The sequence below is a fragment of the Danio aesculapii genome, chromosome 7 (assembly GCF_903798145.1).
Source record: "Danio aesculapii chromosome 7, fDanAes4.1, whole genome shotgun sequence".
NCBI classification, from domain to species: domain Eukaryota; kingdom Metazoa; phylum Chordata; class Actinopteri; order Cypriniformes; family Danionidae; genus Danio; species Danio aesculapii.
In genome coordinates this window covers 10,698,137-10,842,315 of record NC_079441.1, presented here as the reverse complement: position 1 = coordinate 10,842,315, position 144,179 = coordinate 10,698,137, and the positions used below count along the sequence as shown (strand labels likewise).

The 144,179-nt window shown below is 35.8% G+C and overlaps 4 protein-coding genes across 5 annotated transcripts; 2 read left to right on the top strand and 2 right to left on the bottom strand.

The window, feature by feature from the left end:
• Positions 1–7,749: 7,749 nt before the first annotated feature.
• Positions 7,750–17,083, top strand: rplp2l (ribosomal protein, large P2, like). The gene is made up of 5 exons (XM_056461033.1): positions 7,750–7,838; positions 10,798–10,921; positions 11,706–11,754; positions 14,995–15,090; positions 16,966–17,083. The coding sequence occupies exons 2-5, from the start codon at positions 10,799–10,801 to the stop codon at positions 17,040–17,042; spliced, it is 345 nt and encodes a 114-aa protein (XP_056317008.1). The 5' UTR covers positions 7,750–7,838; position 10,798; the 3' UTR covers positions 17,043–17,083.
• Positions 17,084–23,077: 5,994 nt separating this feature from the next.
• saa (serum amyloid A) lies at positions 23,078–37,014 on the bottom strand. Of its 2 annotated transcripts, none has more exons than XM_056461031.1 (4): positions 36,991–37,014; positions 31,195–31,292; positions 27,980–28,118; positions 23,078–23,408 (listed from the first exon to the last, which is right to left on the bottom strand). In XM_056461031.1, exons 1-4 carry the CDS (start codon positions 36,996–36,998, stop codon positions 23,270–23,272), a joined length of 384 nt encoding a protein of 127 aa, XP_056317006.1. In that variant the 5' UTR covers positions 36,999–37,014; the 3' UTR covers positions 23,078–23,269. The 2 variants fall into 2 exon arrangements, with proteins under 2 accessions (XP_056317006.1, XP_056317007.1); XM_056461032.1 differs by lacking the exon at positions 36,991–37,014 and adding an exon at positions 31,411–31,509.
• Positions 37,015–42,261: 5,247 nt separating this feature from the next.
• Positions 42,262–52,687, bottom strand: fth1a (ferritin, heavy polypeptide 1a). The gene is made up of 5 exons (XM_056461030.1): positions 52,442–52,687; positions 48,978–49,083; positions 48,697–48,843; positions 44,996–45,121; positions 42,262–42,733 (listed from the first exon to the last, which is right to left on the bottom strand). Exons 2-5 carry the CDS (start codon positions 49,077–49,079, stop codon positions 42,575–42,577), a joined length of 534 nt encoding a protein of 177 aa, XP_056317005.1. The 5' UTR covers positions 49,080–49,083; positions 52,442–52,687; the 3' UTR covers positions 42,262–42,574.
• A 15,425-nt stretch (positions 52,688–68,112) lies between these two features.
• Positions 68,113–138,100, top strand: sh3gl3a (SH3-domain GRB2-like 3a). Its single transcript, XM_056461029.1, has 11 exons — positions 68,113–68,318; positions 116,439–116,507; positions 116,601–116,673; positions 121,629–121,772; positions 122,509–122,642; positions 127,100–127,258; positions 129,027–129,130; positions 130,654–130,778; positions 132,213–132,245; positions 132,564–132,632; positions 136,187–138,100. The coding sequence occupies exons 1-11, from the start codon at positions 68,274–68,276 to the stop codon at positions 136,390–136,392; spliced, it is 1,161 nt and encodes a 386-aa protein (XP_056317004.1). The 5' UTR covers positions 68,113–68,273; the 3' UTR covers positions 136,393–138,100.
• Positions 138,101–144,179: the final 6,079 nt, after the last annotated feature.

Sequence of the window (144,179 nt, the reverse complement as noted above, 5' to 3'; positions counted from 1 at the left end):
TAAAAGCTGAAATGTCTTATTTTTACTTTCTGTATCTATTTGAAAATGAAGAAAATGTTGTCTAAAGACAAACTTTTGTTTTTATAAATAAATGTTCATTTAAAAACTTTTAAGATTAACGTATTATTTTACTACCAGAGATGTGCAGATTAAAGCTCACTGAATCTGCTGTTAATATTCAAGGTGACCTATTATCATGCCTAAGACAAAGAATTAAATTATTAAAGTGACGATCGAGTGCAGATACATATATCAGATAAAACTATATGTGCGGGCGGGTGGCGGGTGAATGATTAGTATGAAGCTGCGGATTCGGGTGTCATTTCAGCTGATCTGCGCATCTCTAATGGGCAAGGCATGTGTCGTGGTTCTCGCCAATCACTCGACGCAAAAGTATAAACCAGGCTTAAGGGTGCGCTCTGCCACCCGGTGAAGAAAACTCATTTTGGCCGCTTGTATCCAAGATCTTGCACTTTCGGTCATGAACTTAAGCTCATGACCATAGGTGAGAGTAGGAACGTAGATTGACCTGTAAATCGAGAGCTTTGCCTTTTGGCTCAGCTCCTTCTTTACTATAACAGACTGGTATATCAACCACAATACTGCTGCCGCTGCACCAATCCGCCTGTTAATCTCACGTTCCATCCTTCCCTCACTCGCGAACAAAACTCAAAAATACTTCAACTCCTCCTCCACCTGGGGTAAGGACTTTCCTTCAACCTGGAGGTGTGACCTGTTATTTTATTTGATATTAAATAATACATTTCCCAACCTTACTTTAGCAAAAGTGTAAACAGTAGCAATTGTAATGAAATATTAAGCTACAGTAGTAGCCTGAAATAACCTGTCAATATTTAAAGGTACAGTTTGTATTTTTCCCACTAGAGGGCGCATATTCACAACAAACAAAGTCATAGTTTGATAATGGTGTAACTGAGTGTGAAATCATGGGAGTTGTAGTCTTCATCATGTTCTATTTAATACGGAATTACAATTTATTTGGGCTGAATTTAAACAAATTAAGTTGAACATTACTAAATTTAATTTGCTTGTTTGAATTCAGGCCAAATCAACAGCTTGCAACAATTTGGCAGAAATAAGTTAGATAAGAAATAAGTTTGTGAAATAACAGAAAAACTGCTGACAGTTTATGACCAGGTTTTTGTACGATAAATTTCAACATCAACTCATATTTCAAATCACTTCAAACTATTAAAAATGTTAATAAAAGTAACTTCAACATCAAAAGTTGTTGGAGAAAAGACCAAGGTCCAATAATGCAATTCAAAAGCTTAAATAAATAAATAAATAAATAAAAATATATATATGAATGACAAAATATAGAAAATGTTGATTTTTTTATAGTTTAAGATTGAATTAAGCTTTCAAACAAATGTCAAAATACACTGAAAAAATATATATTATTTGCAATTACAAATTTTTTCACAGTAAGTCACTGCAAACTGTTTATTTTGGCTGAATTAAAAAAAAAATTAAATTCCATAATGTTCAACTTAATTTGTTTGTTTAAATTTAGTCCAAATAAACTGTTTGCAACCACTTAAAAAAATATAGTAAATCCAATGAACCATTTTTTCAGTGTATCACTATATGAACTGTCAAATTCAATAGTATAAATTGCTCTCTACAATCCCAACACATCAGCTTAATACAATCTCATATCATTTAATACATACATGAGAAACAGCTGAGACTAAGTAGATACTTACATGAGACCCAGCTGAGAACTTAAAGTCTCCTATGTGAACGAACAACTCTGAGCGAAAGATGTTTCAACAGTAAATGCTTTGAGGTTTTTATCCTGTGCACTACAGCTAAAACAAGCCCGCTGAATGATGTGACAAATAAAACTCTGGCAAATCCTGCAGACTCACATTTATCCTGAATCCACAGGCAGTCTCCACAATGCATCCCATTGAGAGATTATGTTCAGAAACCCAAAACCAGCCATTGATAAAGCTTACAGGAACAGAGGCTGCTGTAGTGTAGAAAGAGAGAGAAAGTAAATATAAGCGTGTTCAAAGAGGAGAGAGAGAAAAACGACCTGAGAGGAAAAGACGAGGAGATGGTGAGGGAAGAGTCCCACAGACATTAGCTCTCAATATTTCTCTCTGCTTTACTTTCACACATTTCCCCAAACAGAACCAGAGATATTAAAACTCTCTCGTTTCTTATTTGCCTCACAGTCTGACTCAGTATGCATTAGTCTCTTAAAAGGTGTTTGGAGAAAATGCCTGCCAGTAACAGGAACACTGTAAACAATTTCCTGTAGAGTCTACTGTAACTTAATGACAGCAGTTTGCCAGTAACTTACTGTAAATCAATTACAGCAAAAATACTGTGTTTACATTTACAGCACAGTTTACCTTGCTGTGTATGCATTTACAGCATTGTATATCTTTACTGTAAAATATACAATCATTTTCACAATGCAACTTTAAATTACGGTAACAAACTGCATAACTGTCCTTCAGTAAGATTTAGTTCATATTACACTTCAGTTCGCCAGTACTTACTGTAAATCAATTACAGCAAAAATACTGTATTTACACTTACCTTGCCGTGTATGTATTTACATCATTGTATGTCTTTACTGTAAAATATACAGTCATTTTCACAATGTAACTTTAAATTACAGTAGCATACCGCATACCTGTACTAGAGTGATATTCAGTTCATATTACAGCTCAGTTCGCCAGTAACTTACTGTAACTCCATTACAGCAAAAATACTGTATTTACATTTACCTTGCTGTATATGTATTTACAGTATTGTATATCCTTACTGTAAATTATACAGTCATTTTCACAATGAATCTTTAAAGAACAGTAGCATATCGCATCACTGTCCTGCAGTAAGATTCAGTTCATATTACAGTTCAGATGCTAAAAAAATTACTGTAAATCATTTACAACAAAAATACTGTATTTACATTTACAGCACCATTTACCTTGCAGTGTATGAATTTACAGTGCTGTATATCTTAACTGTAAATATACAGTCATTTTCATAATACATTAAATTACAGTAATATACTGATTAAAGCTCCTACAGAAAGATTCAGTTCATATTACACTTCAGTTCACCAGTAACTTACTGTAAATCAATTACAGCAAAAATACTCTATTTACATTTACAGCACCATTTACCTGGCTGTGTATGCATTTACAGTGTTGTTTATCTTTACTGTAAAATACAGTCATTTTATAATGTAAATCAATTACAGCAAAAATACCATATTTACAATTACAGCACCATTGATCTTGCTGTGTATGTATTTACAATATTATATCTCTTTACTGTAAAATATACAGTCATTTTACAATGCAACTTTAAATTACAGTAACATATTATACAATAACTCACCTACTGTAAGTTTCAGTTCATATTACACTTCAGTTCGCCAATAACTTACTGTAAATCAATTACAGCAAAAATACTGTACTTACAGCCATATTAAAATACAGTAAAAATACAGAAATTTCCAAATTGCAAATTTAAATTACAGTAACATACTGTATAACTGTCCTACAGTAAAATACAATTCATAATATAGTTCAGTTCGCCAGTAACTTGCTGTAAATCTATTACAGCAAAAAAACTGTATTCACATTTAAAGCATAATTTATCTTGCTGTGTATGTATTTACAGCAATCTATATCTTTACTCTAAAATACAGTCATTTTCACAATGCAACTTTAAATTACAGTAATATACTGCTTAACTCTCCTAGAGCAAGATTCATTTCATATTACAGCTCAGTTTGCCAGTAACTTACTGTAAATCAATTACAGCAAAACTACTGTATTTACATATACAGCACTATTTACCTTGCTGTGTATGTATTTACAGCATTGTATCTTTACTGTAAAATATACATTAAGACTACCTTCCTGAATGAATCGTTATAATTATTATTATTTTTAATAAATTAGGTGATTTAAAAGTGCAATCATTTGTATAACATACATAAATAGCCTATAGTCTATATAAGACAATGGAATGAATGAATATAAATAAATAAGGATTTCAAAAAGAACATTCACAATCTTATCATCAATGCTGGGAAATAATCAGGTTTTAATGTACTTTTTACAAATATTTTGCACTATGAAGAATGCATTTTCATTTTTAAATTATATTATTTTTGTTATTTAATTGCATATTGCTGTTATGTTTCATTAGAATACACTATTATTGTATGGAAAATGAGGTGGCATGGTGGCTCAGTGATTAGCACTGTCACGTAACCCCACCTCTAACCCTATCACTAGCTCGATTAAGTGCATTGTGCCTGACATTGCATCGCTGAGATATGCAATCTCAGCTTGCATCATAAAGGCTGCATCCAGATACTATTGGAGCTTTCCATATTTATTACTTACAGTTTTGTCCAGGTGAGTTTGATTTCACAGTAGCAAAAACTCTCAGGTATTTATTCATTTTAAAATTGTTGCAAATTGTTGGTTAAACAAAATGCATTTATAAGCACATTTCATAGACTTGCAGGCCAGTAGCCTGGGGGGTGGGGGGTGATCGGTGTTCAGGTGGTTCGAAAGACCCACCCCTCACTGACAAAGGTACAGAATTTGTCCCATACATAAGCTAATTTGTCCTATTTGACTGCTATTCCATAACTAATTGTGAAATTAATACATCCATAAAGGCTTCAAGACCAAGTGGAATCCTGTGTTGGCAGTCGGTACAGAATTTAGGATGCCGAATTTGGCACGACGGACTTCCCGTTCTTCAAGTAACACCGCAACAAATTTGGTGTAGCAGAGGGCCAGCTAGTGAAATGCTGTGCAGGTAAACCTCACTCCTCTGACCTCTAAAGGTGCTCTAGCAACAGAACCTAGAGGCCCTGGTCTTTAGCCGTCTTGATAGAGTAACTACCTCCTATGCACAGAATCGCTCCCAGCTTGGACCAGGTTGGGGGAAATAGGACCGACAGGGTTCCATCAGCATTTCAAATTCTGACTGAGGAAAGTTGAATGTGCTGGCCAGTTTGTTATTTTCCCAATAAATGACAATAGGATACAGTTTTTTTTATTTAAAACTAACAGAGTCCTATTTTTTTTCTATGATGCAGATGTAATAAATTACTATTTTAAAAATAAGTGTTTTGTCAAGTTTCTTTATCCTAAATCTTTGAGAAATGTTTTGGGTACATCAAAAAGTGTGGTTATGATGACCATCCGACAAGCTAATTCAGCTACAAATAGAGCTTAAAAGGTCACTAAAATATCCCGGGTTATCTATCCCACTATGGCACTAGATGTTTCTGTGGAAATCTGTCGAATACTAGACAACATTATAGTAGACTTTGTTTGGAACTGTCTTACCTAATTAAAAAATATGTTATGCTAGCTGATCGGGCCATGGGCGGATTTGAGTTAATGGATTTTTCCACACTTTTTCACACAATTTATTTAAAATTAATTGGTTAAATTTTTTAAACAACCCAATGTCATGTTGGAATTTTATTCCAAATTATATTTTTAGCTCAGCTGCACATTTTCAGTTTTTGTTGTGCTGTAATTTTGACATCTCTAAAATACCATTATATAGTTTCATAAACAAATACATTGGTCCCCTACATATAATTATAATTTTTTCTCATTCATTCATTTTCCTTTCAGCTTAGTCTCTTTATTAATCCGGGGTTGCCACAGAACTGCCAACTTATCCAGCACATGTTTTACGCAGCGTATGCCCTTCCAGCCGCAACCCATCTCTGGGAAACATCCATACACACTCACTCACGCTCATACACTACGGACAATTAAGTATTCCCAATTCACCTGTGCCACATGTCTTTGGACTGTGGGGGAAACCGGAGCACCTGGAGGAAACCCACCGAACGCAGGGAAAACATGCAAACTCCACACAGAAACGCCAGCTAACCCAGCCGAGGCTCAAACCAGCGACCTTCCTGCTGTGAGGCGACAGCACTACCTACAGCACAACTGCGTCACCCATAATTTTTTCTCCTCGTACCTATTTTATTTGGAATAATACAATTATTGAATATAAAAATAAATCTTTTTTAAATAACTGGTTCAATAAAAATATACTTTTAGTTAGTCAGCTCTTGAATGACTGTGGTGTCCCTTTCTCATATAAAGAATTTATGCATCGGTTTTCTTTTCCAGTTCCCCCCAAAGAATTCGCCATTGTTTTTGGTGCAATCCCTGATTGGTTATACCTTTAGTCAAATCTTGCCCTGAAGGTTCTTTAGATTCTTTTATTTTTAACACAAACACAAACCTTCTTGTGGACTCAGTTCTATGTCAAACAAAGATATTCACTAAGTTATTAATAGTTCTCGGATCTCTTTACCTGCTTGCATAGGTTTTTGATTGAGACTTTGGAAGTCTCAATCAAAATCATTCATAATTGCTACTCAATAAATACACAACTGGCTAAATTTATTAACAATATTTCCCCTAAATGCTCATTTTGTCCTCAATATGATGAAACACTAAAGAATTCATGTTGGGAGTGCACTTACTGTAAAGGGTTTTGGGTTGACTTTTCCAATTTCATTGAATTCTTATTTCCAAACTTTTGTATTTCCCCCAAAATTGTGCTCTTTGGTGACTCTCTGAACTTAGATCATGATGACTGTAAATTTATTATTTATTTATTGCTTTTTTTCTGGCTAAATTTTACATCCATAAATGTAAATTTTCATAGAAACACCTTTACTTTTTATTTTCAGAAAGGATTTTGATTTATATGTGAACTCCTTAAAAGACTGTAATAGTATTTTATGTATTTTATATTTTATGCTTCTTGGTGTAAATCATTTAAAATTGTTTAATTTGCTGGAATTTTATTTATGTAACCCTTTTGTCTCTTTGTTCATACTGTATCTTTGCAAATGTTCTTTCTTGTATAATAAAAATGTCACTAAAATGCAGTATTTAAATCTTACAATTGAATAGAAAATGAGGCGAATGATGCAAAAAGGTCAAATTTTTGAGAAAAAAGAACCATCCCTTTCACCAGGATGGCTATGGACCTGACTTGTCTGAAAGTAAATCTAATGGTATTAAGTATAATCCACCAATGTGAAACAAATGTAATGATGCAAGTGAGATACAGCAACTATTTTGTCATGATAAACAATGACCTCTGCTGGTATATTTTGTTCTTAAACAGTAATGGCACATTTTTGCTTGTGAGGACGACATAACAGCTAAATACTTTAGAATCGTTAAAATAGTAATACATTCAAGTCCTTCATAACAGAGCAATTTCTGCATATTAACAATGTCAACATGTTAAAAATAAGAAGTGAATAGGTTTGTCCATTACAATAACAACAGTTAACCATAAACCGTGTCAGTAACCATCTCTGTACTTACTGTAATATGTATAAACGCTTTCGTTCATTTTTGGAATGAGTATTTTCAAATGGACAATGTATTTAAAACGTTAATTAAACAATACCTTGCTAACTATTAGCCTACCACAATGTATTTACACCAAGATTTACACGCACGCTGATTCATTACATCTAAAAAATAGCATATACTGATGTGTTTGTTCGTTTATGTAATATATTTTGGTCGTAATACATTTTTAAAAATAATATTGTCGACTTTATTCATAAAAATATAATGTGAATCGTAATAAACAGAGCAGAGACTCCGCCCTCATTATGGTGATTGACGTGCTTTTCAGCCTTTCGTTTCGCTCCTCGCGTGTGACGTCACCGGCTGTGTCGTCTTCCCGGTTTTCTCCGCCTTTCCGCTTCCTTTCCGCCTGCACGAGCCCGCTAGTGAACACGCGAGACTCCTCTCCACAAAGTGAGTGAATAAATACAGTCGTATAACAAAGCCATATGAGTCTCAAACGAGTAAATACTGAGCGTTTTCGAGTCAAAAGCACCCGCAGTTCTTCATAAGTGAGAGAGATGTAGTGCAGAAGCTCAGATTGACGTGTTGGTACACAGCCTGCTAGCGGTAACGTTAGTAGTAAACCGCCATGTGGCTTAATGAGTTTACTCCAAATTGTTTTTTTCCGACCATCAACTGACATTAAAAGCCTTTTGTGCTTTTAATTTTTAATTGTATTACTAGTTTGGATAGCCTGACGTTTATGCGTACGTGTTTGTATTGCACTGTATTGTTTATTTAAGCTTTAACCAATATTTGCATTCGTTGTATTCGTATGAGTTAAATTTTTAGGTTAATTTCATGTATAATAATTGTCAATAGACCGTAAAATTATAGTTTTAAAGGGATAGTTCATAAGTTTTATTTATGGGCAAGCTAAATTGTATGGGTGTTTCCCAGTACTGAGTTGCACCTGTAAGGGCGTCCGCTGTTTAAAACATGCTGGATAAGTTTGTGGTTCATTCCGCTGTGGCGACTCCTGATAAATAAAGGGACTAAGCTAAAGAAATGAATATAAAGTACTTTAAGTGTTTAACTTAAATAATTATTAATAATTAACTAATTTAAGTGTTTTACATTTTTGTTGTCTTCTGTGTCCTATGAACGTCCTTGTCATGTACCTATATACAGACGAAGACAAAATTATTATCCCTAATTCCTTTTCAAATATTTCCAATAATCCATTTTAAACATCGTTAATAATTGTAATAACTTTGGGTTTTGCCATGATGATCGTGCATAATACAGTACAAAGTGACATTTAAAGGCCTGTCTTTTAATTTGTAATTTCTTAATAGTTCGGATCTGCTGATATTTATGGGGCATTTTACCAGTAATGTACATTATATGTCCCTGAAAAAATTAAAAAACAAATACAGTGAATAAAGAATTTTAACTTAAAAATGGTCTAAAATGGACTGATGGTTGATTTTTGCGTGTTGTCCTGTAAAGGTATGTCATTCATTTGGTTTTCAGATTTTTGTTTGTATTAAAAACACTACAAATGTACAAACCCAGTTCTTGTCCTCAGCCCAATTGATTTTACAGCTTTGATAGTTTTGTTAGCTAAAAACTGTTATTTAGAGAAAAAAAATCTGAAATAGCAAGTTTAAGTTGTTATCATTCACATAAGTTGATTAAAAACATGAAATTATAAATAAATTATTCAAATATTTTACGATCGTCCCCATGTTTATGTCAGTCCTGTCACATTTGCATTAAATTGAACACAAAATTCGTGTAAAACACCTTTAAGGCTATGATTTGGAAGTGACATCATTTGATGGAGAAGCTGACAGTGATCGAGGATGATGATATAATAGTGAACACGAGACTCCTCTTAGCAAAGTGAGTGAATAAGTACACTCGTATGAACCGTCTGGAAACGAACAAATAATGAGTGTTTGAGTCAAAAACACCCTCAGTCATTCATTAGTGAGACTGGTGTTGTGCAGAAGCTCAGATTGGTGTATTGGTACACAGTCTGCTAGCGGTAGTAAACCGCCATGTGGCTTAACAAATCAACGCCACTGTAATAGTTTTAGCCATTATTTTATTTAGAGCACCAACTAAAGCTGCGGTCACTCTGCGCTTTGTGTGTGTGAAATTCTGTCGTGCAGAGCTGCAAAAAGAGGCGGGATTAAACGAGTTGATTAAACATTTAAAAAAGCGAGCGATTGCTCCATGTTTTAAATCTCTGTCGAGAAATGTCATGTTTTGATCTTCGATTGGTCTCACGCAGTCAAGTGAAGCGATTTCGCAGGTCAGAGTTCACCAAGCTTGAACTTTGCGCCGCAGCTACCTGCGAAACTTGACGCATGACCTTGCGTTTCCTGTCAGATGCATTCGCATGCGTATGAATGGAAGTCTATGGGAGAAAAAGTCAAGTGTGACCGCAGCTTTATACCAAAAGCCAATATAGGGTAATATATGCTGATGTTTATGTGTACGCGTTTGTGTTGTAACTTACTGCAAAATTAACTCAGTTTATCGTGTTATATATATATATATATATATATATATATATATATATATATATATATATATATATATATATATATATATATATCGTTATGCTATGACAAATTTGTAGTCGTTCACCTGACTTAAATTTAAGGTTAATTTTATGTCAAGTTATTGGACCGTAAAATTAGAGTTCATTTAAAGGGATACTACACCAAAAAATGTAAATGTGAAATTGGGGTTCATTTAAATTCAGCAGTTGTATATACTCTAGTTTATTGTATGTCTAAACTATATTAGTTTTTATTGTTCAAAAATATTTTAGAAACTTGTTTGTAAATTTATGTATTTAATATGTATCACCAATAAATATATCCAGACTTTGCCTTGAATATAGCCAGTGCTCCATAACGTTAAAACAAATTAGTATATGTTAAATTATTAGGCTGTTTGGTTTTCACGTGCTTCATTATAAGTTGACGTAAAATAAATATTCTTTAAATACAAGAGTATTGTATAATTAAGTTATTAAAAAAAACATTGTTAATGGACCATTCAGTTACTGCATACTGTATAAAGGGATTTTTTTTCTCCCAAAAATGTCAACATCCTCAACATTTACTCTGTCGGGTAGTTAAAATCTTATGCCTTTCTTTGTTCTGATATACTGAAGAATGTTGGAAGAAAAGCTGCCATTGTCCTCTGTAGTAGGAACAAAAATACTGTGGAAGTCAATGGCTGTTTTACCCCTAACATTCTTAAGAATATTAAGAAACAGTTTTGGAACAAGTAAAGGATGATTAAATGATAGCAATTTTAATTTTTGGATGAACTGTCTCTTCAATGATGATCATTGTTTAGTTTAAACTTGCTGTTAATCCATTAAGTGCTTGTTTATTTGTTGTAGGATGCGTTACGTAGCTGCTTACCTGCTCGCTGCCCTCGGAGGCAAAGACAGTCCCAGCACTGGAGACATCAAGAAGATCCTGGAGAGCGTCGGCATTGAGGCCGATGACGTCCGTATGAGCAAGGTGAATATTCAAGAAAGTCATTATACAGGAGTAAAGGGTGTGCTCTTGAGGGATTGCCAATTTGACTTATGTGCTTCTCTTTATGTTAGTTTTTAGGATATCTATAAGCTAGTGTGCTATGGAACAGTGGCAAAATTTACATTTAGAAGTTATAACCTGATACAAACATCCAAAGCTTGCAGTTTGTCGCTTCCACCAAAATGAATTGACCAAAATGGATTTATACGTCACCTCAAGCTTCAGTTTCTCATCAAATCTTCTGACCAATCAAATGCTTTATGGTATCTGACATATCCTGTTTAATGCTTCACTTTGTCTCAAAATGCAATTAGCTGTTTTTAAGAGGAGGAGCTACTTTATGCCCCGCCCTCCATGCTTAAGTTAAGATTACGTCAAACTTTTCAAAGCACTTCATGGGACCTTTAAAGATGGTGTAAAATGTTACATTACAATGTTAATTTTGCTAGCACACATTGATCTTTACTTAAACAATCTCAGAAAGTTAATCCACTGAAAAAAAAAAGAGTTTTTGGTAATCTTCAATCAAAGCCTGACCATTTCCTTCTGTGTTTTATCGGTCCTTCTCAGTTGATGTCAGTTTGACAATTCAACCACAATATTTTTAACCATGCCCCGCTTACTGTTCGTTTTTTTATGGGTGAATGATGTGAAACTTCACCTCTACTAAATATTTCATTTCAGTTGGAAGTACATGAACTTACTGAAATAAGTCTCATCAACTTCTGGTTTGCACAGACTTTAACAGTCACTTTTTGTGTTGCAGGTTGTGGCTGAACTCAATGGCAAAAATTTGGAGGAGGTGATTGCCCAGGGTGAGTTGGTCATTATTTGAAACTGGTTGCATAATGGTTAAAGATGTCAATGGGGTCTTTGACTTAATTTTATAAACCTCTTGCTTCAAGCCTAGTTGCCAGATGCAAAAAAACTGTTTCTATTATTAATAAGATTTTAAATCAGAGGAGAAAGTCGTCGTCTTGGTATTAAAAGTTGCATGGGGAAGAAAATGTCTTTTTATACCAAACTAAAAGTCCAGTTTTCCATCCTATCATAAAGCAAATCTTTTTTAAAGTTTCAAAAAAAAAAAAATAAATAATAAAATAAGGTGTGAATGTGGGCAGAGAGCATAGAATCACCATGAGCACTCTAGTGTGATTTGGGAAATTTGGAATGACCATTTTGAAATGAAAATTCCAATAGAACAAAAGCAAATTATAAGTTATGTGCTTTTTAAGTAAATAAATAAAAAAACAAAGCAGCTGCTTGCCATCGCGACAACAATAAGATCCGATGGAGGTGATCGCTTTTACTCAAATGGCGGAATCGTGCTGCTGTTGCAATGGAATGTTCTCTTGGTCATTCTAAGCTCTTTGATGTGGGTCAGGTGTGTTTTCATTAAGTAGTTAGGGTGGCTAACTGTAGTATTGGTAACCTAGCAACTAACAGTAAACAAGGTAGCCAAAGTTGAGACAGCTAATTGGTCACGTGGCTGTAATGTGTGCTACATCAGTTTATTCAGCAAATGTTTCCTTCTCAGTTTAACCCCTTTTCCCCCAAGTCCAAAACCACCTCAAGCAAGCACAAAAGCTTTTTCGCTAGTCAATAGGTTATTCGAATTTTGTCACTTGCCATCACTTGTTTCTAACAGTGCAATGGAAACCCAGATTATGTCAAGACACTTGATACAAAACTAAGAAGTCAGGTTTGTGTTCTGAGAAATGTAACAAGTTTACAGAGTTTTTACTTAAAATAATGCATCTGTCAGTGCAGTGTAAAAATTGCTTTCTTTCTAAATTGAGTTTTTCTCACCCCATTGGCAGATAAATTGCTTCTATACAGTGCTTCCATACACCATATTTGGTGGTGACACATGAATAATACTACTATTATCATCCCTTTACACTTTTTTTTTATATCAGCCCATGAAAGCCAAACATTTGCGATTAATTAACAAGTGGAAAATCTCTCGCTCTGCACGTTTCCTTCTGCTGGTTCTGTGTGCGTGCGAGAACTCAACACTCACACAGACATTCTCACCTGCTCTGCAGACCCACAGAGATGCACCTTTTGTGCCAAAATCCATCCGGTTGTAGTTTCTGAATTTCCTAAAATGTTCGGTATTCGGGTTTTACTCTCACTTTCTAAGGTTGCCGTTATTTTTACGTGTTTTTGCATTACTTTTAAAACATTAATTAAACATTAAGTTATTAATACACATTAAATTATACCAGAAGAGACAAAATATACTGGCTGTAAAGTATTTGTACACCATTAAAAATGGCCAATCAACTAATTTACCTTATTTAAATATACACTTTTTATTCTAGTTATAATAATATTTAGCAGTGTCTATTTTTATTACATTTTTCGGTTATTTATTTCGCATTTGCTGTATTTTAATAATTTAATCTTAATATATTACATACTTTATACAATGCTTTGGCAATACTAAATGTCATGCCAATAATGCAACTTTAGAGAGAGCATGCTTTACCTGTCAATGGGTGGACATGGCTAGCAATAGAAATAGTGGATTTCTTTTATTTCAACAACCTTTTTAAAATAACTTTTACCCATTAAAAAGAAAAGGTGTGTAAAAAAAAAAACTTTTTTGTTTGTTGGATGTAGTTAACCATTTATGTGCCGTGGGTAAAAGGTGTGTTTCAATCCGGCTGCCAACGCAAGTGTATTTCAAACGTTGGGGCCGGGTGACATGGGCAAAAAAATCATATCTGTATATTTAGGAGGAATGATGTTATACGATATATATCTGGTATTTCCCCATAAATGGTTACCTTGAGAGACAAAGCCTTTATTAAAACTTTATTAAACAAAATATAATTAAAATACAGGGGTTTCCCTCCCTGTTATTATCATCATAATTATCATTATTTTATTGTTATTTGTTGAAAGAGTAGCTAACGGCGAGTTTGTTGTAATAACTCCTGAACTTTGGTGTGGTTTCACTTTTAAAAAAGCGCTATGAATTCGTCCCATTTTGGCGTTTTTAATTCTTTATGAACACATTCTGGTGCTGCTTGTCAATTCGACAAGGCTTCTGTGTTCGTTCTTGCTGTCAATTGTGGAAGAAGTTATCGATAAAAGGTCTCTGATAAATCGCTGTGACGTGCGTGCAAGTGAGGGGGAGTCGGATTTGTCCGGGCAGTCAGATTTCGATACAACACTGGCACTGCATGTTCCTCCATGTCACGTCAGTGATGGGTCGTTCTTAAACGATTCGTTCCTTCTGAACAAATCTTTATTATGACTCAGAGAGTGAACCATTCATTTTGCGCATGCGCACATTTGTGCAAGTGGAGCTCACGTGCTACCTTGGCATGGTCTGTTTCGTGCAGAATGCACACGTGTGGCCTCAAACCATATCGATATGAAAGATATCGGGTAATCCTGCATCATGTTGGAGAGTCATATTGATATATCTCCAGAACTCGATATACCGCCCAGTCCTAATTTACATTCAACATTTTTCTTCATATAGTTCATTAGAGTTTCTATGCTTAAAAAAACAGTTTGATTTATTAAAGAATCATGAAATCTGGAAACCGTGTATAAGAAACATTTTACTTGATAACTATGGTCAACCTGGAGAATAGGAAAAAACCTACTGATGCTTTTAAAAGCAAGGACTTGAAGTCTTATTTTCTCTGGCTTTCATTTATGTTAACAGTGGTCATGTAAGATTGTCCTATAATTTACTGCACTAGGTAGTTTTGAAAGTAATTTTATAAATAGTTTTGTTTGCATCATTTGTAAATTCCATCTTTCAGAAAAGTTTCTCAGAAATTGCGCTTTGATTACTGCAAAAGGGTTCTTGGAAAGCCTTTTATAACACTAAACGGAAATTTGTTGTTCAGAGAGTTTGTGGAAACCCTGCAGGTCACTTTAACCTCAGTCAAGCTGTTCCTGCAGGTACTTTAACTTCTGGAGGAAAATCATCAGAGGCTACGTGACATTTCTGCTTGGTCAGCATATGAGTGTCCTGTTTTCATCTTCATGAGCATTTCTGATGATCTGTGTTTGTCTCTGTTGGACAGGTTTCAGTAAGCTGGCCAGTGTGCCGTCCGGTGGAGCTGTAGCAGTTTCCAGTGCCGCTGCCCCATCTTCTGGAGGATCTGCAGCCGCCCCTGCCGGTCAGTGTCTCCTTTTTCATTTAGACTTGCCCCGAGTTACTACGAGAACATTTTTGTACTTTTTAGTGTTGTGCTTTAGGTTCTAAAATATACTTTGAAGATACTAATATGGACATTTTAGATAAATAAAAATGTGTTTTTTAAAAAGGTACCATCTCCGCTTTTGTACAATTTAAGAGTGTATGATTATGGATGTGTAATATTCTCTTAGAGAGGTTTTTATTTATTGTTTTGGAAGGAATAATATCTACTTGAGTCATGCTCTGTGAGGGCTAATATGTGGGTGGTTTGATGCAAAACACTTTTTGATGCGAAAGTTAAGCAAATAGCCAGTTCTGCCTTATACCACAGGATTAAGAAGCAGATCTGATTTATTGAGGCGTTTCGTTTTGTACGTCATCAAACTTGCGACATTGTGGTACTTCTCTGCCGTTTAATGACGTAGAAGAAAGAGCGTGTGTGGAGACATCGACATGGGAAACAACAACAACCGAGGAAACATGGAGGAAAGTGGTCAGCCACCACAATTTGCTCCCACCAGACCCGTGATCTCTCTCGTACCCACAAATTCCTCTGAATGGTGGAGGACACCATATTTGAACCATAGGCTCAAGCTGCGTTGACAGCCCTTTTCCTCCTCCTCCTCCTCCTTTGCCTTAATCATTTTAAAGTTGGGTGAACTTCGCATATTTCGCAGAGCTAAAAGCAAGACAATTTCTTCTAGTGGGGCGCTGATGCTAGAATCCGCCTTTATGCATACGCAACATCGTAAATTGTATGGCAAGTCTAAACGCATGAATCGGATATGGGTTACAATTAAAAGAACAGGCATAAAAAAAAAAATCACATAGGCAACAAATCGGAATTAGGCATCAAGATCTGACTGTAAACGGGGCCTCAGATTCAGAGTTCGACATGAGGATATGAACTAGTAAATAATATAAATATTATGGACATAAACATTAGGTGCGCAGGTTACATTGTAACCCCGTGTCCTAACAACACGCTATGTGACCAGATTTGCAGTGCTTAGCAATTTGGCTGTTTGCACCAGACGAAACATGACAGAAATTTAAATACAGCCATTCAGAAGCACAGAATATGCAGAATGTACATGCTGAATCACTGTGTGTTGGTTTTGAGTCACAATTCTAAAGTTCAGTTTTAAAGGGTTTATTTTATTTTCAAGATCTGAGGTGAACTATCCGCTGCTGCTTTCAGTATAGCAATAAATGTCATTTCTAATATATTAATTCGAGGTGTTGATTAGGACAAACTCCTTTTAATATGGAAAATATTCCTTCTATCGCTTGCCATTGCTTTTAGTTAGAAAACACTTCAGATCAGCCTTTCGGCTCGACAGTCAGACTCGCTCCTGTTGGTCCTCAATCTGGCAATCTGTGCTTGTGTTTTGATTCAGAAGTGCAATACCTAGTGCAACCACTGGGTGTCAAACTTGCACACTGCACCTTTAAACTTAATAAATTGCTAAATTCTGTGCTCTACTATACATTTAATTGTAAAGCCTATACAGATTCCCTACAGTGAACCAGGAAAGTTGATTCGTATTTAGCAATGAATTTATTTACTGTGAATTTGTCGTTTTTTAACACTTCTGATAATTGAATATTAATTAGATCTCGTTATACTGTTGTCTCGCTATCTGTGCACAGCAAACACAAGCACACGCAGTAAACTCAGATCAATTCATTCAGATATTTTCATCTGATTGTGCTGTAATTCTTTTGAAAGGTGTATTTTGTGTCATGTGCTGCCATGTTATGCTTCAATACTTCTGAGCGTTTGTTGGTTTAAGCGGATGTTGTATTGTTGGGCATGTAATGTTCATAAATTTTTTCCTGTTTATTTTTACAGCGGAGGAGAAGAAAGAGGAGAAGAAAGAGGAGTCTGAGGAATCCGATGATGACATGGGATTCGGACTCTTTGACTAAACTCTCTCCACGGGACCAAAATAAAGTTTATTACAAAATCATTTTCGCCTCCTTGGGTCATTTCAGATGTTCAAATGAAGGTCATATAATTAGTGATGGAAATTTGTACTTCGAGATCACACACCAGAGCCACATATTACTGTTTTATTGTCTTAAATGTGTGAATGAGCTTTATTAAACTTGTCCTAGTAATTTAGTTTTGAAAATTGCTCAACTTTAATATTAGCTCACCCTTTTTTTGATAGTGGCATGCTGTTCATGATGATCAAAGATTTTAGAGCAGGGGTGTCAGTCAGTTCCTGGTGGGTCACAGCCCTGCACAGTTTAGTTCTGCTCTAACGCTGCAGTCACACTAGAGTTTAAGCATGTAAAATTCTGTCGAATGGCGCGAAAAGGGGTGGGATTAAACAAGATGATTAAACATGATTGCTCCATATTTTAAATTTCTGTACTAAGAGGTCATGTTTTGATCTTCAATTGGTCTCACCCAATCATGTGATGCGATTTCGCAGGTCAGAGTTCACCAAGCTTGAACTTTACAATGCAGCGATCTGCGAAACTTGACGCATGACCTTGCATTTCCGGTCTGACGCATTCACGTCATAGACCGGAACATCCCTATAGACTTCCATTCATACGCACGCGAGTGCGTCAATTTTCGCAGTTCACTGCGTTGCAAAGTTCCAAGCTTGAAGTCTGACCTGCAAAATTGCATCACTTGACTGTGTAGGACCAATCGAAGATCAGAACATGACCTCTCAGTACAGAAATTTTTAATATGGACCAATCGCTTGCTTTTTTAAAATGTCTAATCATCTTGTTTAATCCCGCGCTTTTTCGCAGCACCATATGACAATTTCGCAAACTTAAACTAGTGTGACCGTATCTTAACCTGTAGGTTTCAAACAAGCCTAAAGGACTCAATTAGTTTGATCAGGTGTGTTTAATTAGAGTTGCAACTAAACTGTGCAGAACTGTGGCCCTCCAGGAACTAACTTTGACACCTGTGGATAATTTTTTTAACTGCATCAGGCTGGTAAAACTAGCTACTCTACTAATGCCACATTAGCAGGGTTCTTAACTTTTTTAAATCGCTGCACTGCGTTATTTAAAGGCCCAATATTAGCTTAAATACACATTGATTAAAGAAACCACCATTCACCAACCACAAGTCTGAGTTAAACCGTTGACTTGAGCCATTTTTGAAAATATTCTTGTTCTTGTTTAGGCGTCATTATTAGCTTAGCATGATTCATTGAATCAGGTTTGACCGTAAGCATTTCATTAAGTTATTTTTTTCTATGTAAAGCTTAAGGTCTCTAGTTACATCGCGTAATAAGATTGACGGAAAATGAAAAGTTACAGTTTTTAAGGTAATATTGGTAGGAACTATCATGGTGCAATTGTCGAGAAAATCTTCTCAAATAAAAGGTAGAATGTTTCAAATTACTTGTGCAGACTAGTCATTTCATTTCGCAATACCTCAGTGTACCAGGATCTGCTGACAAAAACATCTTAAACCAGCCTAAGCTGGTCGACCAGCCTGGTTTTAGTTTTTTTTTGTTGTTTTTTTTTTCATTTCCAGCCTAGGGTTAGCTGGGAAATGACCCGCCTATCTAGCTATGTCCAGTTTAAACTAGACTGGTCAAACTGGTTTTAACTGGTTATTTCCCAGCCTGACCAGCTAAGACCATTTGGAAATGGCCAAAACCCCTCTAAAACCAGGCTGGTCATCCAATTGAGCCGGATTAAGCTGTTTTTACAGCAGGGGTAAGTATTGAATTTGCAAACCATGAAAACGTTTTTTTTAATCCTGACTGAAGACTGAATTTTTAATGATCTACTGAAAAACAAAAACTTGGACTGATGAGTAAATTAAACAGCAACTATTCCTTTCATTTCAGCATCATCTGTCAGTCAGCCAAGACTTCTAAAGCTTTATTAATAGCATCATTCGTTTAGACATAAACTGAGTTTCCCGGTTGTGATGATGTACCATAAACACATTAGTTATTGTGATGCTTCCTGTGTTGCACAACCATTTCTGTGAAGTCAGATGTTCTAAAGTCAGACTTTACTTTTTTTAACTGGCTTCAAGTGGATATAATACGACAGCTATACTGAGGATTTTACATTAGAAACTATGAAGAAAATTCTATTTGACTAACACTTTCATTTACTTTTATCAAATACTGCTTATAGTGCATCCGAATCAAGCATTTTATCAGCTCCTGAACTCACTGGGAAACATTTATAAAGGGATATTTCTAGGATAAACAGTGTGTATATTCACGACGAAATTGGCTTCGTTTTAGTTTTTTACGTACACAATTCATATTTGACTGTTGTTGATCAGATTGTGAATACTTATAGTCATCATCACAGTTATTGGAAATTCCAGATGCCTGCACCAGCACTCCAACCACTCATGTCCCAGTGTTACCACTTTCAGTTTCATGTAATATATATATATATATATATATATATATATATATATATATATATATATATATATATATATATATATATATATATATATATATATATATATATATATATATGTGTGGCTTCAATGTGGAAATACAGGCTAAATACGGTAGCTATTCAACATTTGAAGTGGATCAAAAAAGGTTGTTCAAAATTGTCCCAAAACAAGAATGAGTGTTGTTCAATAGTTTTAAAACAACTCTAATGAAATGTTCTGATCTTCAAATGTTGACTACTGTGTATGCACATTATACATATTAACACATCTAAGCCATATAGTGACCCCTGCTGAAAATTCAATATAGCTAAACCCTCACAGAGTAACTGTTTTAATGGTTATAATGGGAATTGTGTGGGTTTTAATGGAAACTGTAATGCTCCCTGTGGGTCTCAAATTGCAACTAGCTGTCTTCTATTGGAGGCCTGTTAAAAGCATTTAATCCTAATGGAGTACATCCCCAAAACACACATTAAAATGTACTGGTTTTAATGGTTACATTTGATGGTTTGCGATGCCTTTAATGGTATTTGCTGTGGAATCCATTAGAATGTCCGTGATGGTTTCTATGTACATACCGTATGCCAATATATTATGCAACAGGAGCATATCATTAAACATCAAATGGCAAAATTGGTGTGCTGGTGCATGACAACAGTAAACAAACATAGGCCTGTGTATTTATAACAAATCACAGAGTATCCATCAAACGTTTTCTTAGATCACTCATTATTAGCTACAAAATACAATGTAATAAATCCTGTAAACATTGACTTCCATTATAGGAAAAACGAATAGAGGTCAATGCTTGCAGGTTTTAATCATTCTTCAAAATATCTTCTTTTGTGTTTAACAGAAGAAAGAAAACTCCTAAAGGTGTTTAACAAGTAGATTGAGTAGCCTAAATGATGACAGAATTTTCAGTTTTGGGGGAACAATAGACCCTTTTGACAATGACGTCACTTCACTTCCCCCTATCGGCAACGCAGTGTATTTTTAGTTCCGGTTTACCTTTGAATGAATAGAGACTTCTCTGGAAAATGTACAAATAAAATATTAACATTTACATCTGATTTAAGACTATTATTGGTATTGGACATGTGTCCAAATGTTTCTTTTTCAATTCTAAACTACTTTCTGAGTTTGAAAATGATTGTTAAAGTTATTAAGAATAAGAATAAACTATTGTTTATCAAGGAAAGCATATGTTTGCAACTTTTTCACTTATTAGTTCAGTTTATTTCCTTAATAATGGATTTATTTGTACTTTAATGCTGCTCTGAATATAAATTTATATTATCTGTTATATGTAAATGTTCCTGCATGAGTAAAATTCTTTATTAAATCATCTTATATTATCTCACCTGGTATGTCTATATCAGTTTCATTATTTACCATTTACTGATCTATTAATGTTTTGTTTAGTTTCTCAATGTGAATGAATAAATGTTGCCTATCGCCACCTTTTGGGAGGATTTCATTTGATATCTGTACTACCTTTTAATTAATAATGTTACAAATAAATTCATAATCTAATAGTACTGTATTATAATGCAGTCGTATCTGTGTTATTTTTGCAATTGTACATTTTTATCATGATTTTGTTTGATTATTAGGAGTCGAACACAACATTGTTATTCTATTTAATTTAATTTGAATATTAAATAGACATAAATGTTTTATGTTCATGAATAATATACCTAGAAAAAAGTCACAGAACTAAGAATGTGAATATTATGAATGTGTTCATGAATCAGCTGTCCACTGTAAACAGCCACAGTAAAACACTCACAGTTTCATTTATTTTTTATTCTTCAGGACACAAAAAAATTATAAAAATAAATTTGACATTAAAAAAATGTTGAGCACCCGTGTAAACATCTGAAATCTTTATTTAACAAATACTGACAAGTGCATACCAACTTCATCTGCAGTAAAGACAGTAACACAAAGCAATAGACTCTGTTTAAAGTCCCATTTTCTTTGTTCAAGCAGATATCTGGATGATCTGCACGTTTTTTAGATGTCAGAGGTCTCACCTTGAATGCAGACAACAGAAAACAGCCATAATCACAGTCTAAACTTATCTGTAGTAAATATACAGCTGACTGGGTGAGTTCTCTATAGGGAGTTCTGTGTAGGCGGAAGTAATGTTACACTGCATGGAGTGAAACCGGAAACCGCGTGACGTCACGTGAAAAGGGTCTTTTGATTTAAAGCCAATTTCCCCCTTGATCCAGGTTTTCTGTGGGTCTTAAAAAGTCACACATGAAATATCTAGTATGTTTAAGTCACGATAGAGATAACTGAAATGCAAAATAAGAGAAACAAAGAGTCTTTTGATCTGTTTTAAAGAAAATTTACAGAATTAAGTAACAGAATTTTCATTTTTTGCGTGAATTAACCCTTTAAAATTCACAATTAATCTGTGCAAGTTAATTACAGTGTGGAAAAAAGTTTGTTTTGGCCTAATTTTGATCTGTTTTAAAGAAAACTTACAGTTTGTGATTCTGCTTACCAAATTAATCTTAAAATCTTTAAAGATTTGCACTAAAAAGCAAGACAAAAAATAATGTTAAACAACTATACTTAAAAGAGGGATACACAAACGTGTGTCTATGTTCCGATAAACGATATAAAAACCCAGCGATATTTGAAGAAACGAGTTTAATTCAACATGGATATGAAGCAATATTCTTGTTTTTCAAAGGCAGTTATGCTGGTATAGGAAATCTACATTATCTCCCTCACTCTGGCTGGAGGACAGTTGCCTGTGTGACCGGAAGGAGGCGCTCCGACATAAACAGTCAATGAGTGACGTGAATAAAAAACAGACACGAAGTTTACAGTTTTCGACGTTTTTTATAAACATTTTGATTGTTTTATTATCTCACGAGTTCTCATTATTATATACCACCAAAGCATTGAACTACAGTATACCCAGAGAGATGAGCTACCCAGTCGTGAGGTGAGCATTGGTTTATTTCTATTATCCCACAGGTGGAAACATTATTAGCCTATCGTTACATAAAACCATAAAGGTTAAACTGAGTAACTTTAGTTAAACTATTGTTATTACAAATTGAACATGGTCTTGTTACAATAACTATTATTTAATCATGTTATATTAGTAAAACTAACCAGTTCACACCTGGCTGCTACTAATTACTGGCCAACTGTTACTATTAAATTAACAATGCTAATATAATACATCCATTATTATGACATACGCAAGAAGATTTTCCCCGATGAAATACAATTGATAAAACGTTTGTTTCATATCTATATAAAGTTTATTAAATCAGAGTAACATTAAAGATTACATTTTGATTTTCTAAATTTCTTTAATGGCAGCATTCAATAAAAAATACTAGACTTGGGTTGTATTATTTAATAATAAGACATTTTAAAGACATTATATGAACCACATAACACCACCTCAACTTCAATATTAAAAATTCAAACAAATATGTCAAAGATGTAATATTTGCATAAATGGAAAATTAAAGAAAATAACCATCGAGACATAAGAAAAACAGACACACATGTCTTACGTTGTATTCTTTAATAAGACTTTTAAAAGGCATTATATGGATCAAATAACACCACTTCAACTTCAATATAACATATTCAAATTGAAAACAAATATGCCAAAGATATAAAGTGAGTGAAATGGTTTAATATTTGTCATGCAAAATGTAACACTTGTGTTAATGATTTAAGTCATCTGATGGTCATCTTTTCAGTACTTTGTGGGCAGGCCTTTGGGTCTGTAGTGGTTGGGGTCTCCGCCGTTTCGGCCATGGAGATTGGCCTCCTGATCGGCTGCAGTATCTGAATTGCCTCGGCGAGTGAGACCCTGCAGAGCCTCCCGTCCATCACTAAACACATCACAACAAAGGTTTGACAATGATTTCATACAATATTGTGCAACGTTCTATCAAATATATGGAAAAAGGCTTAATATCACACTCCTGATCTCACTTCTGGCTGGCTCCAGTATCAATTTTTATGTTTTAGCACTGACATAACATTTTTACGTTTTGCTAGCCCAAATTGTCATTCTCAAAGGGTTAGTTCACACAAAATTCTGTTTTTACTTACTCACCCTTGTGTCGTTTCAATCCCCTGAGAGCTTCATTCATGTTCAGAACACAAATAAATATATTTTAGATGAAATCCTGGAGCTCTCTCTTGCTCCTAAGACAGCAACGGTCACGAGATGTTAAAAGTCCAGAAAAGGAACAAAAGTCATTAGCTGCATTTCCACTATCGGGCCAGTGCGAGCCAGGGCTTTAATCGGGCCAGGCCGGGCCAATAGCCCGGGAGGTTGAGAAATGAGGCCGAAATCATGTCGCGTTTCCACTGTCGGGCTAGTTGCTCGCAGCGTGTCACGCAAACACCACCCCCAGAACGTCCCCCGAGTCAAACGTCACACAACCCGTCACACAACCCACCCACTTCAGCGGGAACAAAAAACTCAAATTATAACCACAAACACAACCTGGCATCACTACGAGAGCTGGAAGATGGAGAACACCGAAGCGATTGCTTTTTTACTGTTTGTGGTCTGTTGGTGTAAGGCCAGACAGCGATCCCTGGATAAGGACATTCGAGTTCGGCGGCATTTACTTCGATGCCGAAATGTTCAGAAGAGCCCTGGTGTCCTCAACTGACCAGTACTGTCTGCTATCCATTTTTTCTTCTTCTTAGTGAGTTGATCAAGCGCGATAGCAAAACAAATGTAAGGGAAAAAAGCATCTTGTCTCCTCTTTACCTGACAGGAAAACTCCGCCTTTGTACGTAAGCCCGCCCCGAAGCCCCAGTTGGCCCTCCTTGGCCCAAGGTATTCGGCGGGCCAAAATAGGCCGGACGCTGGCCCCAAGGAAGCCCGATTACACCCCGGAAGTGATAGTGGAAACGCGACTGGCCTTGGCTCGCTCGCTTTAGGCGCGATAGTGGAAACGCGGCTATTGTCAAAACAGTAATGTATCTTCAGTGGTTTAACTGTAGTCAGAATAAACTTGTGTGCCGAAAAAACTAAAAAAGAATTTAGTTTGCACATGTTGTTTGGCTGCGTCACAGGGTGTGTGTTTTCCATGGGCAATACAACGCTTGCTTGTTGTGCTGCTGACTCTAATCACCAGCGATCTAACCTATGCCAATCACTGGAGAACTACACATCTGTCACCACATGAACTACATCTATCAAGATGTTTTATGCCAATCAATTTCCGCTACAGCTGCGAACTATCTGGACTGATACACACACACACACACGCACGCACACACACACACACACACACACACACACACACACACACACACACACACACACACACACACACACACAGCTGAAGATCATTCTCTCTGTTTACCAGCACTATAAACACAGCACACACACACACACACACTTCTGGGCTGAGTCTTGTTAGTCTGTACCACCACAAAGTGTTTATAAATCTATCAGTGTTTGATCCTTCCCTTGTTTTATCGTTCATGTTGTTTGCCGCCTGTATCAACCTCTTGCCTGTGACTTTGACTATGCTTCTGGATTACACCTATAATATTGTTTGCACCCGTTTGACCATTGCCTGCCTGACTATTTAATAAACTGCACGTTGATCCTCAACTCCGTTGTTCAGCGTCATTTAGTTACAGTAGGATTACAGTTAAACCATTGAAGTCAAATTTGACAATGTTTTTGCTTCCTTTTCTGGACTTTGAACATCTCAAAGCTGTCTGTGGAGGATTGGAGTTCCAAGATTTCATCTAAAATATCTTCATTTGTGTTCTGAATATGAACGAAGGATTTAAGGGATTGAAGCAACATTAGGCTGAGGAATTAATAATGGGATTTTCATTTTTGGGTGAACTAACCTTTGAAGATTCACAATTAATCTGTGCAATTTAGTTACAATGGGGAAAAATTTAATCTTTAATTGAGTAAAATATTGCTTAGCCACGAAGGTTGTTGGTTCGAGCCTCGGCTGGGTCAGTTGGCATTTCTTTGTGGAGTTTGCATGTTCTCCCTGTTTCTGTAAGGGTTTCCTCCGGCTGCTCTGGTTTCCCCAAACCAGAGTCCAAAGACATGTGGTACACGTGAATTTGGTAAGCTAAATAGTCCGTATTGTATGTGTGTGTATGGATGTTCCCAGTGAGGAAGGGCATCCGCTGCGTAAATCATATGCGGAATAAGTTGAATGAATGAATTGCTTAGCCACACCTCTCCCTGCCCCTACTCAATATTCTATTTCAGTTGTCATCATACTAAAATAATAGTCTCCAGTTACTTCTGGTTCACATGGACTACCAGACAGGCAATTTATTTTATTTTTTTCTGAAACGCAACCCCTTCTGTTCTTCTCTGGTTGCTTTAATGAATAGATTTGTTCCTCTTTTGTAAGTCACGTCGGATAAAATCATCTGTGAAATGCACTTATATAAACGTAATATTATGCAGTAATGTCATTATTTTAAAACTGGGTAATAATATTCTGATTTGTACATACTTTAAATGTCACAGGGTGCCAGCTTTCAACATACTTAATAACTTAAAACAAATATGAACTTCTCTTGTGCCCAACAGAAAGAGTTATAAAAGTTTTTAATCGCTTGTAAATGATGTGTAAATTGTCTTTTTCGGTTGAACCATCATTTTACTCAATGTTTTATTTAGATTGTCAATATATTGTGGGGCTGAAATGTAATTCAAACAATTGATTTTCTCAATAGAAACTCACAAGGCAAATAAAACTTTCTGTTCCTAAAAGAAATGAAAAAATGATCTTTTCTGCTGAAAATGAGCTGAAACACAATTTATTTGTTATTTTTTTGGGAAAACCTGATTGTTTTATGTTCAATCCACTTAAATTTGTAAAAAAAAAAATAATAAGGTTAACTTATTCCTTCATGTTGTCCCAACACAAATCGATTGTGTGGAATCCAGCATTTTTTGTGTTTGTTTATTACCATTCATTCATTCATTCATTCATTCATTCATTCATTCATTCATTCATTCATTCATTCATTCATTCATTCATTCATTCATTTTCTTTTCGGCTTAGTCCCTTTGTTATTCATTTACGCCAGATTATTTCATTCAGTCAGTAGGCCTACTCAGTAATTAAAGTATCAAACATTTATATTAAGAAGAATCATTCATTCATTCATTCATTCATTCATTTTCTTTTCAGCTTAGTCCTTTTATTAATCAGGGGTCACAGCGGAATGAACCGCCAACTTTTCCAGCATATGTTTTATGCAGCGGATGCACTTCAAGCTGCAACCCATCACTGGGATACACCCATACACTCATTCACAGACATGCACTATGGACAGTTTTAGCTTACCCAATTCACCTATAGCGCATGTCTTTGGACTTGTGGGGGAAACCGAGCACCCGGAGGAAACCCACGCCAACACGGTAGAACATACAAACTCCACACAGAAATGCCAACTGACCCAGGTGAGGCTCGAACCAGTGACCTTCTTGCTGTGAGGTGACAGCGCTACCCACTGCGCCACCATGCTGCCATATCAAGAAGATATTTAGGCTATTTTACGATTGTTTTAAGTGTTGTTTGTAGGCTCAATTGGGGTGTGTTTTTTTATGGTTTTTTTTTTGGGTTTATGAACTGCTACAATTCTTTTCATTCAACATTTCAATATCACATTGATGTTTTAACTCTCTGTCTTCAATATTGCAATGCAATTAGACAATTAGACAATGAAAATATGCTGTAAAAACCATGTAGGCTAATAATTGCTATTTTATTTTTGACTGCAGCCGATTTAATCTTGTCTGGCCAGAGAAGAATTGCTTAATGTAAAGCTGCAGTTGACGCAATAGCATTGTATAAAATCGCAATATATGTTTAACCCCTTGCTCTATTTTGAGTAAATGTAAACTGAGTCGACTCCACCGACTCCAAAATTAGGAGTCGAGAATTGGAGTCAACTCCAAACAACCCAGAACCGAACACCTCTAGATTTGAATATTACCTAATAATTGTATGATTCAAAATTCTTGGTGGGCAGCGGGTAGCACAATCGCCCCACAACAAAAAGGTTGCTGGTTCGAGCCAGACTGGGTCAGTTGGCATTACTGTGTGGAGTTTGCATGTTCTACCCGTGTTTGCGTGGGTTTCCTCTGGGTGCTGTAGTTTCCCCCACAAATCCATAATATGCGCTGTAGGTGAATTGGGTAAGTTAAACTGTCTGTAGTGTATGTGTGTGAATGAAAGTCTATGGATGTTTCCCAGTGATGGGTTGCAGCTGGAAGGTCATCAGCTGAATAAAAAACATATGCTGGATAAGCTGGCGGTTCATTCCGCTGTGGTTAATAAAGGGACTAAGCTGAAAAGAAAATGAATGAATAAAGGAAGTAAAATTCTTGGTCAAATAAATATTTGAGGAATATAGTTGTCAGGTTTAATCATACATTACTAACCTGATAACTTTGGCTGCCCATAGTCCCCCAGGACCCCGCTGTGCAGCTTCAAAGTTCCCGCGTGCATGGAAATACTTGTCTGAGTTCTTCCAATTGGCCTCTTTCATATCCTGGTAGGCACGCCACATGTCCTTTGCACCTTCAAAAATAGAGTAAAAAAGTTAATTAAAGGGATAGTTCACCCAAAAATTCTAAATTCTGTCATCATCAATATACTCCCCCTTGACTTGTTTAAAACTTTTATGATTTTGACAATAAAAGTGCTTCATTTTCAAGATATTTTTTTCTGAAATCAATACATTAATCTAGGCAGCATTGTGGCGCAGTGGGTAGCACATTGCCTTACAGCAAGAACCAAAGATGTGGTATAGGTGAATAGGGTAAGCTAAATTGTATGTGAATGAGTGTGTGTGGATGTTTCCCAGTGATGGGTTGCAGCTAGAAGGGCATCCGCTGTGTAAAACATATGCTGGATAAGTTGGTGGTTCAGTCCACTGTGCCGACCCCAGATTAATAAAGGGACTAAGCCGAAAAGAAAATGAATGAATGAATGAGATATTAATCTTATACTTGTCTAGAATTTTTAAAGATTTAGACCTAACAAAACAAAAACTACAATAGTAAGACAGTCTGTATGTGTGCAAAATATTTACTGATTGGATGTTATGCATTACTTTGAAATTTGTCCATATAAATGTTTTATATGCAGCACATGGTTTTTTCTGTTTGGTATATGCACAAAGCATTCAATCAAAAACAAAACCTTTATAATTTAAATGAGTTCTACGAAAGTAAAATAAAATATTTAAAATTAATTGCAGGTTACTTTCATGTTGAGCAAACTTAAATATTTAAGTGCACTCAAATTAACAAATGTAGGATTTTCATCTTAATTAGTGCAGTGTTAGGTAATATATATATACATATATATAAATCCTACATATGCATCAAGGTAAATAAACTTAAACAAAATAGTTTTAGGAGACTAAATAAGGGAACTAGTTTACTGAATCAAATTAGTTAAGAAATCAACTTATTGGGGCTTTCAGTGGAATGTTTAATTATCACTCTCGTTCTGTCTTCACATCCAACTGTTTTGGAGAGGGGTTCATTCTGCAATCCAGGAGATAATTGGAAAACGCTTTATTTTCTCCCCCTCACTTTTTTTTTTGTTAAAGGACATTCCTGAAGACCTTTTTGACTCTGAGCTCAAACCTCTGTTTACAACTCTTACATTTCTGGCTAAGAAATGTATATTACTTAAATTATACAACTTTCTCAGTTGTCAGTCTTTCTTCCTTTGGAATAATTAACCTATGACCTCAACCACAAACAGGACAAATTCAGGAGACTTTGGGAACCTCTCCATGCAGCAGCATGCAGCATGATGTCAAATCTAGTAGGATTTCATTGATTTCATAAACTACATAGCATCCTGATATTCGCAGATTTAATCCAGTCACTTTAGCATACAACCATACATTGCATAATCAACAATGATATGAAATTGAATACCTTGCAAAATAGCATTTAAGACTTTTTAATACTTTTTAAGGGCCTTAAATTTATCTACATTGATTTATCAACTGTTAATACTTTTTAAGACCCCGCGGACACCCTAAACAAGTAGTTTGAACAAGTGGCAACCTCCCGCTCTCCCTCGGGAAGCCAATACGGAAGTAACTGAAACTGCAATTCATCAAAATTCCGCTAGTCCTGGCTCCATAATAGAGCAAACTGCAATTGAGCCCACTGTTAGAATGGCCAACTTTACAACAGAAATAAAGGTGTTTACAGCCTGGTACAAAGAACGATTTTGGTTCATAAAGCTATTATTACCCTCCATGACAACTGTGAGGGGGGTGAATTTTTTTTATAACTCATCCATTTCCTTTATATTAGGTTATATTAAGTTTGCATAATTAAGGGCGTGGCCACTTGAGTGACAGCTAGGTCTCGCTGGTCGCAGTCACTTCACCTCAGCTGAATCCGGCAGATTAGCCGCTGAACTCGGCATATTCATCGTATTTTTGTTTTGTTTTATGTGGCTTTACACAGTCAGCTGCCTTTTGGACTTATTTCTTACAATTATCTGATGATATGGGATGCTGTGTGTACTTAACTGTGCTCACAAACCATTCATGTGGCCTCGTTTCCCATGTGAGTAAAGTTATATACTTGTATACCATCTCTATAAAAGTATTTGTTTTATTTAAGATCATTTATCATTAATATTTTTCTTTAGACCCGTAAAGCACTCCAGAATGTGACAGATTGATTAGCTGTAGGCTCTAGAACAGTCATCTAAAGCGTTATCATACAGTGTTATGCTGGAGTTCATCAATAGTCCTGCATTTACTAACACAGACTATATTTGAAGTGTTTAGAAGTAATTCACGTTTTCCTCCTGTAGAAAAACGTCATAAGAGCAATGTTTAGTGGCTCATTGTGTTACTACAGTGTTTTTAAAAGTCTAAACACTTTATTGATATAGTATACAGCCAAGCACATGTGGTCAGAACACAAACGAGTCGCAGGTAATAAAGTATCAAGCGTTTCTTCCAAAGTAAAGTCTGTCTGCCAGATCTAAGCAAAGTGCCAGCAGGTGTCTGTAGCTCCGCTCACTCTCCGCCTCTTTGCCCTTGTTTGGTATTCTGCCGTGGGTGCGATGACACGCGAACAAAATGGCGACGGTTGGCCGCGCCTACTTGTAGCTTCTTTTGCAGTGTTCAGAAACCTATGGGTGACGTCACGGATACTTCGTCCATATATTTTACAGTCTATGATTTTGAACAAGCAGCAAAAGTCACACTAAAAAAATTGTTTATTGGTTTTACCACATTTTTTAAGGTAAGTGGTTGCAAACAGTTTATATACTGTATGTTGAATGTAAACAAACAAATTAAACTTAGTAATGTTCAACTTCATTTGTTTGTATAAACAGCCCGTATAACCACTTACCTTTAAAACATTTAATCATAATGAATAATTTTTTTTCAGTGCAGTTTTTTTTAGGAGGTGTTGTGGCAACATAAAAACGTTCAGTTAATTAATTAGATTAAAAAAATTTAAGTAGATTGAACATAAAACAATCAAGGTGTCCCAAAATTTGATATTTCAACTCATTTTAAATAAGTAGTTTGAACAAGCAGCAAAAGTAATTTGTTTGAGTGTGTATGCATGCTATATGGAGATAAACTGGAAAAATAACTGACCTCCAGCGGCTTCTCCCGGGAAGCGATACCACTGCGCCTGGGCTTCCACCACCATAAAAATCACCAGCACAGCAAGAAGAAGCTTCATGATTTTAGAACTGAACACACAGAAAAGTTAACAAACATTAATATCACAGCACAGAAAATCTCCAAATCTGCAGCTATTGATTAACTCTCTGTAACTTCACATGTTTGCATACAGAAAGCATCTCTTACCACTCAGGATTCGCTCAGTTCATGTGTTCATCCAGGCAGAGATATTTATAAGGCTTGGATTGGGCTGGATGTGGGTTTTCCCAACAGATTTATTATGGAAAGTTACACTAATTTTGCCCTGAAGTGGCTAGACCTGTATTGCGTAACTGTTTATGGGAAAACCAACAATTGTGAAACATCGCTGCTTATTTTTTATTATCATTGTGCCAAACATGATGGAAAAACAACTGCTGGCTAGACAAAAAAATATAGATTTTTCCTGTTTGTTCAAACTATTTATTTAATTTGAGCTGAATAAACACAATTGTTGAGTTTTTTCCTTGATTGTTTTATGTTCAATCAACTTAAATTTGTAAAAACAATTAAGTTAACTTAAACGATTTGTGTTGGGACAACATGAAGGTATTGTGTGGAACCCAGCTTATTTACAGTGTATTTATGCCACCTGTAAACAAAACATTCTTATTTAGAAATAATTTGTAAACGTAACATTTAATGTAGTTTTTGACTTTTGTTTGTTACATTAGATTGAATTCAACTTTATTATCATTACACAGGGACGATACAGTGGTGCAGTAGGTAGTGCTGTCGCCTCACAGCAAGAAGGTCGCTGGTTCGAACCTCGGCTGGGTCAGTTGGCAGTAGGTAGAGTTTGCTTGTGGGTTTCCTCCAGGTGCTCCGGTTTCCCCCACAGTCCAAAGGTGAATTGGGTAGGCATAAATGTCTGTAGTGTATGTGTGTGAATGAGTGTGTATGGGTGTTTCCCAGTGATGGGTTGCAGTTGGAAGGGCATCGGCTTTGTAAAACAAGCAGTTCATTCTGCTGTGGCGACCCCAGATTAATAAGCCAAAAAGAAAACGAATGAATGAATATCATAACACATGTACAAGTACAAGGCAACGAAATGCAGTTCTAACCAGGAGTCACGTAGCAGTGATGAGACGAGGACAAAAGGTAGCATTCAAGTGCAATTTTAATGGTAATCAATTTCTAAAATACTTAGACCAGCCCGTCTGGCACCAACAACCATGCCACATTCAAAGTCACTTAAATCACCTTTTTTCCCCATTCTAATGCTCAATTTGAACTGTAGCAGATCGTGTTGACCATGTGTACATGCCTAAATGCATTAAGCTGCTGCCATGTGATTGGCTGATTAGAAATTTGCATTAACAACCGGTTGACAGGTGTACCTAATAAAGTGGCCGGTGAGTGTATATGCACATATTTATTATGGTGAAGAATCCTAGAAAATACTCATTTAAAAAGAGAGATCTGTGAGGGGTGTACTCATTTATGCTGAGCACTGTGTGTGTAAAGGTATATTACTATATTGTATGCATATCTATGTGCAAAAAACGAAAAAAAAAAAAAAAAAAAGTTATTTCATACCGCTAAATATCTGGAAGCAGATCCCTGGAAAGCAGACACATGCAGTAAATGGCCACACCTGCTCTTACATGACACATTTTCAAGGATGACTCAACATCTGATTGCAAACGCATCGAAAGTGAACCTGATTATGTGAACTCACACCTATAGCAGGTTCTGACCTGATAATATCGTTATAAGTCAATGTGTCCGCCCTTCCTTCAGTCTTCAGTGTCACATCATTTTTCATAAGGCATGATAATATGCTGATTTTCTATTTATTACTATAAATGTTGAAAAAACATTTGTGCTGCTTTATATTTTTGTTCAAACCTTCATACTTTGTTTATTCACTTATTTATTTATATATTATTTATTAATTTTGAAAAACATTTGTGCTGCTTTATATTTTTGTGCAAACCTTCATACTTTGTTTATTCACTTATTTATTTATATATTATTTATTAATTTTGAAAAACAATTGTGCTGCTTTATATTTTCATGCAAACCCCAAAACTTTAATTATTTATTTATATTGAAAAACATTTGCACTTTTTTATGCAAACCTTGATACTTTATTTATTTATTTATTTATTTATTTATTTATTTATTTATTTATTTATTTATTAATTATTGATTTATTTAGAAAAATATTTGTGCTGCTTTAGATTTTGTGCAAACCTTGATACTTTATTTATTTATTTATGTTTTGTGCAAACCTTGATACTTTATTTATTTATTTATGTTTTGTGCAAACCTTGATACTTTATTTATTTATTATTTATTTATTTAGAAAAATATTTGTGCTGCTTTATATTTTGTGCAAACATTGATACTTCATTTATTTATTTATTGTTTTATTTATTTATTTATGTTGAAAAACATGTGTGCTGCTTTTTTGTGCAAACATTCATACTTTGTCTATTTATATATTATTTGTTTAAATATTTATTTTTTCAAAAAAATATTTGTGCTGCTTTATATTTTGTGCAAACCTTGATACTTTATTTATTTATTTGTTTATTTATTTGTTTAATGCAAACCTTGATACTTTATTTATTATTTATTTATTCAGAAAAAATATTTGTGCTGCTTTATATTTTGTTCATACTTTATTTATTTATTTATTTATTTATTTATGTTGAAAAACGTGTGCTGCTTTTTGTGCAAACATTAATTCTTTATTTATTTATTTATTTATTTATTTATTTATTTATTTATTTATTTATGTTGAAAACATGTGTTCTGCTTTTTGTGCAAATATTAATACTTTATTTATTTATTTATTTATTTATTTATTTATGTTGAAAAACATTTGCGCTGCTTTTTTTGTGCAAACCTTGATTATTTATTTATTTATTTATATATTATTGACTTATTTAGAAAAATATTTGTGCTGCTGTATATTTTGTGCAAACCTTGATACTTTATTTATTTATTTATTGATGTCAAAAAACATTTGAGCTGCTTTATATTTTTTGGCAAACCTTGATGCTTAATTAATTCATTAATTTATTTATGTTTTAATGCCATATCAGCAGCATTGGCTTGTGCCAACACTTCCACTGTATTATACATTATAAACAGTTGTAGCCAAAAATTATTATCCCCCATTTGACATTTTTGCCTTTCAAATGTTTCCCAAGTGATGTTTAACAGAGAAAGGACATTTTCACAGTATTTTCTATAACATTATTTCTTATGGAGAATGTCTTATCTCTTTTAATTTGGCAGGAATAAAATCAGTTTTTTATTTTTTAGAATAATTTCTAAGGTCCATAATAATAATAATAATAATAATAATAATAATAATAATAATAATGCTGCATTTTATTTAAAGGTGACTTTCTTGACTTTCGAGGTTGCCGTACATCATAGCAAGAACAATTAATAGATAAAAACTCAAAATGAAAAGACATTAAAATACAGTACAATATAATAAAAACAAAGTGCAGATGAGCTAGAGAGAGTATAGGCTGTTCTAAACAGATATTAATATTAATAGCCCCCTTAAGATTGATTTATTTTTATTTTATTTATTTTATTTTTTTACAAGACAAAAGAAACTTATCACAAAATGGCAGCACAGTGGCTCAGCGGTTAGCACTGTTGCCTCACAGCAAGAAGGACGCTTGTTCGAGTTCCAGCTGGTCAGTTGGCATTTCTGTGTAGAGTTTGCATGTTCTCCTGGTGTTGGCGTGGGTTTCCTCCGGGTGCTCCGGTGTCCCCCACAAGTCCAAAGACGTGCGCTATAGGTGAATTGAATAAGCTAAATTAGTGTATGTTTGTGTGTGTGTGTGTGTGTGTGTGTGCGTGTGTGTGTGTGTGTGTGTGAATGAGTGTGTATGGGTGTTTCCCATTACTGAGTTGCAGCCGGCATCCACTTCGTAAAAAACATATGGAATAGTTGGCGGTTCATTCCGCTGTAGCAACCCCTGATGATGTGTCCCGGTCGATTAGCGTTACTCATTTCCTTCTGTTGTTGGAAATATCCGTGTTTTATCATTAATGTTCTTACATATAAATTACTCTGTTTACCATTCGTATGGGCTCACGTTACTTACAGGTTCGCTGTTAAAAACTGCAGGTTCTTTTTCTTCTTCAATGTTTTGCTCGACACAGTACGTCTGGTTCAATGAGTTGCCAATCAAACGTCATTCGCTCACGCAACAAGCTAGAATGAAAACAAAGGAACCGCCATGTTTTAAATACACAGCCGAGACATTGCAGCGGAATTATTTATACATATAATAACGAGCCATGGTCGACCCGGGCTCGAACAAACCTTGTTGTCGTCTTGATGAACAGCCACAAAGCCAAAAAGAAGAGCAGATTTACCCCGTGCCCCTTACAAGCCAGTCTGAAGCGCGAGCGGTTTCGCTTTCTTGCTTGCGCTCGCCGCGCGTCTATATTTGAAATAACAAACTTCTTGAGCTCATGATAATAACGTGTACTTGATTATTGACGTGCTTTTGAAAACCCAATCCATTCAGAAACTGACAAACGTGAGAGTTAAGCAAACGTGAACAAACTGCCATGTTTAACTATTATTATTATCACCTTTTGGACTAATATGAACTGGGAATGATGGAATTATTCTCTAACAGAGGCTACACGTGCTGCTGAAGATTAAAGGCACATTTAATCATGAGAGGTTTGCACTGACTGTGGGCTATATTTTGTGTTGTTTTGAACCCAAATAAAGACTAAATGTCTGTTGTGTGTAGTTTTTCTGTATCTGGTAACATTGGAGACTGTCAGGGGCTGTATGTGTTCATATATGTTGTATTTATTTATTTTATATAATTGCAGACGTTATAGTAGGCTGTTTCGCACTGTAATTGATCTGCAGTTATGATCAAGTCATGTTCATAGAAAAGTTAGTAATGAACATTTATACAGAAGTATTTATGTGTGTAAAGCATCTGTTTTGTGAGAAGTGCTTCTCATATGATATGTGAGCGACCTGTACAGCTTTATATTTTTTTGAGCGAAAATGACGTTGACGGAAACTTTCTGTCGTACACCACGCCCACCAAAAGGGTATACCATTGGTACCATTTTAGCAGTGGAAACGCAAGCCTGATAAAGGCGACCCGTACCGTACAGTACTGTACCAGTCAGTGGAAATGAGCCGAAGGCGCAGGACAAAAAAAACGCCACCTGGTGCTCAGAGATATAAAACAGAAACTTATAAAAAGTATAATAAATAATCTGATTGGGTGTTTTGAGCTGAAACTTTACAGACAGATTCTGGAGACACAAAACACTTACATTAAATCTGGAAAAAGGGGTAAACTAGGTGCCCTTTAATGTATATTTGTGTTCACTTTTGGAAAAGTTTTGTGAATTTTTTTTGGCACAAATCTAATTCCATAGACTAAGTCGAAGGAAAATTAATGAATGTGTTAAAAAAAATCTCTGTTATTCAGAACTTAAGAAATAAATAATAAATAAATAATAATCTAATTTCACAGGAGGGCTGATAATTTTGTCTTCAATGTGAACTTTTGTTCATATTATTCTCAATCTGAATTAAAGTTTTCATTTCTTAAAAAATAATGTGGTGTCATTTTGAATTTAGCATTTGGTAAATGTCAAATAGCTCCCTCTTTCGATGGCCTTAAAAATACAAGAAACTGACATGTCTTATGACAATGAAAGGATAATCATTTTCTTATATAATCAGTGCAACAAAGCATTGCTCACCATGACATGCATTTTGTTCATCAAACCAGAGCATTCCGGTTTCCGTCTCCACATCTCCCTAAACACAAACAGACACACAACAGCTGCTGTTAATCAAAGACTTTCCTGTTTCGCCACCTGCTAACACTGACTTCCTCATATTTGTTTAATTGACAAGGCTGTCACTATAAACACGGTATTATTCACTCATCTTTAGTCTCGTGCTTCTTGTTCCCTGTTTGTTCTTCCCTTTATTCACCAAATACGAATCCAGAATCTAATTCTGAATATATAAACACTAAAAAATTAAACAACTTAACATTGTTAGGCAACTTGCTGCAGAGCTTTTTGAGTTGACTCAACTTTTAGCTGTACTTGACTCGATTGACTCGATTGAGTCAATTTTATTTTTACTATGTAACTAACTAACATTTAAGATAGAAATTATTGTAACTCATACATAATTAAAGCACAAAATTAATGTAATACAATGCATTTTCATTAATCATTAAGGATGTGTGTGGCTGCGCGGTGGCTCAGTGGTTAGCACAGTCTCTTCACAGCAAGAAGGTCGCTGGTTTGAGTCCCGGCTGGGCTAGTTGGCAGTTTTGTGTGGAGTTTGCATGTTCTCCCTGTGTTGGCGTGGGTTTCCTCCGGGTGCTCTGGTTTCCCCCACAGTCCATGACATGTGCTATAGGTGAATCGAATAAACTCAATTGTCCTGATGTATGAGTGTGTGTGTCTGTGTGTGCATGTGCGTGTGTGTTTTCCAGTTCTGGGTTGCGACTGGAATGGCATCTGCTGCTGTGTCCTTTGTACCGACTGTCATTAGAATTTTAAATCCTGGGTTCCAAGTATGTAAAGGGTTTTAAATAGAGTTTTTAATGTGATATATGTGATGACATTGAATGTATTTGTGTTGCCTGTTTTTTCTGTGATGTGTGTAATGTGAATGCTGATAGGGTTATGTGGTGAAGCCAAAGATAAATTTCCACTTGTGGACAATAAAGAAAATAAAGTAAAACATATGCCGGTATAGTTGGTGGTTCGTTCCGCTGTGGCGAGCCGTGATAAATAAGGAACTAAGCCAAATAAAAATTCATGAAGGAATTAAGGTAACTTTTATAGTTAATAAATGTACACAATGAACATAAACACTTTAAAATGTGTTTTCAGTAATATTTTTTAAATGAAATATTGAGTGCACACTGTGTGTGTGTGTGTGTTTAATCTTTCCCAGGTGCATGAACCAACGCAAAGCCACTTGTGCCAGTTTTTCTATCTGCAGGAATGCAAATGTTTCTACATATCATATAAAACATTGTTTCATTTTAGTCATTTCGCCTGTCCTATTAGTCATGTCGCCATGTAACCTATAAGTTTTAGGAACAACAAATAATATCTTGACTTCTAGTTGATCATTTGGTATCAGAAGTGGCTTATATGAAAGGCAAAGGCCTCTAGATTACACTTATTTTACCTAAATAAAATATGATCATGCCTTCACTTTGCTGAGCTAAAAGTCTTGTCACTTAACAGAAATAATGTCCAGTATAGAATATAAAGTCATGCTGCAGTGGAAAAAGAATGAATATTGTGTGTGACTCTATGAGCTTGGAGGACTGCATCCATACATCTCTGCAATGACTCAAATCACTTCTAAGTCGTCTGGAATGACAAAGAAAGCGTTCTTGCAGGACTCCCAGAGTTCATCAAGATTCTTTGCATGCATCTTCCAATGCCTCCTCCTTCGTCTTACCCCAGACATGCTCAATAATGTTGATGTCTGGTGACTGGGCTGGCCAATCCTGGAGCACCTTGACCTTCTTTGCTTTCAGGAACTTTGATGTGGAGGCTGAAGTATTAGAAGCGCTCTCCTGCTGAAGAATTTGCCCTCTCCTGTGGTTTGTAATGTAATGGGCAGCACAAATGTCTTGATACCTCAGGCTGTTGGTGTTGCCATCCACTCTGCAGATCTCTCGCACGCCCCCATACTGAATGTATCTCCAAACCATGATTTTTCCTTTACCAAACTTGACTGATTTCTGTAGAATCTTGGGTCCATGTGGGTTCCAGTAGGTCTTCTGCAGTATTTCTGATGATTAGGATGCAGTTCAACACATGATTCATCAGAAAAATCGACCTTCTGCCACTTTTCCAAATGATCAACTAGAAGTCAAGTTATTACTTGTTGCTCTTACAACTGGGATTGACGACAAGACAAACTAAATACTAAATAAGAACTTAATGATAAGATGAACTAATAATAAAAACTAATAACCAAATAAACAGATTACAATGAATGTTGATAGAAAGAAATACAGCAAGAAACAAAAAATTGCTCTGTTAAACGGCACTTTGTATTTATAAAAGAATTGAATTCAGGATGGCTATTCATTTTGTCTTCAACTGTAAATGACGGTTGATGTGGAAGAGGAAGTAAATACAGAAATAATGCCCTCAGGTTATATTACACCTGTTGAAAAGAGAAGTGGGATTTTTAAAAATTTCCTTCTCGCTTTTGTTTTTGTAACGTGACAATTATAGACACCAGAACTGGCTGAAGTAATTACCCTTTCACCACTGGCATTTCAAAAGCTTTTTTTTTCCTCATTTTTTAATAAAAGTATTAAATTTCTGTGTTGTAAGACGCTCATAGATTGACAATTTTCTTGCGTCACCCTAAAATTCCATTTATATATCAGTAAATCATTTATATAGCATTAAAATTGATGCAAAGTGTCATTATACATATATAATGTAATGTGTATTTATATAGCACGTTTATTGTGTATGGCCATACACTCAAAGCGCTTCACAATCATGAGGGGGGTCTCTCCACATCACCACCAGTGTGCAGCATCCACTTGGATGATGCGACGGCAGCCACAGGACAACAGCGTCAGTGCGTTCACCACACACCAGCTATTGGGGGAATGGAGAGACAGTGATAGAGCCAATTAAGTGAATGGGGATGATTGGGAGGCTGTGATGGATACATTTTGGCCAGGACACCGAGGTTACACGCCTACTCTTTACAAGTGCCATGGGATTTTTAATTACCACAGTGAGTCAGGACCTCTGTTTAACATCTCATCTGAAAGACGGTGTTCGCTGACAGTATAGTGTCCCCTTCACTATACTGGGGCATTAGGACACACACAAGCCACAGGATGAGCACCCCCTGCTGGTCTCCCTAACACCACTTCCAACAGCAGCCCTGTTTTCCCATGTGGTCTCCCGTCCAGGTACTGACCAGGCTCAGCCCTGCTTAGCTTCAGCGAGTAGCCAGTTTAGGGCTGCAGGGTGATATGGATGTGGCATCTAGCTTAACATGGTTTCCAGATCTTTATATACTGTTTTGGCACATTTTAATGTTTCTAACCATACTACTAATATTTTTTGCCAATTTGTATGCAGTCCAAAATAACTTATTCTTAACCAGATTTAATCATTTCTTTGGTCACTTTATTTTGGTGGTCTGTTTGTTGAATTTAAGCTACTTTGCATCTACATGCTAACTAATTCTCATTAGAAGTTGACTGTTTGGGTAAATTGATATGTACTTGCAAAGTTTCTTATAGCTTGTTTAATGTCTGTTTAGCAGCAGTATCAACAGGTATTAAGCAGACTGTCTATTAATACTCAATAAATACATTGTCTTTGCCATGATGACAGTACATTATATTTTATTTTATTGGTTATTTAGATACTACTATTCAGCTTAAAGTGACATTTAAATGTATTTTGGCTTAATTTTACCCACCATCAGCATTTCAAGCATGCTTTTTTTAACCAGTAATTTTTTTAAAGACTTATTTTTGGCATTTTTGCCTTTATTAAGTAGATATGACAGTATTATAGACAGGAAGTGAAGTGGGAGAGAGAAAGGGGGTATGGACGAGAGATGTCCTCGAGCTGGGATTCGGACTCAGGATGCCCTGAAGTGCTACTGCACCATATGTCAGCGCTCTAACCACTATTGCACCGACACCAGTTAATTTTTTAATGTTCCAACAAGTTAGCTTCTGTTAATAGTTAGTTTAGACGGATAATTGTCTGCTAAAATACATCGTCCTTGGTTTGTTAGAACAGGCTAAAAAATATTTCATAGACCAAATATAAGAAAACATTTAACATGGAAAATGACAGATTTCACCAAACCCGTAGCTTTTGAATGGCAATTTATATGGAGTCTAAAATAACCTGAAAATTTGTACTCTACATATAAAAAAAATAAAAATCACTCCTGAATTTAATACAGTTAAAAACTAAATGACATATCCTCCTGTGAAATTTGAATTCTTTCAATTATTTACCAAGTGTTGTACATATAAAAATGGCAATTTCATAATTATTGTCATACCGATAGTAGCGTAGATAATATTTTACTAGTCATTTAGATACAAGTATTCATCTTAAAGTGCTATTTAAAGGCTTAACTAAAAGTTATTTCGATAAGTAATAGTAATTTAGCAAGGCACAAAAAATATTTTCTCCAGTGGGCTAATAATATCGACCGTAACATTTGAAATATTTTTTTCTTCATCCAATCCTAAAAAATAAAATGTTCTCTAGAAAAACTACACATTTAAAAAAAAAAAAAAAAAAAAAAAAAAAAAAAAAAAAAAAAAAAAAAAAAAAAAAAAAAACACGCTAGCGTCTAATTCTCAAAAGCATGCAATTTCTTCTTTTCCTAGATAGGGCATCACAGCGGTTACCACTGTTGCCTCACAGCAAGAATGCCACTGGTTCAAGTCTTTACCAGTCAACATTTCTGTGCAAAGTTTACATGTTCTCCCTATGCAATTTTCCCTCGGGTTCCTCCCACGTCCAAAGACATGCGACAAGTCCATTGACCAAACCAAATTGGCACAATAGATGATCTTTTAGTCAGCAGTATATCTCTCCATAGCAATCCATAATTTGTCATTAGCCACAAGCAAGCAGGGGAGTTCAAGACCTACCTGAGCTCAAACTCCCCTCTCACCCTGAAAAAGGGAGGGAGCCCCGGGCTCGAGGATCTAAGCTCAGGGCTCTCTCCCGGGACAGCATACCAAACAAGCTTTATCATCAATCATCAGCCAAGTGTGAATAGAAATGTTTAACAGAAAGGAAAAATTTCTAGCTGTATGTACAGTTTAGGAAGGCTATTAATTGTCTTCAACTGTAAATTATGCAATAATTAAATTTCCTAATGCAATCTAGTTGATAATGTTCATAAATAAGCTACTTTCTGTAACTTAAATGAAAAACCCTTAAATCTGGAAACAAAACGAGTAAAGAGTCAAGTTCAGATTTCAGAGGTTTCTGCTTTATTGGATTTGGAGCATAATTTGATTGACAGATCACACAAGCAGCACATGCAGATGCAGAGAGGTCAAACTGTGAACGAGCTGGAGAAAATGCAATGGCTTCTGGTACGATGTGCAACTTTAAACAGCAAAGCATGTCGGATCCCAACAAGCTAGGAGGTTATTCTGCTTAAATATCCGGACACACGTGATGACCAGTTAACATAAAATAGAGTTGGATGGCATGTAGAGTAACAAACACTTATATAGCAATACTAATCAGCAAAGGAAAACAAAGATGGACGGAGCCTTTAGCTGCTCTCTTTGCCGAGTGTGAGCTTGTCGAACATGTACTCGGCCATGCCGTTCTGCGGGGCACCCATGCGGCGCAGGTTAGTCACCCAGTCGCCAAGTTCTTTGATGGACTTGACCTGCTCGTCCAAGTAGTGTGTCTCAATGAAATCGCACATCTGTAAGGGAGAGAGAGTTTGAGATTTATTGCTCTCAGCTTTTCTGGCTATATCACGGCGGCAACAACAAAGTATTCACAAACATTAGAGGTCACTTTTCTATAAGAATACAAAACGCAAGTCTTTAAGACCATTATAAATAAGCTCCCAGAGATACACAGGGCTAAAAACTAAGGTGTGGCTCACACAGAACACGTTTTTTCCTTTCCAATGTGCTACTTCTCTATTGTTTTACAATGTAAATGCGCTTGACCAAATTATGAGACTGTTACACTTGCATCTTTGAAGCGTTGCACATGTGAACATGGCATTTTTAGACACCATGTGAAAGGTTAAACTTTATCGCAGCTCATCACGGTCCGTTCCACAGCAACGAACCAATCACTCAAAGGTGGGAGAATTGTTGCAAGTTTGTTTGCAAGGAAGGGTTGCACCAGCTGTTCGCAAGTTCTTTCCTAAACTTGATCTTATGGCCCATTTGCACTCAGTGGTATGGTACGATACGCCTTTATGGCCATTTCCACTGTCAAACGGTACCTAAAATGGAACCGTATCACTTTTTGGGTACCCTAGGGTACCTAGCACAACAAAAGGTGGAGCAAGACGCACAACTGAACACTATTGGTTTACCGATTTACGTCACTCGCTCGTGCAACAAGCCAGGAGAATGAAAACAAAGGAAGTGTCATTTTTAAAAACACAGCAGAGACGTAACAACGTAATAAAATATGCACATAATGAGCCATGGTCGACCCAAGCTTAAACAAACAGCCTTCATGAACAGCCACAAATCCAACAGCAGAATCTACCCTGTGCCCTCATAGTTGATTAGAAGGCCGTCTGAAGCGCAAGCAGTTTCGCTCTCACATGCACGTCTATATTTGAAATAATGACTTCTTGAGCTGATAATAATCTGCGCATAATTATTGAAGTGCTTCGGACATACGACCCTTTCAGAAACGGACAAATGAAAGGGTGGTGCGAAAAGAAAAAAAAAAAAAAATTGAAGGCGCAAATGATTTTCAGCAACCCCAACCATAAACAAACGGTCATGTCCAACTATTATCATCAGCTTTTGGACTATTACAAACTCAGAACAATCGAATTTATAACAGAGGTTACATGTGCAGGTGAAGATTAAAGATACAGATGAGAGGTTTGCACTGACTCTGGGCTATATTTAGTGTTGTGTTTGAAACTAAAAAAGGACTAAATGTATGCTGCGTGTACTTTCTGTAATTGTTAACAGACTGTAAATGGGTACCCTTTCAGCAGTGGAAATGCAAGCCTGATAAAAGGTGACACGTACAGTACCACTCAGTGGAAACGGGCCAATAGTACATACCAGGGGACTAGCTAATTTGTAACTAAATTAGTTCTTTGGTTGCACCACATGTTCTTAAGGCAAACCGTCGTTAGTAGGTCTTAAGCTCTCCGCTATATAAACCCAAAATAAATTACATTTTCATAGTAAATTACACATAGCATAGCCCTCGCAGACCGCTCAAAATTAACTACACGCTGCAACGACGCGTAGCACAAGCTCTGTGATTGGTCGGCTTGGTAACGCTGACAAGTGTGGGTGGCGGTGAGAGCCCGATGCAGCGAGTTTACAAGTGTGGATGGAAGCTGTTGTTTTGTGTTTACCTTTTAACTCAAGTTGTTGCACAACCGCCAATCCCAGCCTCAAAATGAGTGAGTTTGAGCCACTTTTATATTAGAGTAGCGTTTGTTTTAAAAAAAAAATAATAAAAAAAAACACCAGTAAAGAAACTCGACTCAGAGAAACAAACACCTCACTGCCAGATAGCGCTTCGGAAGTGTTATAGCAGAGCAACAGAAACGGTGCGCAGAGGTATAAATGCCTGCCAATGCGCAAGGCATGCGCTGTGGGTCACCCAGATCAATCGACGCAGGAGTATAAACCATGCTTTAGTCACAACCAGGCTACGTTTTAACTTATGCACTGCTGGTGCAGCTGGCCCCAGGTGCTTAGTGGCTGTGTCCGGATACCTTACGCCCAAATGATTTTTTCTAATGTCCAAATTGAAAAGATTTTTTACTTACCTCAAAAATGATTTAGTCATTTGGTAGCCACATTTCAAATATTGTGTTAAAACCAGCTAAATCTAGTTTAGTCTAGTAGATATACACTTTCAAAACAAAACATTTCTTTAAAAAATTATTTATTTTTAAAACATTTTATTTTTAAAGTACGCAAACCAGGCAGTAATAACCCATAATGCTTTCCACAGGACTCACATGAGGGTCGTTGTGTTGAGATGCCAGCTTGTGGAGCTCCAGCAGTGAGTGATTGACGCTCTTCTCCAGCTGCAGGGCACACTCCAGCGCCTCCACGCCACTTCCCCACTCATCCTTCTCTGGTTTCTGGTAGAAACAAATGTTAAGTGGCATGAGCAAAATCTTTCAGCACAGTATGAATAGTTTCCATGTTGCAGACCAAAGAATCAAAGTAAGAGTAAAGTCTACTAAAGTAAGTCTACTCAAGCATTTGTCCCCAAGGTTGAGTGTATTCTTTTCAGTTTTCAATGAAAGCCCCATGTTTTTTTTTTTAGAAAATAGTGCATGCAGTACTTGCTTTGCTACTGTACTGAGTGCATTTGTTTAGTTTATTAATGCTCCAACAGATCAACAAAACCTCACAGCAGAGCATTTTTGGAAATGTGTTGGTGTTTTAAACTTCACTGGAGTTTTTACTACAATACAGCTTTAAATTGACTTTAATCCATATATTAAAATGCGTTCTTTATATTAAAAATCCATCATACATTCACTATGACTGAGAGTTTTAGCCACAACAGGTTAATAAAATAAAATGCAGCCCCCCCAAAAATGAATTCATTTTTCTTTTAACCTAAACTACAACAAATCATTTTCAAACATTTCAACAATATATATATTTTTTTTTTCACAAAAGCTAAAATTGATGCATCAGGAAAATAGATAATTCTGCCATTTTTTTGAGGCCTGTGACTGTGTGAGGATTTTAAAAGCATTCAGGCATAAGAAATTGTACAGTTTGATAACGATTAATTTCATCAAACTGTTTATACAAAGACTACGCAGCATAAAATTGATCATTTAATTACTGTCTAGCTGAATAGTGCCAAGACTCCATGGAAAACAAAACGGTTTATTTTATTTGTATCTATTGAGTATCTATAATTGCTGATTGGTTAATACATTTTTTTGCAGATGCACTCTTACAACATCCCAATCTAAAATTATAAGTTTCCAAATAGATATTCAAGTCATCTGGTAAAACTGTAAGCATATCGCTTGGGGGGGGGGGGGGGGGGGGGGGGGGGGGCATTTTATCATATTTTAACTTGTAGAATTACAATTTTGGATATAAAACATGATTAAGTATTTGATTTACTTTGTGATATTTTGAAATTAAATGGATGCAAATTGGTATCTATGTTGAAAAGCTTTTATTACAATTAAGATCTTTACAGTGTTGGAATTGAGCATGCACAGCACAGACTTCCATCAGCTTTGTAAAGACACATTCAAGGCCCCATGTTTGAACAGCTACACGTGTTGATTAATTCACTTGTTAGGTGTTTTCCTTAGCACATAACTTACATTTATATGGTTGTTTCCTTAACAGTAAATGCTAAAAGTGAAATGTTGCCTCCTGGCCAGGTCATCGTCGTAAATGAGAACTGGTTCTCAATTGACTTACCTGGTTATTTAAAGGTTATTATTAGGGCTGGGTGATTTGGCCTAAAATTAAAATCTCGATTAAATCAAACATTTTCACTTGATTACGATTTTATTTTTTTATTAGTTCACTAACAGGATTTGTACAGTAAATATGCTCACATTATACAAGCGAGAGATTTCTAAATGAAGGGTGCATTGTTTTTAAAATAATTTAAAGAAAAACATCTACGATGATTATGTTTAACATCAACGCTGAAATTAAAACACACATTGCCTAAAACTAAGTCACTTTTTTTTTTAAGTAACTTGCACTTTTGGAAACAAAATACATGGAGTTTTTCATGATAAAACTAGAAAATAAGCAGCATCTCTTCTAAATAAAATAACTCTTGCATATCCTGCATGTAAATATGCCATCTCAAGGCATCTCTGGTGCAGCTTCAAATCGTTGCATGTCAACGTACCGCAAAGTAACAATATTACCAAACAGAGCAGGGTCACGCAACTCCACATGCAGTAAGAGAAAGAGGAAAAAAAAAAAAAAAAAAAAAAAAAGGCCTGGGAAAAATTTGATGGAATATTGGTTCGGAGTGTCAATTTCGATTACTCGTAAAGTCCTAGTTATTATTAAATAAAAGGTGATTATGCTAGCAAAGTCAAAAGAATTTCAAAAAGCAAATCAAGACTACATTCATTTTCATTGCAACATTTTTAAAAATGGCAGCAAAAAAAAAAAATAAAAATAAAAAAGTATATTATTCAAAATACAATACAACAAATTAGCCAAAAGAGGACTACAATTAGATTTAATACATCGATTTCTCTGGTTATATTCAAGTAATTAAAACAGATATAATTTTAAGCCCTTCAAATAAAAATCCTAATCGAGTTCATTTAAATTGATGGCGTGGCATTAGATCAGCCAGTCATCACGTCAACTTCCCAAAAGCACATCACATGAACAAACCATTTTTCCATTATTAAACCAATTAACCAGCACTTCCCTACAAAACTTGTACAACATGCCAGTCACATAGCATCATAAAATGTATCTTTTTTATAAAACATTAATTCTATTTAATGCCATGTCAGCTACCCAGGCTATTCTCATGGCAAGAACATTTCAATAATAATAATAATAATAATAATAATAATAATAATAATAATAAATAAATAGAATAAAATAATAAAAAAATTAATTTGTCAAATATATAAAATTTGCTAAATAAGAACAAGAGATACTTGATTTTATAAACCAGTTCGCATAATGGAAAAAAAAAAAAAAAAATAGTAGAGCAGACCTTAAACATGGCATATAGATCATTAATAGAGATGCATGTTCTCATATATAATACTTTCATGGTTTGGTAACAACACTTAAACAGAAGAAATTGTCGCAAATTATCAATCAGGCAAATAAGATAACTGGTCACAAATAACATTCACTGCAGGTTCTGTGACTCCTTTATGGGGAAACAAATAAACAACAAAACCAGCAATTGCGATAAAAAATAAATAAATAAATAAATAAAAAAATAAACAACATCCCCATTCACTCAGCTTTTAAAGGGTTACCATCAGGACGCAGGTTTAGAATTCCTAAAGCCTGAAGAAATGCTTATAAAAAGTCATTTATCTCAATTGAAGTTGTTGTCTTAAACTGGATCACTGTTTGAAGTGAATAGGGTGGTTGTCAAGAATGATCTGCAGTAATATGTATCCGGCTAATTTGGTTTTTAAATGTATAACTTTTGTCTTGAGTGTTGCTATTATGTGATTGTTGTATGCATGTAGCTGTCTTAAATCCAGTGTTAGACTAATTTTCTTTCTGTGCCAAACACACACAAATGAATACATAAATTAAATACGATCTTTTAACGTGAATACATTATCATAAATGTAAAATTTCCTTGTGTCACTGTTAAAAACATTAAGAGTTCATTTCATAAAAAGTCTTCCGAATCATTAAAAAGCAGGAGATTCCAGTAAAATGTGTTTTACTGTGAAGAATTGTGTAGTACAAACATCAAGTAGGGTCTTCACTTTTGAGCAAAAAAGAACCAAAAAAAAACCCCATGGGTACACATAGCATCGCACCATTAGAAGCATAAGCGTGTTTTTTTTTTTTTTTTTAACAAACATGCTTACTGTCAGTTGCAGCTTATCGTCAGTGCGAGTTCAAGATAAAACCCCACCCGACCCCATTCTCCCTCTCTATCTCAGAGTATTTCCTCACACTGAAAAACTGTTACACTATCAGCACATGAACGTACCTTCACGTCCTGCAGAAAGATCCTCCCTCCCCTCTGGTTCTGAAATGTCATCAGTTTCTCAGCATGTTCGCGCTCTTCGTGGGACTGATGGCGGAAAAACTTTGCAAAGTTGTGCAGAGCTTGATCGTCTCGGTCGAAGAAGTACGACTGAATGAGAGAAATCATGAACAAATCAATCATTAACTGAACCACCAGACAAAGTGCTGAATAAACCCAATGGCACTTTCCCCAACCCTTTCACCTAGAGCACTACTTTCACTCAAATAGCCTTGGACTCTTACCATAGAAAGATAGACGTAAGATGCATAGAGCTCCATGTTGATCTGACGATTGATGGCCGCTTCGCAGGCCTCCTCAAAATTTTGTCTCACCTGAGAGCTCATGTTTCTGGGAAAAAAAAATTCAATAAACAATGCAAACAATTTGTTGTACCAAAAGCTTATGACAGTTTAAAATGCTCTCGTTTCAATTAATTGAACAACTGAATGTATTGTCACGATATTGAAAAAAATAAACACCTAAAGGGATAGTTCACAAAAAAAAAGGAAATTCTGTCATCATTTACTGAATTTTTACTCATCCTGAACCTTAAACCTGTTTGAGTTTCTTTTTTCTGTTGAAGATATTTTGAAGAATGTTGGAAACATGTAGCCATTGACTCTCATAGTAGGAAAAACAAATACTAAGTCAATGGTTACAGGTTTACAACATTCTTCAAAATATCTTTTGCCCTCAAAAAAATAAAAAATAAAAACATGGAACCATGCGAAAGGGTGAGAACTTTAAATTTTTGGGTGAAATTTCACTTTAATATAGATACATACATTTTTACCGAATTAAAATGGATTATAAAAGTAGAACTAGTAAGGTTTTGCCATATCCAAGTCTAAATAAATGTTAATAGATTAAATCCACTATTAAAAAAAAAATGTATTTGTGCTACGATGTCAATTAAAATATAATTGAATAATATTAGGTCAACTCAAATTACGACGGATCGAAACTATTAAAACTAGTAATTATATTACGACTTCAATCAATGCATTATTGGGCATTAACCAAGAAATCAATCACAGTATTTTGTGTCTATTTAAACATGTAAAAGTACAAATCATTTCACAGTAATAAAAATATAATTGAATAATATTAGTCAAATTACGACGATTCGAAACTTTCAAATTGTAATGAGATTACAACTACAATTAACATTCAGGCATTAATTAAATTAACAGGATTTTCAGTCAATTTTTAACATGAAAAAACTTAATTTTCACAGTTTTAAAAATTTAATAGAATTAGTCAAGTAAAACTACGATAATTCTAAAAGATTACAACTTGTAATCAGATTCAGACAATTTATCACATTATTAGTCATTTACTAAATAAATAAACAGGATTTTCCATCAATATTTAAACATATATTTTTAATACTGTGAAAAATTGAAATATTTACATAATTGAACAATATTAGTCAAAAAATTTAAATATAATGTTTCCAAACGATTACAACTTGTAATCAGATTACGACTACAATTTAAACACATTATTAGGCATTAACTAATTTAAAACAGGATTTCAGTCAATTGAAACGTAAAAATTTCAATCATTGTTCAGTCACATCAATAACTCAAATTACGATTATTCATAATAATTAGAACATGCAATCTGATTACGACTTTAATTGTAATATTAGCCATTAAGAAATAGGACTTTCAATCAATATTTACACATGTAAAGTTAAAATCTTTCACAGCATTAAAAATATATAACTGAATAATATTAGTAAACTCAAATTACGAATTTAAAAATTTCTAATTTAAATTCAAATGCAATCTGATTACAACTTAGTTTTTAACATTAGGCATAAAGAAATTGTACATGTTCAAATATTGACTGTCCAAGTTGATTCTTATTCACTATATTTTGACGTGCCCATGAGTTCAATATTGCACATCATTATGATAATAATATACACGGCATATATTATCTATTGTACCGTAACCTATGCAACTTCTGATTTTAAGAACACATCGTTTGCTCTCCAATACCAACTTCTGCAAAATCACGCATCGTTGATCACAAACCCACTAATAATAGTGTCTAATATCTGCTTCAGACCTGGTGGCAGGTGTTCAACACTCTGCAAGATGCTGTTATACATTCTTAGGACAGGTGGTGTTAATATATCTGTCGCTCTTATGATTTGTGTGTTATGAGGAAAGGCACATGACTGCATGATGATGCACATTTCCTGGATCACTCAGATAATTCTTTAAGGTTTAATAGTCCGTCTCAGACCAATCTCACCTAATGAAGGAAGCCAGCCAAAGTCTAACATACAAACACAACTATAAGACACATTGTTCTGAAATTTGCCCTGCAGTAACACGCCTAGGTGCTAAGTGTAGTAATTTTTTTTCTTCTTTTGGTAGTGAGATTACTATGCGTCTTCAAAGTTTTACTACAAGTTCCATGGTTAATCTGGCTTAATTACAAAGATTTTTGTAGTAAATGCATGGTTAATATTCACATTGTATAGCACACATAATACTACACAATCTTGTTATCTGTTCACTAAAAGGTGTAGGAAAAGGGAAAACATCAGAACATTTAGCCAAACCTAAAGAAAAGCTTCAGACGATTCTTACCAAGTCCTTACCCGACATTCTGGAAATTTGCATTGGTTATTTATATTTATATATTTATATTTATATATTTTTATATATATATATATATATATATATATATATATATATATATATATATATATATATATATATATATATATATATATATATAAAAACTAGGAGAATTGTTTTTTAATGCTTTAAAAAAAAGTGCAGATTAACAAAAAAGAAATACATGAATAAATCACAATGAACAAACCAAATTAAATACGAATTTAGTTAAAATTATTAAATAAAGAAATAATTGGATTACCACAAATGGTGAAGTCTATGCATTGTATAAAATTATGCAAATTTCAAAACATTTATAAATACAATTTATGGCTTTTAAACAATCGATGCGATTTAATAAATGCGTCAAATATAAACGATTTTGGAGAAGAAACAAATGTTGAACGCCATGGCAAATGCGATTGCGTCATTTTTAGTAACGTTATAATGTTTAGAAGCAAACAAAACAAACATTGAGAAAACGCAGTTACATCTATCGAAAGATAGACGTGGAATATTATATTTAACACCGTTCTGTAATATTTTTGTTGCGTTTAACGTCACGTAATCCAATCCCTTTATGAGGTCGAGTGCTTCAGCCACATCCTCTTCCATTGGGAATCCCATCGTGCTTAGTAAAATAGATTAATTGAAATTCAAACGATTATAAAATAACAAAACGCTGCTATACAATAATGTTAGCCTAGAACCGTTTTACCGCAATATATAACGTTACGCGTAGAATAACACGTATAACGTTGAAACAGTTGAATTAATAACGTTAATCGGCGTGTTTTTGGAGACGTGTAAATTCGATGCATTTGAGAAAAATGTGGCCTTTTCATACATTAAATAGATCCAAATTAACTTAAATAATATAGCGAATTCGTTGCGTTTTCACCGCTTTGCTTACAATATTGAATCATTGCAAACAAAAACAAAGATGGCGCCTTTGCGTGGCTCGTTTAAGTAACGTTAGATGCCACGATCGACAAGCAAGCGCGTTTTTTTTCATGTACTGGGAGTAAACAGAAAATTCATTTAATTAAATGTGTTGAAAAACTTACCTTTAAATCGGTTTTACTGCGTTTCTGATGTTACTCGTAGAGATGGTCAACGACGCGGGTTTGCGCAGATTTGTTTCAAAGCAAAGCGTCTTAAAACAAAAGTTTAGATTTTGACCGAAAACAAAATGCTTGGAATTAAAGAAGTCGATTGATGGAAAAGACAGAAGACGGTTGCCGTTCAAGCACTGTTGAAGCAGGTAACCTTCAGTCTGTCCTCGTGTGGTCGCTGAAACAATAATGAAGACTTGCGCTATGGCGCAGGAGTATTTGTACGTGACTTTTGACGTCACACGCTTGAAGCGCTGGATCCGCCCAAAGATGACAACACAAAAATGCAGATATCAGTAAACAAACTAAATATAAACAGCCTAATGTGAATGGAGAAAAATATATACTATAATAAAAATATTTTAAAACACTTGATAATTCAGTTTCTCTATATGGAATTATTATGTATTTGAGTACAATTATAACATTGGTTTATCATATAATTATTTACTAAAGGACCTGAAACTTGTCTACAGCACTTATTCACTGCTGCTCTTATAGTTGTGTAAATTGCTTCCTTGTCCTCATTTGTAAGTCGCTTTGGATAAAAGCATCTGCTAAATGTAAATGTAATGTAAATGTAAAGGTCTGGTAACATTTCCTCTTAATCTCCAAACAAATTATTGTCATTTAGAGTTTGTATTTTTTGCATAAAAATGTCAGTTGAATAAATAATATATGTGTTTATATTTGTTGTCTGGGATGGGCAAAAATACATTGAAATGTATTTTTAAATAAAATACCAAATACAATAATAATAAAAAAGTAAATAAATAAATAAATAAATAAATAATAATAATAATAATAATAATAGTCTTCTTCTTCTTCTTATTATTATTATTATTAAAGATTCAAGGCACTACAAATCCAATGTTCTTTTAATTGGTTTACTATAACAAAATACATAATAAACTTTAAACAAAACTAAACCTTGCTTAAATTAATACACTGAAATAAAAACACCTAATCCTTCCAGTTCTCACACTTTTTTATCTTTAAAACCTTCACGCTCCATCTTTAAGTTCAAATCAACATTTATATTCAAATATCCAGCACCACCAACTTTAAGAGACTTCTCCAGTTTCTATATAATAAGGGTTTTCTTTAGGTTAGAGTACGTACAGCCTATATTTGAGAAGCATTAATGATATGCTTTGGAAGTGCTGGGCTTTAAAAATGACCAAAAAATTGCAGTCCTCCTAAAAAACACAGGGGAGGGATGAATGTCTAGACGTTTCAGCTTTGTCTTTGTACGTATCAGTGGTATATTTAATAGGAGGCTTGAATTAGGAGCTACACCCAGGATGTCAGGACTATCTGCAGTATCTGACTCAAGTCATGTTCATCAGATTATGGGTTGGGCTGTGGGTCTTCGTTTGTGCAAAAACAATATAGCACATGATTTTACGACTGAAGAACAAGTATACAGTGGGGAAAATAAGTCTTGAACATGTCACCATTTTTTCTTCAGAAAACATGTTTCTAAAGGTGCTGTTGACTTGAGTTTTTTACATGATGTTGGTAACTACCAAAGAAATCCATAGAAGCAAAGAAAACAAATCTAATTCGTTTACAAATGAAGTTATGTGTAAAAAAAAGAAAAGAAATGATGCATGGAAAAAGTATTGAACACATGAAGAAAGGGAGGTGTAGATAAGCAGTGAAAGCTCAGACAGCAGCTGGAATCTCACAGTATTTATTCAACAACCCTCTGCCCTTCCTCATTGTGAATGAATATTAACTGCTTGAGTCCAACATCTACATTAGCAGGATGATGAAGATGAAACCAGGGTGGACATTTCAGTAACACAATGATCCAAAACACAGCCGAGGAAACTCTCAGATGCTTTCAGAGAAAGAAAATCAAGCTGTAGAATGGCCCAGCCAATCACCTGACTTGAATCTAACAGAAAATACTAATTAAAGCTCAGATTTGATAGACGATAAAAATAGGATGGGGGTTTTTACACTGTATAAAATCTACTGTGAAATTTACAGTAAGTTACTGGTAATTATGATTGCCAGGAGGAATTACTGGGTGGCAATTAACTTTTGATCCCCCCTGAAGGATATCAAAACAAGATGTATGGGGGGAAAGGGAATCAGCCCTTTAATATTGAGAAATAGTTTCTCTGATTTGTATCTTAAATAATAATAATAATAATAATAAATAATATTCATTCATTCATTTTCTTTTTGGCTTAGTTCTTTTGACAATCAGGGACCACCACAGCGGAATGAACCACCAAAAAAAAAAAATTGTTAATATAAATGTACATTTCACCACCCCTATGATGATTTCAAAAGTTGAGTGAACAAGAAAAACTGAAATGAAATAAGGATTATGTTTGTTTGTTAAACTGACTTAAACATTTTTACAGTGTATCTTGTAAAGGCACATTTTGTCACTGTTTTGTGTACACTAGCTTATAGACATCTCAGAAACTAACAATACTGATGCTTACATCTACACTTTATTTAAATTTCATAAGACCTTTAATTTTAATATTTTACTTTTTTACTTATGATATTTCAATTACAGCCTTGTCATGTACATACAGTTGAAGACAAAACTATTAGCCATAATTCCTTTTCAAATATTTCCCAAATACTAAACATAATAGTTTTAATAACTCATTTCTAATAACTGATTTATTTTATCTTTGCCATAATGACAACATAATATTTGACTAGATATTTTTCAAGAGACTAGTATTCAGCTTAAAGTGACATTTAAAGGCTTAACTTGCTTAATTAGGTTAACTAGGCAGGTTATGATAAATAGCCAGGTCATTGGACAACCTTAGCAGTTTTCAAATATATACAAATATATCTTTTATTAAATTAAAAGTAGTAAGACTTTCTCCACAAGAAAAAACTGTAATTGGAAATACTCTGAAAAATATCCTCGCTCTATTAAACATGGAAAATATTTTTTTATAATTAAAATCGACTTCAACTGTATTTATTTACACATAAAGACTCTTTCATTTGGAAAAAAAAAGTAGGATGCTGCATATAATTTTGCTGATCGTATGATCTCTGACCAGAGACGTGATATTATAAAGTGCTGAAACCGGTAACCAAACTGTCACTTATTATTTCACTTCTTACATCAATCCAGTTTCGCAGTGATAAACACGTAGTTATGTGGTGTAACATGGTCAATACAAGGTTTTCCAGAACTTGTAAATGTTGTGTAACGGTAAACCTCTGCGTCAGATATGTAAGCAACAACAGAGCAGTTCTGAATGATCATTAGCAGTGTTTTATGAGGCAAAAATAGTCTAAATTATATATATTTTTTAAACACAACAAAAAACAAAGTGAAGTTTTTCCCTCCAGCATATATTTATAGCATATTCCATTACTTAGTTGAGAAAGTTGTTCCAGTTAGGCTTGAGCAAAGTTAATTTTTACTAATCTTTCACAATCTAAGAAGCTATTAAGACATACGATATGACTTAATGGAAAGCACAGGATGATAAAATATCATTGATCATCTTGTTATGTGTAATACAAAAGCATAAAAGATGAAGAGCTGACAAATCAATGTCCAAAATCAGATCAGAGGCTATGATTAATAACCTTAAATTATTTGTATGAGTAGCTGATATGAATAGTGTGACTTGTGAACTGACAATTATTATAATGAGTCTGTTTTAAATATGCTTTGTTGTATATCTCATTGTATCATTGTCAAATTTAGAGATACACCTTCTATAATGGCCTAAGAAATAATGATTACGTTTAATAAAGCCACTTTTTGCACTAATCATCATGAATCTGCTATGAATCGCCAGGACTCACTAATTTTTCAGAACGAATGCTTTTAAAGCTATAATTAAATAGTCATTGTGCATGTATTTGTGTTTTATATTCATTCATTTTCCCTTCAGCTTAGTCCCTTATTTATTAAGGGTCGCCACGGCGGAATGAACCGCCAACTATTCCAGTATGAGTGGATATTTTCATACCAAACATAAAGAAAGGTTAGTAAATTTGAACAATACACAAGGGTTAAAAAAGCATGAGACTTTCTGTTCTGCAATGATAGTGGCTTGACTTCTGTCTGTCTTTGCCACTAAATATTGTTCTCATGAGTTATAAGTCAGTCTGTTAATGCTTCACTAAATAGCAAGGCTGAATTTATTAGATTTAATAAGACAGCTTGCCGTCACGAGTACATCTCTGTTGATCCTGGAACATTATTTTTGTTTGAAAATTTAATCCTTACCTATTCCTTACCGCTAATCTTAACCATAACTGTGTATTTTTCCCAAAATCAGAGGGGAATAGTTGGATAACAATCATGTAGAAGTGCATAAACCGAACCGTAAGCCTAAACTTAGCATAAACTGTTAACATATCCCTTAATTCTGATTGGCTGATAGTGTTCCAGGATCAACATAGATGTTACTCCAGGAACTACTTGGTGAAATCAGGTTGGCGACACAATTAAAGCCTTTTTGCCATTTACTTAAATCCTCATTTGGTTTTATAGTTAGTAGTACCTCTCAAGCTCTATCAGATTGGATGGGAAGTGACAGTGTACAGCCATTTTCAGATTTCTCCAGATATGTTCAATAGGATTTAGGTCTGGGCCCTGGCTGGGCCACTCACAGAGTTGTTGTGAAGCCACTCCATTGATATTTTGGCGGTGTGCTTTGGGTCATTGTCCTGCTGGAAGAAAAAACGTCCCCGCAGTCTGAGGTCAAGAGCATTCTGAAGCAGGTTTTCATTCAGGATGTCTCTGTACATTGCTGCAGTCATCTTTCCCTCTATCCTGACTAATCTTCCAGTTCCTGCTGCTGATAAACATCCCCACAGCATGATGCTGCCACCACCATGCTTCACTGTAGGGATGGTATTAGCCTGGTGATGAGTGGTTCCTGGTTTTCTCCAAACGTAACGCTTGGCATTCACTCCAAAGCGTTCTATTTTAGTCTCATCAGACCAGAGAATTTAGTTTCTTATGATCTGAGAGTCCTTCAGACAGGGGCGTAGATTTAGGGTGTACGGAGGGGACGTGTCCCCACCAATACCCACCGACCATTGAAATGTCCCCAACCAATAATTTAATCTGCTCAAAAAAAAACAAATAAATAAAAAATCGCACTGTCAACGTTAATTTAGACATGCAGAAAGGGTTAAATGACGTTCTCTCCTCGAGTCCTCTCGCCCCCAAAACACATATGGACATTTTGATTGGCTGTGGCTTTCCCTGCTGTCATGTGAGGGGGTGTGACTGCGTTTAGATACAGGCAGCGCCAAACGCGGTGGATTGGTTTCTTCAGTGCAACACACAATAAGGTGTGCTGGGTGACACACACAAGCGATGATGGTAGCAGCAAAAAATGTAGTCATTAAGTTTTTTCAACGAAAAGTGTAAGTCACATAAACGCAAGTTGGCTACTGAATGAGTCCATCATGATAATGCCGGTAATGCTCGTGTTTTTCCCCGCTTTAATCCGCAGTCTATCGTTATAGCTGACTGATATAGTGAATAATACGGCCTGACTATTGCTTGACTTGCCTTCAGATGCCTTTTGGCAAATTCCAGGAGGGGAGTGGCTTCCGTCTGGCCACTCTACCATACAGGCCTGATTGGTGGATTGCTGCACAGATGGTTGTCCTTCTGTAAGGTTCTCCTCTGTCCACAGAAGAATGCTGGAGCTCACAGAGTGACCATCAGGTTATTGATCACCTACCTGACTAAGGCCCTTCACTCTAGCTTAGATGGCCGGCCTGACACACTCCTGGAGTCCTGGTGGTTCCAAACATCTTCCACTTACGGATGATGGAGGCCACTGTACTTATTAGAACTTTCAGAGCAGCAGAAATCTTACTGTAATCTTCCCGTAATACCTTAATACAATCCTGTCTCGGAGGTCTACAGACAATTCCGTTGTCTTCATGCTTGGTTTGTGCTTTGACATGCCCTGTCAACCCTGGGACCTTATATAGACAGGTGTATGCCTTTTCAGATCATGTCCAATCAGCTGAATTTACCACAGGTGAACTCCAATTAATCTGCTGAAACATCTCAAGAATGATGAGTGGAAACAGAATGTACCTGAGCTCAATTTAGAGCTTCACTGCAAAGGCTGTGAATACTGATGCACATGTGATTTTTTGCTTTTTTATTCGCAATAAATTTGCAACAATTTCAAGAAATCTTTTTTACATTGTCATTATGGGGTATTGTGTGTAGAATTTTGAGGAAATAAATGAATTGAATCCATTTTGGAATAAGGCTGTAACATAAAAAATGTGGAAAAAGTGAAGCGCTATCAATACTTTCCGGATGCACTGTAATAGATTTGTGTTGGGAAAATATGATGAAACCCAGCATTTTTTACAGTGTAGAGTCTGATTTGTCAGCTGTATCTGTTTTGTCAGTAGGTGATGTAGATGGAGATGTATTTTACAAACATTTTTAAAATGTCTCTGTCTCTTTTCATGTCTTGAGGAAGGCTTTTGAGGCAAAATGCATTGGCAACATTTAATAAATTTGTCTCATTTTTGTTGCAAGTAATGCTGGAATCACTCGTTCCTCCTATTTCTTATAGTTGCATTTGTAGTTGTTTTAGTTTTTTACAGTTTTTTTTATAGTTACTATTTATGTTAAATATGTAATGTGTCACTATATACCTTCCTCCAATAGATAAAATCAAAACAACAAAAATTAGTAGCTAAAATGTGTAAACAAACAAGTCTTTAAATCATTCGTTCATTCATTTTCATTCGGCTTAGTCCCTTATTTATCAGAGGTCACCACAGCAAAATAAACCGCCAACTATTCCAAAGCTAATTTAGTTCACCCAATTCACCTATAGTGCATGTTTTTGGACTGTGGAAGAAACCCACACCAACACAGGGAGAACAAGCAAACTCCACACAGAAATGCTAACTGACTCAGCCGGGCAAGAACCAGCGACCTTCTTGCTGTGAGGTGATGGTGCTAACCACTGAGCCATCGCCCCACTAGTCTTTCAATATAGTCCAACAATATATGAAATTTTCCACACAGCAGTAATGTGGAACAGCAGTAAAGTAACAATATTTTTTGTTTACCAATTAAGGACTCTTAAAGAAGAGGCGTCACGGTGGCGTAGTGGGTAGCACAATCACCTCACTGCAAGAAAGTTGCTGGTCCAGCCCCCAGATGGGTCAGTTGTCATTTCTATGTGTAGTTTGCATGTTCTCCCTGTGTTGGCATGGGTTTCCTCAGGGTGCTCCGGTTTCCCCCACAGTCAAAAGACTTGTGCTATAGGTAAACTGAATAAGCTAAATTGGCCGTAGTGTATGTGAGTGTGTGCAAGAGTGTGTGGGCGTTTCCCAGTGTTGGGTTGCAGCTGGAAGGGCATCCACTGCGTAAAACAAATACTGGATAAGTTGGCAGTTCATTCCGCTGTGGCGACCCCAGATTAATAAAGGGACTAAGCCGAAAAGAAAATGATGAATGAGGACTCTTAAAGATTTGAAAAAGTTTATTTTGTTTGTCATACACTGTAAAACCTAAAAAGTTGAGGCAACTCAAACTATTTGAGGAAACCGATTGCAACATACCATTTAAGTTCGAAAACTAATCCTAGTGTGAACTTACTCCATTTGAGTAAACGAAACAATTTGAGCACAGTAAAACCTAATAAATGAAGAGAACTCAAATCAATTGAGTTAGGCAAGTTATATATAACGATGGTTTGTTCTGTAGACTATCGAAAAAATATATAGCTTAAAGGGGCAAATAATTTTGACCTTAAAATGACTTTTAAAAAATTAAAAACTGCTTTCATTCTAGTCAAATAAAAAAAATAAGTCTTTCTCCAGAAAGAAAAAATATTATCAGACACACTGTGAAAATTTCCTGACTCATTTGAGAAATATATAAAAAAGAAAAAAATTCGAATGGAGGCTATTAATTCTGACTTCAACTGATATATTCATTTATATTTATATGTGTGTGTGTGTGTGTGTGTGTGTGTGTGTGTGTGTGTGTGTGTGTGTGTGTGTGGTGTGTGTGTGTGTGTGTGTGTGTGTGTGTGTGCGTGTGTGTGTGTGTGTGTGTGTGCGCGCGCGTGTGTGTGCGTGTGCGTGTGCGTGTGTGTGTGTGTGTGTGTGTAATATATAGATCTTTTCAGTGCCTCATCAGTATTTGTAAATATTGTAATTTATGTTGGGGGCAGCATGGTGGCACAGTGGGTAGCGCAGCAAGAAGTTCACTGGTTCGAGCCTCGGCTGGATCAGTTGGCATTTCTGTGTGGAGTTTGCATGTTCTCCCCGTGTTGGTGTGGGTTTCCTCCGAGTGCTCCAGTTTCCCCCACAAGTGCAAAGACGTGGTATGGGGGAATAGAATATGCTAAATTGTCCATAGTGAATGTGTGTGAAAGAGTGTGTATGGATGTTTCCCAGTGATGGGTTGCAACTGGAAGGGCATCCGCTGCGTAAAACATATGCTGGATAAGTTGGTGGTTCATTCTGCTGTGGCGACCCCAAATGAATAGGGGATCAAGCCAAAGGAAAATGAATGGATGAATATTAAAGTGTAAAATGTAAGGGAAGGCAAGGCAAGGCAAGTTTATTTAAATAGCACATTTCATACACAGTGGCAATTCAAAGTGCTTTACATAAACAGGAATAAAATATGTAGTTTAATGTTTTATTATTAAACCAATGTTTTGTTTGTTCTTATTTGACCCAAAAAGGAGAAGAAAATGTTTTGTTTTTGGTTAGAATGCAAATATGAATGTGTCTTTAAACCAAATGGATATTTTCACAGGCAAAAAAAGGTGTATTGGGAACAGTGACCTAGTAGAGAAACTCAGGTAGGACATCTAGTGGTGAATTTATGAAGCTACAGGTGAAAATATATTCATGGGGAAAATATATAAATGGGTTTTGTCAGTTATGATACATTTTTTTGGAATCCATAAATATATATACAGACTTCCACCAAACTTCAGATTACTAAAAACATGCACTTATATATATATACATAGACATATAATTCATCTTTTACAAATATTTGTCTTAATGAATATTTCAGTGTAAACCCAAAACTGCATTGTAACATTTTGCGGTCTATTACTTATACAATGAGCAAAACTTTTCATAATACGGCATGTTCTACACAAAATGCATGTTTTAAGGATTTTCAGTTCTACAGTTTTTTACAGACGCTAGGACACATTTTTCAAAACTCTTCACACAATTCTCCTAACCGACTTTCAGCTTGGTAAAGCAGTTCATTTCACATTCAAAATGTACTACAACTACCAAAACACTTGATTCAGCTCTCAAATAAACTCATTCTTCCAGAACACTAGCTAAGGTTGACAGACCACAAACACACTCTGTCACTCACAAAACAATGAGCTAAAATACACTAACAACATGTAGCATTACGCAGTGTTTTCTTGTGTAAAACAAGGACACGTCTCTGTTTATAATTTAATATATATTGTTTATAACTCAATCAGACATGATGCAGAATTCCTCAATATTTTATGTCCTTTATTTATTTTTATTCTTTTGCACTGAGTAATTCTAAAATACAAGAATTTGTATACACACCGTCCACTGATACAGATCCAATAATGCTAATCTGGCTGCTGAAACTGCATTTTCAGATGTGAAATATGTTTCAATAAAATATTGCTGCTGAATGTTGCTGTCTTATTCAGTTCTGCATCATGGTATTGTTTTGAACACAAGTCGAACAGTTTTAAAAACAGCATGTAAACATGTGCAAATGTCCTGTACGTACAAAGAGTTTTGGCAGTTGTGTCTGAGTGAGAAAGAGTTGATGAAATTTAAGAGATGTAGTCACTGAATTCATTTTGTGCCAAAACAATGAGAATTGATCCTCAGTTTAGCCCACATAGACGTCTGTTGCGCTCACTATGTGAAGAGATTTGCAAAAGTCACCTAAGGATTGAGAAATTTGACATAGCGTCTGTAAAAAACTGTAATATGAACATGATGCAAAAATAAAATCAGTCAAAGATAACAACAAATGATATTCAAATGCATGATTCGTATGAATAAATATACAGGCAATAAATAAATTTCTTATGAAACACACACACACACACACGCACACACACACACACACACACACACACACACACACACACACACACACACACACACACACACACACACACACACACACTATACCTTACACAGAGCTTATGAGAATAAGAGGCACACTAAAAACCACAGAAACTAACACAGAAAAGACTATTAGAATGTCTACTAGGTAGGCCATCTAGTTGTGAATATGTGATCCTGGATCTCAAACCAGTCTAATGTTGAAGATGTATTTTTGGGAATAGCCAAAATCTGATGATATGAGTCAAAATTATGTAAAAAAAATTCACAAATGTTTAGATTGACTTCCATGGAGAATTTTGTACATTTCTTTCCATAAATCTATCAAAACATTTTTGATTACAGTTTTTCTCAGTGGCTTTGGTGCATTTCTCACAACACTATTTACATTTGCACAACAGTTCATGTATTTCTTAAAACTATTAGTACAAACTGCAAAACCTAGTTGATAACCTGCAAAAGCGCGTCACTTGCTCAAAATGGAGAGCTCATTCCTCAACAGCAAGTATTGATGTCAATGAAAGTGTCATCAAGATGAAAAGTCCTGACACCACTGTTTATGAACAAGATAGTCAAATGTCTTTGTCATGTTTTCATCATGGCAGTTTACTCTGTATTTTTTTCCAATGCAAAAAAGTCAGCACTTGTATACTTGTATACAGCACTTGTAAAATGCTCAAGACAGCACTACAGTATATACTATTTGCACAGCCATTTGAAAACTACAGTAAAGTTAGACATCACTGTATTTAGTGAGGTATCCGAGTACAAGACACTGAATATGTATGTTTCACCTTTTTACTGCATTTGCTCTTTACAATTTTAATGTATTCACAGCATTGTGTAAAAGAATAAACACACCCTCATTTACAACTAACATAAACTCCCTTTGGGTAGAGCTGTGCACAACTGTAAACAATATTACTGTACATATTGGAACTGAACCTACAACATACATACAATATAAATGGACAGCCTTCACAAATCAGCCCAGTAAAATACGGGGTGCCTCAAGGATCAGTTTTAGGCCCTTTACTGTTTACAATATACATGCTACCCCTGGGAGACATTATTAGAAGACATGGGATCAGCTTTCACTGCTATGCAGATGATACTCAATTATATATTTCAACTAAACCTGACGAGACGTCTAATCTGCCCAAGCTAACTGAGTGTATTAAAGATGTTAAAGACTGGATGACCAACAATTATCTTCTCTTAAACTCAGACAAAACAGAATTATTACTTATTGGGCCTAAATCCTGTACACAGCAGATCTCACAACTCGATCTACAATTAGAGGGATACAAAGTTAGCGTTAGTTCTACTATAAAAGATCTGGGTGTCATATTAGACAGCAATTTAACTTTTAAAAATCATATTTCCCATGTCACAAAAACTGCTTTCTTTCATCTGAGAAATATAGCTAAGTTACGAAGTATGCTATCCATCTCAGATGCAGAAAAGCTAGTCCATGCTTTTATGACTTCTAGGCTGGACTACTGTAATGCTCTGTTTGCTGGCTGCCCAGCATCCTCTATTAACAAACTTCAATTAGTACAAAATGCAGCTGCCAGAGTTCTAACCAGGTCTAGAAAATTTGATCACATCACCCCAATTTTATCCTCCTTACACTGGCTGCCTGTTAAGTTTCGTATTGAATTTAAAATATTGCTTCTTACATATAAAGCTTTAAATAATCTAGCTCCTGCTTATCTAACCAATCTTCTGTCTCGCTACAATCCAACTCGCTCTTTAAGGTCTCAAAACTCAGGGCTTCTGGTAGTACCTAGAATAGCAAAGTCGAGTAAAGGAGGTCGAGCCTTCTCATTTATAGCTCCTAAACTCTGGAATAGCCTTCCTGATAACGTCCGAGGCTCAGACACACTCTCCCAATTCAAAACTAGACTAAAGACCTATCTGTTCAGTAAAGCATACACTTAGTGCACCACTTAGGGGGCTTCCACACAGGTTATGCATCTTGCTGATATACACTGTGAACATCAGCTACGCTAATTATTTTCTTTATTCTCCATTTCCACCTGGGGATACTCTTCCCGAGGCCCTCAGACTATGCAGAGTCACTGATTCGATCCAAGACCAACGACGAGATGATCCCAAGGTTTCTATATCCTGGACCTGGCCGAATCCTGAACAACTACTGCGATGGTCATGGAAGAGTGGAGAACATGAGACTGTTTCCTATGACGCTCCAGAGACAGACGAGTCTTCGCTGAGGCCAGCTTCCAGCCTCCGCCACTGAGACTGCAGCTCTGCACAAACGTTTGGCCAGCGGAGAAATTAAAATGGTCGTGCCCAACTGAGCCTGGTTTCTCTCAAGGTTTTTTTTTCTTCACTTCCGCCTTTAGTGAAGTTTTTTTTCCCTCTCCGCTGTCGCCACTGGCTTGCATGGTTCAGGATCTGTAGAGCTGCGCATCGTTGGATTTGCTCTTCAATATTTGGACTCTCAGTAGTGATTATTAAACCACACTGAACTGAGCTAAACTGAACTGAACTTAAACACTACAAACTGAACTACACTGTTCCTATTTACTGTGACCTTTTATGTGAAGCTGCTTTGACACAATCTGCATTGTATAAGCGCTATACAAATAAAGGTGAATTGAATTGAATTGAATTGAATACACAGGTCTGTAAATCATTCATCAAACTGTTCAATTTAGAAGACTTTTTCAGGAAAAAAAGATTTAAAAAGGTTTATAAAATTAGCTTGACAGATTTTGACAACTAGTTCAACATTTTTGTATGTAATGACTCCAGTAATGAAATGAGGACTATTAGATTTATATGGAATGACTATTCAGCATTCACAAGTTTAGTTAATTTTGACTGACATGACATAAGCAAATGATAATGTTATAAAACAGCAGAGAGTTGTATGAAAGCAATTGATGCATGTCCAAAAGCTTTCGCAATTTGTTGGAAGGAATGAGAAACTGCTACTATGATGTGCACAAATGACTAATAGTTTTGAGAAATGCATGAACTGTTGTGCAAATGTAAATAGTGATGTGAGAAATGCTCCAAAGCCACTGAGAAAAACTGTATTAGTAATATGTATGGGAATGAATTGAATTTGGAGAAGTTTAAAGATCTGTCAGTGATTTCTGTCAGTGATTAGATTTTCCAATAGCTGAATCTTGGTCAACTGTTGTTCTGTCCCAACAAAACATACATCAATAGGGTAAATGCGCACAGACTTTTAATTTTCAGTCAGCCAGCCCAAGTGCTTCCGATGAACTGTCTTGGCATTACCAAGTCAGCACGTTTAAGATCTGATTTCTTTAAAAATCAATGATCTTCACTGCCTGATTGAAATACAATATGAAGTGGGTCTCAGACCGGACAAGAAGCACTGCATTACATTCCATTTTTCCCGCCATTTCTTTGAAATAGGAACATTTATTTTACCAGAATATTTTGAATGGACTTTCTGCCTAAACTAATGCTTAAGTCTAAATAAATGATCGTATTTTAATTAAAACATTGATGCTGTAAAAGCAACCATGTTAAATTGAAAATAGTCACATTAAACATTCTCTGGAAGTTTATCATTGGCTGAAAAACACTAGCTGTGCGTATACCCCCCATTAAAGGCTTATTTATTCAGCTTTCACGTGTAGTATAAACTTTAATTTCAAAAGGTAAACTTATGACTGTAGTTTTGGGATCCAGGGTCAAATTTATGAAGATATAGGTGAAAAGGCATAGATGGATGGATGAATGGAGGGATGGATGAAGGACAGATGGTAGATGGAAGATGGATGGACGGACGGACGGACGGACAGACAGACAGACAGACATAAATAGATAGATAGATAGATAGATAGATAGATAGATAGATAGATAGATAGATAGATAGATAGATAGATAGATAGATAGATAGATAGATAGATAGATAGATAGATAGATAGATAGATAGATAGATAGATAGATAGATAGATAGATGGAATTAGAAAGAGATAGATAGATAGATAGATAGATAGATAGATAGATAGATAGATAGATAGATAGATAGATAGATAGATAGATAGATAGATAGATAGATAGATAGATAGATAGATAGATAGATAGATAGATAGATAGATGGAATTAGAAAGAGATAGATAGATAGATAGATAGATAGATAGATAGATAGATAGATAGATAGATAGATAGATAGATAGATAGATAGATAGATAGATAGATAGATAGATAGATAGATAGATAGATAGATAGATAGATAGATAGATAGATAGATAGATAGATAGATAGAATTAGAAAGAGATAGGTAGATAGATAGATAGGTAGATAGATAGATAGATAGATAGATGGATGGATGGATGGATGGACGGACGGACGGACGGACGGACGGACGGACGGACGGACGGACAGACAGACAGACAGACAGACAGACAGACAGACAGACAGACAGACAGACAGACAGACAGATAGATAGATAGATAGATAGATAGATAGATAGATAGATAGATAGATAGATAGATAGATAGATAGATAGATGGAATTAAAAAGAGATAGATAGATAGATAGATAGATAGATAGATAGATAGATAGATAGATAGATAGATAGATAGATAGATAGATAGATAGATAGATAGATAGATAGATAGATAGATAGATAGATAGATAGATAGATAGATAGATAGAATTAGAAAGAGATAGATAGATAGATAGATAGACAGACAGACAGACAGACAGACAGACAGACAGACAGACAGACAGACAGACAGACAGACAGACAGACAGACAGACAGACAGACAGACAGACAGATAGATAGATAGATAGATAGATAGATAGATAGATAGATAGATAGATAGATAGATAGATAGATAGTGAAGTAACTGTCTTAAAGGAGGAGATTAACTGTCTGTTTTTCACTGATGGCCTGGACACCATAACAATAGATTTATTTGCACAGAAGGAACAGCGTGTTCTTTTAGTAGTGCTCCCGAATGGCAGCCAGGGGGCAGCAGAGAACTCTGTAAATGCCCTGTGGATACTCTACACAAACACACACCAAATCACAGTTTCACACACACTTACATCCTGCTAATGTGCTCCTGACAAAATCACAAACATTTACACGACACTCTGGACTCTGGACCAAGGTCTAAAAAGTGCTACGGAGAGTCGCCATCTGTTTCCCGGATGGATGTTCGAGCTCTCGCATTACCAGAGGATCTTGCTCGTGTTTCTGCCAAAGCTTTGATAGCTAGTGTTATTATTTTTTTAATTAAGAAAAATAAACACAATACAAACACACCGTACATTATGTAATGGAGAAAAATAAATAATAAAAACCATAATACACAAAACGGGTATATGAATAAATCATCACTCATTAAAGGCTAAAGATGTACATCCACAGTGTTTGGTGAAGGGGTTCTCCGAGATGCTGCCGTGACGTACGCGGCTCTCCGCCAATCACAATCCTCGAAACAAACATAACCGACCAGCAGCACTTGTCAGTGAGGAAAGAAGAAAACCCACCGCGAAATGCAGGACCATCTTCTCCCAGCGGCGGTGAAATAACCAGAAAGCGATTCATACATCTGTTTTATGCGCTTTTGAGGGATTATATCAGCATTTTTGACTCCTCGAACATTTTCTTTTCGCCTCATTTCGTGTTTCGGCTTGTTTTAAAGGATGTCTGTGGCGGGGTTTAAGAAGCAGCTGCACAAAGCGAGTCAGGTAAGGAGACGCCCGAGTCGAGCTGTTTATGTTTTAAAATACGAGTTTTGAGGCTTTTAACACTTGGATTTTGAGAAAGAGCTCGTGTATTGTGTTGGCTGAAGTGATCTGCTGGGCTATTGTGTTTTAAGAGGCCCGTTAGAGCGGCTGAACCGCTTCAGAGCCGCTTCACTTCTCATCTGAGTATTTCCATCAACTTTGCTTCATTTCCATCAGCGCTTTTGTTTATATATCTCGGGTTCGTCGTGACGCAACTACGCGTTGTTGCACACACGTTTTTTTGTAAATAAATGTATAAATAGGTTTGTTTTTTTTTGTAAATAAATGTACTGTACTGCGGTTTCGACCATTTGTGGTCACGAAATAAACATTAAGAGTTGAAATACAAATGCTAATGGATAAAATCCTGATAAATGTTCAAAAAAATGTTGCACAAACATTTAATTTTGTAAATAATGTACTATACTGCATTTTTGACCATTTTTGGTAACGGTAAAAAAATTAAGAATTAAAATACACCCGTTTCCAGGTGTCTGAATGAACAAAATCATGATAAACGTACAAAAAATGTTTCACACACACCTTTTTTTTTGTAAATAAATGTAATATATAGCATTTTTTGACAATATGTGGTAACGGTAAAAAATATTAAGCATTAAAATACAAATGTTTCCAGGTGTCTGTCTGAATAAAATCCTGAAAATGTTCAAAAAATGTAGACACATTTGTTTTTGTAAATAAATGTACTATACTGCGTGTTTTGACCATTTGTAGTAATAATAGAAACATTAAGAATTAAAATACTAATGTTTCCAGATGTCTTTTTAAATAAAATCCTCATAAATGTACAAAAATATACTTTGCACACACTTTTTTCTTGTAAATAAATGTTTTTATATGTAAATAAATGTACTATACTGCTTTTTTGACAATTTGTAGTAACGATAAAAACAATAAGAATTAAAATGCAAATTATAATGAATAAAATCCTGATAAACATTAAAAAAAAAATACATGTTGCACACCCATTTTTGTAAATCAATTTACTATACTGCGTTTTTCGACAAATTTGTAGTAACGATAAAAAAAATAATTTAAATACAAATGTTTTCAGGTGTCTAAATGAATAAAATCATGATAAATGTAGAAAATACATGTTGCACACATATTTTTTGTAAATAAATGTACTAAACTGCGTTTTTCAACCAATTGTAGTAACGGTAAAAAACATTAAGCATTAAAATACAAATGTTTCCAAGTGTCTGAATGAAAATAATCCTGATAAACATACAAAAAAACATGTTACACACGGTTTTTGTAAATAAATAATAATGAAAATTCCTTAGATTTATATAGCGCATTTCTTGACACTCAAAGCACTTTACACATTGTGGGAATCTCCTCATCCACCACCAGTGTGCAACCTGGAAGACGCGACCACAGCCATATTGCACACCAGCTGATTGGTGGAGAGGAGACAGTGATGAAGCCAATTATGATATGGGGATGGTTAGGAGGCCATAATGGACAGTGGGCAAATTTGGCCACAATGCCAAGGTTAAACAACTACTCTTTTTCGAAGGACATCCTGGGATTTTTCACGACCACAGAGAGTCAGGACCTCAGTTTAACATCTCATCTGAAGGAGCTCACTGTGCAGTATAGAGTCCCCTTCACTACACTGAGGCGTTAGGACCCACACAGACCACAGGTTGAGCGCCCCCTGCTGGCCTCACTAACACCACTTCCGGCAGCAACCTAGCTTTCCCATATGGTCTCCCATCCAGGTACTGACCGGGCGCAGCCCTGCTTAGCTTAAGTGGGTGACCATGTGAGAGCTAGCTGCCGGCAATGTACTATACTGCATTTTTAGACAATTTGTAGTAATGATAAAAACATTAAGAATTAAAATACAAAGATAATAAATAAATAAAACCCTTATAAATGTACAAAAATACATGGTGCACACACATTTAAAAAAAACAAATGTAGGCTACTATAACATTACTGCGTTTTTCCACAACATGTAGTAATGTTAAAACAATAAGAATTAAAATACAAATGTTTCCAGGTGGGGCGCAGTAGGTAGTGCTGTCGCCTCACAGCAAGAAGATCGCTGGTTCGAGCCTCGACTGGGTCAGTTGGCATTTCTGTGTGGACTTTGCATGTTCTCCCTGTTCGCGTGGGTTTTCTCCAGGTGCTCCGGTTTCCCCCACAGTCCAAAGACGTGGTGCAGGTGAACTGGGTAGGATAAATTGTCCATAGTGTATGAGTGTGAATGAGTGTATATGGATGTTTCCCAGAGATGGGTTGCAGCTGGAAGGGCATCTGCTGCGTAAAACATGTGCTGGATAAATTGGCGGTTCATTCCACTGTGGCGACCCCAGATTAATAAAAGGACTAAGCTGAAAAGAAAATGAATGAATGAATGAATGTTTCCAGGTGTCTGAATGAATAAAATCCTAATAAATGTACCAAAAATACATGTTGCACATGCATTTTTTTATAAATAAATGTATAGATAGATTTATTTTTGAAAATAAATGTACTATACTCTGTTTTTTTGACCATTTTCTAGTAATGAAAAAAACATAAAGAATTAAAATTCTGATGTTTCCAGGTGTCTGAATTATGAAAATACTGATAAATGTACAAGAAATACATGTTGCATGCACATTTTTTGTAAATAAATGTACTATACTGCATTTTTCGTCAATTCGTAGTAAGAAAAAAAAATTAAGAATTAAAATACAAACGTTTACAAGTGTCTGAATGAATAAAGTCCACATAAATGTACAAAAACATATATTTACACATTTCTTGTGTAAATAAATGTTTAGATAGATTTATTTAAGTGAATTAATGTACTATACTGTGTTTACATCATGTTGCATGATGATGTCATTTTTGGTTAAGATAACAGAATTGATACGATGCCACTTGTGACCAGGAGATCTGTGATAAACAAGTTTGACTTTTACTCCCTAAAACCTACTAAGTAGTTGCTATCTCTTTAAGTTGCTTATGTGAATGTATATCTCTGTATGTTTACTATCAGTTTTGTGGATTTTTTAAATCAGTATATTTTAAATAAGATGTTTTTTTAAATTATGATTTATATTTGAACAATAATATCATGTTTTAGGTATCTGAATGAAAAAAATCCTGATAAATGTGCACAAAAATTAGACAAATAGACAAATTTTTAGTGCAAATCTAATGTTCTTAAAATATAACTGTATGTTAATAATATATTTAATAATATTTTTTATTAGGAAGACAAAAAAGATGTAATTAAAACAACAACTGTTTTCATATTCTGAATATTTCATCCAAAAAATAATTGATTTATGCAGTTTTTCCAACCTTGCGAATGTCATAACTGGATCTTCTATTGTGAAACTTGTTGCATTAAAGAGTACAATCTCGCGTTCATCTGCGTATCTAACTACAATACAGAAGAAAAGATCTTCTGTTCCCTTGCTACTTCAATTATTTAAAATACCATTTTTTTTCTGACGCATCAAAATACGAAGCCCTGCTGTTTCGCCAAAGACATCATATTTTACCAGCTGGCAGGCAGACAGACGCATTCAGACTCTTTGTTTTGCACTTTCACTTCTGCATGTGAAGTCTTCTTTGTTTAGCTATTCTGAGTTTAGCATCCGCTTTCACTGGAGGATGTGTTTGTTATGGAGAGCTGTCAGACTGCTCTTTACCTGATAAATGTTTAGCAATAACTTGGGCAGCAGGTGGTTTAGGGCTTTAATAATTAGATCGGATCTTGCTACCTCAACCGCAGACGTTAAATTATAGAGGTCACAATTTAATTCCTGTAATTTACAGCGCTGGCTAGCAAAATTAATGCAATGGATAAGGCTTCGCAATCTGCATAACCGTCAACTAACATTATGCATAAGTAGCTCAACTAAAAAAAATTTAATAAAATAAAAAATTAGCTCAACTCAATCCAGAATCTGTAGATTGTCACACACAAAAAAATTGAAATGAGGGATTTACACATCTAAAATTAAGTTTCTTTTTGCTTTATTTGTAAGATTTATAATGTTTAAGTGATGTAAATTGCTAATTTAATGCTACTCTAGTTATAATGTGTTGTAAGTTATTTTATAGTGCTTCTGTGGTGTTTCTATATATATATATATATATATATATATATATATATATTTAGATACATATTTTCATTGTACTATTTCTTTGTTGTAACTGTCAGTATAAGTGTTGTAAGTTACTTAAAGATATTAATACATAATTAAATTTAATTTTATTTAAATTACATTTCTAATTACTGAAAAGTAATTTCATTATTTGCATCTATACTGCATTTCATGAGTTCCCACTTAGATATGCTTGGCGTATAAAGCAGGTTCTCATGCTGTCCCGGGAGAGAACCCTGAGCTCGGAGATATTTGAGCCCAGGGTTCTGCCCGGTCGATAAGCATATCAGGAGATCCGAGATCAGGTAGGTCTCGAGTGCTCCCCCTTTAGAAAAGGGAGGAAAAGGAGGAGATGGGGTGGAAGGGGGGATTCTTCCAAACGAAGATAGAGCAGTAGTGAGAAATTTATCCATTTATAGTAAACTAGGATCGCTCTGATTGGATTATTAATGATTACAGATAAGCGACCAGTCGTGCTCAATCATATCACGTGCTCCTCTCGAAATTAGTTTATGAAACTTCACAAAATCACTATAAATCTAAAAATTATAGAAATTAAACCATTAGAATTTTTACATTTTAGCGTAACTATATGTATCAAAACACAGAATGTATCAAAGTTATGACATCCTATTTCTTTTCTCTTTTTTGTTTTTAGACTTTCAAACACAACAACTTACAAATTTGGTCCAATCAGCATGCAATATACATGCAACATGCAATATACTAACAATACATACAGAAGTATAGTGATGATAGATTAATACAATAATAAAAAAATAAAAAGACAAAAAGGAAACAAATAATTATAAAATAAACACAAATAATAATAATAATAAAAAAATATTGACCTTCTATTTTAATGTAAATTAGTCTAATCCTCTTCAATTAAACTACTTCTTGCAGAATTTATGTTTTTAAAATAATCCATGAAAGGTTGCCAGATTTTATAAAATTTGTTCTTTTTCCTTTTTAGGCAGATTTTCTCCAGTTTCAAATGTTTCATTACATCCCTCATTAGATGTATGTCGGAGCAGCTTTCCGTTTCCAGTTTAATAATATTAACCTTTGTGCTAATAGACAGACAAATTGATCTGCATTTTGTTCTGTACAGTTTTTAGTTATATCAAAATCTGCCTAGAACTGCGATACGGGGATTTGGATCTATTGGCTTTTGACCTATTTTTGAGAATGTTAGAAAAATATTTTCCCAGTAAGATAATAATTTTGGGCAGCTCCAAAACATTTGAGCCTGTGATGCTGGTTCTAGCCCACACCGATTATGTGCTGGGTCCACTTCTGGAAATATCTCAATAAGTTTTTGTTTGGACCAATGTAAGAGATGTATTAACGTTAAATTGTATGAGGTCATGCCTTGCACATACCGATTATCTGTGGGTCTGCTCAAGGGCAATCTCCCATTGCTCTTCAGTGATTTCAACACATTAAAATCTTCCTCCCCGGAGGATTTTCGGTATTTAAAGTTGCTGTGTTTGTTAACTGGAAGAGCATTTCATATATATATATATATATATATATATATATATATATATATATATATATATATATATATATATATATATATATGAAATGACATCGTATTTCATCATATATTTACATTTCTGTATTTCCTCATATATTTACATTTCTCTTAAACGTGTGCAGCTGTCTTGATAATTGTAACCTTCAGTTTAAAGTAGAATTATTCTGCAAAACATATTTGCATCACAAAAAAATACAGTTACTCAGCTTCTCTGAACTGATTTACACAGAATTTTCAGGATTTATGCAAGCAAGAATTTATTAAGGCAAGTACATTAGTCATTTATTTACCTAAAAATTTTAATTAATCCTCTTTTATAGCAGCTAAGTAATTTATTTACAGTAAATTTGTATTTTTACAATTTATTTCCGGCAGCTGGGGTGCTGGAAATAAACGAAACGTAAAATAACGGTTGCTAAATTACAGAAATATACCATTATATAACATAATAATTTACATTTCTGGTAAATTTCTGTAATTTAATATCTGTTGTTTTAGGGTCCATTTCTGTAATTTAACGGCCGCTATTTTACGTTTCTTTGTACCCCAGCTGCCGGAAATAAACCGTAAAATTACGGATTATTTTTACAGTGTGGTTAATTTGTAATTAATTGCACACAACAATGGTAACTATATGAAACGAAAATGTATTGTTTTATATGTTTTTATTATCAGCACTCAAATAATTTTAGTCAGTGTTTGTTACTGTTTATTAAAATGCTCTATTTTTCGATAAGCCACATTATTGCACAAATTAGATCATTATCTCAGTCATAACCTAAACAAACCAGAAAAAGGATTTTGGACACATGCAGCCTTACCTAATCAGCATGGCCTTTTGTTTCCCGTCGTATTGTTTTTGAACCACATGCTGTGCCCACCGGCAAATCTGCAGTTTGTGTGTTTTAAAAAAATATTATAATGGCTCATTGGCACACATGTTTTGAAGGAATAAAAAAGCGGATATTTTCCAAAGTGGGCCATAATAAGCTTTTCTCTCTATACTGCAGTATTTCAGACTTGCGCTGGTGACATTTCTATAAACCCTGAGGCAATACACGTATTTCTTTTATCATAAAAAGTGACATATTAAAAGGAAACACTACCCTAAACAGAGCGAGTCATGACATGTTGCATTCACATCGCACTACTCATTTTATCACAGTAATTTCCCTAACATTAGGCACACACTTTCAATAGTGAAATGAGTTGAATCATGGCTAAGCTTGAATAGTTTACAGTTGCTTTACTAGATTTTGCATTCACACTGGTGTTGTTTACATACAGTACTCCTTTAAACTGAATTTTTATTCAGCGCACAGGCAACCAAATTGGTGGCTGAAATGCAGGTCTGGTCTGATTGGACAAAATTTGGTTTCAATTAGGGTTGTCAAAAGTATCAAGTTTGGTACCAATCAGTACTGAAATTTTAAAAAACGTCCATCTTCTGCTTATAATTGAGCGATGTTCAGTTTAGGGTACTTTCACACCTGTAGATCTATTGTTTTGTTCCGAAACAGGGATTAAAATTGCTACAATGTTTATTTTTGTTCTTGGTGCGTTTCGCTTTCACACAGCAACGTTCATAGACGGACCAAAACAGTTAAAACAAGTCACATGCAAGTAAACTCTTCTCACACTGGTCAGAGTTTTAAGGTTTACTTTTCGGAGACCCGCGGGTTCTGCTCAGCTGTCATGCGTCCTTATTTTAATTTATTATTTAATCAATAATATTATTTATTACATCATTATTTTAATTGACGATGATGAGAAATGAAACGAAGAGGTGCACTTTAATTTTGACACCCATAAACATCATCACCAAATATAAATCATAGAGGTAAGACTTTCTCATACATAGCCTCATTTCAGTTGTCAAGTTTTGTTAAAATCTATTTATTGAATCTATCAATCTATATTAAAAAAACGCTGGCTGTCGGCGCCAGTGGTGTAGTGCTTAGTGCGTCGACACATACACTCTGGTGATTACGGCGACCCGAGTTCGATTCCCACCTTGTGGTCCTATGCCGATCCTTCCCCTCTCTCTGCTCCCCACACTTTCCTGTCAATACTCTCTACTGTCCTATCAATTAAAGGTGAAACCCCCCCCCCCCCCCCCCCAAAAAAAAAAAACAAAAAAAAACAATTATATATATATAAAAAATTGGCTAGAATTCTGCATTACAGGCCAACATTATAGAGAGAAATACCAGATGAAGTGAGACAATAGTCATATCAGGAAGCAGATCAATGTTGATCTTACTTTTGAGGTGTCAGTGCAGAAATAAACAAAACAAAAGACCTAATACAAAATATTATAAGATTAAAATATGGAAAAATTATCAGATGGTAATTTATCTCGAATTTATCTCGATATATATATATCAGTGTTTTTCTCTAGGGTTTGTTCCAGCTGTGACTGTGCTGTGCAGACTGTGTTGGGCATTTTACACAGATCTATCAGCTACATGTGGCATTATTTCATTGACAAATATTGTGAGCGCAGTATTACAAGTCGAGATCGCATTCATGCAATAGCCTACGAGCGTGTCAATCTCTGTGCTCGAGCGCCAACTTCCTCTGCTCTTGCACAAAACTTATTGCGCGCCCTAAAATATCCGCTGCTCAAGTGCTGATTTTCTTGTGCGCTCTCAAATAAACGCTGCTGAAGTGTGATTTAGCGTGATTATGTAACGAGGATGTCTGCAACATTTATCAGATTTGCTAGGAATATTTATGAATGTCTTCAACAGACCTACAGAGCGGCATTAATGCGTCCTGAAGTAAAGTGAAACGGCTATAAACTCCAGCAAGATAAAGTCGTTGTATGCAGAACCACACATAAATAAAACTATAAATAAAATATAATTATGGAAACTGTTCATCATAACTGAAAGCTACGCCGTGTTTGCTGGCCTCATGCATCACGCACGTCTATCAGCACGTCACCTTAAAGGGTTGAACAAAGAGCGCACAACACTACTACGATTACAGAAAAGTTTGATATATATATATATATATATATATATATATATATATATATATATATATATGTCATCGATTCACAGATACACAAACAATGGATCATTTCAAAGTCGTGTTGATCAGCTAGCGTGTCTACAAGCTTTCATACGTACGATCCGCTGATGGATCGACTGATTGACGCGTCTTTGAACCGCTCCATTAGTATTGCAATAACAATATTTCTTAAAATGTAACACTTCCCTAGAAAAATGCCATTTTTGTTAGCAACATTTTAAAGTCATTTAACTAATGAAATTGAAATAAACTATTATTAACTATTATATATCTAATTCTGACAAAAAATGTGTCAAAGTGCAAACTATTAGTCTTTAAAACAATGTGAATGAGTGAAAACCTTAGCAGGTATTCTGAATCTGATTGGCTGTTGTCATTTTCCTTTCCATTGGTATTTGTTTTCAGCTTTGGGTTCACCTTTAAGTCGCTCGAGTCAATAGCAGAACAACAATTACTCAGGAATTAGGGATAAAGATAGTAAGGCCCCATCTGATTGGTCAAATTTACAAAAACCACCAATGCATAGAATAAATGTGATTTGTAATGCATGTCTGCGATACGTATATTATATATACTTTAATCATGATAACAGTAATTTCGCGATATATTATGCAGCTCTACTCAATATATGGATTATTGCACCAAGCCTACCAATGAAGCCATGAATAAACAATGTTGTTCAGTGTTAACTAGGCATGTGCCGGTATCACATTTTCATGCTGCGATTAATTGATTGAGCTTTTATCACGGTATACGGTATTATCACGATATTGTAATTTTACTAGAGAAACAGGTAAAAAACACAAAAAACTTCAGTTTCGTCAACTTAGTAACTTTAATAACTTTTTAATTAACTAAAAGTACTTCAAACATTTAAATGCAAATAAATATAAATAAAACAATACACAATATAAAAGTAAACTTGAGCAATTATATCAAAGTGAATGTGCAAAGGGAAACCGTCTTCGATCAGCAATCCCTCTGAATTTTTTTGGAACCCAAAATATTTCCAAACCTCTGACTTTTTTTTTGAAGGGGGATAAATTGTCGGCAGCGTTCCTCCTTCCGCCATGCTTCTTCTTCGTGTGAGGATTAGAGAGCGGTGGCAGCGGCGGCGCGCCCTGCGTGCACACAGTGCTTCTACATGCGGGGATTGTTTATATCAGAATGCGCATCAGTTCTGCGCAGCATATACGCAGTGTTTCTTCAAGCGGTTGATGGAAAATAAGCTGAAGGGGGATAAATTGTCGGCAGCGTTCCTCCTTCCGCCATGCTTCTTGTTCGTGTGAGGATTATAGCAACCCAGGCTCATTCTGAAAACGTAGTCTCGGGGACGTTTCTGGAGACCGCGAGATACGTAGCCGGGGGTACGTCCGGCTGCATTTCATTTTTTAAGCGAACGCTGCGGGGCGGTGTGACGCCGTTCCTTTCGGCGATTGCCGGCCGGCCGCTCGCCTCCGTGTGGAGGGCTTTCCCGCTGCAACCAGTTTGTCCGGTTAGCTCTTCGTGTACTTTGGCGGACTTGAGGCGCAGGGAGGGGCTGACCACGACGACGACCGGGTTCGAGTCCGGGGAAGAGCGGTTCCAGAAATCAGGTAAGAAAACAAAATCCAAAAAATGAAGAGAACAAGTTCGTCACAGGGTGAGGATGTACTCAAAATCTGAAAACGTGGTAAAAATCAGACGAGGGCTTTTCTTTTTCTGGACGGCTTTTGTGAATCGTCAACGGTTGGGTTTAGGGACAGAGGAGGAGGGTGGGTCAGCCGATTGGCCGGTCGCACGGTCAATCATTCTGTCGTCCAGGCAGACAGGCTGAAGGTCGTTCGACAGCGGCCTCTAGCGGGTTTACGCGAGGACGGCGCGGGAGAAAGCGCGCACAGCGGCCTCTCGCGGATTCGCGAAAACAAAAACTGCAAAAATACGTACCTCCCGGGACGTATCTCGCGGTCTCCAGAAACGTCCCCGGGACTACGTTCTCAGAATGAGCCTGGGTTGGATTATAGTGCGGTGGCAGTGGCGGCGTGCACACAGTGCTTCTACATGTGGGGATTGTTTACATCAGAGTGCACATCAGTTCTGCGCAGCATATACGCAGTGTTTCTTCAAGCGGTTGATGGAAAATAAGCTAAGGCGCGTTCTAAGAATATAAATTCGGATCTATAATTTTTCACGGTATTTTGAAGTGCCCGCGATAACAATATCGTGCATATTCATTACCGTGATTTATCGCATTACCGAATACCGGCACAAGCCTAGTGTTAACCTGTTTAGAGGTGTAAGCACCTTAGTTATGACTCTAAGCATTATTGTAAATCTCATTTGGGTTGATATCGAATGTTTAACTTAATTGAATAATATTTTGGTTATTACTCATGTTCATCTTAACTGCTTTGTCTTGCACTCCAGTAGTCTCTAATACAAAGTTTACTAGTTGTCATTAGTTGATGCCATTGTTAAAACAGATTTTGAGCCGGTAAGCACCAGACAGGCAAGAACTTGTCTGTAATATTGTCCTGTTTTCCTCTGTTCTCACTGTATTCAGCAGATCCCTGCGTGAATGAATTTGTCTGGTGTCAGTTTCACTTTTACAGATTGTTTCTCAGAAAATCTGAATTCTTCAGGAACGAATGCAGGTAGTGTTTGGAGGGATTTTTCCAATGAAATCAGAGTAAATTAGTAACCAGATTTCAACATGAATCAGGGAGAGGCATGATTGATAGAGTGTGAGTTATTGGTAAAACATGCAAAATGATGTTGTTTGCATAAGTTGCTGTAAGTGCAAAGGTCTTTTTTAATTGATTTATTTATGCTTGTTTCAAGTGCTATGCAGAAAAAAAGAAACTGCTTTTTGAGATTATGGTGAATAACAGATACCTATTCATTCTCATGGGGTTTTGTTTACAATTAGAAATAAAAGGGAGAAGCTCAGTTGATTTTATTGGCTTTCCTTAAACTCATTCAGTCTGATTTTCACACATGGATGAAATAGAAATCTAGTTGTTGTCTCTCGATACTGTAAATTACTGTAAATACTGTAATGTAAATACTGTTTCCTAGAATCATACCCAAAACGTCTGCTAAATGTTTGTAAAAGGTCCAATCATGATTCTTTGTCATACAAAAGGAACATTAAAATATTACCCGAAATATATTGTTTTTAGCACTTTTATCAGACCCAAAACACTTCTGCTAAATGTTTTTCAATGGCCCAGTCATGATAATTTGGCATGCAAAAGGAATGTTAAAATATTGCCCGAAATATCCATCATTATCTATTTTTAGGCATGGGACGATAACCGTTTTCAAGGTATACCGCAGTTTGCAAAAGTCAAGGTTTTAAAACCGTCAAAATATTCTGCTGTACCATTCCTAAGGTATGTGTGAGATTTTTATTTACTTTTTTTCTTTTTATTTTGTTTTTTTGAACAACAGTATCTCCAGCTGAAAATATATCCAGAGATGCCGTTTTAAATTGTAAAGAAATCCGTTTTTTAAATAAATGAAGACAGCAGAAGTCAGTGATTCATTTGAATTAATTAGCTTGATGTGTTTACTGCTCCAAAAATATTAAATGTTCCTCAAAATAAATTATATTGTGTTCAAATGTTTTACCCAGACATTTAAAAAGAATATATTTTAGAGCAGTAATCACAATACCGAGAAACCGTGAAACTGCAATATTTTATTCCAAGGTTATCATACCATCAGAATCTGAAACTGGCCCATGCCTATCTATTTTTAACACTTTTATTCATTTTTTTCTTTATATTTAATTGCTAATTTAGATGAGGGGTGCCCAAATTTTTTTTTGTGAAGCGCCTAAAACCAAACTTGATTGAGGGCTGTGGGCCGAAAGTAAATATACCAAGCTGTATTACATCAAAGTTTCCATGGGTAATTTCCAAATTTTTTTCCTAATATTTAAAAATTACTAAAAACATTGCTTTAAGGGTGATGCGGTGGCACAGTAGGTAGTGCTGTCGCCTCACAGCATGAAGGTCGCTGGTTTGAGCCTCGGCAGGGTCAGTTGGCGTCTCTGTTTGGAGTTTGCATGTTCTCCCCGTGTTTGCGTAAGTTTCCTCTGGGTGCTCCGGTTTCCCCCACAAGTCCAAAGACATGCGCTATAGGTAAATTGGGTAAGCTAAAATTGCCCGTAGTGTATGTGTGTGAAGGAGAGCATGTGAGTGTTTCCCAGAGATGGGTTGCAGCTGGAAGGGCATCTGCTGCGTAAAACATGTGCTGGATAAGTTGGCGGTTCATTCCATTGTGGTGACCCCTGATTAATAAAGGGACTGAGCCGAAAAGACAACGAATGAATGAATATTGCTTTAAATTATATTATATATTATAAATTATATATATATATATATGTATATATATAAATATGTATGTATATACACACAGATGAAGTCAGAATTATTAGCCCCCTTTGATTTAAATAATATATATATTTCAATTCTTTTCAATATTTCGCATGAAATTAAATGCTTAATCTTTCTATTTCTAAAGATGTTCAGTGACTAAACTAATATTTTAATAAATATATCAGTTTATTAATTTGTTTTGTTCAAATGCACCCAAATATATGAGCTATATTCAGTGAGAAATGAATACAAATATTCATTATGTTGATGTTCAGTTATGTTAAGCACTGTAAATGTACTTTTTAAGCATTTATCATGTGTGTTAGATGTAATAACAACATAAAAACACCCTTTTAATGCCATTGCTTTAAGCGTATTGCATCATGAAAGCAATATTGTGCACCAAACTGAAACGTTGTACTTAAATACATTTTGTTTCAGTACAAAATCAGAAACCAACAGTGAAATTAAAGCAAAGAACACACACATGCTGAGAGTGTGTGCTTTACATCGACATTAAAACAGCAGAAATAATACTAACCGACAGATGTGTTTACACGGTCTTCAGCTCAGTTGCTGGCACATTCATTATTGATTATGTCCTATCGATCCCAGCACCCACTCCTGTAGAGGAACATCATTGTGACGAGGCTGATCTATGTTTATTACTCACATTAGCGAGTGCTCCCACGGCCCGCTGGCACAGTAATGCTTTACTGCAGATGGCTGAGAGCAGACGCTACTAGAGTTATTCTAGCGCACAGTGGAATGTAAACCACTTATATGGGCCACAGTCCGTTTTTGACTGCTGGTTTGTTTTCAGCTTGGAAGTTTGGGAACACCGTGAGTGTAAAGCCTTATTTGGATAACAATTGTTGCTATTGGGGACATCTTTATATATATATATATATATATATATATATATATATATATATATATATATATATCTCAATAGGTCCTCAGTAGACTTGCACGATATAAAAAAAAACTGGAATAGCGATATATTATTTTTATGCGATACTGAGTATAATTTTACCAGATGAATTGGACCACTGTATTTGAAAATAACTGGTCATTTTAGATTGATTGGGATGATTTTGTTGAGCAGCGGATCTGCTTAAAATATTAAAAACCATTCAGGCTATTGACAAATACAGAAGAGCAAATGTTTGGATGGCAATTGACTAGGCTTGGGACGATTGGAAATAAGCAGTGAATTGTGCACAGTTATCTGCTTTAAGTAGTTGGAGCGTTTTAATAACTGACAGTCTCCTCGCCATAGTAAGCTACCGCCATATAACGCATATGTGATAAATGATGTCAGTACATAATAACCAGTTATGATTATTACTCAACCGATACCGAATTGTTCGCGTCTGCATCGTGGTGCATTAAAGAAACAATTAATTTTGACACCCTTATTGTAAAAGTCAAGGGTTTATAACTTGCTACATTTTTTTTGTTATACCATTCCTACGGCATGTGTATGTTTTTTTTTAATTTATTTAGTGTTTTACGGTAACAGTATGTCCAGCAGAAAAGTACTCTCTACATCAAAAGCTACTGGTCCGCCCATCCTTCAGGAAACATTTAAGAAACAAATCACTTATAATCCAACATCCAAGCATGCGACAGACCTGAACTGTGCAGCGGCTTTACTTTAAATCCAAAGAAAAGAAAGATATCCAAAGATGCCTTTTTTGGATGTAAAGAAATCTGCGTTTTTGAAACTAATAAAGACAGCAGAAGTCAATTGGTTTATTTGAATTATTTAGCCTGACATGTTTACTGTGCCAAAATATTTTAAATGTTTCTTAACCTGTATTGTGTTCGATGGGGAAAAAGTTGTTGTTTTTTTCTCAGACTTTATTAAAAAGAAAATATTTTTGCAACACAGGCTCATTGTGGATACGTAACCCTGTCTACATTTCTGGAGAGCGCGAATTATATAGCCAGAGGTATGTCTGTGTATTTCATTTGTAAAACGAACAATACGGGGTGATACGATGCTCCAATGGCTTTTGTTCCTTTTAGCGCTACCAGCTGACTGCTTACCTCCTTGTAGACGGCTTTTTCATTGTTACCAGTTTTACGTGGTAAAATCACGTGGCCGCTACTGCTTTTATTTTTCTAGATTCCTTTTGAAAGTAAGTTTAGGGAAGGGGTGGGTGGGTTAGCCAGTCAGTCGACAGCAATTTGGCCTGGTCAGCTGAAGTATATATTGCACCTTCTGGTGGATTTACTCAAGAAGAGGATGATCGAGAGAAATTTGAGATAATCAGAAAGCGTACACAGCAGCCTTGCATAATCAAAAACTGTGAGAGTACATCTGGTTACGTATTTCGCTGTCCCCAAATGTAGACCTGGGTACATATCCATAATGAGCCTGGGTTGTATTTTAGAGTACCTTGATAACATGAAACTGTGATATTTTTATTTGAAGGTTATATTGCGCCCTCTTGTGGATTTACCCAAGAAGAGAAAGCGCAAGAGAAATTTGAGATCATCAAAAAGCATTGAATGTGCTTTTGAGGCATTGAAGAAATGCCTAATGAACACAAAGTTTTGCACTAGTAATATCAGTGTACATTTTAACAAAGGAGGCTCATGCTTTTCATGCACCTTCGCCCTACACTTTACACCATGGTCACTAAAAAAGAGTGTTTTATCTCACCAATAGCATGCTGCGTTTAAGTAATCAGCATTGCAAATCCTTTTCTGGGATGTTTTTGTCTTGGTAATAATGTTTTTGCATTATACATTTGTGCCTAGCCATTGAAGCACAGCTTGTGTGCAGATCCACCACCACGCAGTGTTTATGTAATTATGCAGAATTCACAGTTGAATGCGAGAGCTGTTTTGCAGAGAATAAAAGGCAGTGTTTTGCTGTGTGTTGTGTCTTTTAGCTCACCGGTGTCTCTCAGAACACCGCAGGAAATATTGCGCTTGGGTAAATAGTTGCGATAGAAGAAAGAAAGGCCCAAAATAAACCTAGATGTTTTACACTCATAGTATTTTCAATGCACTCACTCATCTGCTTTACACTGTAGTGTTGATTTGTGACCTTTCTCATCAGAACTATGATATTCTTGAACAATGAAAAGGTCTGAAGGTAGGTAATGGAATAATGTAATGTACTCTGTAATACCATGAAATCTGGCAATTCATTAGGATGATAAATATATTTACACCGGTGAGCTAAAAGACACAACACAAAGAAAAAACACTGCCTTTTATTCTCTGCAAAACAGCTCTCGCCTTCACCTGTGGATTCTGTATAATTACATAAAAAATAATAAATACTAACAGACGAAAGATATGACAGACAACACAATCTCAAACACAATCTCAATGAACACTCGATGCTTGCTGTAAACTACAAGCTGCGTTATTTAAGGGCATTATTACAACATTGATTAGATCTTTGTTGTCAAGCTTATGTTTCCATGTTAATATCAAGATATTTTCTTTGAAATCTGCAATACCACTATTTTCCCTCATTGACAGTAAAGTAACTAGCATTTATATATTTAAAGGACATAATAACAGAGGAATATTTAAAATAATAGCATATTAAATATACAGCATATATATATATATATATATATATATATATATATATATATATATATATATATATATATAAATTACATGTTGTTTTATTTGTATGTATGTATGTGTGTATATATATATATATATATATATATATATATATATATATATATATATATATATATATATATATATATATATATATATATATATATATATATAAATATAAATATATATATATATATATATAAATATAAATATATAGCCAGGGGTATATATAATGAGCCTGGGGTGATTTTTCTGCAGCTTTTATTGAAACCACACTGATGAATCGGTTCTTGAAAATGAGGAATCGGAAATAGTTTCCACCCATGAACAAGCAGCGCTCATTTGTTGTTGTTATTTTATTGTTTAGTTGTTGTTTTTACTGTAAAGGAAGAGGTCTCGTCAGTCAGAGCAGCTGCATTGATCCTAAGGCATTGTCTTTATTCTCCGGAGAGGAAAAAAGGTCAGAGCTCTCGTGCTGTGAAGCTCTTTCACAAACCACTGTATTTTTACTCCGCAACCCTGCAGGAAATTACACTTCTGAGAGAACGTTTAGTCTGTGACTCAGTCCTCGATGTCCTCAGATGTTTGACTTTTTACTAAGCTCCTTGTTCACTCAAGCAGGTTTTGTCGATTTAATTTGGCTTTTGATTCATTTTAAGATGAAAAGTAATCAAAACGGAAAGTATTTAATATGTTTGCAAGCATTCATCTTTGAATATCACACAAAATATATAGATATTTTAAGCATAAATGTGTTAGTTTAAACACACACACACACTAGAGCTGGGCCAATAAACAATATTAAATTGAATCGCAATAAAATTTACGTCAATGGCGAAGATAAGATCTGGACTTTTTTATTGTATATTGGTCTGAGAGCCAGTAAAACAGCTGGAATGTGCAACAATGGGAATCCAAAAGTGTGTTAATATTAGTGATTTATATAAACACACATATAAACACACGTATACATTAGTGGTGCTACGGTTCTCTGTAAAATATCGAATCATCTCGTTGTCCTCTTCAGAATATGCATTAATAATCTTGGTTTAGTGATAAAAACAACTGCAACAAAGCAAAAACAAGTTCTGTCTTGTACGCTTCCGATTATCTTTCGCATTGCGCTTGCGAGGATCTGTCCAATTACCTCTTAGTATGTAAATCTGTCGTTGATGTTTCTTCACGTGTCAGCATGGCAAGTTAAGGAGATACATTTAGTCTCTTTATTTTTCATTTTATTTGAACATACAAATTTAAAATAGCCTTATTTTTTTATTAATGAAAGGGCATGGAAATCTACAGTAATATGCGTAAAGCCTGTTGCATTGTCAGATGTTAGTTACCTGATTAATATGTACTGTATATTGGACATACAGTTAAAGTCAGAATTATTAGCCCTCCTGAATTATGAGCCCCCCTGTTTAATTTTTTTTCCCAATTTTCTGTTTAACGGAGAGAAGATTTTTTTCAACACATTTCTAATCATAATAGTTTTAATAACTCATCTCTAATAACTGATTTATTTTATCTTTGTCATGATGACAGTAAATAATATTTGACTAGATATTTTTCAAGACACTTCTATACAGCTTAAAGTGACATTTTAAGACTTAACTAGGTCAGTTAGGTTAACTAGGCAGGTTAGGGTAATTAGGCAAGTTATTGTATAACGATGGTTTGTTCTGTAGACTATCGAAAAAATATATAGCTTAAAGGGGCTAATAATTTTGCCTTAAAATGTTTTTTTTTAAATTAAACAGCTTTTATTCTAGCCGAAATAAAACAAATCAGACTTTCTCCAGAAGAAAAAATATTATCAGACATACTGTGAAAATGTCCTTGCTCTGTTAAACATAATTTGGGAAATATTTAAAAAGGGAAAAAAATTCAAAGTGCGGCTAATAATTCTGACTTTAACTGTGACACATACCGTACTGCACAATACCCAAACCGTGACCCTAAAACCGTGATACATACTGAACCGTGAGTAGTTTAAACCATTGCACCCCTAGTATACATACACGCATATGTACACATAAACCATTTCCTTGTATGTTTATTTGTCTGTAATTTTTATTGTTTTTCATTTAATTATTGTATTTTTTTTTTGTTGGTGAATTTTTTAATTGATTTCAATTATATATAAGATTCTAATGGTATGATACCCTAGGATAAAAATATCACGGTATTACAGTATTGTAATTGCTGCTCTAAAATAGGTTGTTTTTAAATGTCTGGCTAAAAAAACAACAACATTTTCCTTCATTGAACACAATATTTTATTTTAAGGAAAATTTAAAATATTTTGGAACCGTAGCTTTTTATCAGGAGGGTGCTTTTAGCTGGAGATACTCATTCATTCATTCAGTCCCTTTAATAATCTGGGATTGCCACAGCAGAATGAACCGCCAACTTATCCAGCATATGTTTTGCACAGCGAATGCCCCTCCAGCTGCAACCCATCTCTGGGAAACACCCATACACACTCATTGACACTCATACTCTAGGGACAATTTAGCTCACCCACTTCACCTGTACCACAAGTCTTTGGACTGTGGGGGAAACTAGAGCACCCAGAGGAAACCCACGCAGAGAGAACATGCAAACTCCACACAGAAACGCCAACTGACCCAGCCGAGGCTCGAACCAGCAACCTTCTTGCTGTGAGGTGACAGCACGACCTACTGCACCACTGTGTTGCCCAGCTGGAGATACTGTTGCCCTAAAAACGAAATAAAATAGTTGCAAAAAACACATAAATAATATTAAATTAAAACGTACATATACAGTAGGAACAGTATAACAAAGTTTTGGCAGTTTTAAAACCTTGACTTTTGCAAACCGCCGTAAACCTTGAAAACAGTTATCGTCCTATACCTAATTTCAATGCATTACTTTGTTTTTGTGTATATTGTTAGTTATTTCTCTGTTTTTATTTTATTTGTATCGTTTAATAAATTTATTGCATTTTTTGTTGTGAATTTAAAAAAAAATACTATTGTTTTTATGTTACTATTGTCAATTATTTTTGTACTTGTATTTAATTTTTAGTAATCGCAGTAAAGGCGGCATGGTGGCTCAGTGGTTAGCACCGTCGCCTCACAGCAAGAAAGTCGCTGAATCAAGTCCCGGCTGGGTCAGTTGGCGTTTCTGTGTGGAGTTCACATGTTCTCCCTATGTTGGCGTGAGTTTTTATACGGGTTCTCTGGTTTTACAGTGCACCTATACAATGCGGTATAGGTAAATTATATTAACAAAACTGGTCTTAGTGTATGAGTGTGTGTGTGAATGAGTGTGTATGGGTGTTTCCCAGTACTGGGTTGTGGCTTGAAAGGCATCCGCTGCGTAAAACATATGCTGGAAAAGTTGGCGGTTTATTCCGCTGTGGCGGCCACTGATAAATAAGGAACTAAGCCAAGGAAATATGAATGAATGAATCTAAGTATTTGCATTTGTATTTTATTTAGTTTTTTATGTGTGCTTCGTCACTTATTTCTGCATTTTTATTTGGCTTAATTTTATATTTCAGTTTTAGTAATTGTAGAGCTTTAACTTATTAGTTCAGTTTTAATTAATGTATTTTGTACATTATTTTTTCATCTGAGCTATTTTAGTGTTTGACTATTTTATTAGATTCATTTTAGTTTTTACTTTTATGTGCATTTTCTCTATTTCTAAAGGCCAATTTCTGCTTTTTACTATTTGTATATAATGTTATTCCGCTCATTTCAGATTAATTTTAGGTACCTTTTTTGTTTGTTTTAGCTCAGGTTAATTTAATACAAACCTGTAATCTATAAAATTATATAATAGTAGTCAAATGAAACAAACCACCCTACAATATGAGCAAAATTAAACTATATTTACTTTCTTAATGCACATTCTCAGTGTTGATGTGAGTAATTCCACCAAATGATATTGTTTGAAAGTATATCATTTGTTCTTCTCACTAGAAACTATAATTATATAATTGAATATCCCGTCTCGCTTGTCACGTTATTGAACTTTGCTGAAATATTATGAGTGGCATCTTCTGTTCAGTACGAGACGTGACTCCGGGCGGTGTGTAATCAGTAAATGAGTCAGGAGATTCACACCACAGCAACGTCACGTTGATTTCACACTCACGCCTCGTCTCTCATCATGCGCAGTGATAATTAAACACTACTGGATACGTAATGGAGTCCTTATTTCCTGCTGCCTTCACAGAGTGTTATTATGAGCCGCACAGATGTGCTCACTCGTCATTATCACCATCAGACTCCAACTAGCCTGTTGTTTCTGTTGAGTCTCTATATAGGATAGATTGTGCTAGGGGTGTGCAATATGACAGTTCAACCCAGGCTCATTGGAAATATGTGCCCAGGGATATATTTTTGAGAATCGAGAAATACAGTTGAAGTCAGAATTATTAGGCCTCCTGAATTATTAGCCCCCTGTGAATTTTTTTTTAGCCGTTTTTTTTTTTTTTTTTTTTTTTTTTTTTTTTTACGCAAAGAAAATAAATTTCTAATCATAATAGTTTTAATAACTAATTTCTAATAACTGATTTCTTTTATCTTTTCCATGATGGCACGTAAGTAATGCAATAAACATTATTGTAACAAAGTTTGAAGGCCGTCTGTCCATCAGGATGGAGGAGGCGGAGAACCAACGAACGTTTGTATAATTTTAATAATAAAAAATAAAACAAACAGACAACAGCTCCTCACGGAGACTGGCGCCAAACTAAAAGCAAAAGTAAAATAAAGTCCAGTCATGGTCCTCTCTCATCTCCCACTGCTGTCTCTTCTCCTTTATAATCCAGAGCTCCATCTTGGGACTCGAGGCTGGTGCGCGACACAGGTGCTATCACCCAAGTACCTTCCTCATCCCGTTCCCACAGCTTTCGGCCCCGCCCACTCGCTACATACCCCTATCACCCCTTACAGGCCAGAGGCACTCCGAGTCGGTGTGGGTTGTCATCCCAACATCCGCGAGACCTGGGAAAATTGGGGCGAGAGGAAAGGAGATGGAAGAATGAGGAGAGACAGAGAGTGGAGAGAGAGGAAATAGAAAAAGCACTGGGGTTTAGTTCTCCAAACACGTTACCACTCGGTCCTCAACCAGTTGAGTGATCTGACAGCGATGTGCTGGGAGCCCTACGGAGGAGTCCATCCACCCATCCGTCTTCTGGCCTCCAGCAGTATCCATCTTCTGCTCTTGTCTCCTGCTCCGCTCCTGCTTCGGTGGACGGTAGGAGGCTTTGGCTTCATGGCAGACGGTGGCGACTCCCCCGGCCTTTGCTGGGATGGCTCCTGGCTCTTTTCCATGTGATGGTGAGCCACTCGACCCCTGCACCATTCCATGCGGGAAGATGGCAGCAGGCAGGTCGATCTTTAGCCAGCCTTTAGCCACCCTGGCAACCTGCAGCAGACAAACGGGCTTCTCCCCCACTCGGGTTACCTCCCGAACACTCATTTTCCCTCTCAGCAGGGGGGACGTCTGAACAACGTGTCCCTCCATTTCCTGGGTTTCAGCACCACTATAACAAAGTTAGGCCCCGTTTACACTAATACGTTTTAGTTTTAGAATGAAAACGATCCACGTCCTCACTGGCGTTTCATCTAGCATTTCTGAAGAGATCTCAGTCCACACTACACTGCTGAAAACGCACATCACGTGACCACACACACACTCTGGCATGCACTGCAGCGTATGCGGACGGCTGAGCTGCAATCAGCGGGTGCTTTGAGCACACCTCCCCAGATGAGAGCAGTGCACGTCAGACAATTCATCAAGGATCTTCCACTGGTTTTCATTTCACTATAATTGGTAAACGTGATATTTAATTTATCTTGTCTCTATCTAATTACTCTTCGGTCTTTTGAATCTATTACTTGTTCTCAGGTAACGTGTTTTGCATGAGCGCAGAAATAAGTTCATAATTTATGCAACCACGTTCACTGATTCTGCACATTTGACTGATCACTTGCCTTTATTTCCTATAATGTATAAACTTATTGTACGTTATCTTTTATAATGGCCATTATTGATTATTAAAACTGATATTCAGTAAAAGAGAGGGTAATTTGGTACTTGTGTGTATCCGCGCATTTATACTTCTGCGCGCTGTTTGTGTTTCTCTATAATAACACTTCAGAAGTGCGAGTTAGCAGTAGGCTTTTATGTTCCTCTATGTCGAGTTTCTTCTTGGGTATTTAGTTTTTTCTGAACACTAGTTTAATGTACAGTACAAGTAGCTAAAGCTTGCTCATTCTGAGGCGGGAACCGGTGGACGTGCAACAACTTTAATCATAAGGTAAACACAAAACAAAAGTTTCCATCTGGAGCTTCTTCTACACTTGTAAACACTCGCTCCAACAGGCTCGCGCTAATCACCCCTGCCCACACTCGTCACAGCTACTAAGTGTGTGCTTGACGCGAATAAATAAGCCTTTATCCCGTTCCCACAGCTCTCTGTCCCTATATTAGAGACAGTAGATTTATCAACAGTAGAACCGACAGACTTTCTTTAGCAACGTTATTATATATCAACACTGTGTGTAACATAAAACTCTAATCTACGTAACTGGTGCAAAAAACTAATAAGAATCGCGATAATGTCAAGAAAAAAGCATAAAAGTGAAGTGTAATACAGGGAAATTTGGGTAAGTGAATTTACAGTTATTCACCGTTTATAGTAATGAAACTTACTGTTAACTCAACCAGGTTATGGATTTTTACTGTAGCATTTTTACCGTTTTTTTTTCCCCCCCATTGAAATCATTATAAAAAAAATACTTTTGTTTTCTCTTGGATTTGAGCGTTCACAAAATAAAAGCGCATTCAGTTTTGACTTCAGAATTCAGAGTGACATTGAAGACGTTTCATATTATCTAATGCATGTCGCAGCGTCCTTCTGCTTCAGGGTTTCTCAGATATTGTCAATGAGCAGAGTAAATTTAGCAAAACTGCCATATGAGGCTAATTTCCTTTTTGTGTTTTGGCTAAATTTAGTCTGACCTAGTTGGTTGCTAGTGAGTGAAGCTCGGGAAAGCCACAGAGACTAAAACCTTATTTCAGGAAGTCAACAGCTGTGATGTTATTTAGTAACAAAAATTGGCAAGTCTTAATAAAATTTTCCATGTTTATTTTTTGTGATCTTATCATTATAGTTATAGTACATCTATCTATCTATCTATCTATCTATCTATCTATCTATCTATCTATCTATCTGTCTGTCTGTCTGTCTGTCTGTCTGTCTGTCTGTCTGTCTGTCTGTCTGTCTGTCTGTCTGTCTGTCTGTCTGTCTGTCTGTCTGTCTGTCTGTCTGTCTGTCTGTCTGTCTGTCTGCCTTTCCCATCCATCCGTAAATACATCCATCCATATATACATCTGTATATACATCCATCCATCTGTACATCTATCCATCCATCTGTATATACATCCATCCATCTGTATATACATCCATCCATCCGTATATACATTCATCCATCCATCTGTATAACCATCAATTCATTAATCCATTCATAAATACACCCATCCATCCGTATATCCATCTATTCATCCCTATATCCATCTATCCATCCCTATATCCATCCATCCGTATATACGTTCATACATCCATCCATTCATATATCTATTCATCCATCCATCCATTCATGCATCCATATATACATTCATATTTTCCCAGCAATTAAATTTTCACAGTATGTCTGATAATATTTTTTCTTCTGGAGAAAGTCGTATTTGTTTTATTTCGGCTAGAATAAAAGCAGTTTTCAATTTTTTAAAAAACATTTTAAGGTCAAAATTATTAGCCACTTTAAGCTATATATTTGTTTCGATAGTCTACAGAACAAACCTTCATTATACAATAACTTGTACAATACTTATACAATAAATTACCCGATCCTGCCTAGTTACCCTAATTAACCTAATCAAGCCTTTAAATGTCACTTTAAGCTGTATAGAAGTGTTTTGAAAAATATCTAGTAAAATATTATGTACTGTAATCATGGCAAAGATAAAATAAATATCTGCTCTCCATTAAACAGAAATTGAGGAAAAAAATAAACGGGGGCTAATCATTTAGGGGGCTAATAATTCTGTCTTCAACTATACATCCATTCATATATACATCCATCAATCCATCCATCAATCGAATATGCATCCATCCATTTGTATATTATCCATCCATCCTTCCATAAATCCATCCATCCGTATATGCATCCATTCATTCGTATATCCATCAATCCGTTCAACCATATCCTTATATCCGTTCATTCATCCATACGTATATACATCCATCCATATATACACCAATCAATCCATCCATCTGTTCATATATGAATCCATTCATTTGTCTATCCATCCGTCCATCCATCCTTCCTTTCATCAATCCATCCATCTGGATATGCTTCCATTTATTCGTATATCCATCCATCCATATATGCTTCCATCCATCTATTCTTATATCCATTCATCTGTTTAACCATCCATCCATATATCAATCCATCCATCTATATGTATATCCATCCGTCCATCCATCCATCCGTCCATCTGTTTGTATGTACATCCATCCGTGTATTCATCCATACATCCATTCGTATATACATCTGTTTTTATAGTTCAAACTACAGATAGACTGATAAACTTTGATTACAAATACCGTAATTGCTTTTTTTATGTAATTATTCTAGTGATGGCACAGGTTTTTTTTTTGTGTGTGTGTGTGTGTGTGTGATGGAACAGTTATTTTTTTGTATTCATTTTCTATTTATTGTCAGACATTATCCTCTGAGGAAGAACTATAATTGCAAAGCTACATCAACACTCCAAACAGATTTTTTTTTTAAACACCTCAAAACATTTTTCCCATGTCTAAAATGATCATCCATTATAATTTTCCACATAGGACCAAATGGTTGTTTTTTCTTCTTACTGTATGTCGCTCTCTTTGATGCATTTATTGTCATGCTTCACTTTTAAGCTATGTGTAATGGCCTTACACACAAAAAACCCAGCAGTAGGATCGCCTGAAATAACATTAACAGTGTTATCTGTTCAGTATCCGCTTGCTGTTGCGAGACAGACGCCCAACATTGTTGACACACAGTTCAGAGAGTCGGGTCAAATCTTTTGTTGTTTATTAGACAGGAACAGTCTGTGTTGAAAGTTATAGTGTGTTAACGCACTGACATATCAAATTTTCAACCTGTGAAATATCTAAGGTCACCAAAGAATAAAACACAGATAGATGAGCAGACTAAAGGCATTGAGACTGAAGGAAAGCTTTGTTCAAGGTTTACCGAAGCCTAATATTTATGGGCGGACGTTTATTTAAAGTGATAGACAAGGGATAGTTCACCCAAAAATGAAAGCTCACTCATCTTTTACTCACACTAAAGTGCTTTAAGAATTTCTGCTGAACACAAACAAACATATTTTGAAGAATTTTAGAAACCGGTAGCCATCGATAGTTTTCAATCACCTGACCTGCCGGGCAAAAGAAAAAACAATGGACCGTCATTGCAGCTACACTGCGATCTCCATAGAACAGCAGCACAATGTGGTTTTATTACGAGCTATGGATATTTGGAACACATATCAACAGACCAAACAGTGTATATATAGTCATAAACTCTAAACTGTGGGTCTTGTGATCCATATATAGCACCCGCAGCCATTTTTCTGTGATTTAAAACAATCATGTCCTTGTCATGGTATGTTCTCCCCTAACACGAGTGAAGCGTCAGGCACGAGTGATTTACATATTAAGTCAATGCAAAGATGCTAATGGACATCCTGCAGCACTATTCGTGACCAATCTGTACTTTACTAGAACTATGTTAAGCTGCTTTGACACAATCTATATTGTAAAAAGCTCTATATAAATAAACAGGAATTGAATTGAAAATATTCACGCCATATTAACCAATCAGATGCTTGCTCTAGTATGGGTGTGATTATGACGAAGCACCTGTAGGGGAAATCTTCCTGCCGATATGGGACAGTAGCTCATCAAATTGGGACTGGCTCAGTCTGAAGTACCGTAAAAAGTTTCCATCACCAAGGTACAGTTTCTGGAGAAATTGATAAACTCACAGAGCTGGGTGCACCTCTGAAGGGATCTAATGGACTTCAATAGACTGGACTGAATGAATCTATGTTGTTTTCAGTGTAGCGGCTGTTTTGTCAGCCTTCCTAAAGCACATTAAGCACAGCTACTCTCAACAAAAACATGACGGACCCTGCTGAGATATGGATGTGTTATTATGCCGTGACTGCTGTTGGCATAAGGATTGGTGGTCTTTGAAAGGTGAGTTGTTTTTCGATTATTTTAATATCTTGATTACATGACATAATAAACCCATAATAGCACATATCTATGATAACAAGACCTCCATATCTCAGCAGGGTCCGTCATGTTTTTGAGTCCCCTAGAAACATTTCTGTTGTGTTACGTGGATATTTGCAAGTGTTGTGACCAATTTGCAGCGCGTTTCTTCAGTTGTTTGTGTTGTGAGAATTTGCAACATGTGTGCTGTCAAACTGATGAAGATGGTTTCTTTATTTGCTGGTGTTTTTTGTAATTGCATGTGTTTTCTTAAATTGCAGCGCGTTAAGCTCTCTCGGCCACCATACAAATCACCCAGCCCTACGCACAAATAAAGAAAATTTAATGTGCAAATTTAGCCAATAAACTCAATGTTCACGTGTTTATTTACGTGCGAATAGATTGCGCTGTTCACATGTAAATACACACGTGAACATTAGTCGCGTCTCCATAAGAGCTCCAATTCAGCAATTACATCTATCTTGTGGATATTCCTTAGTGATTTAGTCACTGGTGACTTCAATCAATGGTGTCTTTTTTTTTGCTTAGATTTATATATGCCGGTAGGGAAAATCTATTCTTTCACTTCTGCTATTTATACCTTCACTTTGCAATTACAGTGCATGCGGAAAGTATTCATATCACTTCACTTTTTCCACATTTTTTATTTTACAGCCCTATTCCAAAATGGATTAAATTAATTGATTTCCTCTAAATTCTACACACAATACCCCATAATGACAATGTGAAAAAAGATTTCTTGAAATTTTCTGAAAAATAAAAAACCTTAAAAATCACATGTAAATCAGTATTCACAGCCTTTGCTCAATACTTTGTTGATGCACCTTTGGTAGTAATTACAGCCTCAAGTATTTTTGAATATGATGCCACAAGCTTGGCACACCTGTCTTTGGGAATTTTTGCCCATTCCTCTTTGCAGTACTTCTCTTCAGATTTAGGTCTGGGCTCTGACTGGGCCACTCAAGGACATTCACCGAGTTGTTGTGAAGCCACTCTATTGATATTTTAGCGGTGTACTTTGGGTCACTGTCCAGCTGGAAGATGAACCATCACCCCAGCCTGAGGTCAAGAGCACTCTGAAGCAGGTTTTCGTTCCGGATGTCTCTGTACATTGCTGCATTCATCTTTCCCTCTATTCTGACTAGTCTTCCAGTTCCTGCAGCTGAAAAACATCCCCACAGCATGATGCTGCCACCACCATGCTTCACTGTAGGGATGGTATTAGCCTGGTGATAAACGGAGCCTGGTTTTCTCCAAATGTAACGCCTGGCATTCACTCCAAAGAGTTCAATTTTAATCTGATCAGACCAGAGCATTTTGTTCCTTCAGATGCCTCTTGGCAAATTCCAGGTGGGGAGTGGCTTCTGTCTGGCCACTCTACCATGCAGGCCTGATTGGTGGATTGCTGCACAGATGGTTGTCCTTTTGTAAGTTTCTCCTCTCTCCACAGAAGAACGCTGGAGCTCAGACAGAGTGACCATCGGGTTATTGATCACCTCCCTGACTAAGGCCCTTCTCCCCCGATCACTCAGCTTAGATGGCCGGCCAGCTCCATCTTCCACTTACCATGATGGAGACCACTGTGCTCAGTGGAAATTTCAGAGCAGGAGAAATTTTTCTGTAACCTTCCCCAGCCTTGTGCCTTGAGACAATCGTGTCTCGGAGGTCTACAGACAATTCCTTTGTCTTTATGCTTGGTTTGTGCTTTGACATGCACTGTCAACCCTGGGACCTTATATAGACAGGTGTATGCCTTTTCAAATCATGTCCAATCAACAGAATTTACCGCAGGTGAACTCCAATTAATCTGCTGAAACATCTCAAGAATGATCTGTGGAAACAGAATGTACCTGAGCTCAATTTAGAGCTTCACGGCAAAGGCTGTGAATACTGATGTACATGTGATTTTTCAGGTTTTTTATATTTAATAAATTTGCAACAATTTCAAAAAATCTTTTTTTCACATTGTCATTATGGGGGATTGTGTGGAGAATTTGGAGGAAATAAAGGAATTGAATACATTTTGAAATAAGGCTGTAACATAAAAAAATGTGGGAAAAAGTGAATCGCTGTGAATACTGTCCAGATGTACTGTAAATCTTTAATTGCACTTAACCTGCTGATTAGAATAGAAACTGTATTGAAAGTATACAAACGCACTGACAGTTATAGGTACCATCGATTGCTATAGGTGAAATGGGTCAATTATGCTACCATTCGGCACAAATCCATACATTTCTTCTTTCTGGCTGTTCTTTCAATGAAGGAATTTTGTCTCCTGCTCAGTCAGTAACACTATATCTTATTGAGCAACAATTATCTTGCTTATTTGGCTAAAAATAGACTTTGGCGGTCAACAGGAGATAGTAATGTTTTGCCCACCAAGGCGTTCTCCTAATGCTGTGGCATCACATGAAAACTATCAATTGACATCCATAGGAAAAAAACAAAAACTATGGAAGTCAATTTTCATTTTTGAGTGACCTATCGCTTTAAATGTGTTTCAGTTGACGAGGACATTCATTGCTCTCCTTATTACAATCGACACCTTTTTTGTGCTACTAATTATATTCACAAAGAGTCTGAGCCTATGTTTTTACCTTTAAAAGCTAAGTTTCACTGTATTTTACCCACAGAATCACCAGTTTGCAGTTGTCAATATTTAATATATGAATGGTTTTTGTTGCACATTCAAATTGCTGTGTACAGTTTGCCATTTGCGTAGGATTGAATGTCAATTTTGTGTGTGTTTGTAACAGTGAAACCGAGTGTGTAGGAGGATTATGCTGTAGTGATCTGCACAAAGAGGCCTGATGTTGCTCAGTATTCTTCAATGACCAATAAAGCCTTGCTCATGTTGTAATTTGACCTTCCTCAATGATTTTCAATAGAAATCTACTGTCTCAATACATCGTCTTACATCATTTAGTTACATCATACATCCTTAAATCCAAGCAGAAGACATCATTTCGCATCAGCTTCCTGATTTCTAAACTGTAACGTCAACAGTTTTCTCACTGAACCCGTCACATTTCTGAGATTTCTGTTTGATGTCGAGTCTACTATTAAGTCTACTGGCTGTACATTTTCTTTATTGTTTCCTTCAGCTGTTCACAACCCATTGGAGTCCACTGTTCTTGACTTTTATATAACCGCAAGTGATATAAAAGCAGTCGGATATTTCTTACATAATATTACATAATACACTCACTGGCCACTCACCTGTTTAAATTCTTGCCATCACGAATATCAAATCGGCCAAACACTAAATATATTTAAGCTTGTACATAGACATGCGCCAGATGATCTGCTGAAGTTCAAGTCATGATGGGGGTGAAAGATGATTTAAATGTGGCAGAATCTAGTTACTTTTTTAGTTTAGTTATATTCGTGTTGTGAATTCATTGTTGTAAAGAAAACTTGCAGCTTGTTTTGTCAACTGAGTTTATTCATGTGTCGTAATTAAAAGTGCAGTATGTAGCCCTGCAGTCCAAATATTGAAAAGTAGGACTGAATGATAAATTCGGCATTTGCGATTTAGCAAAAGTTGAAAATACCAGTCTATGGGAAATTCGCTTGTTAAGTTGTGACTAGGCTTGATGCCTGTTTTCAAGGTACAGTTGAAGTCAGAAATATTAGCCCCCCTTTGATTTATTTATTTATTTTTTCCTTTCTTATACAGATATTTCCCAAATGATGTTAAACAGAGCAAGAAAATTTCATAGGATATCAGATAATATTTTTTCCTCTAGTCTAGAGAAAGTCTTTGTTTCATTTCGGCAACAATAAAAGCAGTTTTCAATTTTTTAAACACAATTTTAAGGTCAAAATTATTAGCCCCTTTAAAATATATTTTTTTTCAATAGTCTACAGAACAAACAATCGATATACAATAACTTGCCTAATTACCCTAACCTGTCTAGTTAACCTAATTAACCTAGTTAAGCCTTTAAATGGCACTTTAAGCTGTATAGAAGTGTCTTGAAAATATCTAGTCAAATATTATTTACTGTCATCATGGCAAAGACGAAATAAATCAGTTATTAGAAATGAGTTATTAAAGCTATTATGATTAGAAATGGGTTGAAAAAAAATCTTCTCTCCGGTAAACAGAAATTGGGGAAAAAATAAACAGGGGTGCTTATTTCAGAAGGGCTAATGATTCTGACTTCAACTGTATATCGCCAAAAATTTCTGCCATCCCAAGGTATGTGTAAGATTTTTTATCTCCAGCAGAAAAGATATCCAAAGATGCTGTTTTAAATTGAAATGAAATCAGTGTTTTTAAAACAAATGAAGACAGCAGAAGTCAATGGTTTATTTGAATTATTTAGCCTGACATCTTTACTGCTCTAAATATTATTATGTAATATCATATGTTTCTCAAAATAAAATAAAATGTGTTCAAGGTGAAAAAAGTTTTTGTTTTTTACCCAGACATTAAAAAGAACATCTTTTAGAGCAGTAATCACAATACTGTGAAACTGATATTTTTATCCAAGGTTATCACCAGGCTATTACTGTCAGAATCTTATACCGGCCCATCGTTGTGATGTATGAAAAACTGTTTTCGAGTCCAAGCCATTACTCATTTGAATTGAGAAAATATTAATTTATGACCACTTTAAAAAAAAAAAAAAAGTTTTTTATTGTAGAAAAAACACTTAAAATTTAACATGAAATTACACTTTTTTTAATTAATTAATTAATTAATTAATTTTTTTACATTTTAACTCTTGCCCCCTCCCTCCCTCAAATCATCCAAATTCAGTTGAACAGGTAAATGTATTGTTATACATGGGCTGAGGCAAATAAAAACATATACTGTATTCCACATACAAAGATACACATCAGTTATTATGACCACTCTTTAGTCATATCACACATTAAAGTGAATTTTATATAAAATCATGGTGCACAGTCTCTGGATTTGTTGCGTCACCGACTCCAATATTTTAACAATTTATAAATAATAATTAATTACTTTATGATGATCTGATATTAGGCATATATATATATATATATATATATATATATATATATATATATATATATATATATATATATATATATATATATATATATATATATATATATATATATATATACACACACATAAGAGCAATATCACACGAGTAGCAGTGCAATGTGGCATTCCCATCTCACACTCAATACACTACGATTATATGGTATAAATACAGCACTACAACATACTACAAAAAAGAGAGATCGACTTAGAATGTCACTTACCTGTTTAATTACGATTTGATCAGCTATAGTTAGAAATTACGCTGTTTTATCTTCTAAAGGGCGTTGCATACCGGATGTGCACCAGAAATTTTATCTATGCGACCTCAAAATATATTGCATGAATATATGCATGAATTGTTGCCATGCGACCGGTTTTCACAGCAAAATGTTCACCGCATGCGCGGATTTAGGACACATTCAGGCAGAATGTATCATTACACTTAAAACGCAGCACTCAGGAACAGTTTAAAACTGTTGTCATGTCAATTTGCTGCAGTAAAAAAAAAGCCCACAACGCTTGCCCGCCTTCATGCTCTTATTGGCCCACTGCTCTAGAACTGAACGCGAATGGATTGGTTAAAATCAGCTTTCAATCACTCAGTCAACACCTTCTGCCTTCAGATGACAAAAGAGCTACAACTGCGAAAATGTAAAGCGCTGAATGAAAACAGCACTGACAGATTTTGTTTCAGAAACCAGCTAAAGCTACAAATAATGGCACATCTGATTACTGATCATGTTGTGAATGTTAATCCACCATCTACATTTTTTGAAGAGTGGATAAAAGACTTCCAGTGGCTTCAAGTCCACTATAAAAATAACTAAAGCATTCACTGTAAAGCCTGTGGGATGGAATTTTCAGGTAACTGTTTGCCACATCTACACATTTTAAGCACGAGAGGTTCTGTTCAATCCTTCATTTAATCACCAGATGCTGTCAGCCGTACAGCTATATGTAAAAGTTAACACCACGTACACCATCGCAAAAGGGCTTGCACTGACTAAGATTAAACTATTTTAGCTCATGAAAAGACCGGTATTGCTATTAAAATGACGTATGCAAATAATAAGGTATATGTCAACAGCATCTGTGCAATATCAGACACCACCCGTGAGAACAGTTATCATTAACAGATTCATTCATGTCAAGCAGTGCGTGCAGGGCCAGTGAGCGGTCCGTGTATCTTTTGGTCACTCAATTATGTTATAAAAATGTATTTTCTTGTGATAACGGGATTTCATTGAGACATATTTTCCTCACGCATGCATATATATTTATTACTTGTTAGTTTTGATTAGTGTTGATTTCAGATGCAATAAATCTATTTATATAAAACTTAGTAACGGTGCTCATAATTGGTAGGTGCGACTACATTTAGGCTGGTGCGCCTACATTTTTAAAGTTAGGAGCACCAGTGCTACCGAGCAAAAAGGTTGATTTCGAGCGCTGTATTATTACATTATTAGCTCAATATTTTATTATAATTTGAGAACATTATTACATCATGAACTGTTCAGTACACTTCTAATGTAGTACTTGTTACTAGGGGTGGGCGGTACACCGGTGTCATAGTCATCACCGGTGTGACATTGCGCCACGACATGGATTTTCTAATACCGTCAATAGCGTAATAAATCAATTATGCGCCTTGAACGGCTGCATTTACATCAATAATAGCTAATTCTAAATAATAAGGCATTCAATTTTCTTCAAACGTTCAGTTGTGGTCTGAATACCTGTCCTTATACTACAGGGCTCGAAATTGCAACCATTTTGGTCGCATGAGCGCCCGAAATTTAATCTATGCGCCCTCATAATATATTTGGGAGCATTTGTGTGTCTGAATATAATGGTTGTAGTGCAATCTGATTTGATTTTCTCTAAAAACTTGCTGAAATCGCTCTACCCTGCTGCTGTATTGGTTCATATTAGCTGTCAGTCACAACACTTCCCGCTGTCAGATAACAGGGAGCTTTTGTTACTGCAGGAAATGCAAACAGCTGAAGAGTGAAAAGTGCACAGGTTTGCAAACCTCAATTAAAGTTATAATAATAATAATGGCGCAGATGACAGCGATCATGACATGAGGTAAATGTTGATCCGCCAGCTGAGATCAATCGAGTGTTTTCGGAGAAGGTGCCTGAATCTCGATGCGTTGCATTCACCGCGTGTTCAGCGCAAATGTCCGCTAAATATAAAATCTAACACTGTGCACATCATCGCCAAAGAAACTCACCTTTACTAAGTTTACACTGAAACTACGGCTCATAACAAAGAGCGGAATTGCGCTGGTGGTCATCGCGAGAATCCTGCTCTGTCTGCTCATAAATTGGTGCGGCTGACTCGCCTGCTTTATTCCACCAACACAGAGAAATAAAGATCAGCTCATAACGAGACTGAGCATTTACAATGACCCAAACCCAAACTTTTAAAGAGTGATAGAAGTGAGACTTTCTATTGTCCGTTCTTCCTTGAGATGTATATTATTTTGCTATTGAAAGTAATACCATGATATTATACCGTCACCGTTCAAAAGATGAAAAATACCGTGATATTAATCTTAGGTCATATCGCCCACCCCTACTTGTTACATTACACTCTATACATTACATGCATTTATTACATTATGAGTTGCTACATGGTCTAAAATCTCTCAGGAATGCACCTTTGTTGAATCTTGTCGTATTGTGAAAGCAAAAGCTGGACTGATCCAGTACTAGTAAGATGCATCTAACAAAGTGGCTTTTTCAGTGCATGTGTGTGTGTATATATTAAACTCACAGTAGTTCATGATGAACGTTAGCCCAGTTATTCAGTGTAGCTGCTAAATTAACAGATCACAGTAAAGCAGTTTAAGCTTTGAAAGACATTATCACTCTTCCTATACTTAGCATCTATTTCATATGGTGTCATGTATCTGTCTGACGGTGCTAATTAGAAAGTGCTTTGCTGTCTGTCGTGTTGTCTTCATTCCAGTTCCGGGGTTTGGTTTGCATCTGCTTTCTGTCGCTTCTCATCCTCATAGATGGAAACTTTCGCTTTACTTGTTGATTCTAACAAGCGTCTGCATCGCTGAATGCGTCTGACCTTGATTTAATTGGCTGTTTGTTCCACAACACAGTGAGCTTGTAAGCCAAAGTGTCAGCGTGCGTGCATGTCATCACTGTCTGGATTTGTTTCGCAATTTCCTTCCACATTGAAATGGGGGAGCACATTGTTCATTCCTTGGTAAAATTAAATGTTTGTCTGTAAAGAGGAAATAAGAGTGTTTTTTGTGCATGTGTGTTACGACTTTATAGTTTTGCTCTAGGGTTTAAGAGGTAACATTTAATGTGGTTAAAATTTGTGGTGAGTTGATGGCAAAATTTCAACACAACAAGCAAAATACTGCAAAAATAAGTGAATTTATTTACAATAGTGAAAGAAGTCAAACAGAAAAGAAGTATTATTTACACGATTACACAAAAGAGAATAAATCAATGTATATTATGGTTGGGGAAACGGGAATTAAGTGGCGCCAAATAAATGAAAGCAATATAACAAAACACCCAAATCTAGCTAATATAACCCTCTAAAGTATCTAATAGAAAATAAACAAACACAACATCTTCAGCGTTTTCACTAAACTAAATCTACTCTATTAACCAAAAATACGGAGAAAACTTACAGCGGGTGGTGCTCACTTCTAAACTAGTGTGTTTAGACAGTGGAGTTATCTACGTGATGTGAGATGTATGTCACTTGACATCTAAACTCCTCGAAGCCCAGGGGAAGGCTGACGCCAGAGATCAGGTGATTTCCACAAGCACACATACAAGACGGTAACAGCGATCAACACAAGAACAAGACCAAAATCAAAACTCTAAATTAACATCAATATCACATCACGTAACAACAAGCCCAAACACACAAAAGCAAGCAAACACAAAGCAAGCAAGACAGCAAAAGCAGAACGAGCTTCCCCGCTCGCGTCCCTTTAAACTTTGAGCTCCTATCCTGATTGGTAGAGATGTTGATGACGTCACAGGGTGAAATGGAGATTGACGTCTTCGCGGACGAATGGCATACTGGAATGGGTGATCCTGAGAATTGACAGAGAAAGAGAGGGAGGGAGGGAGCGAGCAAGCGAAAGAGAGAGAGAGCGCACACACACAAACAAAACATATATATATATATATATATATATATATATATATATATATATATATATATATATATATATATATATATATATATATATATATATATGACTGTAACAATGTGTGAGTGTGAAACTGCTGCCTCCGTCTGCTTTATAGTTGACAAATATATGTGGATCAAACTGCTTACGAGGTTTAAAGAGGTCATGAGAAACGACGTTCTTTGACCTTTTATTGCAGATATTCCTGAGTTGGGCTAAAGTGCATTGCAGTTTGCCAAATCCACAAACCGCCTGCAAAATCCTCCTTTTGTATATATTTTGTATAACTTGCATGAGTTTTTGCAAAAGTAATGTTTCCATTGTCACTTTTTATGGTGTGCTGTTTCAGATTGCATGATTTCAAGTAATGGAAATGCTCAAATTATTTATTCCCATTAGGAAATTAATTAGGAAATTAGACCCAAATTATTCATTCAAAGCAATTCTTTCAGTGATAAAACACTGGCACTCTTTCAGACAAAGGCTCACTGCTAATATGTGCTTCAGCCTACATTTATAGAGAAACTGCAAAAACATTCTTCAACCAGGGCTAGAATCTGGCGATGATACATATCATGGGACAGGGGTTGCGATATGAAATACTAGGGCAGGGCGATTATTTAAAAATAATTGAAATCAACACCTATAATCAATCAAATATTTCCAGGTTAATTTTTTCGACTACTTTCCCCACCAATTACTTTCCCTATCCCACCACACCTCTCAAAAAATCCCAGCTGGACAGTAGCGAGCCTGTTGGAGCAAGTGTTCACAAGTGTGGAGTCCAGTGGAATAGCTCCATATGGAAACTTTTGTTTTGTGTTTACCCTCTTAAGGCCCAAGGTGTTTTTTTTACATGTATTTTTTATTTCTCATTGCTATTTGGGTTTATTATAACGTAATTAGAATAAAAACCCAAGTATCATCTATTGATAATATGTACTTTTAGAGAAAAATGATGTCCATATATGTGGACTCGTGGTCCGAGTTTACATAAAACACTTTTTCCTGACTTTTTTTTATGCATATTTAACATATTCATTTTTTTTTACTTGTTTTGACTATCAGAGAGTAAAAAACTATTTTTTCCCCCCATTTTGGACAGTTAAAAATAGTGTTTGGGACATTTCATATGCTGCAAAACAGTTGCAGGATGACACTGTATGTCTATGACAAAATATAAAACATTCAAAGTATTTTAAACAGCCACTTAAGAGTTAAAATGTGCTGACCAAGTATGTGGCCACTCAAGCCCTAGGAGGTTATGATTAAGGTTGTTGCACATCTGCCAGCTCCCACCTCTGAATGAGCTAATTTTAGGTACTTGTACATTTTGGTAGCATTCAGAAAAAACAAAACCACATGAAGAAACTCAACACGGAGGAACATAAAAATCCGCTGCCATATGCATGTGTATATATATGTCACGGTCACCAGCGATCATAACTCCCTAGATTGCTGGTTTGCACATAAGGACTACAAATCTGCTTATAAATGGACTACATATTCAGTCATGCCACACTCACACCTGCTCCAAGTCTCTACTGATTACACTCGCACCACCTGAGGCTCGTCAAGACTGATTACAAACACCATTTAAGCAGCACACACACTCATTCACATGGCTGAGTCGTGTTATCTGTAAAGTGACAATTCAACGCGTTTCCTTAGTCTTGTTTTCCTGTGTTTTGACCCTAGTCTTGTTTATTCTTATTGTCCCTTTCTGCCGCCTGCCTTCCGACCTCTCGCCTGTGTTTGACTACGATCCTGGACTGCCTTTATACATCTGTTTGCACCTGTGTTGATCTTTGCTTACCTGACTTCGAATAAGCCTGCACGTGGATCCTAAACTCCGTTGTCTCTGTCACTCCCCGTGTTACTATATATATATATATATACACAGAAACGCCTGGTTTTAGACCACAATAATTCATCAATACAGCATCAGTTGGTCTTGGGAATGACAGATACAAGTCCTGCATAGTGGCCAGAGGGATTTTAAGCCATTCTTCTTGCAGAATAGTGGCCAGGTCACTACATGATGCTGGTGATGCTGGTGAATTTTCTGACTCGCTCCTCCAAAACATCCCAAAGTGGCTCAATAATATTTAGATCTGGTGACTGTGCAGGCCATGGGAGACTTCACTTTCAAGCTCATCAAACCACTCTGTCACCAGTGTTGCTGTGTGTATTGGTGCATTATCATCCGCGCACAAACTCTGTTTTTAACTCTGATATGTGACCCATAATGTTATTGTCTTACTGGTGAAATGTGCAATCAATGAAGCCATGAAACCTCCAACACTAAATTGGCCAAAACTAAATTTTCAGTTTCATTGTCCAATCCCAGTATTTTTACTAAAATAGCGTAGGTTCACAACTCTAAGGCACAATGTAATAACTTGTGCTTAGATGGTTGTGCTTATTAGCAATGAATAATCAAAAATTAACCATCTGGACAAAGGTGGGCCGATGCCATGGGGCTAGCTTGGTAATTTCAGTGCCTTGATTGGGCTATATACAACAGTATGCATGCAAATGTGATCTAACAATCGGAAAGCAGCACACCAGACAAAAATAACAGCGTTCGCTTAAGTAAAAGGAAGCAGGTGAAAACATAGCGGCAACAAGAGAGGATGATCACGTGTGATGCTCATGCAAAATCGTGCTGCTTTCAAGAGCTTGATATAAAAGCCTTCGTTCTCTGTGACACTAAGAGAGCGGCTATCTTTGCAAACTCATTTCTTTATATGGCAAAACATGTGTTTTTCACCAAGAAGGTTCATATTGACTCTAAGGCAGATACTGATTAGATCAGGGCCTGGTGTGTGGACTTTGAGGGTTTTACAATGTGGTCACGTGTTGATAGGTCAGTTTGTATGTCTCAGCTTTTGGGCTTTGGTCACATGATCAAGAAAGATACAAAATAGTTGGTAAACTATTACTAAAACTCTTTTCCTGCTCTGCTCCTCTCTTGTTCTGGAGGCTTTACTGGAGGCTCTTCTCTGGCTCTACTGCTATCAGGCTCACTTTGCTTACCTCTCTTTGGCTGCGTTCAAAATCGCATACTTCTATACTATACAGTACGCTAAAATCAGTATGCGAGCCGAGTAGTAAGTCCGAATTCGAAAATCAGTATGTGAGAAGTTCCTGGATGACTTACTACTTCCGGCGAGATTCTGAAGTGCGCATCCCATGCGTGCTGCGCTGTCCTTTTATGTCCCGCGAGAGAATTCATGAATGGGAGTGAAGCTACGCAACTGACGCAGGCAGATCACATGACCATGACAAAATGGCGGATGTAGTACGTCTGAATTCCATTCATACTTCTCACATTCATACTGTATAGAACGTACTTTTCTAACGGCCGAGTTTCGGACGCAACCTTTGCCTCTCTCTCTCCCTCCCCCTGTCTCTCTCTCTCTCTCTCTGGTAACTTTTACATTCAAGCTGGGTACAATTAATATCAAATGTTTTTTATCATGTCATGTTTTATCATTTTATACAGTTATTTGTAATTAATTCAGTTGTAACCGTAGAGAATTATTGTCATTAAATCATTTCATTTTCAAGTATTTGTGAATTACTTTTGATTAAATATCAACACTTAATTGCTCCATATTGTAATACAATACAAGCACATAGTAGCAACGCTCTCCCTCATTTTTAGCTATTAATAATGCCCTTATTTCTGTTTTTAGTGTAAGTATGCAGACGGATGGTTTGACTAGTAATGTACAGTTTTTTACCATCATGCGGATAACTTTTAAAGTCATTTGGCAGAACTACAGTTCGAACCGCTGTAGCTAAAAACCCATTCCTTACAGTGACCCTTGTCCCTTACATCACATGAATAAAGCTGTATCACAGTAGAAACAGAGCTAGGCAGACGGATGATTGTCAGAAACTGGAAATCATCCAGAAGACCTCCGAATTTTGAGTGGATCTCGGAGTTGCGACGAGTGGCAGCTTTTGAAAAGCTTTCCTACCGTTTACAATGAAAGATTGAAATTTATTTTGATAAATGGGGAACATTTCTCAATTTCTGTGTCCCACAATGCTAGCAAACATGTAACGAGACAAAATAATACTAATGGCTTTGATATTGGCAATTGATATTGGCAGTCCCCCACCCTCTTTTTTGTGTGTGTTTTGATTTGGTTTATTTACTAACTAGCAACATTTACATTTATTATTTAATATGTGTATAATTTATACGGTGGGCGGCACGGTGGCTCAGTGGTAAGCACTGCCGCCTCACAACAAGAAGGTTGCTGGTTCGAGTCCCAACTGGGCCAGTTGACATTTCAATGTGGAGTTTGCATGTTCTCCCCTTGTTGGCGTGGTTTCCTCCGAGGGCTCTGGTTTCCCTCACAGTCCAAAGACATGCGCTATAGGTGAATTGGATGAACTAAATTGGCCGTAGTGAATAAGTGTGTGTGGATGTTTCCCAGTACTGGGTTGTAGCTGCAAGGGCATCCGCTGTTGGCATTTCAATGTGGAGTTTGCATGTTCTTCCCTTGTTGGCGTGGTTTCCTCCGAGTGCTCTGGTTTCCCTCACAGTCCAAAGACATGTGCTATAGGTGAATTGGATGAACTAAATTGGCCGTAGTGTATGAGTGCATGTGAATGTGAGAGTGTGTGGGTGTTTCCCAGTAATAACATATAACATAGGCTGGAGTAGTGGTGACCCCTGATAAATAAGGTACCAAGCTGAAGAAAAATTAATGAAAAACTTGATTCTTTAGCATTCTTATAGGCTGCATCATGCGATTACGATATTATCATTAGGTTATAAATATCACACCTCTAGATTTTCTTGATATTTGCAAAATCTGATCATGTTGCTTATGGTAGTTTTCACTTCAGAAAAATGCATTTTGAACAGTACGAGCACTTCACGTGGGTGTTTGAACAACCTCTGCATGCCATCACCAGCGCATTAAAGAGAGAGAGGGTTTTGCAAAGACCTTCTGACCTCACACTTTCATCACTAGCGCACAGCAGTGTGGTAAACAACCTGACAACAGACCAAACACAGCCTCCGTCAGGGCCAGTGCTGGTGAACCCGAGGCAGAAGTAGGGCAGTATTTTGACAAGTGTGCTTTAGTGGAAATGCAGGCCAGTTCATACAGCAGCAGTCGAAGCTTTGTAGAAATAGCAATTCGGGGCCTGAGGAACTTTTGTGCTTAGCTTTTTGGTTTTTGCGCCTCACTTATCTCTCAAGAGGTTATTTAACAACATTTTGGATTTATTTATTAATTTTTTTGTTATGTTTGCTTTTGGAAACTCTATTGGAAACTCTATCAAGCGGTTAATCAGCTTGTCAGTTTTATGGATTCACTGATATTAGTGGTGTAACAGATCACAAATCTCACAGTTCAGATTACATTATTTTTATTTTTAGTCACGGATCGGACTGTTTTTTTGGATCAGCCAGAAAGGGGAGGAGGCACATGTAAACTGCTTTCCATTTATTACAAAACCATCACAGCAAGAAACTTTTAGGTTTAGCAAACAGAACTGAAACCTGTAATTTTATTAAAAAATAAAATGAAGAAATAATCAGCTGAATAAAAAAAAAAAAGTTAAATATTGTGGAAAAATTCATTGTTTCTACTGTTGCTGATGACACTAAATATATAAATCTAACATTATTATTTGTACAACCCATATTTATTTTTAGTCTCATTTTCAATAAATGATTCAGTCATTCACTTATAAAACTATATATTTCATTGCTAGATGTGTCATTGTTGAAGAATTATTCAGTGGCATATTTTTAATGCCTGGTTGTCACCACCTATTGGTTAAATACTGTAATTGCTCATTTTTGAGCATCAAGTTAAATGTGTAAGATGGGGATTTCTATCTCTATCTCTAAACTATAAACTGTTATCCCAGTACTTCTGTGTTATTTGACTGTTTGTAAACTAAAGACTGACTCTTTATTGATTTTTGCGCTTTTCAAACACAGATTTGAATGCAGCGATTCGAATGATTAGTAAGCATATGCAAATCGGCATCATTTATAATTTATGTTGCGTGGGTGTTGAGATCTCGATCTTTTAATGATTAATCGTGCAGCTTACTCTAAATGCATTAATGCAGGCTAAACAAGCAGTGACAGAAAACACCTTTAATAACCTAAGAAACCCACCACATCCCGAATAACCCACCACAACTTCTTCCAGCATCATTATCTTTTACAGGAAAGCCTAAATGCTTCATACATGTGATTTGAATAATGCGAGAGGCGATTGATACAAATTTAGTTAAGTAAAAAATAAAATAAAAGTGTGTTCGGAACCGTGAGTTGTGATCCGTACAAAATAGAATAGAATAGCCGACAACTTTATCTCGGCCAACAAATTACATCTCACAACCAAACACACACCAGAAGTGAGATGTAAACAATGCATCTCACATATCTGCATATGTTTTGTTATATAATGAGAAAGAAGCCTTTAGTGGGGTAGAAAATGTACTTATTTTGCTCTCCTGGATTTTGAAGGGAATTGGCAAATTCTTCTCAACTTTTTCTCTTTTTCTACCCAGTTGTGCGTATTGCTCAGATTACATGTCAAACAGACACAGGTGATTCCTGCAAAATTTCCACTAGTTTTTTCTTAATTTACTGGGTCAAAATAGACCAAAAAGAAGCCATTTTAACTTCTCCCCCAACCTCCCGCTGGCCTGCAGATGCCAATACTTGTGGATGCTGCTCTCTCGTTGGCTGTAGGTGATCGCCGATGTTATTTTCAATCAGAACATGATTTTAATCGCCGACAGCTCCAGATATTTAGCATGCCAAATATCTCACTGGTGTCGACTCATCGATTCTCTCAGATCGTGTCTTTGATAGTTCACACTGTGTAATTGTTACTCACATGAACGAGCACTGATTTGCCTGTGATTTTAGGCATTTGTCAGCGATTTCTTAAAACCTGTCAGCGAGTCAAGATCAGGGCTAAAATCATGCAGTCTGAACTCGGCATAACTTATATGGAATTTTTGACTGATAACTGATAGATTTGGAGGCCAATACCTGATATACATGTACATTTTTCACATTTTTCAGCATGATCGCAAAATCAAGAGTCAAAGACATACAGTGAACAACAGATTTTATTTTAAAACCTCAACTTCAGTAAAGTTTAAACTGATCTTTCTTTTATTAATGAACTATTCTTTTCCATTGGCCAGCTGTCTTTTGTCTAAATAAAATCTACTGCCTGACAAAAAAATAATGCATAAATAAACCAAGTCCCTGAACATGAACAAAATCAAAATAGATGAAATTCATTCATTCATTTTCCTTCGGCTTAGTCTCTATTTCAGAGGAGGCTATAACGGAATGAACCATCGACTATTCCAGCATGTTTTACGCAGCGGATGCTTTTCCAGCTGCAACCCAGTATTGGGAAACAATCATAAACTCCCATTTACGCACACACACACATACACTATGGACAATTTCGTTTATTCAGTTCACCTATTGTGCATGTCTATGGACTCAGGGGACAATTAGAGAACCTGGAGGAAACCCACAGGAACATCGGGAGAACATGCAAACTACACATAGAAATGCAAACTGGCTCAGCGACCTATTTGCTGTGAGGCGACAGTGCTAACCATTGAGCCATCGTGCCACCCAAAATAGCTGTAATTTAAAATTGAAACGTTAGTAAAATAAATAACAACAAATATAATACATAATTTATCCCCTTAAAGATATCTGCCTAGTTTTTTTATCTGATCAATAATCATAGCATTTTTGGTCCACATACAACGAGGCAGCCTTCATGAATGAAATGAAATATTCAGTGTTTTCCACCAAGGCAGCATGAGGTGCTGAAATATAATTGAATAAACTGGCAGTGGGCTGGTTATAGAGCCAAAGACAGACATTCTGATACAGAACGCACATTTTCTAAGGAGAAAAAAAACTTACTTTAGCATTATGTTTCAGATAAATAAGTATGTTCACTTAGCATGTTTCTTTAATACAGCGGGGAAAGTAAGTATTGAACACATCACAATTTTTTCCTCAGAAAACATATTTCTAAAGGTGTTGTTGCCTTAAAATTTTTACCAGATGTTGATAGCAACCAAACAAGTCCATATATGCAAAGAAAACTAATCAAATTAATTTACAAATGAAGTTTTGTGTAATAAAATTAAATGAGGCAGGGAAAACTGAAATCTCTCAGTACTTCTTCAGCAATCTTTTCAATTCAATTCAATTCACCTTTGTTTGTATAGCGCTTTTACAATGTAGATTGTGTCAAAGCAGCTTCACATAAAAGGTCATACATAGTAAATTGGAACAGTGTAGTTCAATTTGTAGTGTTTAAGTTCAGTTCAGTTTAGCTCAGTTCAGTGTGGTTAATAATCACTACTGAGAGTCCAAACACTGAAGAGCAAATCCAACGATGCGCAGCTCTACAGATCCCGAACCATCTAAACCAGTGGCAACAGCGGAGAGGGAAAAAACTTCACTAATTGGGACAAGTGAAGAAAAAAAACCTTGAGAGAAACCAGACTCAGTTGGGCACGACCATTTTAATTTCTCCTCTGGCCAAACGTCTTGTGCAGAGCTGCAGTCTCAGTGGCGGAGGCTGGAAGCTGGCCTCAGCGAAGACTCTTCTGTCCCTGGAGCATCACAGGAATCAGTCTCATGTTCTCCACTCCTCCATGACCACCACAGTAGCTGCTCAGGATACGGCCTGGTCCAGGATTATGGAAACCTTGGGATCATCTCGTCGTTGGTCTTGGATCGAATCAGTGACTCTGCATAGTCTGAGGGAGGAGTATCCCCAGGTGGAAATTGAGAATAAAGAAAATAATTAGCCTAACTGTTGTTCATAGTGTATGTAAACAAGATGCAATCTTCTGCCCTTCATCATTGTAAATGAATTTCAGCTGCTTCAGTCCAACATCTACATTAGCAGGATGATGAAGATGAAACCAGGGTGGACATTTCAGCAAGACAATGATAAAAAACACAGCCAAGGAAACGCTCAGATGCTTTCAGAGAAAGAAAATCAAGCTGTAGAATGGCCCAGCCAATCACCTGACTTGAATTCAATAGAAAATACAAATTAAAGATACTCGGTTGAAAACTCTTCATTTTCCATATTAGAGACGTCTTCAAGCTGCCATCATTCATAAAGCCTTTTATATAAAGTATTAAATACATTTCAGTAGTTCAGTACTTTTTTCCTTGTCTTATTTCACATAAATAATTTTCAGATATTTTTGTTTTATTTTTAAATGTGTATTGTTTGGGTTTTTACCAAAATCTGGTTGCATTACGTGTTACAGCTTCTTCAGAAATATTATTTCCCAGGAAAAAAACTTGACGTGTTCAATACTTATTTTCCCCACTGTATCTGCATTTATTTTATGGTATCTTTTTTGCTTTGGTAGAGTCAAAACATGTACAATAATTAATAATAGCCTGGTTTTTACAAAGTCTTATAAGGGAAAAAAGTATTTTTATCATAATAATTAGTGTTTTTAACAGAACAAGAAAAGAAATCAGATGTTTTTTATTTATTCCCTAGTGAAATGTTTTTTTCTCTTCTTGACCCATTACCGTATTTCACTTGTGAATATTACATAAGTAAAATAAGTTAGTCGAGAGCAGCAACTTTTTGTGTTATTCGAAGGCAGTTGAGGGATTTTCACAGATGCTTTTACCATGCTGGAAGTGTAACTATTAAACTGTTAGCACACTTAAGCACAGCAGGATGTAGGCACCTCTCAGCAAAGCTGCGTCACTACAATAAATACACCTGCTTTTAAGGGCTAAAAATATGAAAAGTACAAACAAAAATCAGTTTTCCTTGCCTATATGTGCTGTACAAAAACCTGCATTTCACTTCACCATGCATGCATTTGTGTCAGACTTTTTGTGTCAGAGTAATTTTGCCAGACAATTTAAAGTCTTAAATATCTTTGATTTTATGTCATCTTGCGCTCTTTCCATTCTGTGCGCACTGACCTGCGATACTTGGGAACATTTTTAACCTAATTTCCTTTCTGCTATGTGAGAGATGCAATCCTCTTAGTGGTTATTACTGGGGTTTAACTACTCTGAATTGTTATGTTCAGCTCCATTTGCAGATTGTGACACCATGTGTAGCTCATTCACATACTGACATAATTGCATTTTCTTTAGCGGAGCCACTCAAAGACAATGTTGGATAATCACAACTCTTTAGCCTAGTTTTGTGTTTCTACATTTGTTTTTTAAAAGACAAAAAAGCTTGGAAGACTACTTGTATAAAATTCATTCATTCATTCATTCATTCATTCATTCATTCATTCATTTTCCTTCAGCTTAGTCCCTTTGTTCATCAGGGGTCGCCACAGTGGAATAAACCGCCAACTTGTCCTGCATATGTTTTATACAGCGGATGCCCTTGCAGCTGCAACCCAGTACTGGGAAACATCCACACACACTTATTCACTACGGTCAATTTAGTTTATTCAATTCACCTGTACCACATGTCTTTGGACTGTGGGGGAAACCAGAGCACCGGAGGAAACCCACACAAACACGGGGAGAACATGCAAACTCCACATAGAAATGCCAACTGGCACAGCCAAGACTCGAACCAGTGACCTTCCTTCTGTGAAGCAACAGTGCAAACCACTGAGCCACCGTGTCGCCCACATATAATATACTATATACTATAAAATACTGTATAAAAATTATATTATGAATGTCAAAAGACCCCGTTAAGTGTAATTTTTAAGAGTTTTCAATTACGAGGACACAAGGCATGTAACACCAAGGTCAAACCCATGTTCTTATACAATTTTGTGTCCTCGTAAACCAAATAAAGGGTGTCCGCTGGGTCTTAAAAAGTCTTACATTTCAAAAACTTCATTTTAAAAACTTCACTGAAATATTGTCCTGTAGGTCTTCAATCATTTTAAACAGGTCTTACTTTTGCTTTGTCCAAGTAAAGCTACTCAATCGGGCTGACATTTATCCAATCACCAACAATACATCTCAATACAACCTTATTTTGTATATATTTTTAAAGTTTTTTTATTGCAAAGACAGAGTTCACAACAGCTGTTAGACATTTTTTACAGCAATTCCCCAAATTAAATTGCATAATCCGGAAAAAAAACAAAATGACCTGATTCCTTGTGATCATGCCGGGCCATTCGAAAAAATCCTTAGTCCTTAACCCTGTATAAGTCTCAAATTAAATTCTTGATGGTCTTAAAAAGGTCTTAAATTTGACTTGATGAAATCTGCAGAGACCTTGACATAAACAAACACACACACACACACACACACACACACACACACACGTTTGTTTTTGTGAAAAGTGGGTACATTACATAGGTTTCCATTCATTTTATACTGTCCAAACCATATATTGTATTGCCCTCACCCCACCCTACCCCTAAACCCAACCATCACAGGAGACTGTGTACAGCTTTACTCTCTGATTAAACTCATCCTGTGGGATTTATAAGCTTTTTGAGAAATGAGGACGTCACCAATGTCCTCATATTTCACCTCCTTTTTGTAATACCTGTGTCATACCTATGTCATATACAGATTTGTGTCCTGATATGTCACAAAAACCCGTACACACACACACACACACACACACACAAGCTAAATTTGTATCTGTGACGTCAGGTATCATTTCTTCACTGTAAGCCCCAATAGAAGCACATTATTGAATTTTTTTTTCTTCCGACCACTGTATTGTGTGCACAGGAAAACATTGCCTTATGTCAATGCTTCCTGTCCCTGATCTAATATCTCTCTCTCTCTCTCTCTCTCTCTCTCTCTCTGTCTATCTAGTTATTAAGTGAGAAGATCAGTGGTGTGGAAGGGACCAAACTCGATGAAGACTTCATGGAAATGGAGCGGGTGAGAACTGCACAAATGATCCCCCCTTTCTTAACGGGATTTATGTGAGAAGCATATTTGCCATTACGATATGATCTTTTCCCACCTTTACAGAAAATAGAAGTCACCAACAAGTCTGTTTTTGAACTCATAACTAAAACCACAGAATATCTTCAACCAAACCCAGGTATGAATCACACAGCATCAACATTCACTTTGCACCAACAATGCACACACAGTTTGAACACCGTCCGTGCCTAACAGCTTCCGTTTTTCATGATTCAGCTGTTTTATGGTTAGGAATTGCCTTATGGGACTATCATGTCCCATGTATAGGGGAAAACAGCTACATGGGATTGCGCCCCCCCCCCCCCCCCCCCTGACAACCAAAAACGGACACTAGGTTAAGGTAAATGGAATGGATTCATTGTAGGTAAAAGTGACAAGTCAATGAGCAAATCTTCAGGGTGGCCACTGGCCAACATAAAAAACTTAATAATATTCAAAGTGAGTAAACTAAATAACCTGTATATCTTTAAAGGAAAATACAGGCAGCTTACCTTCCTCCCTGAACATAAACGTTCAAAAATAAGCATACGTGGAGATTCTCGACAATAGTAAAGTTTGGCCGTCAACTGGAGGAGTAGAGAAATCCAGGAGCTCACCACTCCCAGCAACAGTCGCACCTAAAATGAGCTCCTTCAACTCTGCCGGAAGTTACATTTTATAGCTCTCTGTGACCAGCAGCCAATCAGAACCTAGATCACATTAACATGAGCCTATAGAATAATAGAAGACAACACAAGAAGGCGGGACAAAGAATAGAAAAAAACACATACAATGCGCAACAAAAATAAACAAATAAACTTTAGTCATAACAGGGACATCGATCCCTACTCTGACTACTTTTGATGTTGATAATTCAACTCTGCAGTTTAACAAAGTGACTTTTTATTAATATTTTGATAGTTTGAAACCATTTTTAAATAATATATGAGAGTTATTATTAGTCCCCAGAGCTAATGGGAAAGGCTAGATACCCCTTAAAATGTAGATGTTTCAGGACCACACTCGAAACCAAGGGGTACAAAAATTTTCCAAAATATACCATCTACAACAGCAGCATGGCTGCACATGCAAGGAGATGCACAAATTAGTATTTTTTTGTCATTATTACGAATGTTTTACAACAAACAAGCATATGTTTTAATACATAACCGTGTTCATGTTTTACCGTCATGCTTTAAAAAAAAACCACAAACACTAAAATGAAAACCGCTAAATTTCACTGTCTATAATCAATAATAGTAACTCCAGTATAGCAGTCCCACATCATTCTGTCACTCGATGACACTCAAATCCCCTGTCAGAAGAGTCTAGTGGCTGGGAATGACCTTTTAACAGTGTCTGCTGTAATGTTAATGCTTGTTTTTGGTGTGTTTACATAGATGAATATGGCCACTATGTAAATACACAGTACAGTTATGAGCTTATTGCCACATTAGATCATTATGATAACATGATATCATTGCCTTCAGTGATTTCCTGAATATAAATACCAAAAAATAGCACAACTTGAATAACTACAGCAGTCGCCATCATCGATCTCATATGAAGCAAGAACTCGCAATGACATATAACGACGTGTGCAGGTGCTGTAGTGTTGTCTCAATTCTTAGGGGTACATTTTGAAGGGGTAGGGGTACAAAAATAGAATTGGGATTGGCCCTGACAAACAAGTCAATATCGACACTTTTCAAACTTTTCAACAGCAAAAGTTGTTGGAGTAAAGATCAATGTCCCACAATGCAATTTTAAAGCTTAAAAAATAAACAAAAACATAAATCACAAAATAAGGAAAACTATTAATTTGTGTATATTTTTTACAATATAAGGGACAATGTTTACACAAAGCATTCGGAGGCGCACCGCTCTGCCTCTTTTTGTTGACAAGAAAAAAAAAAATAAGTGTGCTGTGAATTTTATGTTGCTAGGCAACCACTGAATCAGCTGTGTATTGTGCGCTAGCGCTGCTGTTGATATTGTTATAACTGTAATATTTAATAATACTGTGATATTTACTATTTGTGAAGTCATACAGCTCTGGATAACTCGAAACAGTGACCACTAGTCTCTCCCCCATCTCTCAAAGAGCGTAGAATCACCAAGAGGCGACACTCTAGTGCGATTTGGGAAACTAGATAGCGTGGCGGCCATTTTGGAATAAAAATTCCAATAGAACAACAGCATACTGTAAGTCTGTAAAATAAACAAATATAAGTGCTGATGATTGTGATAGTAAGTGTTGTATTGTCGTCTTTCAGGTTGTATCTCAGCTTTAATGCGCTTTTTAAATAAATAAATTAAAAACAAAGTAGCTGCTTGCCATCGAGACAGCAATAAGATCCAATGGACGGCTGATCGCGTTCACTCCAAAATTGCGGAATCACGGGGCTGTGCTGGGCGCTGCTGTTGCAATGGAACGTTCTTTTGAGTGTCGCCTCTTGGTCATTCTAAGCTTTTTGCATCTATAAAAGTCTCCGTAGTCGTCTTGACAACACAAACAATATACAATAAATGATCAACAGAAACCCGCCTCTTTTTTCATTTGATTGGACAATGAAAAAAGACATGACTGACTAATGGGAAAAACACAAGGCACAGCAGGTGGTTTAATCAAAAATATTTTTTTTAAAATAATTTTTATTTATTTTTTTTATTATTATTATTTTTTTTTGTATTTTTGGTTTTGACTTCTGAAGTACATGTTAAAAGCTCCTAAAATCAATAAAGACGGTGTTTAACAAACCCCCAAAACATTCAAAAATCATTGCAAAAAGCACGTTTAGTGTGATCAAAGCCTAAATGTAGTTGTTTTTTTTTCTTCACATTGCCTGAAAAACCATTAGTCATCAAGTGCAGTGTTTTGTTGTTAGCTAATGTAATGAATGTGTCCATTTCCACCAGCTTGACCCATTCGAGCTGATGCATAGACCTGTTTGAACATGACTGTTGCTTATTATCTTATTAAACTGATTATATTGCTCAACAAGAACACCGCCTCCTTCTGAAACTCGATCACTGTGTTGCACAATATTGCTTTATGCTTGCATCAGAGGTTTGCAATATGGTCAGAAATTATGTATTAACAATTAGGGCTGCACAATGTATCATTGTTAGCATTGAGTTCAAGTTCATCATGTGTACTAATGATTGTCGGAGTATGTACAGGAACTGTCATATCATAAAATATGCTGATGATTCTGTGATTGTGAGTGTCCTCCACGATCAGGATTTGGGCATGGTCCTGTTGTGGATGAATTTAAACTCTGGTGTGATAGATTTTCTCTCCAGTTAAATAAATAAAACAAAAGACATGGTGATAGATTACAGGAAGGCTTCTCCTACCCCCAGCGTAACAAATATTAATGGTTTGGTCATTGAAATAGTTGACACACATAAATATCTAGGGGTCGTTATTGACAATTTGTTGACATTCCAATCTAACACCCAGGCCGTCTATAAAAAAAGTATAACAAAGACTGTTTTTTTCTGAGGAATCTTAGATCGTTTCAGGTTTGTACCTCTATGATGACACTGTTTTATAAACAATTTATTAAATCCGTTTTCGCTTTCTGCATTGTAGCTTGGTATGGTAATCTGAGTTTGTCAAATAAGTACAGAGCTCAGGGGTATCATAGGCACCCGGATCACCCACTGTACTCTGTTTTTCAGCTGCTGCCTTCAGGACGTTGTTTTAGAGTTCCTTTTTGCAGGACAAATAGAATTAGAATTTTTTTATAATGGTGGCCATTAGGTCATTAAATGAGTCCAGCGGGGAGGGAGATGCATCTGAAAAATGATGTATTGTATGTTGTGTGGTAATATTTTGATAATGTGTACATGGAACTTCGCCTGTGTTACGGCACCTTGCTTCAATATTAGTTTCCCTAAACGGGATAATAAGTTGAGTCTGAGTCTGAGATCGCAGTTTGCTCATCTGTAATAGTCACAAGTTTTGATGTGTAATTATAGTTGGTTTTAGCACCACAGAGTACATCATTTGTGGAGTTACTGCAAAGGTTTAATCATATTAGAGTTTATCATTTGCATGTATTGTTGTAAAGCATTTGATCTCTGTTGAACACAAAAGAAGAGATAAAAACCTGTAATCACTGACTTCCATTGAAGAAAAAAACAAATACTGTGGAAGTCAATTTCCAAAGGTTTCCAGCTTTCTGCAAAATATCTTCTTTTGTGTTCAACAGAAATAAAGAAACTCATAAACGTTTGAAAGTAAAGGATGAGTAAATGGGATTTGTTGAATCATTCATGCAAATTATGTTTTTAAATGATCGATTCAAGTTGCATTCCAAAGGGATCTATAGGGCATTTTGGAGTGGAAACAATCATAGCCACCATATTGAATTGTCGGTCCAAACAAAAGTGCTTTAAACGTTTTAAATATATATAATACATATATATATGATATATATATATATGAATCAAACAGAACAAACCACTCGTCCAATGACTTGCCTAATTAACCTTGTGTAGTTTACTTAACCAAGCCTAAATTTAATATAAAGTTAGCTAAACTTAACAATAATCTCAAAACGCTGCCTGAGGTGTTCATATTAATGATCACGTCTGCAATATATCAGTCGATGTTTTAGCTGCTGATATCCTGATGACTTAGCAGCTCATCAGGTTCGGATTAAGTATAAGTACATGCAAATCTTGAGTCACGCAACGGTCTGCTTTGTGTTCTGATTGACCTGTTTTACACTCGTGGAATCTACATGAGAACAAGGAAATAATGGTGTCTGAGGTTCATGGTGTGGCCGTTTCCATTTACTGAACTCTTATTGTTTGACTATAGGTATATCCAGATTTTCTTTATAGGTAACCTTTCAATGCAGAGGGCTAATTTATCTTCTACTGTAAATTTCGATTTTTGCTTTTCTTGCTATTGATTTATTTTCTCATGCATTTTTTTCTTTTTTTTGTATATACACTGCCTCTCTTCCCTTCTCTACTAAATAACAATGATTTCACTGTCAGCGACTCATGCATACATTGTAATGGTTTAATCTTGGGCATATGTCATGTGTGTTTATAAATATATATATTTCTGTACAGCATCAAGAGCCAAACTGGGCATGCTCAACACGGTGTCTAAAATCCGTGGGCAGGTGAAGACGACGGGTTATCCTCAGACTGAAGGGCTGTTAGGAGACTGTATGCTGCGATATGGACGAGAGCTCGGGGAGGAGTCCGCTTTCGGTAATGTCAAACACAAACACACATGCACAGACATGACTTACGGAAACCCCGCTGCAATGCGCAGGAATGCTGGTCCATCTCTCTCCAGATCTCTCTCATAAGACTGGAAAGCTTGCTCATTGTGCATTGTGAAATGTGTTTCCTGTAAAAGGCTGTCCGTACAGCATTTGAACACCACTCTGACACCTTGTGGTGTTTTGTTGACATTAGATGCAGATGCACATATTTTACAAAGCCTTCCAATGTGGTTCCTCCAATCAGGCATCTCTATATTTATACATTTATTATCTTATTCACATTAGTTTTTGAATGTTTTGAAAGGATGTACTTAGTGATTTAAGTATTTCTTGTTTTTATGTAATGTGTGTGTGTATATATATATATATATATATATATATATATATATATATATATATATATATATATATATATGTATATATATGTATGTATATATATGTATATATATGTATATATATATATATATATATATGTATGTACATGTGTGTATATATATATATATATATATATAAATGTATATGTATGTGTGCGTGTGTGTGTGTATATAGATGTGTATATATATAGTGTGTGTATATATGTATGAGTGCGTATATACACTCACTGTCCACTTTATTAGGTGACCAACTGCTTGTTATTAAATATTAGTTAAATGCTTCATCATTTTTAGCATTATATGGAGGTCCAGCTTTGCATCACTTGTTCTCCATCATGTTCTCAGGCACCGCGCTGGCGGACATTGGTGAAGCCATGAAACAGATGGCTGAAATTAAAGACGCCCTCGATATCAGTGTAAAACAGAACTTCATCGACCCACTTCAGAATCTACAAGACAAAGACCTCAAAGAGATTGTGGTACGACACCGTTTCCTTATTCTGCATTTACACTCCAGTTTAAAGACAGAATTAATAAATAAATTTACTTAAAGACTTCAAACGTATCTAAAAAAAAAGCTGCTTAATTGCAAATGACGCCCCCTAATGGTGGCTGTGATGTTGACACAAAATAACTCATTTTATTCTCCTCATTCCTACTGATTTGTATTTGTAGTCTATTTAAAGCGTAACATTAAGCAGTTCTCCTTAAAGTCCCTATGAAATCAAAATCAAGTTTTTTACATGCTAGTATCAGTGTGTTAGTCTTAAGCATATCGATAAGCTAATATGCTCCAAAGCTTGCAGTTTGTCGCTTCTGCCTAAATGCATCACCAATTTTTTTTAATGTAAATTTTTCATTAAATCTTCTGATCAATCAAACATTCTCTAGTATCTGACATGTCCCGCCCCATTTAAGATGCTATTGCTATATTCGCTTGAGCTCAACCACTCTCACTGGCAGAGCTGTGATAAAGATAAAATCCTAGGACTCGTTTCTGCATCGAGATCATTCGCAATCGTCACATCGCAGGACATCCAATGTTGAATCTGTATTATAATTGATCATTTGCAAGTTCTTTTGAGGCCTGTGACCGTATAATGATTTTAAAAGCATTCAGGAATAAGAAATTGTACTGTTTTTAAACTTTAATAATGACTAACTTTCATTTGTATTACTCCATTTCCATACCTGAATAATACTAGACCAGTGCGAGCCAGGGATTTTATTGGACAGATCAGTGCCAATAGCCCGGGAGCATGATCAGTGAGGCCGAAATCATGTCGCGTTTTTACTGTCGGGCCACTGTTGCCAACTATTTTCAATGAAAAGGCGCTAAGCTCTGGCCAAAAAGTCGCTAAAAGTTGCTAGATTACATCATACGTCAATTTGCTAAGTACTGACGTCATCACGTTCTACCGTTTCTGTTTAACAGCCTATGGTTAATAAAGGGGTATTTATATTTGCACCACGGTTTATGTAAGCATGTGAATTTAACTAAATTTATTGTGTTTGAATACAGTGTATCAATAAAGATGTGTCTCTCAGGCATAATATACTCAGACAAGTTCAGAAACTGTCACTAAAATATCTGTGATTGTGAACAAGAAAAGAGTGCACGGTCAAATTAAATTGTTAAAATAAAGGAGAAGCAGATCGGTTTGACTGTACAAGGGAAATACCTTCATACTGCTGGTGCTAAATCATTTGCCATAAGTACGCAGAGGAGTGATCTGCTCTTAGGCTGCAGGTATGAGGAACTGCTGTACGAGGACTGACTGGGCCGCCTGTCAGTGCTCTGAGGCAGGGGAGGGGCCGATGGCATCACCCGCAGCTCGTTGAAAAGAGTAGGGACGGTACAGTATGGATAAATGACAGTCTATAAAAATCTCCAGTAACATACAAAAAGTCGCTAGATTTGTCGTTAGTCGATTTTTTGAAAATTTATCGCTAGGGGGATCTGAAAAGTCGCTAAGTTGGCAACACTGTGTCGGGCTAGTGCAGTAGCTCTCAGCGCGTCAAGTAGTGTTGCCAACTATTTTCTATGAAAAGTAGCTAAAGCCTGCCTGAAAAGTAGCCAAATGTTGCCAGATGACATCACACACTAATTTGCATATCAGTGATGTCATCACGTAGGATCTGACAAGCGTAAGCCCATCATGTCTCTATTCTCTGAAGCACCATGTATTATATTATATTAAAACATTACATTAAGATGCACAATGAATAGGTTCTTATTAACATATTACTTTGCGTGATGATGTCATTGCGTAATCGCAACTCAAAACTACATCATTATGTAATATACAAAACAATTAATGTTTTCTCAAATTGACTGGCCATCTCAGCAAAAACATTATTTGAAATATGTCCATTTAGATTTGTATGAAAAATAGAGTTGACTATTTGTAAAATACAAAACCCTTTTTGATAGGAATTAAATTTTTTTTTAAATATAACACTGATAATGAACAGTTACATTCTTTTAAACAATCACAGCTTGTGTAATTAACACATTTGTAAAAGTGAAAACATTTGTAGCACTATTGGAATTTATTGCAACCTAAATTACCAACAATTATACATGTTAACAAATATAAGTAAATAAACAGTCTTTAGTAATCCGGGGTCGCCACAGCAGAATGAACCGCCAACTTATCCAATGTTTTATGCATCGGATGCCCTTCCAGCCGCAACCCATCTGTGGGAAACATCCATACACACTCACTCACACTTATACACTATAGACATATTAGCCTTCCCAATTCACCTGTACCGCATGTCTTTGGACTGTGGGGGAAACCGGAGCACCCAGAGGAAACCCATGCGAACACAGGGAGAACATGCAAACTCCACACAGAAACACCAACTGACTCAGCCGAACCAGCGACCTTCTCCACTGCGTCGCCCTAATGTGATTTTATTATATCCAATATTTGTAATTCTTTAAATGATTTCAATATAGCTTGGCTATTTAATCTTGATATGACACTATTGTGTTGAGCATACAAAAGTGGACACATTATTTGTAAAGTTTTATGTCTTACTGTTGTATTCATATTTCATATTATCTCCAAAATAAAGAAAGAAACCCAGATGCTCACGGCATCAACAGAGCTGTCAAGCGAGCACTCTTTCGCCCGGACTCTCATACAAATGCGATAAAACACTCACGTTTCATGCACAAACACACCTATTAAACTATACAAAGACTCTCCACAACTAAAAAAGTTACTGGCGGCTGTTTTTAATAAAGTATAAAGATTTTTATGCCTTATTGAAACATCAAGGAGGACGCAGCAAAGAAATATCACTTATTAAACTACTTTATTATTTTATGCAACAGCCTTAGTTTTAAAGGGAAACATAAGGGTGATCATTAGCAAAAAGACCCCTAGCCTATGAAGTGTTTTATGGAGTAGCTTATCTTAAACTGACCAGCTATATGTTCTTCTTTCCATTATTTATGGCGCATATACTCATGTGCGTTCGGAAAACTAGTGTAATGGTGGCGCAACATCTTTACCAGACTCTAGAAAACTCCGCCTCTCCTTTCACTCTGCCCCGAAGCCCCAGCTGGCCTTCTTTGGCCCAAGGTATTTGGCGGGCCGAAAAAGCCCAGCTGCTGGCCCCCAGAAAGCCCCGCTTTGGCCCGATCAGGCCCCGGAAGTGACAGCGGAAATGCGACTGGCCCTGGCTCGCCCTTGCACACTTTAGGCGCGGTAGTGGACACACGGCTACTAAAACACTGTTTATTTATTGTATAATTTTCTCAATTGCATCTATTTATGCTTGTAGATCGCTTATTAGATGTTATGCTGATGCACTCCCACTACAGAATCAATCTAAAAATATCCATCCTGTATAAATTTGTGAAATTGCATTCATATCGCAATATATATTGCAGAATAACAAAATATCGCAATGTTAGATTTTCCAATATTTTGCAGCCCTACTAAATGCTATTGGCTGTTTTTTGGGGTGGGAGGAGCTACTATATGTCCCGCCTTGTCTTCATGTTTTAATTAGTGATGGGTCATTCTTGAACGATTCGTTCATTTTGAACAAATCTTTTATGTGACTTGAGAACGATGACTCCTCTCAGGGAGGGATGTATTCATTTGTGCGTATGTACATTTGTGCAGGTGGGGTAAAAGATTAGTTCCTTTTCGATCTGTTCATTTCTTGAGCCCTCAGGTTTGAGTCGTTCGTTCATCGTGTGAAAGACAGAAGCCAATCATATGCAGTCAGAGCTGGAAAAAGATTTGATATTTTCATCTTTCCAGTCCTCTGTTTGAGTCATTCGTCTCTTTACGTGCTGTCACATGATGAACAAACGACTCAAAACCCGAAAGACTTAAAAGGTAAACTAATAATGGCTCCTTTCAGCTCCAACTGTGTGCATCGATTAAGCTTATATGGGATTGTCTGTGTCATGTGAATAAACGACTCAAATTTGTAGACATGTCAGAAGAGGTGAGCTGAGTTAATCATAGACAAAAGGCCAGGTAAACAAAGAATGATTATTTTCTCTCTCTTATAGCATTCTAGATATGACTTGTTTGTAGTGTGATCAATGCTTGGGCTAGTTTTAGATGTGTTTGGAAGCAACTCGTAACATTTTAATAATATTAAGTCAAGCTGACCGAAATGACTCAAAGAGATTCGTTCATTTCACTGAACGAGACACAAAGGTCTGAGTTAGTCAAATGATCCGAACTTCCCATCATTAGTTTTAAGTTAGGTTATGCCAGTCGCATTAAAACATATGAAAACTGCTCGTTTCTGAGCACTTCACAGGATTTTTAAGGTTAATGATTAATGGTTCTTGTGATTAATTGATCAATATCGTTGTATGATTAGCATTATCGGTCAGTAGATCATCTCTCTTGGCTGATTGCGTAATGTAAGAATGTCTTTGTGTGATTCACGACAGCATCATCTGAAGAAGCTGGAGGGTCGACGGTTAGACTTTGACTACAAGAAGAAGCGTCAGGGCAAGATTCCCGATGAGGAGATTAAACAGGCCGTGGAGAAGTTTGAGGAGTCCAAAGAGCTCGCCGAGAGGAGCATGTTCAACTTTCTGGAGAATGATGTAAGAGTCAAATACAATGCAATACATGTATAATACAGCTTTCTTTTTCGTTTTATTGATGCATATTAGTCAGAGTTACAGTATCAAGATCTCAAGAGATCAATTAATACATCTTTCTTACGCAAGTTTTATTGTGTTCTGTTTATTTTCATCTTTGAATCATATATTACCATTTTTAACATGATGTACAGAAGCTATTCACTAAAATGTCATTCAGTGTAGGACATATTAAACAAATTAAGACTATGAGGGGTCAAAACAATTCAATACAAGTATAATACTTCTTTACAAAATCAAATCACTTTTTATTGTCAATCAGCGGCAGCATGTGTACTATGATGAGTGAAAAGCTTAGGTGCTGGCTCCAGACAGTGCAAAATACAACCTCTTGCTCCAAGAAACAAAACAATATACAGTTAGCAATGTTGACAGTAATAAGTAAAAGACAATAAATACTTGAAAACAATAAATGCATTAAGAAAAAGACACATTAAACACATGTGGGCACAGATAGACAAGTGCTCAGTCAAAAAAGGTGTACACATAGTTTGACTATCAGTGGAAAATTATCTCACTAACACCACTTCCAGCAGCAACCTAGCTTTCCCATGTGGTTTCCCATCCATGGACTGACTGGGTGCGGCTGCAGGTGACAGTTGCAGAGAGCTTAATGGTATACAGTGAAGGGAAATAAGTTTAACTCAGTTTTATTGATGCATATTAGATAGAGTGTTACAGTATCAGAATCGCAAGACATCAATTAATACAGCTTTTCTTTTCTTTCTTTCTTTTATTTGACAAAAAATAAGTAAATACACTTAATTCGCTACGTAAATTGTCATATTTAATAGGTATTTGACAAATGCCATATATACAGTATTATTAATTCATCTGCATGTCTGTAAAGTGCTTATGAAACATAGTAATCAACAGGGCTTAAAGTATTCCGGCACCGTGGCGGATCTCCGGCGTGCAGCCGTGAGGGAAAAAAAGGAATATTTTAGAGCCTGCGCATGCTAGGGATGCTCAAAATAACAGATTAACCATTAACCGAAAGGGTGCGTTTGTAACTGATTAATGGTATCAGTTAAACGATTAAAAAATATTATTTTATATATTTTTAAAGTTTGGCTGCATAAGGGGCCAATCACAACGAACGCGTTTTTTGCATTGAGAGGGGCATCTGTTGAATGGTTTACTAACAGCCGCGGGAGTTTTACGTTTTGCCGTTGCATGCTCTAGCGGAAAAAGCGTGTTATGTCAGTCGTGTCTTTTTCATTCTTTTTTCATTTTTTCAGAACGAATGATTTAAGAAAAAACTGCTAAATAATAATAATAAAAAAATTTAAGTACAAAAGGTGCGTTTTAGAACTCATGGGTGGATTTAGTGATTTTGGGACCCTAAGCAATTCTAGGCAGGGGGCCCAAAAGTTCTATAATATATATATTCATTCATTCATTCATTGTCTTTTCGGCTTGGTCGCTTTATTAATCTGGGGTCGCCACAGCGGAATAAACCACCAACTTATTTATATATATATATATATATATATATATATATATATATATATATATTCCATGGTCTGTTGAAATTCTTGATTCTGATTGGCTGTATTTTTTTTTTCTTTTTTCTTTTATTTATTGTCTTTTATTTTTTTATATTTTTCTATTTTTAATACTTGAGGAAGCTGGCATTATATTACACTGTAAATAAGCCTCTGACAGACTAATAACCTGTATAAACGCAATGTGTTGCTCTGACCTGCAGGTAGAGCAGGTGAGTCAGTTATCAGCTCTGATTGAGGCGGCGCTAGAATACCATCGACAGTCTCTGGAGATCCTGAAGGAGCTCGACAGCAAACTACAGAACAGGTACCTTTAACCACACACACACCCTCTCATTCAGTAGAAAACATCCAGTACCCAGTCAATATTCATAAAAGCCTTACTGATACGACAGCACTCTTTATGTTCTGTGCTGAAAAGGTAATTGGGACTGTTGAACCTTACAGTTCCGATTTTATTATTATTATTATTATTATTATTATTATTATTATTATTATTATAGACTTTTTTAGATTGCAGAACGGATGTGAACCCTGAACTGAGAGACTAAAGAAATGTAATTTAACTCCTCACTTATTCTTCCTTATTTGGTTTTAAAAATGTATGAGTTCCTTTAATGAGAAGAAGATATTTTGAAGAAAGTTGGAATCCTGCAGCGATTGACATCCGTAGCAGGCAAAAACAAATACTATGGAAGTCAGTGTGTGCAACTAGCATTTTTCAAAATATCTTCTTTTGTGTTCAGCAGAAGAAAGAAAGTCAAATAGACTTCAAACAAGTGAAGGGAGATTAAATGATGACAGATGTGTCATTTTGGGTGAACTATGCCTTTAATTAATTAATTTATTTAAGTACTCTGCTCTGCTGTTTTGGTGATTTTATTTATTTATTTATTTATTTTTTTGACTCTCCTTGCTTTGGAAACCAGACCAAAAAAATTTTATCTGAAAAGGAACACCAATCAATGTGTGTAGTATTAATCATTTTATTATTATGTTTATTTTATTATTATTAAAAAAAGATTTTTCACTGACATTTCTGGCGACTTTTTGTCTCTCCATGCTTTGAACACACAAGCCACAAGCAAGAAAATGTGAAAAATAATGCATTATCTGAATGCGTCGTCCATAATTATAGTAGATATAATATGAACACTGATTTACTAGCCACTGACTAAATATACAAACTTTATTTCTTGCATTCAACATTTTTTTCTTTCACTTACACATCAATTTTTTGATTCATCTCCTTGCTTTGGACACCAGATAAAACAGTAAAACAATTGTAATGGAAAATATACAAACAGAAGCAGGAAGATGCTAATCCATGTATGTAATAATAATGTTTATAGTAAAAATAATGGTTTAATAATGGTTTTGACTAAATACATAAGCAGTTTTACATTCATTTTTTAGTTTCACTGACATGTTTGGTGATTTTTGACTCTCCTTGCATTTTGCGACTGGGGAAATATACAAACAGAAGCAGGAAATCTAAATAGAATGCATTAACTGAATGCAATATTGCCTGTAATAATGCATTCTATTTAGGTTTCCTGCTTCTGGTTGTATATTTCCCCAATGCAAGGAGAGTCAAAAATCACCAAACATGTCAGTGAAACTAAAAAATGAATGTAAAAATGTTTAAGTATTTGGTCAAAACCATTATTTTTGCTATAAACATTATTAGTACATACATGGATTAGCATCTTCCTGCTTTGGATACCAGGCAAAAACTTTTATTTTATTATATACGTGTTTTAAAAATGAAATAAAGGTTTATTTTAATATACAGTTGAGTTTATTAACTTATATTGACATCTCTTGCAGGATATCTACGGCAAGCCGTCGGCCCAAAAAAGAGTTCAAGCCAAAGTCAATAGTGTCCAGTTTGGAGAGCGTGGAAAACACACAGCACAATGGACTTTCACACACCTCATCAATCAAATCCACAGGTATCAACAACAAAACATCTTAAGAAGACAGATTTTATATGCTTTAGTCTAAGCAGGAACATACTGACCCAGATAAGAGCAGAATTTTTCTTTTTTTTAAAGGGGGGTCCACTACGATATCCTATTTTAAACTTTGGTTGATGTGTAATGTAGCTGTGTGAACAGCATCTCTGAATGTAAAATGTTCAAAGTTCAAAGGAAGACCTTGGTTTTTACAGAGTTATCGTAGCAAAGCCTACAATGAACAAATTTTGGGGACTACAAAAAAATACTTCCGGGCCTTGTGAGATCACAAACGTACTTTTACCGCGCACACACACTGCGCAGCTAAGGGGCGTGGCCAGAGGCGCTGTAATGTTACAGCAGAGGGAGAAAATGCCATCCTGCTGTTCACAGAGCTTCTTCTGTTTTTGTATTTGGGTTTCCAAATGACACGACACAAAGACAGAAGTGCTTACAGTTCAATATTAATTATGTTCCAGAGAATTATAAAATACATAGCAAGCATGATTTGACAAAGATAGCTTCCAGAATCTCTCCCAGTTCAGTGCTGGATTCTGTAAAAATCTCCTCAAAGAAGGACTAGCTCCCACAAGCAGAAGCTGTTAACTCTGAGCCACAACCTGTAAGTGTTTTTATTTGTTAAAATTGATCATGACATGTACAGTGTCTAGTGTTAACGGTATAACAGTACGCTATGCTGTAGCAAAGATGTAAACAACGGGAAATGCTGTTTGGCACCGCTAACGATTTAGATACAAATTCATATTTATCAGTCAAACAGCTGTAAACACCCACACACACACACTTCACCAGCACATGCGTGTTTCTCTATAGGCAGCTTTTCCATGCGTTTGACGTCTCAGATAATGAACTTGAAAAGATATGTGGACGATTCATATTACTTACACATGCATATTCCCAATATATGTGAAAGACGTCGTGTGACACGTTGAGTTAAAAAATACAGGAGAGCTCGCCCAACTCGTGTAGCAGCAGAAAAATCAATCAAGGCTCACACAGGTCGCATCTCACATCTTGTGCTTTATTCTTCTGTCTACGGCGTCACTACAGAAAATAACTTAATCCGAGCATCAGAGAAAAATAAAAAGAAGCATTGGTCCCGCGCACATGCGCTTCTCGTGTTATAGACAGTTCACGCACACACATATCTCATTATTAGTACTTCATCATTATCATAAATCAATATTAGAATAAAACAAATGATAAAATTGTGTTTCTTTTTTTGTTAAGTCAGAGTTGTTGTTTATTTTTTTGTCTATATTTACCTGTTTGCTTCATTTTGTGATTTATTTATTTATTTTTTTCTCTCTCTGTTTTTAAGTAATTTTGAAAGTGAAGGTTCATTTCCCTGTTTTCCCATATTTCACCACCATCCTGTTTTCTTACATAATTCCTTCATATTGCTTTCAGATATCCAAGTCAACCACACTGTAAATGGAAAAAGTAGGTGGAAATTTATATGACATTTTATAAATATTTCGAATTTGACCATTTATAATTCAGTTACATCATTCTCCATGTGGATCAGACTTATAAAGACTTTAAAACTAGTTCTATTTTGTAAACTTCTAACATGATGTGTGTTGTTGAGCAAGTAAAGCAACTAAATCAGAAGTAAAACCAGACAACCTCACAGTTCACATCTGTAACTTATGAATTGCATGTTGTTATTATTTTTTGTCCGTGCTCGTATTCATGCTCATCATCAGTCTGTTTGTTTGTGTCTCTCATGCTTTGTTCTCATGTGTTTTTTACTCTCAGTTGATCAGTTCACACACACCTCATCCATGACTCAATCGTGGCCTGAAAGCCCCAATGGTAATAGCAAACGTGAGTATCGTCCTGTAGGTTCATTTCTGAATGTGGAAGTAGCAATCTGGTAGTGATTGCGCTGCTTTTTTCAGGGTTAATTAGGGTGATATCCCGATTGCAACAGAGACATACTGTAGACTGTAATACTGTAACTTAGGGAGATATCTCTGTAGACAGATAGCATTTCATGTCACGTTCAGCCTTATTCTCTTAAAGTGTGAGCAAAATCATCTCTTTTGTCATCACTTTAGACATTACGCTAGAGAATCATTCAGATACTAGCTCTAAAATGACATGGGCAAAATTAGTAACTGCTTCTGCTTATTTGACGTCAGCTGCAGATGTGAATGAATGATGGAAGAAAGTAGTTCCTAATACAAAAGGGTTTTTAGACTCTCCGTGTTTGATTTTATTTTTTATATACACGATTGTGCCGTCAAACTGTTGTATAAATGGGGGGATTGACCCCTTTAATAATGTTTGATCCCCCTGAAGGACGACAAAACAAGATGTATGGGGGGTCAGCTCTTTAATAGTGAGAAATAGTTTTCCCTGATCTGTATCTTAAATAATAACGATGGATATCGTAAGTGGTCATGAGACAGTTTTCTTGTAAAATATGTGTTTATATTTACATATAGCCTAAAAGTAAAGAAAAATTTGACGCATAGTTTGAGCTTGTAACCTGTGTAGACTGGAGAAAAACTGTGTTATTTGCAAGTTTGTCCTCCGGTATTAATAACAAAAGAAATAGAGTGGGAGAGTTTAGCTGAAGCAGTTAATCGCACTGTGAACAAATTAAAAAAGAAATGTAAAGGTGCAGGTTTAGAGGAGAACAGCGGAGCACCGTCAAAGTGTGTACCAAACAGGCGAGGAAACAGGGGATGCTGAACTAACACCCTTTGAGGAGAGAGTTGCCTCAATTGTGGGCGACACAATTTTAGAGTTGATTTGAATATTTGATCTCAAATGGTGTCAGAGTGTAATTGACTTTTACAATTTTTACATTAAAAGATATTTTTAAAATATTATAAAATAAATAAATTGCTAATTCCAAAAAAACAGAGTCTTGTGCAGTAAGCAGGATGTTTTTCGGAACATTTTGGTACTGGTTTTATTGTATAATTTCAAATGGTTGAATTGTTTAATTTATTCGTATGGTAATTTTTTTTTTAATCGAGAAATTAAGCCTTGTGCAAGATAAAGGGCACTAATTTTTTCCTATCTGACCTATTTTTGGCTCAAACTATAACATGAGCAAAGGATTTATTTGGTTTGAAATGTCTAATGAATGTCAAACTAACTTTACCGCGGTTCAACAGCATGGTATGGAAACCTTATATACCTGCTAGATATGCAGATGATCCCGTCCCATAAAGCTGCCATTGCAGGGCTCAAAGATACTTTGTAGTGTGCAATTTAACATAATTGCCTCTAGGAGTCGCCAATGGAAAAAAACAATGCACGTACGCCAGACATGAAGTTGTCGTGAGCCAACTCACATTCTCACGTTCATTTCATTATTAGTAAATCCAAATGTGAGTGTGAAATCTGGCGTACGCAAAGTTTTTGTGCGTACGCAGCATTGATACATGATGTCCCAGGTTACTGTAATCCCTCAAAACACTGAAAACTTAAATACGTCTTAATAAATTTGATGTCATTTAAATAAATAGATCACTTGACTGAAAACTTTTTAAAAAAGTCGACCCCCCTGATCACCAGTGTATAATTCGCACCCTGCTTATAGGGTGATTCATGAGCAGTGTTGGTTTCGAAAGTGTTTTTCTCATCCATTTTTTTCCTTTAGGGATTCCTTAGGTCTTATTTAATTTATTTTAAGCCAAACCAAGCATCTGAAAGGGGAATCACAACAAAACAAACTTTGATTTGAAGAAAGAAAGTAAATTAAAATCAGACAAAAAGGCAAAGGTACAAAAGTGTGAACTTAACAGCTTTACTGAAGGAAGCATTAATAAAGATTAATAAATGCTTGGTCAATGTTTGGTCATGTTAACCAAAGACTGTAGAATACACAAGATGTGTCACTCGAATAGTTTTGAATGGGGAAATGTGTAAAGGTCAATATGGTGAATGAAGCCCCGCCTACTAGTACAGGAGCCAATCATTGATCGATGTAGACTGACATTTCTCCAGGGAGAAGTTGGATCAGACTTGTGCTTTTACGACAGTTTGGTGGTCAACAAACACACTGGAATCTCAGCGAATACTTGCTTTACAGGCATAAGAAATATATCCACATAAAGCTTGAAAACTCTACTTTTTAATGAACCAAGTACACTTGAAAACAGTTTTTTTCTGGTTTTGTAATCTGTATGAAATGAACGCGAGGTACAGTCTGTCCTGTCAAAGCACATCACATGACAGCAACTACTCAAACGCCCCACAAACTTGCAAACAAAGAGTTGCTGTCATTTCTGGAGGTGATTCGCCATCAAGACCAAGTTGTGAATTACTTCAGAAGAGCAAAGATCTGACAAAATCTGAAAAAATTCAGATTTTGTTTGATTCATTTGTTTAGAAGCGAAACTTATGAGACAGTTGTTGTTTATTTATATTGGTGATTTGAAATATGTAATGTAATCATAAGCTTGGCAAACAGTTTTGGAGAATTAGATGTTTCCCCATTAAGACAATGCCCGAGCATATACTGCCCGAGAGGCGTTTCAAAGATGGCCACCGAGTGAAATGACTTGCCTTAAAAGGACTTTGTGTCAACAAATAAACCCTTCATCTAAAAGCTGTATTTTTGATTCAAAACTAATTCTCATTATGAATAGCTTAAAACTAATAATTAAGAAATAAACGCACCTACTGTTTTTCCTCTTTGCAGAGATGGAGTTAGTTATTAAAACTCTTACTCTTATGCACTCTTATGTGTTGAAATAAAAAAAAATCTTCTCCCTGTTAAACAGAACTTGGGGGAAAAAAAAGAATTGGAAATTTACACAGTGTGTACGGAAAGTATTCAGACCTCCTTAAATTTGTCAGTCTTTGTTATATTACAGCCATTTGATAAAATCATTTAAGTTCATTTTTTTCCTCATTAATGCACACACAGCTCCCCATATTGACAGAAAAACACAGAACTGTTGATATTTTTGTAGATTTATTAAAAAAGAAAAACTGAAATATCACAGGGTTCTAAGTATTAAGACCCTTTGCTCAGTATTTAGTCTTGGGTCTTTCTGGAAAAGATGCAACAAGTTTTTCACACCTGGATTTGAGGATCTTCTGCCAGTCCTCCTTGCAGATTCTCTCCAGTTCTGTCAGGTTGGTGGACAGCCATTTTTAGATACCTCCAGAGATGCTCAATTGGGTTTACATCAGGGCTTTGGCTGGGACATTCAAGAACAGTCATGAAGTGGTTGTGAAGCCACTCCTTTGTTATTTTAGCTGTGTGCTTAGGGTCATTGTCTTGTTGGAAGGTAAACCTTCGGCCCAGTCTGAGGTCCTGATCACTCAGGAGAAGGTTTATGTCCAGAATATTCCTGTACTTGGTTTTTGTGAATTTGTAATGTAAATGAAGCTACTGGTTTTCCTCTGTGCAGAGTTAGAGTCCCACATGGACCAGCCATGCTGTCGGTCGCTCTACGACTTCGAGCCGGAGAACGAGGGCGAGCTGGGCTTCAAAGAGGGAGACATCATCATCCTCACCAACCAGATCGATGAGAACTGGTACGAAGGCATGATCAACGGCGAGTCGGGCTTCTTCCCCATCAACTACGTAGATGTGCTGGTGCCGCTTCCACAGTGAACCCAACATCCACTTCACACAGCATCCTCTGCTGCATTCTCACCGATGAAAGCCTTGCGTTTTACCACAGACAGTGTTCAGCTGTTGATCTTCAGTATTTATTGATCTCATTTCCTTCACGGTGCCACATACAGGTTTGTAGACTGCACTGCGTCAGTGTTTTTGCTTCGTTTATTTCGGTAAAATAAGATCTAAACATCTTTACAACAAAATGCATTTATTAGATGATGCTAATGCATGCTATATCAAGTACAGCGGGGAAAATAAGTATTGAACTCGTCATGCTTTTTCCTGGCAATAATATTTCTAAAGAAGCTGTTGACGTGAAATGGAAGATTTTAGTAAAAAATACAAACATAAAAATAAAACAAAACAAAAAAATCTGAAAAATGATTTATGTGTAGTAACAATGAACTGACACAAAGAGAAAGTATTGAACTACTGAAATGTGTTTCATACTTTATATAAAAAGCTGTTTTGGTGATGGCAGCTTAAAGACGCTGCCAATAATATTCTCTCATATGGAGAATGAAGTCACATGCATTGCTCAGGTGTGAGTTTTTTATAGACTTCAACAGAGTGTAAACATCTTGATGCTTCTGCTGGTTTCGTCTATCAAATCTGATCTTTATTTTGTATTTTCTATTGGATTCAGATCAGGTGATTGGCTGGGCCATTCTACAGCTTGATTTTCTTTCTCTGAAAGCATTTTCTGTGTTTTGGATCCTTGTCTTGCTGAAATGTCCACCCTGGTTTAATCTTTATCATTCTGCTAATGTAGACTGAAGCAGCTGATATTCATTTACACTGATGAAGGACAGAGTGTTGCTGAAGATCTACTGAGAGATTTCAGCTGCTGTCTGGGCTTTCACTGCCTTTCTACACCTCCCCTTTTTCATGTGCTCAATACTTTTTCCCTGCGTCATTTAATTTTATTACACAAAACTTCATTTGTAAATTAATTCGTTTTGTTTTCTTTGCATATATGGATTTCTTTGGTTGTTACCAACATCTGGAGATAATTTCAAGTCAACGGCACCTTTAGAAATATGTTTTCTGAGAAAAATGGTGACGTGTTCAATACTTAATTTTCCGCTGTATTTGCATTGATGCAGTTGAAATTTGAAGCAAAAGTTTAATTCTTTTTCGATTTTTTTTTTTTTAAACATAATATTTTTAACTCATTCCTAATAATTAATTTCTTTTAATTTCTTTTTTTTTTAAACAAAATAAATTTATTTGATGACAATGCATGCTATTTGACATAGATATTGACATTGATTTGGCATTGATACAGTTGAAATTGGAAGCTAAATGTTTATTCTTTTTCAAATCTTTTTTAAAGTGAGGTTAGCATATTTTAAACAAAATTTGTAATGACTAATTTATAATTTAATTAAGTTAAATAATGAACTTTTTTGTCTTTGCCATGATGACTGAGCATCTTTACTCGTTATTTTTGTAATATACTGGTATTCAGATCAATTTTTTTTAGGTTATTTATGATAATTAGGTCATTGTATAACTGTGGTTTGTTCTCAAAATAAAAAAGCATTTCTTAAAGAGGCTAATAATATTATGTTTAAAACGGCTTTTATTCCAGCCAAATTAAGTGAAATATAATTTTCTTCAGAAGAAAAAATATAATCGTAAATCCTATTCAAATTTCCTTTCTCATAAAGAATATTTTTTTTTTACATTAAAAAAAAAATTTCATTAGCCATTATAATTAATTATTTGTTTATGTCTGTGTTTGAATATTTTATTTCTCTTACATTTTTTTACGTTTATTTTTAAAACTATCCCCTATAAAATTGCAAAAAGTATTTTTTTTGGATTTCTCAAGTAAAGTCATTTTGATTTAAGGATGTTTAGCCGATATTTTACTGAAACACGACACCGAAATACTGGTCATGAACATGTTTTTTTGGCAACATAGGCTCATTGTGGATACGTACCCCTGTCTACATTTCTGGAGAGCATGAATTATGTAGCCAGAGGTACCTGTACGTCTGGCTGATTTCATTTTTAAAGTGCACGCAAAGGGGCGGCATGACACTGCAGATGGCTTCTGCTCCTTTTAGTGCTATCAGCTGACCGCTTGCCTTCCTGTGGACGACTTTTTGTTGTTACCAGTTTGCCCAGTGGCTCGCTGCGTACGTCAGCGAACTTTGGACGTGGAGCGGAGTTGACCGTGACAACGGGGTTTGAGTCCGGCAAAGAATAGTTCCAGAAACCAGGTAAAACAAAAGCAAAATAAATAAATAAACAACAGGCTGAAAACATGGTGAGATCACGCGACCGTGACGACTTTTCCTTATCTAGATTGCTTTTGAAAACACTATTGGTTTGTTTTAGGGATGGGAGGGATCAGTCAGTTCACAATAAGCTGGCCTGATCGGCTGAAGCGTATATTGCGCCCTCTGGTGGATTTACGCGAGAAGAGAATGCATGAGAGAAATTTGAGATTATCCAAAAGTGTACACAGCGGACTTTGGTGGATGTTTTTGCAAATCCACCAAAGTCCGCTGTGTACACTTTTGGATAATCTCAAATCATAAACAGACATACCTCTAGTCATGTATTTCACTGTCCCCAGAAATGTAGACTTGGGTACATATCCATAATGAGCCTGGGTTGGTTTTTGGCAGTGTCACGTCAAAGCGCAATTTATTTCAGCTTCAGCACAGCATTCGCCTCTGTTCGTTTTGAAAATGTGATGCATCCAATGGGGTGGAATTTGACCTTCTCAGTCTTCTTTGTATTTTAGTTCCTTAGTTTACTTAGCTCGGATATGGGCTTTTACCTGCCTGCTGTGGTCTTACGTGTTCTTTGAAACACAATTTTTCTATAAACTGTGACTGCAACTCTTATGAATGTCCTCTCTCCGTCTCCGTTTACACACTTATTGTGATCTTAGGCATCATAGTAAGTACCGCGGGTGTTTTAATGGCTTTCGCTCTCTTTCTCAAGTGCTTTTTTTGAATGGTGACCGTATTGCACTAAAGCTTTAGAAAAACACACCCATTGATGTGCACATTTTATTTTTGTGTTGTTTATTATTTAGGACATTGCACTTTCTACTGTATCTCTATCTGCCATGCCGAGAAATACAAAGTTTTATCAGTTTTATCTTATGAAACAAAATATATATATACAGTATATAAATATATATATTGATATGATTCACAACATCGTACTGTACGTAACGAGGATTTTTTTGCCCGTCTATGTGGTTCGTTTGACTTCTGTCGTACTTTTTACATTTGTATTTGTTAATGACTTGTCTTTTTTTTCTGTAGTCTGTAATCGTCTGGACTGACTGACGAAATTTGTGTCTGTGTTTGTCCACCAAAAATAGACTGTATTCGGGTAATGTTGAACATTATTTTTGTTACTCTGAGCAGTTTCCTGCGCATGAACTTTTGAATCTCTGTTTATTTTGTTTCTGCCATTGACCACAAGGTTTTAATCTTTTTATATTTAAGAATAGTCATCTTTATTTTTACATTTATGGCCAAATAATGCAGTCAGAGAGCAAAAAGGGACAAAAAAAAAGGTGTTTTGTCACAAATTATGCTTTAAAGCTGCACTAACAACCAACAACCGAGTTGCCAAAAGTATTATATTAGTGATGATTCTTTTTTTTTTGACTGGTTACAATGGTACATTTACAGTGCTCAACATGTGTGAGTACACCCCTCACAAGTCTCTCAGTTGAACTAATATTTTCTATAAGAAGCTTTACAATATTCTATTTGTAAATATACATTAGATTAGTCAGCACTGACTCCAAATCTGAAGCTAATCTAACAAAATAACCTATGATAACTTTCCAAAATGAGTACACCCAAAGGTATATGATAGGGAAAAATATTAAATAATAAATGTAAAAAGAGCCAAATTCAGGAGAAACTAAAAATATAAAAAATTTTCAATATTTTGCATGAATTTAAATGTATTATCTTTCTATTTCTAAAGATGTTCAGTGGCTAAAATATTATTTTAATAAATATATCTGTTTAATAAACCGGTTTTGTTCAAATGCACCAAAATATATGAGCTAGATTCACTGAGAAATGGATGCAAATATTCATTTTCAAAATGGAGTATACTTAATTATGCTGAGCACTGTAAATACTTAGTCTAATTTAACTTGTATCCCTTCAAATAAACTGTATGAATAATGATGCTTTAGCGAAAACTAGTAAATAAATTAGTGTTCCCAAACAGGGCTCAAATTTGGTTAATGTTTCCTGATTCTTCATTTTGAATATGGTTTCACCATATGCAGTTGAAGGCAAAATCATTAGCCCTCCTGTGAACGTTGACATTTTTTTGCAAGTTCTGTTTAACAGAGGGATTTTTTTTAAAGTAATATTAATATACACTGCCAGATTATCCAATTATATTTCAGCACCCCGGGTTGCCTAGGTGGAAAACACTGAATATTTAAATTCATTCATGAAGGCTGCCTCATTTTATGTGGTGCCGAAAATGTTATCATTATTGATCAGATAAAAAAAAACTAGGCAGATATATTTAAGGGGATAAATTATGTATTTGCTGGTTGAACAACTTTTCAATTTTAAATTACGGCTATTTTGGGCAGCATAGTGGCTCAGTGGTTAGCACTGTCGCCTCACAGCAAGAAGGTCACTGGTTTGAGTCCCGGCTGGGTCAGTTGGCATTTCTATGTGGAGTTTGCATGTTCTCCCTGCGTTCGTGTGGGTTTCCTCCGGGTGCTTCAGTGTCCCCCACAATCCAAAGACATGCGCTATAGGTGAATTGGTTGGACTAAATTGGCTGTAGTGTATGGGTGTTTCCTGGTACTGGGTTGCGGCTGGAAGGGCATCCGCCGCGTAAAATATATGCTGGAATAGTTGGCGGTTCATTCCACTGTGGTGACTCCTGATAAATAAGGGACAAGGCTGAAGGAAAATGAATGAATGAAGTTTTAATCACAAATTTGTAATAACACGCTTATTTTGTCTTTGCCATGATCATAGTATATAGTATTTTACTAGTTATTTTTGCAAGATTCTAATTAGGATAACCAGGCAAGTTAGGTTAATGTAGCCAATCAAAATAACTTCATAAGGGGGCTGATAATATTTACCTTAAAATTGTTTGTAAAAACTGCTTTCATTGTAGCCAAGCTAAAAGAACTCTGTAAATAATGCTGGATTCCACACAATCGATATGTGTTGGGGAAACTTGAAGGAATTAAGTTAACTTATTAGTTTTTACAAATTTAGGTGGATTGAACTTAAAACAATTAAGTTGTAAATAGTTTTTTGGGACAACTTCACTTTTTATGTTTAATCCACTTAAATTTGTGAAAAGAATAAAATAAAATACCTTAATCTACTTGACAACATGAAGGAATTGTGAGAAACCCAGCATTTTTTACACTGTAAAAAATAAATCCATAAAATTTGCGGTAAAAATCCGGCAGCTGTCGTTGCTAGACTTCCACCGTTAACCGTAAAAATAATTTCAAGTTTTTACAGTAAACTACTGTATTTCATTCATTTATAGAGGTAATCTGTCTGTATTTTGAATTACAAACATGTCCACATCTTTTGTTACACAGTTAGACATGTTAACACAGCCATATGCAGGTGGTGATGAGAAAGTTTCATAATGAACCAAAGGTCATCCCAAACAACTTTCCCACAAGCAGAAAAGTGTATCAGTGTATAGAATGTGCTCAGTGTCATTCACACAGCTACTAAACACCAGTATGGTAACACGCATAAAATTAAAGTCATGAAATAAATTGTCATCTTGAATTGTTTATCAACATTAGATGTAACATAAATCTCTAATGTACATCACTGATGGGGAAACAACTAAAAAGATCCATAGTTATGCCAACAAAAGGTATAAAAAATGATGTGCCATGCAGGGAATTCTGGGAAAGTCAATTTACTGTTATTTACCGTGTATATTAAGAAAACATATTTTTACTTTAGCATTTTTACAGTTTTTTACCGTTTAAATCTTATTACAGTGTGTATGTTTCGAAAATTCAGCTTTGGATCACAGAAATAATTTTAGTAGAACATATTTTAGAATACATTTAGTTATTTTAATTTAGCTTTGTTTTTGTATTTCTGATCCACCAAAATACAGCAGTGCTAAATAAGAAACTTCTTTCAAAACCATTATCAACCCCAAACTCAAAACGGTGCAGTGTAAAATAGTCAAAATGCACAAAATACTGCTTTATCAGAAAGCATTTCACTTGAAGAAGATAAATATACACACGGCAGCTTTACATTTAAACCTAAAAAGGAGATTATAGATGTTGTAGTAAGTTGCTCTCACTGACTGCTTTCTAGAAATGAAGAGTTCAGATGCAGAAACCTCGTCTGCCGTCTGAAATTTCCATCCAAATTAATATTTTTCTCAGCCTCCTTTATTTATGTTGAGTTATTTCTCTTTAAAGACCATAAAAGGGGCTTATTCTATGCCATAAGTCACAGGTGTCCAAAGTCGGTCCTGGAGGGCCGATGTCCTGCATAGTTTAGCTCCAACTTTCTTCAACACACCCCTGGAAGTTTCTAGTATACCTAGAAAGAGCTTGATTAGCTGGTTCAGGTGTGTTTAATTGGGGTTGGAACTAAAATATGCAGGACACCGGCCCTCCAGGACCGACTTTGGACACCCCTGCCATAAGTCATACTACTGAACCTACAAGCCTGATAAAATCACTCATTTTAGAAAAGAAATCAGATGGCATTTAGAGGTTTTTGCATTTGAACAGATTCAGATGATTATGGAAGACCAGAAATGGCCATTTAAATGTGTCCGCCCATTAATCATGATCTAAATCTTCTAGCTGTAGAATAGATTTTCACTTCCAAACACTATTTACTAACTCCTAATCCATGTTTCTTCTCTCTGAACGTTGATCACTACATTGTCGAGCGAAAGGAAAGGCTGCGAATGGTTTTCGTTTTTGCTCTCTGGCGTAATTTATACACAAAAGGTGGTTTATAGATGTTGTAAATGAATATATTATTACACACTGTATATTGCATAAATAAATGATGTGGAAATCATTATATGGATGTTTTATTCTTGCTTTCTTTGCATCCAAATGAAGTAACAGCTGCGTTAAAGGGATAATTCACACAAAAAAATGGTTAAATCTGCTATGATTTACTCCAGACCATTCTTCTGTTGAACACAAAGGAAGATATTCTGAAGGATGTTGAAAACCGTTAGTCAATAGTTGTGTTAATTAAACATATTAAACATATTCAAACAAATTAACGTACACTGAAAAAAATTATTCAAAGATGATTCCTTGGATTTACTCAATTTTTTTACGTTAAGTGGTTGTAAACAATTTATTTGGGCTGAATTTAAACAAACAAATTAAGTTGAACATTGCTCAATTTAATTTGTTTGTTTAAATTCAACACAAATAAATTGTTTGCAACAGTTTTGCATGCAACACTTTTTTCAGTGTACAAAACAAATGAAACGTATGCACAAAATTGGAATATTGCATAAAACATTTGCAAATAAAACACCCTTTATGACTGGCTTTCATAGGCGCGAGATTGCTCTTTGGTCCATTAATGTCATCAATTAAAACTAATTAATTAATTTCCGACAGAAAAGCTAATCGAAATTAGCTGTTAAAATTAAATCACACACACAAAAAAAGATTTTATTTTTGCTTCTTCAAACTACTTAAAATGAGCCGAATCAACACAATTCTTGAGATTTCATTGGGACAACTTAATTTTTTTATGTTAAATCCACATAAA

What these genes read in the sequence shown, in the direction of transcription:
- sh3gl3a (XM_056461029.1), top strand. Translation starts at nt 68,274, where the DNA reads ATGTCTGTGGCGGGGTTTAAGAAGCAGCTGCACAAAGCGAGTCAG. An exon ending in AGCTGCACAAAGCGAGTCAG is followed by an intron (nt 68,319 to 116,438) that starts GTAAGGAGACGC and finishes CTGTCTATCTAG; the next exon opens with TTATTAAGTGAGAAGATCAG. An exon ending in CCCCAATGGTAATAGCAAAC is followed by an intron (nt 132,633 to 136,186) that starts GTGAGTATCGTC and finishes TCCTCTGTGCAG; the next exon opens with AGTTAGAGTCCCACATGGAC.
- rplp2l (XM_056461033.1), top strand. Translation starts at nt 10,799, where the DNA reads ATGCGTTACGTAGCTGCTTACCTGCTCGCTGCCCTCGGAGGCAAAGAC. An exon ending in ATGACGTCCGTATGAGCAAG is followed by an intron (nt 10,922 to 11,705) that starts GTGAATATTCAA and finishes TTTGTGTTGCAG; the next exon opens with GTTGTGGCTGAACTCAATGG. An exon ending in ATCTGCAGCCGCCCCTGCCG is followed by an intron (nt 15,091 to 16,965) that starts GTCAGTGTCTCC and finishes TTATTTTTACAG; the next exon opens with CGGAGGAGAAGAAAGAGGAG.
- fth1a (XM_056461030.1), bottom strand. Translation starts at nt 49,079, where the DNA reads ATGAGCTCTCAGGTGAGACAAAATTTTGAGGAGGCCTGCGAAGCGGCC. An exon ending in CTTACGTCTATCTTTCTATG is followed by an intron (nt 48,844 to 48,977) that starts GTAAGAGTCCAA and finishes TCTCTCATTCAG; the next exon opens with TCGTACTTCTTCGACCGAGA. An exon ending in CTCAACACAACGACCCTCAT is followed by an intron (nt 42,734 to 44,995) that starts GTGAGTCCTGTG and finishes TCTCCCTTACAG; the next exon opens with ATGTGCGATTTCATTGAGAC.
- saa (XM_056461031.1), bottom strand. An exon ending in CCCGGGAGAAGCCGCTGGAG is followed by an intron (nt 28,119 to 31,194) that starts GTCAGTTATTTT and finishes CTATTTTTGAAG; the next exon opens with GTGCAAAGGACATGTGGCGT. An exon ending in TGGGCAGCCAAAGTTATCAG is followed by an intron (nt 23,409 to 27,979) that starts GTTAGTAATGTA and finishes TGATGTGTTTAG; the next exon opens with TGATGGACGGGAGGCTCTGC.